The 144,179-nt window shown below is 42.2% G+C and overlaps 1 long non-coding RNA gene across 1 annotated transcript; it reads left to right on the forward strand.

The window, feature by feature from the left end:
• The first annotated feature begins 8,921 nt into the window (after window positions 1-8,921).
• Window positions 8,922-77,926, forward strand: LOC116971550. Its single transcript, XR_004411520.1, has 3 exons — window positions 8,922-9,024; window positions 75,473-75,593; window positions 77,419-77,926. It is a non-coding gene; the product is annotated as an uncharacterized LOC116971550 (long non-coding RNA).
• Window positions 77,927-144,179: the final 66,253 nt, after the last annotated feature.

Raw genomic sequence — 144,179 nt, forward strand, 5'->3', positions numbered from 1 at the left:
CAATTCGATCAAGTGGATACACGTGACTGTGGCAGGGCCTAAATACCATCAAAGGTTTCAAAGATCTTTTATTGTCACATGTGCCAATTAAGGTACAGTGATATTCGAATTACCATACAGCCACAACAAGACACACAACTGCATGAAAGTTAACATATACATCCACCACAGTAGAATCCCCACATTCCTCACTGTGATGGAAGGCAATAAATCCTAATCTTCTTCCCTCATTTTTCTTCTGCGGTCGGGGCAGTCGAACCATCCGTCAGGGCGATCAAAGCTCCCACGTTGGGGCGGTCGAAGCTCCTGCTGCTTGGAGCTCCCGAAGTCTGTCTCCAACCAGAGACCGCGAGCTCCATGATGCTAAAGTCCGCAGGCTCCCATGGTTGGAGCTCCCAAAGTCGGTCTCCAGCAAAGGCCGGCAACTCCTCGATGTCAGGCCGCAGTGCGGACGGAGATACGATATGGAAAAAAATTGCATCTCTGTCGTGGTAAGAGAATAAATAAATGTCTCTCCCAACCCCCATCATCTCAACCAACTTTTTGCGCAATCTGTACCCCTTGCAATACTTGTGCAGGGAAAGTCGGGCTACGGAGGATGCATCTCCCTTGCACTGACATTCAGCTCTGCATTACCTTGACAACATGAACACCTATATCAGGATGCTATTCATTGCCTACAGCTCAGCTTTCAACACAAATACCAAATGAACTTATCTCATAAGCTCCTGAACATTTTCCTTGACTAAACTAAACTAAACTAAACTAAACTAAACTAAACTAAACTAAACTAAACTAAACTAAACTAAGCTAAACTAAACTAAACTAAACTAAACTAAACTAATCTATACTAAACTTCATAGCGCATTCCATCAGGAAGGCAGGAAGTATCATCGAGGATTCCTGACCCTCCAGCCATTCCCCTTTCTCTCTTCTACTTTCTGGGAGAAGAAACAGGAGCTTGAAAGACCAGACTTACATCCACATCAACAGTTCTTCCCGGGAATTGTCTGAAATCCACCCAAGCCACTTGGGGCCTTTCTGAATCAAACAGAAACCTAGAATCATCTATTTCACTTCCTGTCACCTCTACCTTCCCCTTTTTGTTGACAAAACATTTAAGACTATTTTAATACATTTCTTTGAGTTACCTCACAACACTTTTCCATAAACTTCAAGATTTGCCTATGTTCATGCTTCCCTTTGCCTGCTTACCTGAGCTGGTTACCCATCGGGTAAAAGCTCAATTTTAAAATTCTCGTCCTCATTTTCAATTCCTTCCATGCTTTTGAACATCTTGGTCTCTGTAATCTCCACCAATCCAATAATCCTCTGAGATACTTGCAATTCTACAGTTGTAGCAATTTGATCGTTGTAAGTTTAATTGTTTCCCTCTTGGCAGACGTGCCTTTAGCTGCCAGGATTCAAAATTATGGAGTTATTTTCCTATATCAACAATTCCGCCTCATCATATTTTATTTGCCTGCTGCTTAAAGCCTATCTCTTGCACCAAGTTTTTATTCTGCCGCGATTTTCTCATTATGGGGCTTGAATATTTTTTCACTTATTGACAATGTTTCTTGGGATACTTTGCCATGGCAGATGCAATTTTTTATTGTTGTCCTTCCAAGTGAAGTTTTGAGACAGAACTACAGTATCTAGACAAGTTTTGCAATGGCTCAAACAGAGACAAGGAGTAGGAGTCAATTTTTGAAATCATCTCTCTGACCTAACTGTGCATAATTCTCTGCCACACTTTAACCTGGATTGATATTAGGTCATGGCAGATAATTATCTGAATCCACTGATTAAGCATGAGTAAATACACTTGGAAAAAGGCAGAACATAAAAAAAATGGTACAAATCCTCACCATACATGCTCACACAATCTTGTAAGGACTGTATAAAAGTAGGATTGCAGGTAAATTAATGACTTGTTCAGATCATGAGTAATGATTGCAATGATTCAAGATTCAAGATAGTTTATTGTTATGTGTCCCAGATAGGACAATGAAATTCTTGCTTTGCTTCAGCACAACAGAATATAGTAAGCATTAATACAGAACAGATCAGTGTGTCCATATACCATTATATAAATATATACACACATGAATAAATAAACAGATGAAGTGCAAATAAACAGTTAATGGTCTATTAATGTTCAGAGTTTTGTTTGAGTTGAGTTTAATAGCCTGATGGCTATGGGGAAGTAGCTATTTCTGAACCTGGACGTTGCAGTCTTCATGCTCCTGTACCTTCTACCTGAAGGTAGCGGGGAGATGAGTGTGTGGCCAGGATGGTGTGGGTCCTTGATGATGCTGCCAGCCTTTTGTAGAGGCAGTGACTGCGATAGATCCCCTCGATGGTAGGGAGGTCAGAGCCGATGATGGACTGGGCAGTGTTTACTACTTTTTGTAGTCTTTTCCGCTCCTGGGCGCTCAAGTTGCCGAACCAAGCCACGATGCAACCGGTCATCATGCTCTCTACTGTGCACCTGTAGAAGTTAGAGAGAGTCCTCCTTGACATACCGACTCTCCGTAATCTTCTCAGGAAGTAGAGGCGCTGATGTGCTTTCTTTATAATTGCATCAGTGTTCTCGGACCAGGAGAGACCTTCAGAGATAGGCACGCCCAGGAGTTTGAAGCTCTTGTTAGATAGCTCTTGCTACATCGTATGGACATAATAGTCAATCTGTGCAGATTCTTATATGCCGTCACTTTGTCCACTTTCTCGTGACACCAAAGGATAATATCTAGAGAACAGGAAATGCAGAGGATTATGTGCAAAGGACCCAGATGTAATTGCATCCCCAAGTGCTATACAGCCAATAAATTGCTTTCAAGTTGCAATTCTTTTAAAAGCAAACGCAGTTGTCAATATGAATGCTGAGAACAAATGAAATAATGTCCCGATAATTATTAAGGCTGGTATAGGGAGTGGGGTGGAGAAATGTTGCTCAGGATAGATTTTCTTTCAATGGGTGATATGGGATTGTATACATTCACCTAAAACTGATGCAGTTTAAGCATATATGCAGGAAGGAGCTGCAAATGCTGGTTTACAACGAAGGTAGACACAAAATGTTGGAGTAACTCAGCAGGACAGGCAGCATTAAGAAAATAATACTTAAAAGCAGGACCATATCCACAGCAATCATAAAATCAAAGCCATTAAATCACTTAAAAATAGTTTCAAAGTAAATAATGTGATGAATACGTTATTCCATTCATGAAGTAAATCCATGTGAAATCGATATTGCCCAGTTACAGGCCGGGATAGTACCATAACCATGCTCCAGTTTCAGAAAGATGTATTTCTTTGCAACTACTAAAATTATTTGACCGGTAATTAATGAGTATTACAGCATGAGCCTAAATTCTGTTTATAGATTCAGTTTAAAATCTACTGTGTTGTAAAATAATTACACACAAAGCAGATTCCAGTTATAACTACGATGTTAAGAGCATGGTTTGATTTAGTTTTTCAAACCGCAATGATATTACATTGGTATTCTGTCCATCTTTACATCTAAGGGGTTCACTGATGTGGTTATAAAACTCATTCTACTTCTGCCGTTGAGTGCAATGCCTGCTAATTATGACTAGGCTAAGGTTAAGATCAGAGGGGCAGCACAGTGCCGCAGCGGTAGAGTTGCTGCCTTACAGCGCTTGCAGCGCCGGAGACCTGGGTTCGATCCCGACTATGAGTGTTGTCTATACGGAGTTTGTACGTTCTCCCTGTTACCGCATGGGTTTTCTCCGAGATCTTCGGTTTCCTCCCACACTCCAAAGACGTACAGGCATGCAGGTTAATTGGCTTGGTGCATGTGTAAATTGTCCCTAGTGTTTGTAGGGCAGTGTTAGTGTGCGGGGATCGCTGGTCAGTGCGGACTCAGTGGGGCGAAGGGCCTGTTTCCGTGCTGTATCTCTAAACTCTCCATCCACAAATCCAACCTCCGCAGTTTTGGGGACAGAGCCTTCTCCAGGGCAGCTCCCAGGCTCTGGAACTCCCTCCCCCAACTGATCCGCAATTCCGTGTCCCTCACCATCTTCCAGTCCCACCTCAAGACCCATCTCTTCACCTCTGCCTATCCTTAGCCCCACGTTCCCCTCCCTTTTCATCTGTGCTTGAATTGCCTCATATTGTGTTTTGAATTGAATTCTGTCTTTAATTTGTGTACTAGTCATGTCTCTACTATTTATTTCATTCCGCTTACATGTTTTTCCTCTACTTGCTAAATTTTTGTAAGGTGTCCTTGAGACTCTTGAAAGGCGCCCATAAATAAAATGTATTATTATTATTATTAAACTAAACTAAACTAAGATGACAAACGGCAGCTAAATTATATTGCTTTATCTGCAGCTAAATTAGTTTGTTAAGCATATTATAAAATGAACACACTGCACAAGCTGGGATTCTACACAAAACCATTTTGCAGCATTGCCAGATAATAAAAAACAACCAAAACAATATCATTCCATGTGGGTTCAATCTGCATAGCCGTATTAATACAATTAAAGTTATATAATGAGTACAAATAATACATTAGTCAAGAGGGAAATATGAAATAAATGCAGTTGTGAAGCAAAAAAGCATTACCAATACTGTTGAGTGATTAATTTATAATTTAAACTTGTGCCTCAGACATACTGAGCATTACCAGAAGGTATTGTCTTCACTCCTTATTCTGATAACAGGTTTAATGCCATACATCCTGAAGCAATTTGGGTTAAACAGAGACTGTCAAGAAATTTTCACTTCAAAACCAAGACTACCAACCATGTTAAACATCTTTAGGCATTCACATAAGGTCATGTCATAAGCGATAGGATGAGAATTCAGTCCATTTGGCCCATCAAGTCTACTCCGCCATTTGATCATGGCAGATCTATCTCTCCCTCCTAACTCCGTTCTCCTGCCTTCTCCCTATAACCTCTGACACCTGTACTAATCAAGAATCTATCTATCTCTGCCTTAAAAATATCCACTGACTTGGCCTCCACAGCCTTCTATGGCAAATAATTCCACAGATTCACCACCCTCTGACTAAAGACATTTCTCCTCATCTCCTTCCCAAAAGAACGTCCTTTAATTCTGAGGCTATGACCTCTGGTCCGAGACTCTCCCACTAGTGGAAACATCCTCTCCACATCTTCACTTCTTGATTCTTTTCTAATGATTGATTGTTTGTCAGCTAAAATCATGGACATTGCTGCTTTTAACTAATGTCAGTTTTTTATTATTAAATAATGTTACACATTCGACTGTAATTGTATAAACATTCCTCTGCAGGAAGAATGCTTCACAACATTGTTTCTCAACAGCGTACATTTTAATAACTTAGAAACTGATAAGTGAATAATATATTTAATGCAGTTAAATGAAACGATGAATGTGTTGGTAAATATCATTACTTGTAAGCTGTTGTCCCCAGAATATATTTCAATTGAAAACGGACACTGTCAAACAACCCAGCATTCAGGGAACTATGATTGATAGTTAAAACTAGGTCGACATCCAACTGAAGTTAGAATATTCTCCAAATTTTTAGCAACGCTGATTCCTTACTTCAAGATCTGAATGTGGAGACTAATTATGCAGGACAGGAAAAACAGGAATTAGGGTGGCACGGTGGCACAGCGGTAGAGTTGCTGCCTTACAGCGCCTGAGACCCAGGTTCAGACCTGACTACAGGTGCTGTCTGTATGGAGTTTGCACGTTCTCCCTGTGACCACACACATTTTTTCCAAGTGCTCGGGTTTCCTCAAAAGACATTGTAGGTTGACACAAAATGCTGGAGTAACTTAACGTGACAGGCAACATCTCGGGAGAGAAGGAATAGGTGACATTTTGGGTTGAGATACGACAGAAGGATCTCGACCTGAAACATCACCCATTCCTTCTCTCCAGAGATGCTGCCTGTCCCGCTGGGTAACTCCAGCATTTTGTGTCTACCTTCGATTTAAACCAACATCTGCAGTTCTTTCCTACACAGGATTGTAGGTTAATTGGCTTCTGTAAAATTGTAGTTTGTCCCCAGTGTGGAGGATGGTGCTGGTGTACAGGATGATCGCAGGTCGGAGTGGACTCAGTGGGCCAAAGGCCCTACTTCAATATGCTGTATCTCTAAAGTCTAAGGTAAATCTAATAGCTTCAAAATGCAGCTCCTTTAGCATTTTTGATATCTCCAGAATATTTTACAGAGGAAGGAAGGCAAGCATCAATGAAAACATAAAGCTTTATTTATTAGAGTCACAGAGACACAGCATGGAAACAGGCCCTACGACCCATCAAGTCCACACTGACCGTCAACCACCTAGTTACACTAATCTGATATTAATTTATTCTTACCGCATTATTATCAACTCTTCCCAGATTCTACCAATCTCCTGGCACACGAGGAGCAGTTTAAGGGGCTGTCCCACTGCGGCGACCTAATCTGCGAGTTTAGAAGAGTTTGCACTCGACTCAAACTCGCAGCATGGTCGACATGTGGTCCTAGGAGGTCCTATGAAGTCACTGGAACTCTCCATCATGCTCGAGGGAAGTTCCCGCATACTCGCGGCCTCAACTAAGTCGCGGATAATTTTCCAGCATGTTGAAACATTTTCCGCGAGTAAAAATTGGTCGGCATGGTTCTTTTGAACTGCAGTGGAGTGGGGTTGCTATGTAGTTGCAGGCAGTCGAGGGCAGCCGTAGGCAATCTCCTTTGCTGACCCGGCATTTTAATTGGCTCATTGGAGTTTTCAGGACCAAGGAAAACCGACCGGTAAACTTTATTATAAGTTGTCTGGCTTCTTAAAAGTGTCTCCACTCCTTCTCCCCCCTTCTCTCCCTTTCTCCCCCTCCCACCCTTTCTCCCCCCACCCTTCTCTCCCTCTCTCCACCCCCCCACCCTTCTCTCCACCCCCCCCCCTGCTCTCTAATGGACTTACCGTACACTGTGCAGCCGTCTTTTACCTTTCTGTTCATCGTGGGTGTGAATTTCAGACAGCGCTCTCCCGCTTCCCCTGCCCCCACCTTTGCGATGTGTGTGTGTGTGTGTGTGTGTGTGTGTGTGTGTGTGTGTGTGTGTGTGTGTGTGTGTGTGTGTGTGTGTGTGTGTGTGTGTGTGTGTGTGCGGTCGGTCGATCCAGCTCGCGGTTCCATCGCTGATGGTTTTTCAGGCGAGTGCCCTCGAGCTTGAAGGTCGAAGACAATCACTGAAAGGTCGCGTCAGTGGGACAGGCCCTTTACAGTGGCTAATTTGCCTACCAACCTGCATATCTTTGGGAAGTGGAACTCTGCCAGATCCCAAAAAAGGAAATGCGTGCAGTCACAGGAAGAACATGCAAACTCTACGCAGACAGCACTGGAGATGAGGGTTAAACCCAGGGTCTCTGAGGATGTAAGGCATCAGCTCTAGTAGCTGTCCCATTGAGCTTCTAATGAAGCATGGGCAAACTACACAAAGGGTTTAATATTCATGGTTTTACATTGTTCATTTAATGGTGGGTGGTGGGGGGGAGTGGGGGGTTGAGGAGATGGTGCTGTGTACACCCTTACTGTGAGCTCATATCTAGGATCCTGTCTGATGAAGGAATACTTTCTTCCAGATGATTGAGGAGGACCATGTACCACATGGCCTCTCAATATATTTGTGTCAGCTCCTTCCCTGGGTTGCCCTGACAAACATTCAAAAACACCTGTAACATTAAAACTAAGAATAGTGGTAAAATAATACTTTTTACTATTTATTGTTCATGTTCATAAGTTATAGGAACAGAATTAGGCCATTCGACCCATCAAATGGCCAATCTATCTTTTCCTCTTAACCACATTCTCTTGCCCCCCCAATATTGTATTGTATTGTATTGTATTGTATTCAAATTTATTGTCATTGTCTCAGTTAGAGACAACGAAATGAATTTCCCTTACAGGCAGTATCATAAAAATAAAAAATAAAAAATAATAATAAATAATAAAACATATTTGCCTACCAATACCCCTGACACCCGTACTAATCAAGAATCTATCAATTTCCACTTTAAAAAGATCCATTAACTTGGCCACCACAGCCTTCTGTGGCAATGGTTTCCACAGATTCACCACCTTCTGACTAAAGAAATTCCTTCTTTCTAAAGGAATGTCCTTTTATTCTGTGGTTATGGACTGGTTCAAGACTCTCCCACTCATGGAAACATCCTCTCCACATCCACTCTATCCAGGCCTTTCACTATTCAGCAAGTTTCAATGAGGTCTCCCCTCACCCTTCTAAACTCCAGCAAGTACAAACCCAGTGCTGTCAAACACTCATCATATGTTAACCCAATCATTCCTGGGGGTAATTCTCATTAACCTCCTCTGGACCCTCTTTATCGCCAGCGCATCCTTCTTCAGATATGGTGCCCAAAACTGCTCATAATTCTCCAAATGAGGTCTGAGCAGTGATATAACAAAACTATAAAGCCTCTGCACTACATGCCAATTTTCACTGGAAAAACACATGCACAACCCAATTAAAAACATTTAAGCCAAAATAATGACATTTTAAAAACACCACCTATCTTTCTCCTGGCAATCAATTGTTCCTGATGATTTGAATGGTGACTAATGTCCTTGTTTTCAGTTCCGTCATGAGCAGTTTCAATGGAATGGAATGGAATTGAATATTTTTTTTTCACACGTGACAAGGCACAGTGAAACTCCTTGCTTGCATACCCCAGGTATACAAATAGTTGCCACAAAGTTACAAAGTATGCCGGCTCCTCCTTTGTCCCACCCCCCCACATGGCTGGGTCCTCCATTGTTCTTCCCCCTCCCCCCCTCACGGAGGATCCCCCGGGCCCTCATCGACCGCCGACCTCGGGTGGACCACGAGGCTTCACTGCCATCGTAAGGCTCCACCGTCGACTTCCCAACTAAATGCTGGGATGTCTGCAGACATGTGTAGCACTACATTGTGCCCCATGAGTGGTGAACCCAGAGAGAGCCAGCAGCATTAACAGCAGGGTCGGTGATGGTAAGTAAGAAGAAACAATTAAGGTAAGACTAGGAAGAAGCTGTGGTGAAGATAAATTTGGAAATACAAATAAATAAAGAGGGAAACAGATGGAAATAACAAACAAATGGGAGCATGGTGGCATTTGAATTGTTTGAAATATCTTGAGGACGGGCAGAACAATTCATTTGGTGATGAATATATAATGTCAATCATTTTGGGGCGTAGCGGTAGAGCTACTGTCTTACAGCACCAGAGACCCGAGTTCGATCCCGAGTATCGGTGCTGTCTTTACGGAGTTCGTACATTCTCCCTGTGACCCGCGTGGGTTTTCTCCAAGATCTTCGGTTTCCTCTCACATTCCAAAGATGTACAGGTTTGTAGGTTAATTGGCTTGCTGTAAATGTAAAATTGCCCCTAGTGTGTGTAGAATAATGTTAATATGCGGGGATCGCTGGTCGGTGCGGACCTGGTGGGCCGAAGGGCCTATTTCTGCGCTGTTTCTCTAAACTAAACTAAACTGAACTAAACCTAAGAATACTCAAGCTAAGAAAGGTTGTTTTTTTCCAAATTAATATAAACGATATATCCAGAATTGTGAGCAGCATGTTATGAGGTTGAAATTCTATCCGAAAATTTAGAAGTTGGTGAACATGGCCAGCACATATGTGAGTCATATGATTTTTTGCTCCGCATTTCTTGGCTCAGTCTGCAACATTCAAGCTCCCAGGCATATCTCTCGCTTCCCAGCATGGACCAAAACGTACTCGGAGCTATCAAAATTAATCTGAATTAGGTACAACATTTTGCCACCACGATGGGGCTGTCAATGCAATTCAATCCATGTCACCAACTGGCCATTTGAGACCAATATAACCAATTTTTTCCCCCTGCTATATCGCAACTGTTGGATATATCACAAATGTGCCTTGTTCTTAATGAGAAACTGCAGGTGTTTTGTTTGTTTTATGTGAAATATAAAGTCCTGGTTCCTTTTCAACTGTGACAAATCCTAAATGTTGCCATGTTTATATGTTCCATCGTGATGCTTTATAAGCCCACTGCGATCCTGAAGCAGAGATCTTTGTTAGTTTATTCTTGCTGTTTTTTCAATCAGCGCTGTGCTGACACTTAGAATGCACCTAAGTGGCAATGGGGCTGTGAAAGAGAGCTCCCAAATGGAGTTCTCATTCCTTAGAGTCCATCTCAAAGAAGAACTGCCATCTTCCTGTTATTGTCCCTCTAGGTGTGCAGTTTCAACAGCTCAATGTTTGCTGTTTCATTCTCAGCGATGTCCCCCATAGGAATGCCCTAATTTTAATATAAATAGAATGCTTCATCACAACAGCACGGCAGCACAGGCACCATAACTCCCAGTTCTGGAGACAACTGCACATAGACAAGTGTTGCAGCTGCATGTTGAAAGGTCAAAGCTAATGTAAAACAAGAAATTTGAAAAGTTGCAACAAGAGCTGGCATTAAAAACTGCCGATTCCTCCAATGTTAGGTGACAGAAGCGAAACAAACTGAAAATTGTAACTAACAGACAGCTAGATATATCGTCATGGTTTAAAAGTCCCATTATTCTTTAGAATTACCATGACAACGATTATAGCAGGTAAAGAAAATAACTAAGCAACAAGCCAATAAAAGTTAGAAAAATATAAACAAAGGATCAACACCTGCCTTAGAACATCAAATTTGTAATATTAATAACCTTGTACATGAGAAATTAGGTTTGGATTATGTGATGTATTTATTTAGAGTATAATTCTTCAATCGCTTAAAGGGATGACACACTTGGGCGACCTAAGCTGCAAGTTTAGAAGAGTTTGCCCTGGACTCAAACTCGCAGCGTGGTCGACATGAGGTCCTAGGAGGTCATATGAAGTGGCTGGAACTCTCCTTCATGGTCGAGGGAGGTTCCTACCAACTCGCGGCCTCAGCTACGTCGCGGACAAATTTTCAGCATATTGAAACATTTTCCGCGGGTCAAATATGGTCGGCATGGGTCTTTTTCACTCAGAGTGCAGTGGAGTGGGGTCGCTATTTAGTTACAGGCACTCGATAGCAGTCGTAGGCCATCTCCTTCGCTGACCGGGCGTTTTAATTGGCTCATTGGAGATTCACGACCTAGGAAAACCGACCGGTAGGTAAAATGCCCGCTAAACTTTATTAAACTTCTTAAAAGTCTCCACTCCTTCTCCCCCCCTTCTCTCCCTCTTCTCTTCCCCTTCTCTTCCCTTTCTGTCCCCCTTCTGTCCCCCTTCTATCCCTCTTCTGTCCCCTTGTTTCCCCTTCTCTCCCCTTCTCTCCCCTTCTCTCCCCTTCTCTCCCTTCTCTCCCCTTCTCTCCCTCCCCCCCTCCCCCCCCCCCCCCCCCCGCACTCTCTAAAGGGCTTAAGGTACTCCGTGGCAACCGTTTACCTTCATCTTCATCGCGCAGACCGCGCTCCTCCGCTTTCCCTGGTCCCAACCTTCACGATGTGTTTGCGTACCTCTTTACTTATTATTGTACAACTGTATTAGATGTAATTGCTTAGTGTTGCTTTTATTGAAAGCTTAATTGACATATTTTACAAATGGTTAATTTTGGCCTGTATATTTAGCAGTGTAGGAATTAATGATTTTTTAATATCTAACATAGCGGTCAGATAATTATTCATAAATTGCAAATAAGATGCAAATTGGTCTTTATTATGGAGGAATAACTTAACATTAAAAATTGTATGTGAAATTTAACAATGGATTAGTATTAGTGTTATTGTAAACATCTCTAATAAGCAGCTAATTAAATCATGATCCCAAAAATAAAATGTAGTGTAGTATTTCCTGAGGAAAAATAAGGAAATAAGCTGCCCAGTTAATGAGCCGTATAAATATTATTAGACGCTTGAAATAGATTTTGATGGTAAATAGTTAAGATGAAATTGTCTAATGTTAGATATATAAGTTTGTTGTCATCCAAATACAAAAAAATCTAATACTTTTAACTATTCACACTGAATCAGGCTGAAATATATGCATCCAAGTAGCCATGATGCCCATCTCTCTAAGGGAGAAAACAAAATACATGCACCAAATTAGCAGTCAGCATTATTGCTAATAGGATGTACCCCGTTACATACAATCAGGCAAATCACTTGGTGATTCATTGATAGATATCTGACAGGCTCATGACATGACTGGATGGATCATCACTCTCTCTCAGTCCCGGACTTAAAAACACTTCAGTATGGGAAAAATCCCAGCTAGGCCAGCAGCAGTTGGACCATGCCTGGGGCCAAATCTGCCAATAACTAAGTCCCAGAGAAAACTGATTTGTGGCTTCTGATCGCATCCACCTAGAGCCTTCACGATTGACTAATTGCGGTTCATCTGGACATAGATCTATCTTGGCTAACAAGAAAGCACTAGAGGTCTTCATTTAGCTATCGAGCCTTGTCTCTGGAGATCTGTTTGCAGCTGTCCTTTCCCCCTTCCCAATCAACACATCAAAAACTAGCGAATCTATTTTTTTTTAAATCACGCTGTAAGTGCAATAAACTTTCTATACTTGTCACTAGAGATACCTTTGCATCAGAATAATGTACACATTGTCAGAAATAAGTAGTATTTTAAAATATTCTAAAAATGTTAAATTAACCCTTAGCAACATACAACTTAAGCTTTATGGGCTGTTAATGCAATTAGTACCTCGACTCAATCACTTGTTATTTTAACAACTCCAGACGTGTTTATTGTAAACATGGATTAAACTGATCCAATTTCTTGCACAGAATTTACTAAGAAAATGTCTAAATCAGAAATTTGAAGCTTGTCATAAAATATCTCAGTAATTGTCGATTCAATCAGGCATTTTCCTTTCCAATTATTATTTTTTTGTACAAACTAACACGGGATGACAAAATATTTTGCACCATTTTATTTAACGGAATCTATCTGTTTAGTTCTCCCATCCGTGGACATTCAATATTATTTAATAAAAAGTTCAAACATTATGAGAACAAGTAATATATGGTTTCATCATTTAGTATTTACCAGAACCTCTTCAGATTTAATGTATGCAGGGTCATAACTATAACAATTATATGCGAGTGAGATTGATAAATGCATGAACATTAAAATTTGGAACAAACCAAAATTCAAAGTACAAAGGAAAATTCTTCAATGGAAGATTACAATGAGGCTTCAATCACTCTTTGCCTTTCTCAGACTGCTGTGCAGATCAATTTATTTTCAGCTTTGATTAAAACATTTCCCCTCATTTATATCTTTATCCAAACTTTTTTTGAAGAAGCTATTTTTAGAATGGAATTGCACCATAACAAATTTTCCACAGGAAATCCCTAATTAAATAGATGTCTCAAATAACTGCTAATTTGCAACAACAATCCAAATAGTAATCTACTATGATTGGGAAACAAACATCAATCAAATTATTGAAAAACCATCGTATTGCACTTTGATGCTTCGCGAAAAGTAGTTTATTAACCGGGATAATAGGTCACACATTTTACTCGTATCATGACAGAATTTCATGGTCACAGCGAAACAAAACAGACAAAATGCTACCATTTAATTTAATAAAGCCACTCACTTTCCCAGCTCTGGGCAATGAAAGTTAAAAGCAGCTCCTCATTGATGACATATGTGACATGGTCAGAGTAAGGTAGCTTTTTTTTTATCACATCATCCACCACTTTTAAGGCTGACTGCACTCAATTTCTTTGACAATCTACACACCATTTTCAGTTCTGTACCTCCATAATTTATCACAACAATACAAGCATACAAATTAGGACTGAAAAAATGTAAGCAATTTACAGTAGCAAGATGAAATAACTCCAACGGCTGCAGTAGAGCTGCTATGTAAATCACCTTCGCAACTTCAAGGAATGTCGGCAAAATATTCTGGAAATAATTTTTCTAGCATTCCTCAGCAGGTCATGAGAGGGTAAATCTAACTTTTTTTTCTATCTCTCTCTCTCTCCTTATATCTGGAGCTGTTTAGCAATATATCAAAGAGGAAATTAACTATTTCTCTCATCTATCTGCAGAATAAGAACCTTATGCACAGCCCTTTCGCGTAGCAATGACAGCAAACAGTTAAGCATTATGTGCAATTGGCTTCCAACTGTGTACGTTTGTAGTCACAACCAGCAATTACACGACATTGATATGAATAACTGTGTGACGAATTGAAGATGAATAGGACTGCTATTCACACAGTGTCCAGACACAGGGGCTCATGGCTGCTTTGTTTAAACCCTTGTTCGTTTTTCAACAGTTTCTTTAGAACTAACCCTGCATCAATATCATCACATATCCTTTTTTTTTGTTAATCTCAGTTTGCATATAAGTCGAAGAAGGTTGAAACAAAATTATTCCAACATTATTCTTCAAACAACTGTGACCTTGTCATCAAACAATGGAAAGTGTTCAGGTTATCTAAACATTTTCTCAGGAGCAAAAAGCTTTCATGTTTAAAAAATAATATTGGAATGAGTCTCCATTTGGAGAAGTTCTGATGCCTTCCCTTCCAGTACCAAATTTGACAAAAAAAAACTTGCTCCAGGACCTGGGTTTGATCCTGACTGTGGGTACTGACTGTACGGAGTTTGTACGTTCTCCCTGTGACAGCGTGGGTTTTCCCCGGGTGCTCCAGTTTCCTCCCACACTCCACAGATGAACAAGTTTGTAGGTTAGTTGACTTCGATAAAAATTGTAAATTGTCCCCAATGTGCAGGATAGTGCTAGTGTATGGGGTGATTGCTAGTCGGCGCGGAAGCGGTGGGCAGAAGGGCCTGTTTATGCACTGTATCTCTAAAGTACAAAGTCTTAGAAACATAGAAAATAGGTGCAGGAGGAGGCACTTCGGCCCTTCGAGCCAGCACCGCCATTCATTGTCTTGTACATTCTGTAATCAATGGTATTTCTCAATAAATTATGCAGATATCAATCATTGATGAGTCAATTATTAATTTCTGATCAGGGTATGATATGGTGCAGAAAACTAATTGGGTGCTCCCAGCGTGCCAGCAATTCTCCTTTCCACAAAACACGGATGAAAATGGTGCTTATGGTGTAGTTGACAACAGCTGTAGGGACTTCAATGAAAATGAAAATTAAAATGATTTGCAACTTTGCTATTCTGCTAGTATTTTGTTAGAAACATAGAGTGATACAGTGCGGAAACAGGCCTTTCAGGCCAACTTGCCCACACCGGCCGACATGTCCCAGCTACACTAGTCCCATGTTTGGTTCATATCCCTCCAAACCTGTCCTATCCATGTACCTGTCTAACTCTTTCTTAAATGCTGGGATAGGCTGCCTCAACTACCTCAGCTTATTCCATACACCCACCACTCTTTGTGTGAAAAAGTTACCCCTCAGATTCCAATTATTTTTTTTCCCCTTCACCTTAAACCTATGTACTCTGATCCTTGATTCACCAACTCTGGGCAAGGGACCTGTTGTCCACACAAGGTACACAAAATTGCTGGAGGAACTCAGCGGGTGCAGCAGCATCTATGGAGCGAAGGAAATAGGCGACGTTTCGGGCCGAAACCCTGTGGCCACCACGTGGCCACCATGTGCCAGATGATCCCACTGACCATATATTTCCCAGGAATAGGCAGTGTTAGTTGATCAACAGCTATCCCTGTCTATAGTCTGCCTGGACTGCAGTAAATGCATCCCATAGTTAGACAAAGCGAGCTGAGATGTTTTGAGTCTGTTTTCTGGTTAAATCCTCATTTGACTGCATCTTTAGACTTTAGACATCAGAGATACGGCGCAAGAACAGCCACTTTGGCCCACCGAGTCTGTGCCAACCAACAATCGCCCCGTATACCATCCTGCACACTAGGGTCAATTTACAAATTACAGAAACCAATTAACCTACAAACCTAGATAGATAGATAGATAAGATAGATAAATACTTTATTAATCCCCTTATTCAGGGGAAATTCTGATGTCCATGCAGCACACTAATAAAAATACAACACAGTATTCAAAGAAATTCAACACCAAAACATCCCCCCACAGTGATTCCCACTGTGGGGGAAGGCACAAAGTCCAGTCCCCATCCTCTTGTCCACCCAAAGTCGGGCCTATTGAGGCCTCCACAGTCGCCGCCACGGCGCCCGATGTTCTCGCCGGGTGATGGTACTCCGGCGTCGGGAGAACCCCCAGCGGCTTGGGGTGCCAGGAACGGCCGCCTTCCCACCGGAGCCTGCGGCTTCCAAGCCAACAGACCACGCCAGACGGAGCTCCGCACACTGGTGATCTCGGCGAGATGTTAGTTCAAACGCCGCAGCTGGCCGCTCCGCAGAACCGCGGCTCCACGATGTTTTCCTCGGCGGTCCCAGCATACCGGAGTTCCAGCGCGGCGACCCAGGAAAGGCATCGCCCGCTCCGCAATAGCGCTCCAGCGCTGTGCCGCCGCCAAAGCCGACGTTCCGCGCCGCCGCCGCCGCCAACGTTCTGCGCCGCCGCCACCGCCGATGTTCTGGCCAGGTCCTCAGGGAAACGTCGCTCCAGGACCCGCTGGTAGGCCGCGAGGACAGGTCGAAGTCGCTGCTCGGAGGAAGGCAACCCCTCCGACCAGGTAGGGACTTAGAAAAGCAGTTTCCCCCTTCCCCCCCACCACCCCCCACACATAAAAGATTTAGGCCCCCTGACTATACATTTAACGAACTAAAAATAATAAAAAAGAAGGGGAAAAAACGGACAGCTGCAGGACAGGCAGCCGTTCAGGACAGCACCTCCTCCTCATTTACAAAAGAAACCTGTATGCTTTTGTAGTGTGGGAGGAAAATGGAGAACCTGGAGAAAACCCATATGGTCACAGGGAGAACGTACAAAGTCCGTACAGACACCACCGTATAGTCAGGATCGAACCCGGGTCTCTGGCTCTGTAAGGCAGCAACTCTACCTCTGTGCCACTGTACCGCCCATCTACGAAACTACCAGCGGTCCAATGGCCGCTGAAAAGTGGGAGTGGGTAGACAATCAGTTGGCTTACTTGTGATGGCAGCTATGTGGTCAGGCCTGAAGGTAGGTCAAGGAGCAGACTGCAAAAAAATAACCCTGCAATTTTCGAAGCTACTTCAAACTTCCTGATTCCAGAGCCCAAGCAGAATATATTTGGAACTTCTTTTTGAATGAAGAGCACCAATGGCTTTACAATGCGAGGTGCCGTGTGGCAGAGGCCCTCCTAAGTGCCGTGGCTGCGGAACCTGGAGCCTGTGCGGACAACCTGAAGGATCGGCAGGCTACGGAACTGGGAACCTGCCCCGGTGACCCAGTGGCATGGTAGACCGCAGTACCAGGAGAGAGACGCTGGAGATATTCTTTTAGGGAGGAGATGAGGAGACATTTCTTTAATCAGAGGGTGGTGAATCTGTGGAATTATTTGCCACAGAAGGCTGTGGAGGCCAAGTCAGTGGATATTTTTTAAGGCAGAGATAGATGGATTCTTGATCATTACGGGTGTCAGAGGTTATGGGGAGAAGGCAGGAGAATTGGGTTAGGAGGGGGAGAGAGATCAGCCATGATTGAATGGTGGAGTAGACTTGATGTGCTGAATGGCCTAATTCTACTCCTATCCCTTATGACCTTATGATAAAGGAGGAGAGAACACACCAACATACATCCCCAAAAGAGTCCATTTAAATCCCACAACTGCCTTCGGTGAGCAGTATCCCAACAGGCTCGTTACTCATATTTTTGAAAGCTGCGTCAGGCATTCCTTGGCCATTAGTTGAGGAGCCAAGGTGTAGAACCAACTCCTATCACTCCTCATCACTGCCCGAGAATGGGGCAAACAGTGTGTGGAGACTGTACCTCCAGGCTCCTCATTTACAAAAGAAAAACACAATAATTATTGAGAAAAGGTCATTCGGTATTTTTTCTTAATACACAGTTAGCAAAATGCATTTTTACTTCTCACATTTTCTGAAAAGAAAATTGTACATTGATGTGGAAAAACATTAGTGTCTTTTGGAGTTTAGCAACAATTGATTAGGTAAGAGTTGCTTAAGATGAAAATGGGATTCCCTGACAAACAAGAACTACCATTCCAATAAAACCCATGTCTCCATGGGTTTTATTGGAACGGAGAGGTTGAGAAGGAGTTTCTTCCCAGAGGCCATTAGGACTGTAAACTCCTATCTCACCAGGGACTAACTTTTACTGTACCATTCTACTGCTTTTTTTAAAAAGTGCTGTTTTTTTCTCTTTTTCCTTTAGCCCACGATATTTAATATGTAAAATAATATGTGATTCTGTTCCATTCTGTTTGTAGTTTGTTTGGTTGTTTGTTTGTTTGTCTTTTTGCACAAAGTCCGCGAGCATTGCCACTTTTCATTTCACTGCACATCTCGTATGTGTATGTGACGAATAAACTTGACTTGACTTGATAAACATGACTTGTAAATCTATTTAAAACTAAAGTCTCACAGCCCCATTATTGAGAAGCATTATCATGAAATAAATAGAATATGTGGCACTGGACCAATGAATACCAAAAATACTCTGATATTTGCAGCAGCGCTCACAACTTTGATGCTAGTTAGCTATGCTGTTGGGTCATTTGTTAAAAATGTTAGTACTGAGGAGTCTTCTGACAGGTGCTGACTGTCTACTGAAGATTTTGGTCCTCAGCCCAGCCCATGCGAATGGGGTTTCTGAGTATTCATTCTCGAAATACATCGTAAGCAATAATTAAGAACATACAATTCTAAATATGCAGTGGAAAAGATGAATAAATCTAAAATACAAAAACCCCACTTGATTTTACCCACTATTTTTCTCTGCGGTTTGGAGATTCTGAGCAACAACTTTATATGATATTGGGTGAAACCCAGTACTCTTAGCAATTTCTCTTCTGCAGTTTTTAATTATAATAATATATTAGAAAACAAAACAGGAGTGCAATAACATTTCTGTTATTTTTTTTATTGAAAATGAAGAGAAGATAGTCTGGTCAGAATGCAATTGTGCAATGCTCTTTTTCAGTACTATGTGTACAAAGATTTTTTTACCAGAGGATCACTGGTTCCAGATTGATCAGTGCTACACTGGAAATTTGGCAAGGCTCTTGCTATTGTGTCGCATGCTTGTTACATCAATGTGTTCCTAGTAATTTATTTTAGTTTCCAGGAGAAAATAGTTCCCATGGTTTTGAAGTGTGCAGTCATTGGGCACTCACTCACATCACATCGTTTGGTCTGTAGGTCCACAAAACCCAATCTTCCAAAACATGAAAGAACAGAGCTGTGGATTTGCTATGACTCATTTTATATTACAAGAGCTCAACGTTAGTTACAGTGGGTTTAAAAATGATTTTCTATGCTGTGTATAAGTGCAATATATTAGTTCCATACATATGTGTGCAATATATATGTGTGTGTGTGTGTATATATGTGTGGGTTGTTAATATGCAATTATGACTAGAGGAATCATTTTTAATTTTATTAAAGTCAGCGATTAAAAATATCCTTTATGAACTGGATGGAGGAGTAGGATTATAGAACTTGTATGTAAAATATACATTATGTATATCTATATTACCAAAAGTAAGATCTTGACCACTTCCTGTTTTTCTGTTTCATGATTTTGGAAAAAACGTTGCAACTTACGGCTGTGATTTTTGGCCGTCTTACTCAGAGTTCCCATCCACTGAGCAGGACAAGAGGATTTTCCCCATTGATGAAAAATAAAAGAGTTATTAATGTTTAAAAAATGTTGACATTCTCTCTGCTGCCCCTGCTGGTGGGGAGGGGGGGAGGGACTATAAAACCTGGAAGTGTTGTGCCTCACTCAGTCTCTGCAAGATGGAGGAAGCGAGAGATTCACGTTTCTCTGACCTGTGAATAACACTGAACACATGTTTAATCAACTGTGAGTGCCCTTAATGTTGTTTGAAAATGTAAATGTGGTTGCTTTGAAATGCTGCACTGCAAATGGTTGTTGGTGGTGGTAACTGCTTAGAAATGCTGCACTGCAAATGGTTGTTGGTGGTGGTAACTGCTTTGAAATGCTGCACTGCAAATGGTTGTTGGTGGTGGTAACTGCATAACTTCCTGTTTGCACTGTATATTGATTTATATACTACCACTTACGGCTGTGAATTTTGGCCATCTTACTCAGTCCCCCTCTGCTCATCAGGTGCAGAGGATTCTTCCCATCAATGAAAAATAAAAGAGTTTAGTGTTTAACAAAATGTTGAGAATCGATCTCCTGCCAATCACGCCATGAAGGCCACGCCCCTTCTGGTGGGAGGGGGGAGGGATTATAAAACCCGGAAGGTTGGGTGCGGCTCAGTCTGAGCTGTGAATCAACTGAACACACTGAATGTTTACTGAACTGTGAGTGTGGTGTTTATGTGGTGTTTTGTGTGGTTTTATGGTGGATTCACCCTGCTTGAAATGGTATGAAGCTGCATTTGAATGTGGTGGCCTTGCACCCTGCATGAAATGGTATGAAACTGCACTTGAATTTGGTGGCCTTGCACCCTGCTTGAAATGGTATGAAACTGTACTTCAATTTGGTTGTCTTGCACCCTCCTTGAAGTGGTATGAAATTGAATTTGGTAGCCTTGCACCCTGCTTGAAATGGCATTAAACAGCGCTAGCATTAGGTGGCCTTGCACCCTGCTTGAAGTGGTCGGAAACTGCACTTGAATTCTGTGGCCTTGCACCCTGCTTAAAGTGGTAGGAAACTGCACCTGAATTTGGTGGCCTTGCACCCTGCTTTAAATGGTAGGGAAACTACATTTGAATTTGGTGGCCTTGTACCCTACTTGAAATGGAATTTCAAGGAATAGCCGTGAGTCAACTGCTCACCCACCAGCCGTGAGTGAGCTGCCAGCACATCAGACTTGAGTGACTGAGCTGCCACCCCAAGAATCTATTTGGCCCACAATGTCCATACTAGCCCTCTGGAAACCAGTCCCTTCAGCCCACAATACCCAAACTAGTGTTCCATAAATCCCCCCCCCCCCCCCCACTGGCATACAATATTGGAATTGCTGGAGAAGAGGTGGAATATTACGTTGGTGGACCAGCCCTCCCATGTGAACATGGGACCCGACGGGTTCCACTTAGTCTTGTATTGTATATATGTACATACACACCATACACACCACACACACACACACACACGCACACACACACACACACACACACACACAAACACACGCACGCACACACACACGCACGCACGCATATATATGCATTTATGTGAGTATTATAAATATACAATGAAATTGTGAAATTCTATTTATTATACAGGATCTTACAATTGCATTACCGATCGCAAGACATCAATTGTCACTAAAATATGATCCAAAGTTTAACCTATCATTCACATCCAATGGAAGACAATTGTTTGCTGTGATTTTAATATCAAATACATTTCCAAGTTATGCTCAAAAGCAACAAGGAAGAAATCTAAATAGATGTCTCACTGAATTTTCTCGGTAACTCCAGAGGGAAACAAGTGCCAGCCACAAGAGAAGAAGTAGAGACAGCTGCGTTCCTCTATAGACTTCCATCAGGTACAATCAAAACTCTTGGAATTTTGGCTTCACTCTACTTTTTCTGTGTTCCTTAGTTGAATGATAGAAGCAGCGTTCAGAAATAGCATGCCAATAGAGAGTTATCTTCTTATTGCTGGCCAAGCTGGTATTTTGTATTTATGCATGCTTACCTCACATAAATAGGGTGACAAACAAGAGTTTAGATTTCGGATTTCATAAAAATGTTTGAAATATCTTTAGGATGTGCAGAGCAATTCATTTGGTGATGAATATATAATACGGTCAATCATGTTGTGTGCGTGGCGGTAGAGCCACTGCCTTACAGCGCCAGAGACCCTGGTTCGATCCTGACTATGGGTGCTTGTCTGTGCGGAGTTTGTACGTTCTCCCTGTGACCTGCGTGGGTTTTCTCTGAGATCTTTGGTTTCCTCCCACACTCCAAAGGCGTACAGGTACAGGGCCTGTTTCTGCGCTGTATCTCTAAACTAAACTAACATAGAGGGCAAGGGGGCAAAGTTCTGCAACCGCAAGAAATGCAACACCTGTCCCTTCACCTCCCCCCTCGACTCCATTCAAGGACCCAAGCAGTTGTTCCAGGTGCGAGAAAGGTTCACCTGTATCTCCTCCAACCTCATCTACTGCATCCGCTGCTCTAGATGTCAGCTGATTTACATCGGGGAGACCAAGCGTAGGTTGGGCGATCGTTTCGCCGAACACCTCCGCTCAGTCCGCAATAACCTACCTGAAATCCCGGTGGCTCAGCACTTCAACTCCCCCTCCCATTCCCAATCCGACCTCTCTGTCCTGGGTCTCCTCCATTGCCAGAGTGAGCAACAGCGGAAATTGGAGGAACAGCACCTCATATTCCGTCTGGGGACCTTGCGTCCGTATGGCATTAACATTGAATTCTCCCAATTTTGCTAGCCCTTGCTGTCTCCTCCCCTTCCTTAACCCTCTAGCTGTCTCCTCCCACCCTCCCATCCGCCCGCCCTCGGGCTCCTCCCCCTCCTCCCCTTTTCCTTCTTTCTCCCACCCCCCATCAGTCTGAAGAAGGGTTTCGGCCCGAAACGTCGCCTATTTCCTTCGCTCCATAGATGCTGCTGCACCCGCTGCGTTTCCCCAGCAATTTTGTGTACCTTCTAACATAGAGGGCAATATTGTTCACATGTTTTGCTTAATCGTAAACAGGAAAGATAATTCCCCCAACTTAGACTGTACAAATCATTGCCATTTAGTAGAGAAACAATTTTTCTCATTGAAGTTTCCTCTGTATTCCTATGACATTGCAAACAAGACACTTTTGCTGCATTAATCAATGATAAGAGTGAATCTGGCGTTCACTATATTTAAATATAAAGTGAACTATTGTGCACATATATGTACCAAAGACTCACCATTGAACATAGGACATGGAACAGTACATTGCAGGAACAGGCCGTTCAGCCCAGATTAAACGGCATCTGCCATTATTCGGACCCAATTTCCAATTGACCTATATCCTGCAGTATCAGCTGACAGCCTGCCTCACTATCCACAAACCCACCAATTTTAATGTCATCTACTAACTTTGTTTTCTTTAATTAGACTATACATTTACAAGTCGAACTGTAGTTCCTAAATCTTTAATATTGAGACAAATCAATCAAAGAGGAGAGGTTGAGAGGGATTTGGACCAAAAGGGGGCAGGTGGGACTAGTATAGCTGGGACACGTTGGTCGGTGAGGGCCAGTTGGGCCAAAGGGCCTCTTTCCACGCTGTATCACTCTATGACTCTATGACTACTGAAAGCTATATAGACACAAAGTCAGAAATATATTTTGATTGTTGACACATTACACTGAAGACATGTTTTGTTTTGTCTATTAACCCAGTAATCAAAGGACTGGCAAAAGAACGTATCGCATTTGCTAATCTACTTGCAAAACCTTGCATTTTGTGCAGCAAAACATCACAGCCACCTGCAACTCTTGCTGCAGTGCTTTAGAATCCCAGAACATTGTACATTACATGAAGTCGGAACGTAAGTTATAAAACTATACGTATATATTTCAGGTTTTTACTTCAGAGGGATTTTTATTTTAGAGATACAGCATGGAAACAGGCCCTTTTGTCTCACTTCCATACCGACCAGCGAACCCCACACACACAAGTTAGAGAGTCTTAGAGCCATAACGCATGGAAAAAGGTCCGTCGGTCCAACATGCCCATGCCGACCAAGATACCACAACTACGCTAGTCCCTCCTGCTTGCATTTGGCTCATATCCCCCTGAACCTTTTCCATCCATATACCTATCGTGTACCTAATATTGCTTTAAATGTTGTCATAGTGCCTACCTCAATTACCCCCTCTAGCAGCTCGTTCCATATACCCACCAACTCCTGTGTGAAAAAGTTGTTCCTCTGGTTCCCATTAAATCATTCCCCTCTCGCTTAAACCTGTGACCTCCGGCTTCCCTACTCTGGATAAAAGACTCTCTCTATCTACCCGATCTATTATCACAGTTCTATGTTATTGAACTTTCTCATCCACTCCCAAAACATGAGGGGTGTTTTATTTTTTTACAGAGGCCAATTAACCTACAAACCGGCACTTCTATTGGATAAGAAATATTAGATTTCTGAATATTAATTCAAGAAACAGAATAATAGAAAATAAATAAATTGAAAGCAAAACATACTCTAAATGGTAACACGGCATTGAATAATGCGCTGAGTTGGCACGAAAATCAATGGTGTTGTATTCTTATGAATAGTACTGCGCTTGAACAGTTCTCCTGCCGTTCTGGGCGACATGACTCTCTCTCTATTTATTTATAGCTCGAACGACAATGGCTTTGCAGCTCCCGTAGGTCACGGGCTAAAATTAGAGAGTGTAAATGCAGGTTCTCTGAGAGAAATATAAAATAATTTGGTCCTCAGGCTGACCGCAGAGCAGACAAGCTGCTCATCGCAGTCGTCTCTAGCCGTGCACAAGTGCTTGCAGCTGCTGTGACATGGTGCTAAGCATGTTTTAAGACTGGTCCCAGTCGAGTTGCATCTTATCCAACCAGAAACAATCCCACAATCCAGCTCTTTTTAAGTGATCATCCTTGTATCATAACAGATTAAGGTTGCAGCTATTTTGGATTATATTTAATCTAACCTTTATCCGCACACATCTCCACCTGAAACTTACAAGGACCAACAGTCAATCGCCAGGGCGTAATTCACAATGACACTGATCTTTCTTTCCTTGGTCTAATTAGCTGGATTAAGAATAACACTTTTGAGTAATTATTTTCACATTGGATAAACATTAAGCTTTTCGGATTTATCTGAGCTGTTTCCAGCATGAAATAGATCCAAGGAGGCTTATAAGAACATAACTGACAGCAAGGACAGCTTAATCAAGGGGAAGTAAATCCAAACAACTGAAAAAGAAATGCTTTTAGCTTTCTGCACATTCAACTGTCCACTGACCTATAAAAATTTCAACCCTAAATCCTTTAATATTCAATGCTATTTATAATTATTTTAATATCATCACTAATTATTTGACTCACTAGTACATTGTAAGGGAATTGTTGAATAAAACTGAGTTGTAGTCAATGGCCAACATTTCAACTGACATCTGCTTTTCAAAGTCCATTTGAAGAGAATATAATTCTGAGTTAATTTCAAAGTAATGGCTTTAGTTAACACAAAAATTCAATAAATCAAACTGAGCAGAGAGTCATACTCACTGATAACATTAGCCATCCAGAATATCACATAGATTTATAAGGCAAGACAATTGAATTTGGTTGCTCAAAACCTAATTTCTACTTATTCCTAATCAACCAATGGCCTTCTTCTCTGAAAATGAATACTATTGCTGATCAGAAAATAAATCTTATCAGACTCAAACTGAAAACACCCAAGTATGTAATTACACCCTAATATGTAATTGCATACCTCAATGGTTCAATGGTACTACAGGTGCACAACTTTTTATCCGAAATTCCAAATAACGAAAAGCTCCGAATAGCGGACATTTTTTCGGTCCTTGAAGAAAGGTCCTTGAAGATGTTCACCGAGGGCGGCCCGCAGAGGTGACAGCGGAACCTCCGGTCGGTCCTCGAAGAAAGGGGAACTAAATCCCCATTCGTAAAAGAGGTGAGGGTATATTGCGTGGGAGGGTTAATAATTGAAAATCTGCTGCTGCCTGCCCGCTGAGTTAAAAAGTTCCCACGGTCTTGCGTGGGAACTTTTTAACTCAGCAGGCAGGCAGCAGCAGATTGTCGCTCCGTTCAGTTTCACCCCACCTACTGTACCGCCCTTGCCCCCTCCCTCTGCAACTGCAAACAACCCCACTCTCCTGCTCACCTGCAAGGGCGGTACAGTTCCCAGTCTCAGCTCCTGTACAGGGGGGTGGCCGGAGACGTCAGGACCACTAGAAGCCGCTACCCGATGGGCCGCTACGGCGACAAGTGGCAGTTCGCCCACAGCCCGAGCTGCGCCCCCTCATCGGGACACCGACCCCCAGGCCCACTGCAAGCACGGAGATCCCAGATCAGCAACTCCAGCCCAGCCCCGCTCCAACTCCAGAGGAACACGCTCCCCGTAGGGGCAGAAGCTGATGGTGTGCAAGGTACGTCTTGTTCTTGGGGTGGCGCAGCTCGGGCTGTGGGCGAACTGCCACTTGTCGCCGTTACGGCCCATCGGGGAGCGGATTCCTCTGGAGTTGGAGGGGGAGGGGGGTATTGTGCTGTTTGATCGCCCCCTGCTATCCCAGGGACAGGGAGACACAGCGGATTTTGAGAATGGTGGGCAATCACTTCCAAAGTTCTGCCCACACAGTCAGTACACCTCTCCTACACTTGTCTCCCGCACTAAGGTCATCTCGCAGAGAATGATCCCAGCCTAACCCTCCCTATTCTCTCCTATTCTGCAAGAAAAAACTACATTGAAGACTCAAACTCGCGATCGAGTAACTGCCGGGATCGAGGCGCAAACTCGCGACCTTGCGGATATGAGCCGAGCACTCTACCACTGAGCCAGCCATCAAAATCTACTCTAAACATCTTCCATTCCGAAAGCCGAAATATTCCATATTACGAAAAGTGTCTGGTCCCAAGGCTTTCGGATAAAAGGTTGTGCACCTGTATATTGAAACTCATTTTGGCATACAGTTCAGTACAGGTATTACTATGCATAAGCAAATTATAGATACAATGCAAGGGTATAGAAATAGCAGAGGGTATACAAGTCACCAGATCTGCCAACATTTTCAAGTCGCAGTTGTTGAAAGTGCAGAGTTTCTAAACCTGACCATGAAGGCCCATTTCCCTGGCAGCATTGCAGAGTCGTCCTGGTCAGGCGTAGCCATTGGTGTCCTCCACTGCTGCTCCACCGCTCCGTGCCACTGCGGGTTACTTCCAGTCCACATGCTCGGCCTCTTGGAGCATGCGCCTGGTCCAGCCGAGCCCCAGGCTGCTGCAGGGCTGGGCTTGGCAGCATCCCTCTCCGGGCGGGTTCCCAGTTCCACGTTGGGCGCGCCAGGCCAGGTCACGGGGTATGGCTACATCCTGCCGGGACACCAATGCTGCACAATTTACCGCAATCCGTGACTAAACATCCCACTCATCACCGGAAGCATTCAGTTCATCCTCGGCTGGCACACGGATTGTAGCGGTGTGCATTATCTTAAAATAAATACTTTGTTTCAAATCACCAAGAAACTACATCCCAAAACCATGTTTGCAGGGATTGGATGGATATGGATTATATGCAGGCAGAGGAGTTTAACTTGGCATCATGTTCGAAGGGTCTCTTCCAGTGCTGTACAGCTCTTCATTCTACATTTCCAATCTCTTCATATTCCAGTTCTCTGCTTCTGTTATACGTTATAATGTCAATGCAATTTTCCCTCATGTTTTGCACATGTAATCAAGAGTCAAGAGTGTTTTATTGTCATATGTCCCAGATAGGATAATGAAATTCTTGCTTGCTGCAGCACAACAGAATATGTAAACATCTATGTAATTAAAAGTCTCATCTCAGATTTTAGAAAAAACGCTACCATAAATCACTATAATTTTTGGCCATCTTACTCACAGTCCTCCTCCGCCGAGCAGACTCCGAGGATTTTTCCCATCGATGAAAAATAAAAAAAGTTATGAGTGTTTAAAACACCTTGAGATCATCTCGCCTGTCAATCACCGTGATTAAGGTAACACCCCTTTGGGGGGGGGGGGGAGGGGACTATAAAACCCCGGATGCCTGAACATGACTCAGTCACTCTGCAAGATCATGAGAGAGAGGCAACAACTCTCATTCTAGGCTGTGAACCAACTGAACTGTGAATCTGCAATGTACTTGCAATAAATGATGTGTTATCCCTTAATGAAAATGCAATGAGTCATTTGGCTTGGCCTGCCCTGTGCTTGAAACTGCAATGGGAATGGAATGAAAATGCAATGAGCTGTTTGGCTTGGCCTGCCCTGTGCTTGAAACTGCAATGGCAATGGGACTGGAATGAAAATGCAATGACCTGTTTGGTTTGGCCTGCCCTGTGCTTGAAACTGCAATGGCAATGGGAATGAAATGAAAATGCAATGAACTGTTGTGCTTGGCCTGCCCTGTGCTTGAAACTGCGATGGCAATGGGAATGGAATGAAAATGCAATGAGCTGTTTGGCTTGGCCTGCCCTTTGCTTGTAACAGCAATGGCAATGGGAATGGAATGACAATGAAATGAGCTGTTTGGCTTGGCCTGCCCTGTGCTTGAAACTGCAATGGCAATGGAAGTGAAATGAAAATCCAATCAGCTGGTCGGCTTGGCCTGCCCATTGCTTGAAACTGCAATGGCAATGGAAATGGAATTAAAATGCAATGAGCTGTTCGGTTCGGCCTGCCCGGTGCTTGAAACTGCAAGGGCAATGGTAATGGAATGAAAATGCAATCGGCTGTTCGTCTCACCTGGTCTATGCTTGAAACTGCAATGGCAATTCTAGTGAAATGGAAATGCAACTGGCTGTTCGGCCTGGCCTGCCCTGTGCTTGAAACCGCAAAGGCAATGGAAATGAAATGAAAATGCAATCAGCTATTTGGCTCAACCTGCCCTGTGCTTGAAACTGCAATGGCAATGGAAGTGAAATGAAAATGCAATGAGCTGTTCGGCCTGCCCTGTGCTTCAAACTGCAATGGTAATGGAAGTGAAATGAAAATGCAATGAGCTGTTTGGCCTGCCCTGTGCTTGAAATGAAATGGAAATAAAATGAAATTAGTTGTTTGGCCAGCCTGAAACCACTAATTTCAGCTCACAAGGCCCCTATTAGCTGAGAAAGCAGTCCCTTTTGCCCAAAATGCCCGTATTAGCCCAAGAGGGGTATTTTGGCCCAAAAGGCCCGTGCCAGGCCAGGAAAATTCCAGAAAAAGTGCCTTTCACTGAGATATCTCTCAGAATTTTATTTAAAGAGCCCCTTCTGCCCATTAGGCCTGTACTCGCCCAGGAAGAGTCCCTTCAGCCCATCAGTAAGTATTACTTGTGCAAGTATTAAACCTCACCCCAGTATTTTTCTCCCTCCCTTCATTGGCTCCTTGTGAGATCCAGGCCAGGATAAACTTTCCTCCTTCATTGCTGTGATCTGCAGAAAAAGATCAATAGTGTCTAAAATTGATTCTCTACCCTCTCCCCCTTCTCTCTCACAGAGTCTCTCATCTGTTTTGGGCAGAATTTCTGGCAATTTCTGAGCTGCCAGCCCACCAGGCCTGAGTGACAGAGCTGCCAGCCCACCAGGCCTGAGTGACTGAGCTGCCAGCCCAAGAATCCATTCGGCCCACAATGTCCATACTAGCCCTCTGGAAAGCAGTCATTTTGGCCTACAACACCCATACTAGCGCTCCAGAAAGCCCCGCCCCCTCCCCTTCCCCCCACTGGCCACAAATATTGGAATTGGTGGAGAGGTGGAATATTGCGTTGGGGGACCAACCCTCCCATGTGAACATGGGATCCAACTTAGTCTTGTACTCAATAAATAAACAAATATAATAATAATAATAGTCTGTTGTAGTTCAGAGCTTATTTGTTGTCGTGTTTAATATCCTGATGGCTGTAGGGAAGAAGCACATCATCCAGTAGATTTTCCAAAGATAGACACAAAGTGCTGGAGTAACTCAACGGGTCAGGCAGCATCTCTGGAGAAAAAGGATGGGTGAAATTTTGGGTCGGGACTCTTCTTCAGACCCTGAAGAAAGCTCCTGACCCGAAAAGTCACCCAGGCAGCATCTCTGACGAAAAAGGATAGGGCAGGTAATGTTTCGGGTTGGAATCCTTCTTCAGACCCTGAAGATGGGTCCCAACCCAAAACGCCACCCATCCTTTTTCTCCCAAAGATGCTGCCTGTCTTGCTGAGCTATTCCACCACTTTGTGTCTATCTTTGGTATAAACCAGCATCTGCAGTTCTTTGTTTCCACTGTAGATTTAACAGCTGGGTTCTAAACATACAGTTCAACATGACTTTAATGAAAATGAATGACTTAATGTGCTGATTTAAAGTGCTGATCGACTCTCAATCTAATATCATAATAAATAAAACCTAAAGTATCTACTTCAATAAAAATGTGCTATAGGCAGCCCTCAGTACAGCTCGTATTTTTTTATAAACTAATAATTCCATGCTCAGGTAGTGCCTCCTTTGTTACGCCCATGCACCATTACTTCAATCTTTTGCATTTCCCCCCTCCTCCTTTCAGATGACAGTATATCAAATACGCAAAGGGTGGAGGGTGTATGGAACAAGATGCCAGAGGAAGTAGTTGAGGCTGGCACTATCTGTACATTTACGAAACAGTTGGACAGGTGCATGGATCAAGTTTGGAGGGACATGGGCCAAGCGCAGGCAGGTGGGACTAGTGTAGCTGGGACATGTTGGCCGGTGTGGGCAAGTTGGGCCGAAGGGCCTGTTTCACTCTCTGACTCTCTATGGCTCGATCAAAGGCACGCTGAGGATGCCACAGTTGGATCGCTCTTGCAGCTGACATTCTGTTTCCTATACGTCAGTACATGAGTGTCATTCTCATTAACAGTCTGGTGAGAAGAAACGTACATTGGGTTTCAACAGCTGTTAAAGGCGGATGACTCCAATAACAACTTCTTGAAGAAAAGACATCCAAACTTCAAGAGGTTTATGAAGTCTTTGGATTTGGCAATAACAACAACAATTGTATGCATTTTGTACAATAAGCATAGATGGTATCCAATTTCTTAGTATTAATTTCAATGAAGTTCTTGGATGGCTGAAATAACCCATCTGTTCCATCTCCATCCATTGAGGATGACAAATTAGATGAAGAAATTTGAATGTGAAGTGGAATTTTCCAGCCATTGAATTTTTCCCCAAATGAAATGTCATAATGATCATTTTCAGTTTGTTTAGTGACACTTCAGAAATTCAACTGAGCACTTTCTGGAATGTGTTGTGCTTGCACAGTCATAGATGTCATAGAATAACAGATGGGTTTTTATCTTGTCTGCACATCTGGACGCCCGCAGCGACGGCTGTGGAGGGTTGAGGTCCGGAGGACTGGCCAAATTTTTGTGCCTTCCACCACAGTGATGAATGCTGTGGTGGATGTTTGTGTTAAATTTTTAATTTGTTTTTGTGTGTTCTTTTTCATTGTACCGCTGCTGGCAAATTCATTTCACTTGCACTTTATGTGCAATGTGACAAATGAAACTGATTGTTGTTGATTGTAATGGAGTTACACCGCACTAGCACGGGCCCTTCAGCTCACTATGTCCATGCTGAACATAAAGTATCTATCTATATTAGAACAGAAAACATAGAACAGTACAACACCAGAACAGGTCCTCCAGTCCACAATATTTGTGCTGAACACAACACCAAGATGAATTAATCTGATCTGCCTGCATATTATCCATGTTAATAATAATAATAATAATAATAATTATAATAATAATAATAATAATAATAATATATTTTATTGTCATTGCACGTCAGTGCAACGAGATTTAGTGTGCAGCTCCACTGATGTACAAGAAAGGTAAATAAATACAATACATAAATAAGCAAGCTGAATTGATTGACGTGACCATCTGAGGGAGACTGTCCAAAGGGGGTGGGTGGGGGGGCACTCATTAGGGCCGGTTCAGAGCCGCTATAGCTCTTGGGATAAAACTGTTCCTGAGTCTGGAGGTTCGGGCGCAGAAGGCCTTGTAACGTCTGCCGGAGAGAAGTAGTTGAAACAGACCGTGGCAGGGGTGTGATGAGTCCTTATGGATGCTGAGGGCCTTTCTGAGGCACCGCGTGTGGTAGATGCCCTCCAAGGCTGGTAGCTCTGTCCCGATGATCCGCTGCGCTCTGTTGACGACGCGCTGAAGAGCTCTCCTCTCCGCCTCCGTGCAGCTGAGATACCACACAGAGATGCCATACGTTAGTATGCTCTCTGTGGTGCAGCGGTAGAACGTTGTCAGCAGCTGTTGGGGCAGACCAGTCTTTTTTAATGTCCTCAGGAAGAACAGTCGTTGCTGTGCCTTCTTGACCAGCGCAGCGGTGTTTGTGGACCATGTGAGGTCTTCTGAAATGTGAGTGCCCTGAAACTTAAAGCTGGACACTCTCTCCACTTGTTCCTCCCTTGTCTGCACCTCGACCTGACTATCTACAAGCATCTTAAATGCGGCTATCATATCTGCCTCCACCCCTGGCAGTGCTTTCTGGATGCCTGCACACTCTCTTCCTGACATCTTTAAACTTTACCCCTCTTATCTTATGTTATTTTTTATTTTATTTTATTATTTATTTCGAATAGAATAAAAGAATAAAAAGCAAGTGTGAAACAGCATACAAAAAAACAAAACAAGAATATTTATAAAGTGTCATAAACAATATCTATAAATAACTGAAATCGTATGTGTTCGAAAAGGAGCTGGAAGAAGCCAAAGCTTATTAATTCCCACCCCTTATTCAACTGCTTGTAATTATTTTATACAAATTGAGCAGCTATATGTACACCATATGTACACCAGCCACTATATGTACACCAAATTATTTACATTAAATATCTTATATCTTAAAGCAATGTCTTCTATTCTTTGACATTTCCACTGTCGGAAAAGGTTCTACACTGCTGCTCAGGTCTCCCCTCAACCTCTGGTGCTCCAGAGAAAACAATCCAGGTTTGTCCAACCTCTCCATGCGGCTAATAACTCCAGATCCAGGCAGCATCCTAGAGTTCCCTAACCAGCAATGGGCCTACCAGGGTACCTCCGTCCCTGAGGTCATTTGTTGCCAACCCTGAGTGGTCTTTTCTTGCCTCCAACTCTTCACTAACCCCCACCCCCCGCCCTCCCCCCCATTATGTTCAGTCTGAAGAAGGGTCCAGATGTGAAACATCAAATATCCTTTTTCTTCAGAGATGCAGCCTGACCTACTGAGTTACTCCAGCACTTTGTGTCCAGCATGCTTGCAAACCTTTTTGTTTGCATTTTTTATTTAGTTTAGTTTATATATACAGCGAGGAAACAGGCCCTTCGGCCCACCGAGTCCATGCCGACCAGCGATTCCCATACATTAACACTGTCCTAAACTTGAGGGACAATTTACATTTATACCAAGCCAATTAACCTATAAACCTGTACGTCTTTGGACTGTGGGAGGAAACCAGAACACCCGCAGAAAACCCACGCTGGTCACAGGGAGAATATACAAACTCCGTACAGACAGCACCCGTAGTCAGGATCGAACTCTGCTCTCTGGCGCTGTAAGGCAGCAACTCTCCGCTGTGCCACTGTGCCGACACGTCATTCCACATCATTCCAGTAATGGGGCAACCAGAATGGTATGCTGTACTTCAAATGAGGCCTAGCCAAAGTCTTACACAGCTGCATCATGACTTCTTGACGTCTATACTCAATGCTCCGATCAATAAAGGCAAGAATGCACATGTCTTCTTCACCACCTGTATAATTGTGTTGTCACTTCCAGGCAGCACAGTGGGGCAGCTAGTAGAGTTGCTGCCACACAGAGCCAGAGCCCTGGGTTCCATGCTGATCTCGAGTGCAGTCTGCGTGGAGTTTGACCACATGGGTTTCCTCCAAGTGCTCCAGTTTTCTTCCACATCTAAAGACATGTGTGTTTCCAGGTTAATTGGCCACTACAAATTGTCCCAGTGTGTTGGGAGTAAATGAGGAAGTGGGATAACATAGAACCAGTGTGAATGGTCGGAGTGGACCCGGTAGGACGAAGGGCCTGTTTCAATGCTGCATTTCTAAAATTAAAATTTCAGGGACCTATGGACCAAGGACCTTCTGTTGTTCAATATTCCCTAGGTTCCTACGTCATATCCTTATCGGTACTTCCAAAATACATCACCTTGCACTTTTTAGGATTCAGTTTCATCTGCCTTGGCTTTGACTATTTTACCAACTGGTCAATATCATTCTGTCTACAACCAGCCTCCTTGCTGTCAGCAATTTGCATTCATCTTCAATCTCGTTCTTTAAATCACCTTCTTTCATATCCAAAGCATCAGGATATATGGCAAACAGTAAGGGTGCACCATTTGTCACTGGCTTCCAATCACAGAAACAACACTCCCCCATCATCCACTGCCTCTTATTAGCGAGCTAATTGTGGATTCACTTTGACAGCATGCCCTGGATTTCATGGGCTCTAATCTTTTAGACCAGTCTCCCATGTCAAAAGCCTTACTGAAGTCTATGTGGACTGTATCAACTGCACTGCCCTCATCAATAAATTTTGTTAACTCCTTGAAAAATTCAATCAAATTGGTCAGACAGAATTTCTCCCGAACAAAGCCATGCTGACTTCCTTTAATTAATCCCTGCCTTTCCACATTCACATTAATCTTGTTTCTCAGAAATTTTTCCAATAATTTCCCTACCACATGACCTCTGTCAGTGTTTCCAGTGTCAAACGCTCAACTACTGACATTGATATTCATGCTGCAACGTTTACAGCCTTACCGGTTGAAATTCAATCACAGTATTCTGAAAGGCAAACTGTTGTCGGTCCTTCACAAACCAAACGGGTTCTAGTAATGTTGTTTGCCCTACAGCTGCTCACTCCAAATGCATGTTTGCAAATGCTCAGATGCCTGGGTGTGCATACAAGTGTGCATGTGCACAAGCACACACGCACAAACACATCACACGCATGTGAGCACAGGGGTGCATGCAAACACATGAACTCTCTCTCACGCATGCAACACACCACCCACACACACACACATTTTCTGTATGATCCTGCTGAGTTATTTTAACCCATGGACATGACTTTTGTTAGGGACGTGTGGTACTCCTGCTGGTTTTATAGTGAATTATAGATATTTATAAACATGGTTGGTCTCCTCGAGGAAGAATGTCTGAAGAGGAGAAAGTTAATGAAGGCTGAGGAATGGTTATAGTTATCAATGCAGATAAGTGCATGGTGTTGCATTTTGGGAAGTCAAACCAGGGCAGGACCTTCACAGTGAATGCCAAGGCTCTGTGGAGTGTTGTGGAGCAATGGGAACTAGGACTGCAGATACATAGTTCCTTGAAAGTGGCATCACTGCTAGATAGTGTCGTCAAGAAGGCTTTGCACATAGGCCTTCATGAGTCAGGGTATTGAGTATAGAAGTTGGGATATTACAGTATGAATGGAGCAGCTGGGCTGGAGTTTAGAAGGATGAGAGGGTATCTCATTGAAACATATAAGATTGTTAAGGGCATGGACACACTAGAGGCAGGAAACAAGTTCCCGATGTTGGGGGAGTCCAGAACCAGGGGCCACAGTTTAAGAATAAGGAGTAAGCCATTTAGAACAGAGATGAGGAAACACTTTTTCTCACAGAGAGTGGTGAGTCTGTGGAATTCCTTTCCTCAGAGGGCGATGGAGGCAGGTTCTCTGGATGCTTTCAAGAGAGAGCTAGGTAGGGCAGAGTCAGGGGATATGGGGAGAAGGCAGGAACGGGGTACTGATTGGGGATGATCAGCCATGATCACATTGAATGGCGGTGCTGGCTCGAATAGCCGAATGGCGTTCACCTGCACCTATTGTCTATTGTCTTTTGTCTTTTGTCTAACATTCATGTAATAGGTTGGTGGGGCCACTTTTGGAGTATTTTGTTCAGTTTTGGTCACCCTGCTTTCGGAAAGATGTTATTAAGCTGGAAAGAGTGCAGAGAAGATTTATGAGGATATTACCAGGACCTGAGGCCTTGGGCGAAAGGGAAATGTCGGGCAGGGTAGACTTTGAATGGCTTGGCCCTGGGTGTGATGTGGAGCAGAGGGATCTAGGAATGCAGGTACTTAGGTCCATGAAAGTGGCGTCACAGGTAAATAGGCCGGACAAAAAGACTTTCAGCACCTTGGCCTTCATCAGTCCGGGCAGGGAGTGTAGTAGTTGGGGTGTTATGTTATAGTTGTACAAGATGTTGTTGAGGCCACAATTGGAGAAGTATGTTCAGTTTTGGTCACCCTGCTACAGTAAGTATGTTGTTTGGCAAGAAAGAGTGCAGAGAAGAGATACAAGGATGTTGCCAGGACTTGAGGGCTTGAGCTATAGGGAGTGGGTGGGTGGGTGGGCAGGATAGAACTTTATTTCTTGGAGTGGAAAAATATGAGTGGTGATCTTATAGAGGTGTGTAGGATCATGAAAGGAATAGATAGGGTAGATACGTAGAGTCTTTTACTCCGAGTAGGGGACTCAAAACCAGATATCAGGTTTTTAAGGTAAGAGGGGAAAGATAGGAATCTGAGGTGAAACCTTTACACACAGAGAGTAGTAGGTATATGGAATGAGCTTCCAGATGGGGTAATTAAATCAGGTACTATAATTACATTTAAAAGACATTAAGGCAGATACATGGATAGGAAAGGTAGAGGGATATCGGCAAAACATGGGCAGGTAGGATGAGTGTAGGTGGGGCATCTTGCCCGGCATAGGCAAGCTGAACTGAAGGGCTCCTTTCCATGCTGCATGACTCCCTGAATCTAAGGTAAAAGCAATAATCTCTGCAGGGGCTTGCGTTTGTACTCCATGCCACATAATGTAAACCTTCCTCAAATCATTACTTGGCTTCAGAGGGTGTCAAAGCATTGCATGTTTGTGAATTTCAGCAAGGTTGGGATTAGACTATTTTTGATATATCTTTACAAGACATTTATCAGCTGTTTATTTTTTGAGGGAGTTAATTAGCATGCCATAAAATATATAGGATGTGACCAATTTGATTTTCAGATGTTTAATGCATATTGACTTCTTGACTTTTATAGCAATAAAGTCCAAAAAGTCAGCTGCCTTTTCTAAATTGACAAATAAATAAGATTTTCCTCTATCTATCTTGATCAGATTTGGAGGTTTAAGAGCCATCAGATTGCTTGAAGTAGCTATGAAACATCATTTCTTGATAGCATCATTCAAGTGTTATACATTAAATTGCACAGAATGCTCAGATCAAAAGAGGGTCATTAGCTCCCCCCCCCTCACACACACTGCTTTATCTAAACCTGTCAGCACAACTTTCAATTCCCTTCTTCCTTTTAAATAAATAAATGCGTCATCCTCATCTGATTATTGTGGTAGCAAGCTATGTGCTTTAACCTCTCTATGATATGAATCACTAAAAATATATCACCCGTCCCTATTTTATGAGGAGTAAATTCTTCTTCTAAATTTTCAGACTGTTATTCTTCAATTTATGTTTTGTATTTGTTTAGAGATATAGTGTAGAAACGGGCCCTTCGGCCCACCGAGTCCGCGCTGACCAACGGTCACCTGTATGCACACTAGTTCTATGTTATTCCAGTTTTGCATCCTACACGCATTAGGTGCTATTTACAGAAGCCAATGAATCTACAAACCTGCACGTCTTTGGAATGTGGGAGGAAACCAGAGCACCCAGAAAAACCCACGTGGTCACTGGGAAAACGTACAAACTCCATGCAGACAGCACCCGTAGCCAGGATCGAACCCAGATCTCTGGCGCTGTAAGGCAGCAACTCTACCACTGCACCACAGTGCTGTCCGTAAAAAACTCCCTTCATTTTAATCAATGTTTAAAACAACCATTTTTTAAATAAGTTTGTGAGAAATACTGCTTGCAAAATATCAAAAAAAGATACTTTTTCTGTGGTTGATCTGAATAAGTGAAAATAATTTGTCTCGTCGTATCAATGCCAACTTCTCACTGCTGATGATGGGTCTTTGGTCTGAAACATTAAATCTGTTTCTCCTTGCACAGATACTGCCTGACTAGCTGAGTATTTCCAGAATGTGTTCTTTACTTCAGCATAGCTACCAAATAATCATTTTCAATAACCTGCATCATTTGTTTTTTCCTTGGCATACTTGTCCACTTTGGGGATTAAGCAATGCAAATGGAAGTGCATTCAATTTGGGGAATTGTCACCAAGTCTATTTTAGTTTAGAGGTACAGCGCGGAAACAGGCCCTTCGGCCCACCGAGTCCGATGAGACCAGTGATCCCCGCACACTAACACTATCCTACACAAGCTAGGGACAATTCACAATTTTACCAAGCCAATTAGCATACAGGTCTTTGGAGTGTGGGAGGAAACCGGAGATCCCGGAGAAAGCCTATGCAGGTCACAGAGTGAACGTACAAACTCCGTACAGACAGCACCCGTGGTCGGGATTGAACCCGGGTCTCTGGCACTGTCATGCAGCCACTCTACCACTGTACCACCGTGTCATCCCTAATGCATTGAAGTCTCCTGATTGTATCTTCTGGATGCTACTGCTTATAGGAGAACGTTGTAATTGCCCGTTATAGGGCTTTGGTCACCTAAAACAGGACATCATACTGCTAGATACAGCTAATGTCATCTTGTGTAGTCCACTGCGTTGAGTTCAGGAGCCTGGTGACAGACATCTTGGCTGGTGCTAACCTTCATACCCTGGCATCAGGCTTCAGTCAAGATGCAGTAGCATTTGTGGTTCAGTGGCAGCCTCCATGTTGAAGCAAATATTTTGTAAACAAGCGATAGGGAATGTTCCTTGCAGACCTGTGATCTAGGCCTCCTGCCTAAGTCCCTGCTCCTCACTCCTCCTTCCTCCCAGTTGCCTCTGCCCGAACCAACATTCTCTATTTCACTTTCTTCTTTGCTGCACCACCTCCCAAGTAGACAAAAATGCTGGAGGAACTCAGCGGGTGAGGCAGCATCTATGAGAGAAGAAATAGGCGACATTTCGGGCTTCTTCAGACTGATGTCGGGGGGGGGGGGGGAGAAAAAGAAAGGAAGAGGCGGAGACAGTAGGCTGTGGGAAAGCTGGGAAGGAGGAGGGGAAGGAGAAAGAAAGCAAGGACTAACTGAAATTGGAGAAATCAATGTTCCTACCACTGGGGTGTAAACTACCTAAGCGAAATATGAGATGCTGTTCCTCCAAATGGGGCCTCACTCTGGCCATGGAGAAGGCCCAGGCCCAGGACAGAAAGGTCAGATTTGGAATGGGAGGGGGACTTGAAGTGCTGAGCCACCGGGAGATCAGTTCCGTTCCGTTTGCAATAACCAACCTGTTCATCCAGCATTTTTGTTTACCTTCGATTTTTCCAGCATCGGCAGTTCTTTCTTATACAACCCCTCCCAAGTGGTTGATTGAGTAAGCTGCAAGAAGACAGGCATGTTACCAACAACGGATTGGTCATCGAAGGCACAATTCAGTTGTCAAGAAGCAGACATTGGTCATCAAGCAGTCATTGAGTGAAGATGGTCAAACCATCAACTCCAACTGATGGAAAGGCTGATTTTTCCACTTCAGGATCTTTGCAGCCTTCTGTGCCTGAATTTGCTGTCTGGGCAACATGGTGGCACAGTGGTAGAGTTGCTTCCTTAAGGGCCTGTCCCACGGGCATGCGACTCCATGCGGCAAGCGCTACCTAAGCGACTCCATGCGGCAAGCGCTACCTAACGTAGTCGCTTGAGCCGTACGACCTCGCGGGGCCGGTCTCAATTCGATCGCCGGAGCCGTATGGAGTTGTGCGGAGCTGGTCCCAACATCGCGCGGGGCTCCGAAAAACTGACCGTGTTTAAAAATTCCGCGCGGCAACGGCCTGCCGGCCCGCAGCCGCCTCGACGCCGTACGTCACGCGCAAACTTCCCGCGGATTTCGCTCAAACTTCATTTCACTCACTCGACCTCCGTGTGGCCCCCGCTTCTGGTTTGGTCGCGCTAGCCGCATGCAGGCGCATGCTGGTGGGACCGGCCCTTACTGTGCCAGAGACCGGAGTTCGGCCTGTCTGTATGGAGTTTGTACATTCTCCGTGTGACAATATGGGTTTCCTCCAGGTGCTCCGGTTTTGTAAATTGTTAATTGCCCCTGATGTGTGTAGGACAGCGTTTGTGTATGGGCTGGCCGATGTGGACTCTTTGGGCCGAATTGCCCATTTCCTCATTGTATCTCTAAAGTCTGAAAGTCTACAGTTTACATAGTGAAATGGCACCAGGGCAATCACTAAAGAGTCAACAGCAAGCACAAGGCTCTTATTTATGTATATGATGTCAATCTAATACAATTGCCATGTCTATAAAGCTGCCCAATTAAATATAGCAGGCAACAAAAAACCACCATGAATGTGTCAAACTACCATGAATGTGTCGTATTACAAAGTGCCATATTCGACCCAATTGTAGTGTGAGAAATTTCTAGGTTGTGCATTCAATGTTACTGTTCAATGTTGCATTCAAAGCCTTACTGTTCCCACAGAATAAATTCCTTGTTTTCCCTTTCTTAAATAAGCTTTTGCCTTATTTTTTTATTTGCAGTGTGGTGCTTCCATCACCCAGACATAAGCTCCAGAAATCCTCTGAACTTAAGATAAAGTTGCTTCCATATAAATGTGTTAAGACATTGCATAAAGCTCTGTGAGAATACTCAGATGAAACAAACTCCAGCCTTTGCTTCTAAATCCCAGCTAGGAACTGATTAAGTTCAGCTATCTCTACCTGGAAATGTGCAGAGTGATAAAACACTACCACAAGAAACCAATTCCACATTACATGACAGGTTATTCAGCATGAAAATGTGAAACACTAATGAGAAACACCAGTACAAAATCAAATTTTGAAAAAGGCAATAAACTAACAGACGGAGGACAAAATGCACAAACACTATTTGACTTGCTACTGGTAGGTTTTTGCTTCTTGTGACAGGTATGAGCCGAGAAATCAGATTATACAGTACCCCAAAACTGGGTGCACTGCAGAAATATTTAGATTTACCAAGAGTAGATGGTGCATGAGTGTATTTGTAGTTTAGTTTAGTTTAGAGATACAGCGTGGAAACTGGCATTTCGGACCACCGAGTCTGCACCGACCAGCGATCCACACACATTAACACTAGGGACAATTTACAATTTACACTTACACCAGTCAATTATCCTACAAACCTGTACATCATTGCAGTGATATCTGTGTGAAAGCGTACTGGATGTTAAACTGGACTGAGCATACACAACTTCACCTGATGTCAAGGCACATCAAATTATGTCATTATTCATGAAATGCCTTTTTCCACTCTTAAGCTGAGCTACCAGTGAAATGGATGTCTCGGTTGTGACGTCACTGGCAGCTCTTCATCAATGGCTGGCATGTTGGGAGAGCAGGATCTCGAGACAGGAGACAATGGAGACAAAGGCATCAATGAAAATCCAATTCCCACAGTTCTTCAGAAACATCACATTTGATACACTCTCTATTTCTATATCTATCTCTCTCTCTCTCCCTCTCTCTTCTCTGCTCTTCCTTTCTCTCTCTCTTACTCTCTCTGTCTGTCTGTCTGTCATTCTCATTCTCTCTCTCTCTCTCTGTTCTCTCCTCTCTCTCTTTCTATCTCTGTCTTTCTACCTCTCTCTCTCTCTCTCTCTCTCTCTCTCTCTCTCTCTCTCTCTCTCTCTCTCTCTCTCTCTCTCTCTCTCTCTCTCTCTCTCTCTCTCTCTCTCTCTCTCTCTCTCTCTCTCTCTCTCTCTCTCTCTCTCTCTCTCTCTCTCTTTCTCTCTCTCTCTCTCTCTCTCTCTCTCCCCTAAAATTACCCATTGCAAATCAGGTGACTCCCTACACAACGCAGTCAAACGCCAACTCTGGTCATCAATGGTAGCCTAGAGAGGCCTGGAGATGCAAAGAGAACTCACCTTGCATTATCATCTTGCTCGTCCACTTGCTCTAAATGCAGCATGCAAATCAATAAATTGCTGTTCCAATTATCCGAGTGGCTTGCTATAACATCTCATTATTTCCTGATGACTCCCACCTTATGTAAATAGTTAAGACTGCCACATGACATATATTTTGAATGAAAACCCCCACTCAGTCGGTATTAAAAAAATTATGTTCAAGGCACATTGATCCATCTTGTGAAGTTTAAAACTTCTTTCAGCCTTGAACATCGGTACCAAATGTATTCAGAGTTTTGTTGAGAACATCAAAATGGTTGTAATTCATTGTGTAGGCAATTATCTTGTGGAATAGAAACATGGTCCAATATATTTGGATACTCCATTAACTTGTCAACTCTTTCTGTTTGTGTGATTTATCCATTTTTCTAATTCCTAAAATCCACACCAGGAAGTTGTAGAACAGCTATCCAGGCCCAGTTATTAGGAATTCCAAATTTAGAATTAATCATACAGCTCCCTTACGCTTGCCTTACAATGCTATAGTGCAAATACATTTTAAATCAAGCTTTTTCTTTAGTTTGCCTGCTGTCTTTGAAAAAGAACCACATGTGCGTCCCCCTTTGAAGTGTGCATTGCCCTTTAATGATGTCCTTTACATACCAGTGCACTGCTCCGTCTTGCTTCACATCATGAAACTGAAATAAAATCAATCCCAGCATGACAAATGCCTCTGCAGATGTACAACACAGTTGTAATAAATGAGCGGGGACCACAGGGTTGAAACTGCAAGTTAATTCCAACAGGCCATGTACATTCACCAGCAAATATGATGGTCACATTAAATAAATTCTATTTTTTAAAGATTCAATCACTTCTGAGTCCCGTTGGAAATAAGATACACTTCCAGAGAGATCACAATCTATAATAATAATAATAATAATAATAATAATAATAATAATAATAATAATAATAATAATAATAATAATAATAATAATAATAATAATAATAAACTTTATTACGGACTCAAGGTCCTGACAAGGGGCAACATTACATTAAAAATGCATTGCATATCAAATATCATAAATATATATAAAATCATGGTATATCACATAAAAACATCATAATTTATATTTAACAAAAACCCACAATACTTAAGTTAAAAATCCAGTTTAAAGGTGACCAATGTCCTACAACGAGACAACGATACCAGTGTCTCCACAACTGGGATTCGTAGCGTGTAGTGCTAACCCTTATGTTTGTCAAGGCCACAATAAGCACATTTTTAGAGTCATTTATCCTGCAAATGAATTTATACATGTGGTGTCTTAGGATAGCTTCTAAAGTACTGACTCCTGCAGCCACAAACATATTACTGGCACTACACCATCTAGGTTGCCTTAGCAGTGTTCTCATGGCATCGTTATATGCCACCTTTAGTCTCTGCATACTTGTCATTAAATAGTTCGACCACAGGTGCGTAGTGTAGAGGGGTGTGCAGTATGCTCTCACTAGCGACATCTTCACCACATCTGCACACACACCAAATATAAGATGGTAACAAGGCTATATATATATACTAGACTAAGTGGGACCCGTTGGGTCCCAGCTTCACACGGGAGGGCTGGTCCCCCAACGCAATATTCCACCTCTGCACCACTTCCAATATTGCTGACCAGTGGGGGGGGGGGGCTTTCTGGAGCGCTAGTATGAACCATTTTAGAACCAATAGACTTTTTTTTTGCAAGCTTTAGAACCAATAGACATTTTTGTGCAAGCTTTAGAACCAATAGTCATTTTTTTTGCAAGCTTGAGAACCAATAGTCATTTTCTTGCAAGCTTTAGAACCAATAGACATTTTTGTAAGCTTTAGAACCAATAGACATTTTTTATAAGCTTTAGAACCAATAGACATTTTTTGCAAGATTTAGAACCAATAGACATTTTTTTGCAAGCATTTTAGAACCAATAGAGACATTTTTTTTGCAAGCTTTAGAACCAATAGTCATTTTTTTACAAGCTTTAGAACCAATAGTCATTTTTTTGCAAGCTTTAGAACCATAGAGACACTTTTTGCAAGCTTTAGAACCAATAGACATTTTTTTTCAAGCTTTATAACCAATGGACATTTTTTGCAAGCTTTAGAACCAATAGACATTTTTTGTAAGCTTTAGAACCAATAGACATTTTTTGCAAGATTTAGAACCAATAGACATTTTTTTGCAAGCATTTTAGAACCAATAGAGACATTTTTTTGCAAGCTTTAGAACCAATAGACATTTTATTTGCAAGCTTTAGAACCAATAGACATTTTTTGCAAGCTTTAGAACCAATAGACATTTTTTGCAAGCTTTAGAACCAATAGACATTTTTTTTGCAAGCTTTAGAACCAATAGACATTTTTTTGCAAGCTTTAGAACCAATAGACATTTTTTTGCAAGCTTTAGAACCAATAGACATTTTTTTGCAAGCTTTAGAACCAATAGACACTTTTTGCAAGCTTTAGAACCAATAGACATTTTTTTGCAAGCTGTAGTACCAATAGACTTTTTTGCAAGCTTTAGAACCAATAGACATTTTTTTGCAAGCTTTAGAACCAATAGACATTTTTTATAAGCTTTAGAACCAATAGACATTTTTTGCAAGATTTAGAACCAATAGACATTTTTTTGCAAGCATTTTAGAACCAATAGAGACATTTTTTTGCAAGCTTTAGAACCAATAGTCATTTTTTTGCAAGCTTTAGAACCAATAGTCATTTTTTTTGCAAGCTTTAGAACCAATAGACATTTTTTTCAAGCTTTATAACCAATAGACATTTTTTGCAAGCTTTAGAACCAATAGACATTTTTTGTAAGCTTTAGAACCAATAGACATTTTTTGCAAGATTTAGAACCAATAGACATTTTTTTGCAAGCATTTTAGAACCAATAGAGACATTTTTTTGCAAGCTTTAGAACCAATAGTCATTTTTTTTGCAAGCTTTAGAACCATAGAGACACTTTTTGCAAGCTTTAGAACCAATAGACATTTTTTTTTCAAGCTTTATAACCAATAGACATTTTTTGCAAGCTTTAGAACCAATAGACATTTTTTTGCAAGCTTTCGAACCAATAGACATTTTTTTGCAAGCTTTAGAACCAATAGACATTTTTTTTGCAAGCTTTAGAACCAATAGAGACACTTTTTGCAAGCTTCAGAACCAATAGACATTTTTTGCAAGCTTTAGAACCAATAGACATTTTTTTGCAAGCTTTAGAACCAATAGACATTTTTTTTGCAAGCTTTAGAACCAATAGACATTTTTTTTGCAAGCTTTTGAACCAATATACATTTTTTGCAAGCTTTAGAACCAATAGACATTTTATTTGCAAGCTTTAGAACCAATAGACATTTTTTGCAAGCTTTAGAACCAATATACATTTTTTGCAAGCTTTAGAACCAATAGACATTTTTTTGCAAGCTTTAGAACCAATAGACTTTTTTTGCAAGCTTTAGAACAAATAGACATTTTTCTGCAAGCTTTAGAACCAATAGACATTTTTTACAAGCTTTAGAACCAATAGACATTTTTTTGCAAGCTTCAGAACCAATAGACATTTTTTGCAAGCTTTAGAACCAATAGACATTTTTTTGCAAGCTTTAGAACCAATAGACATTTTTTTGCAAGCTTTAGAACCAATAGACATTTTTTTTGCAAGCTTTTGAACCAATATACATTTTTTGCAAGCTTTAGAACCAATAGACATTTTATTTGCAAGCTTTAGAACCAATAGACATTTTTTGCAAGCTTTAGAACCAATAGACATTTTTTGCAAGCTTTAGAACCAATAGACATTTTTTTTGCAAGCTTTAGAACCATTAGATATTTTTTTGCAAGCTTTAGAACCAATAGACATTTTTTTGCAAGCTTTAGAACCAATAGACATTTTTTTGCAAGCTTTAGAACCAATAGACACTTTTTGCAAGCTTTAGAACCAATAGACATTTTTTTGCAAGCTGTAGAACCAATAAACTTTTTTGCAAGCTTTAGAACCAATAGACATTTTTTTGCAAGCTTTAGAACCAATAGACATTTTTTATAAGCTTTAGAACCAATAGACATTTTTTGCAAGATTTAGAACCAATAGACATTTTTTTGCAAGCATTTTAGAACCAATAGAGACATTTTTTTTGCAAGCTTTAGAACCAATAGTCATTTTTTTGCAAGCTTTAGAACCAATAGTCATTTTTTTTGCAAGCTTTAGAACCAATAGACATTTTTTTTCAAGCTTCAGAACCAATAGACATTTTTTGCAAGCTTTAGAACCAATAGACATTTTTTTGCAAGCTTTAGAACCAATAGACATTTTTTTTGCAAGCTTTAGAACCAATAGACATTTTCTTTGCAAGCTTTTGAACCAATATACATTTTTTGCAAGCTTTAGAACCAATAGACATTTTATTTGCAAGCTTTAGAACCAATAGACATTTTTGCAAGCTTTAGAACCAATAGACACTTTTTGCAAGCTTTAGAAATAGACATTTTTTTGCAAGCTGTAGAACCAATAGACTTTTTTGCAAGCTTTAGAACCAATAGACATTTTTTTGCAAGCTTTAGAACCAATAGACATTTTTTATAAGCTTTAGAACCAATAGACATTTTTTGCAAGATTTAGAACCAATAGACATTTTTTTGCAAGCATTTTAGAACCAATAGAGACATTTTTTTGCAAGCTTTAGAACCAATAGTCAATTTTTTGCAAGCTTTAGAACCAATAGTCATTTTTTTTGCAAGCTTTAGAACCAATAGACATTTTCTTTCAAGCTTTATAACCAATAGACATTTTTTGCAAGCTTTAGAACCAATAGACATTTTTTGTAAGCTTTAGAACCAATAGACATTTTTTGCAAGATTTAGAACCAATAGACATTTTTTTGCAAGCATTTTAGAACCAATAGAGACATTTTTTGCAAGCTTTAGAACCAATAGTCTTTTTTTTTGCAAGCTTTAGAACCATAGAGACACTTTTTGCAAGCTTTAGAACCAATAGTCTTTTTTTTGCAAGCTTTCGAACCAATAGACATTTTTTGCAAGCTTTAGAACCAATAGACATTTTTTTGCAAGCTTTAGAACCAATAGAGACACTTTTTGCAAGCTTCAGAACCAATAGACATTTTTTGCAAGCTTTAGAACCAATAGACATTTTTTTGCAAGCTTTAGAACCAATAGACATTTTTTTGCAAGCTTTTGAACCAATATACATTTTTTGCAAGCTTTAGAACCAATAGCCATTTTATTTGCAAGCTTTAGAACCAATAGACATTTTTTTGCAAGCTTTAGAACCAATAGACATTTTTTGCAAGCTTTAGAACCAATAGACATTTTTTGCAAGCTTTAGAACCAATAGACATTTTTTTGCAAGCTTTAGAACCAATAGACATTTTTTTTGCAAGCTTTAGAACCAATAGACATTTTTTTGCAAGCTTTAGAAGCAATAGACACTTTTTGCAAGCTTTAGAACCAATAGACATTTTTTTGCAAGCTGTAGAACCAATAGACGTTTTTGCAAGCTTTAGAACCAATAGACATTTTTTTGCAAGCTTTAGAACCAATAGACATTTTTCTGCAAGCTTTAGAACCAATAGACATTTTTCTGCAAGCTTTAGAACCAATAGACATTTTTTTGCAAGCTTTAGAACCAATAGACATTTTTTCAAGCTTTAGAACCAATAGATACACATTTTGCAAGCTTTAGAACCAATAGACGTTTTTTGCAAGCTGTAGAACCAATATACATTTTTTGCAAGCTTTAGAACCAATAGATATTGTTTTCCAAGCTTTAGAACCAATAGACATTTTTTGCAAGCTTTAGAACCAATAGACATTTTTTGCAAGCTTTAGAACCAATACACATTTTTTGCAAGCTTTAGAACCAATAGAGACACTTTTTGCAAGCTTTAGAACCAATAGAGACACTTTTTGCAAGCTTTAGAACCAATAGACATTTTTTGCAAGCTTTAGAACCTATAGACATTTTTTGCAAGCTTTAGAACCAATAGACATTTTTTGCAAGCTTTAGAACCAATATACATTTTTTTTGCAAGCTTTAGAACCAATAGACATTTTTTTGCAACCTTTAGAACCAATAGACATTTTTTGCAAGCTTTAGAACCAATAGACATGTTTTGCAAGCTTTAGAACCAATAGAGACACTTTTTGCAAGCTTTAGAACCAATAGACTTTTTTTGCAAGCTTTAGAACCAATAGACATTTTTTTTGCAAGCTTTAGAACCAATAGAGACACCTTTGCAAGCTTTAAAACCAATAGACATTTTTTTGCAAGCTTTAAAACCAATAGACATTTTTTTGCAAGCATTTTAGAACAACTAAGGGCACTTACATTTGAGTAAACATGTGTTCAATGTTATTCACAGCTCAGAGAAACGCGACCCTCTGCCTTCCTCCATCTTGAAGAGACTGTGAGGCACACCACTTCCTGGTTTTATAGTCCCTCCCCCCTGCCGCCAGCGGGGGCAGCAGAGAGAATGGGGAATTTTGTAAAAACATTAATATCTCTGTCATTTTACATCGACGGGAAAAATCCTCGGCACACATGTGGCGGAGGGGGGCTCTGAGCAAGGTGGCCAAAAATGACGGCCGTAGGCGGCGGCGTTCTCTCGGAAATCGCAGCACAGATGGCTAAAACCGGTCAAGATCAGACTTTTAGTAATATATAGAAGATGTTGAGAAACATATGCCCATAATATAAGTTTAGAGGATGACCTTGCTTTCACCACAGTTTGGAGAGCTTTTGGATGTACAACTTGAAGGCACCAATCTGGGGGACAAATCAGTGTATGCTGATAATTCTCAGCAGGTTAATTGGGGTCTGTGGAGGCCATTTTTCAAAGTATGATTTGACAATTCCAGGATGGTGATACACTTTTCAAGTTCACTTGGCTAAGAGACATCATGACCACAATATAATAAAATTACTCTTCACCCTCCCAACCTTCTTCCTTTGGGACTGAAGCTCATAGGTTCATAAGTTATGGGAGCAGAATTAGGCTTTTCGGCCCATCAAGTCAACTCTGCCATTCAATCATGGCTGATCTATCATTCACTCTCAACCCCATTCTCCTTCTTTGCCCCATAACCCCAGACACCCTTACTAATCAAGAAGCTGGTATGGTATAGATTCAGTTTGGTGCAAAGCAACATTTGGATATTATATAAGTGCCTTGCTGCTGTTCCTGGGAACTTCATAAACCAATTTTCAATCATTTTGATGCGTTTTGCGAAAGTGCACTTGCTGCCAACTCCTTCAAATCGTTTTAAATCAGCATTTGAAAATGAGTTCATTCAAGTTCAAGTAATATTCTGGTGTAATGAGCGAAATGACATGAACCAAGTTAGACCATAGAACAAGGAAAGGTACAACACAGGAACAGATCCTTCGGCCCATGGTAACTGTGCCGAACACGATGCCAAGTTAAATTAATCTCCTCTGCCTGCACCCAATCCATATCCTTGGGAGAGTTGCGAATGTAGTCCAGTCAATCACATGGAGCAGACGCCCCACTATTTCTCCATCTACATATCACGCTGCTTCAGAAAAGCAGCCAAACTTATGCAAAGGCTTGTCCCACCCTGGTCCTTCCTTCTTCTCCATGGTCTCATTGGGCAAAAGGTACAGAAGCTTGAAACTGCACATCACCAGGACAGCTGTACCTCTCTTTTACCATGCTTCTGAACTCTACTTCCATAAGCTAGGGCACTGTCTGATTTACCTTCACCACATTGTGGACATTGCACTTTGTCTGTGGAACTGGTATGCCACATTGCTGAGAACATTACTCTGCATTCTGCATCTCCTCCTTTGCTCTACCTCTATTGCTTGAGTTTGACTTGATTGTATCAATGTATAATATTCTCTGATCCGATTAGATAGCATGCAAAAGAAAGCCTTTCACTCTAACTTGGTACACGTGACATTAATGAGCCTGTACCTAAAACTATACCTAATTTTACTTCTCCATGTGAGTAGAGCTGTCTCTAAATTAGTTGTCCAACATACTTTTCCAACAACCTATCAAGGTGTGACATTCAAGTATCCATGCTGAAAACATTCTTCCGAAGTATTTGGAGTCATACAACATCAGGCCATTCAGCCCAACTTGTCCAGGCTGATCACAATGCCCCATCTACACTAGTCCCACCTGCATGCGTTGGTCCCATAGCCACATAAACCTATCCAACACAAGTTTTTAAAACATTGTGATAGTACCCATCTCAACTACCTCCTGTCAACTCGTTCTATGCACCCACCACCCTTTGTGTGAAAATATTGCTCCTCAAATTCCTATTAAATCTCCCTCCTCTCACCTCCTCTGGTTCTAGATTCCCCTACTCTGGGTAAAAAATTGTGCATTTCCCCTGCTATTTCCTACACCTGTATAAGATCATCCCTTCATTCTACTGCACTTCGAGGTATAAAGTCCTAGCCTGTCCAACCTCTCCGTGTAGCTCAGGCCCTTGAATCCTGGCAACATCCTCATAAATCTTCTCTGCACCCTTTCCAGCAAAACAACTTGAGTTGCTTCGGTTAATTCTTCCTTTTGTTGGCTTTTTCCTTGGGTAGCAGAATTCTTTCCCATTACAGACACAAATTGCTGGAGTAACTCAACGGGACAGGCAGCATCTCTGGAATCATAGGAATGGATGACGTTTTGGGTCGAGACCCTTCAAGACCATTCAACCCAAAACGTTGCCCATTCCTTCTCTCCACAGATGCTGTCTGTCCCGCTGAGTTACTCCAGCATTTTGCATCTGCAGTTCCTTCCAACACTCTTTCCCATTATGTTCAGTTGTGCACTCTATTCACCCTAATGTCTGAAAATACTCACCAGTACAGATTTCTAGTTTCATATTGGTCTTTAAAGTGAACATTAAATGACTGATCCTACTCTAAATGACTTGATCTATCACAAAACAGTCTGTACCAGGATCAGTTTATCCCTCAAGCTCCGATTGTAAATCAGCATCTTCACTTGGAAGTCAATGTTTGCTGCTGTTATTGCAGGTGCCAGGCACCATACCATTCCAGTCCTTCATTGTCTGGATGAATTTCTAAACTCGAAGTCATTCCTTCAGTTGTTGTTTCACGTATCCATGGAAGATGGTCTTATTGCTTATTTTAGGCTATCAAACCATGAAAAAAGACACAAAGTGTTGGAGTAACTCAACCGGTCAGGCAGCATCTCTGGAGAACATGAACAGGTGATGTTTAGGGTCAGGGCCCTCCTTTAGAGTCTGACCCGAAACATCATCTATGCATATTCTCCAGAGACGCTGCCTGACCCACTGAGATAATCCAGCACTTTGTGCCTTTTTTGTCAACCAGCATCTGCAATTCCTTTTGTCTGTAAAATTGTGGACTTTGTTTTGGCAACTAAAACACTTTCAAAACTTGACATTGCAATGCGAGCGTTTGACTGTACTGGTCTCACCAATCTATTTTACATAGATACATAGATACATAGAAAATAGGTGCAGGAGTAGGCCATTCGGCCCTTGGAGCCTGCACCGCCATTCAATATGATCATGGCTGATCATCCAACTCAGTATCTCGTACCTGCCTTCTCTCCATACCCCCTGATCCCTTTAGCCACAAGGGCCACATCTAACTCCCTCTTAAATATAGCCAATGAACTGGCCTCAACTACCCTCTGTGGCAGAGAGTTCCAGAGATTCACCACTCTGTGTGAAAAATGTTTTTCTCATCTCGGTCTTAAAGGATTTCCCCCTTATCCTTAAGCTGTGACCCCTTGTCCTGGACTTCCCCAACATCGGGAACAATCTTCCTGCATCCAGCCTGTCCAACCCCTTAAGAATTTTGTAAGTTTCTATAAGATCCCCCCTCAATCTCCTAAATTCTAGCGAGTATAAGCCGAGTCTATCCAGTCTTTATCCAGATTTTCATCTCAGTTTCTTAGACTTAGACCTTGCGACATTCTTGACTTAAATTGATGCCAGATCCAATGTTTGTGTGGACAGCATGCTGTAGCATTTTTGTTGGCATTTTCATTGACGCAGTAATTTTAGATGTAAATTCAAATGTCAACTTTTGCATGTTCAACAACTTTCACTGAATTAATTCACCTCAGCCAACAAGAAACATGTAATGCAAGTCATGATTGAAAGCAGCACCAAAATTACATTGCTGCTTAAATTTGAGGTGTAACTAATTTATGAAACAATATACTCACTAATTTTCTCAACCTGTTTTTAGTTTTTAGACAAAACGAATACTTAGATTTTTTAGCACTTTCTTACATATCCAAGTGACTTACTAGTTTGTGCAATCATCATTTCTGTTGTATTTCCTTGATCCCATAACTCCACAGTGCCATCAAAATCATGTTGTATTACGATCGCAACCTACAGTATGTACATCAGATGCATCACAAATAACTACATGGAGTGTGCGACATTAAATAAGAATGTACCTTCTGCATTTGAATTTCCATATCTACTGTATCTGTCAAGAGGAGTAGATGCTTGCAAAGGAGATGTTTCCATTTAAAATATTTGTTCAATCTAGACCAATATATGTGCATATCTTTAATGAATAAAAACTCTGTTCAATTGATATAGTTAGGAATGCCACAATCAAGTCAATAATAGTTAGGAATGCACAATGAAGATATTAAAAATAGCACATGGCACAATTACTAGTCTATACTAGGGCATGCACTGTTCTTATCTATGGTTATCGTATTGCAATATTTTCTGCTGTGCCTTCAGTTTATTAGATGAAAGCACCTATGGTTGCTAAATTGGTTGTTGAAACAAAGATAGGTAGAAAAGTAAATTGTGATGAGTTCCTGAGGAGTATATGAAAGGGGTAAAGATAATGTTAAATGTGTGGGCAATGATCTAGCAAATAGAATATTATGGAAAAATGTGAAATTGTGCATTTTAGCTGAAATATGTAGGAAATGTGTTACTTAAATAGTGAGAAGTCGCAGAGCTCTGAAATGCATTGAGATCTGGACATCCCACTGCATAACTTGTGAAATGTTAGTATGTCGTTACAACAAGCAATTAACAAATGTTACCATTCATTACAAGGAGAATTGTTTCCAAAGGTTGTGAGGTTATGCTTCAGATATATCGACCATTGTTGAGTCTATATCTGAATTCTGTGCTCATTTAAGTAAGTATATAAATTAATTATAAATAGTTCAGATAATGTTCTTTGGATTGATACCTGGAATAGATTGGTTGTCTAAAGGGGAAGGTTGGACAGGTTAAGATGGTATCATTGGAGTTTGGAAGTGTGAATGGTGACTTGATTGAAACATTCAAAGGGATCCTGACAGAATGGTTGTGGAGAGGATTATTCTTGTAGGAGAAACTATAACTAGAGATAAAAATAACGGTTTGCCCAATTAAGACAAAGATAAAGCAAAATCTTTTCTCTCAGGGGGTTGCGGGTCTCTGAAACTCCCTTCCTCAAAGGGGAGTAAAGCAGAGTCTTTGAAAATGTTTAAAGCACTTTTGATAGGAAAGGGTGGACGGATGCAGAGGAGGTTGGAAATGTGGAGTTGAAGGTTACATTCAGATCAGCCATGCTCTTGTTGAATGGTGGTGCAGATTACGGGATCTGAGCAGCTACTCCTGTTCTGAATCTCATGTTCATATGTTGCAGCCCAACTAATTCTGAGTCTTTCAAAGCAAGTATTTAATAACTGAGATGTAGAATCGTACTCAACTGAAGGCTTTGATATTGTACTGGGAAGATTATTCATGCCCCATAATTATTTGATCAGCATCTCAGTGTAAGTGAAAACTGCAAAAAACACTTAAGATAAATAGCAATTATGCAAATATGATTAAACTTCTAACAAATGCTACTTCTGAGCAAAATGTAGTAGTGGGTTAATCATATTTCATGGACTTAGCATTAAGAAACTGGATAATTGGGGGAACAGTTTAACTCTGAAGTGGTATCTGCTTGATGTGATTAGAAAATCTACATAAAGGGATGAAGAAAGAATCGTTGCTGTGGATATGAAGCTAGGTCTGAATTGAGTATTGTTAGTATCAGGCCTCCATTTACCTGTTAGATAGTTGACGGCAAGGGGGTGGAAGATTATCATAGGTAACTGGGAATGAGGAACTGAAGGACACAGTCAGGGAGTGCAGCGTAGGTTCACAAAGTTAATTCCCGGGATGGCAAGACTCTCATATGCCGAGAGAATGGAGCGGCTGGGCTTGTATACTGGAATTTAGAATGCGAGGGGATCTTATTGAAACATATAAGATTATTAAGGGTTTGGACACGCGAGAGGCAGGAAACATGTTCCCGTTGTTGGGGGAGTGCAGAACCAGGGGCCACAGTTTAAGAATAAGGGGTAAGTCATTTAGAACGGAGATGAGGAAACACTTTTTCATACATAGAATTGTGAGTCTGTCGAATTCTCTGCCTCAGAGGGCGGTGGAGGCCGGTTCTCTGGATACTTTCAAGAGAGAGCTAGATAGGGCTCTTAAAGATAGCGGAGTTAGAGGATATGGGGGAGAAGGCAGGAACAGGGTACTGATTGTGGATGATCAGCCATGATCACATTGAATGGCGATGCTGGCTTGAGGGGCCAAATGGCCTACTCCTGCACCTATTGTCCATTGTCTATTGGAGATTTTCTATAGACTGTAGCAGGGCTACATGGATTATAGCAGGGCCACTGACAAGGTTGGTACGGTTGGTGGGTCCACATGGTTAAAGCACAAATGATTCAAAATGTGTTGGAAAACTAGAACAAAAATTGGCTGGTGATAATAGGCTCAGAGTGGTGGTGAATGGGTGTGGTTCTGACCAGGAATCTGTAACAAGTGGTGTACTGCAGAGACCTGCTGGGATCTTTGTTGTTTATAATATGACTTGGGTAAAAATATAGGTGCTATGATCAGTAAATTTGCTGATAACATGTAAATAGTTGAGTCATAGAAAGCAAAAAAGGTTACTAAGGATATAGAAGGATGTCTATCAGGTGGATTGGGCAATTTGTTGGCAAATGGAATTTAATCCAGACATTGATGAGATAATAGACATTGGGAGATCAAATTTTGGTTGGACATGGAGTGCATGGCATAGATCTTACATGTGCGCACAACCAGACACAGGAACAGCTTCCCCTTTGTTATCTGGCTTCTGAATGGTCCCTCCATTAGCTAGGGTACTGTCCCATTCACCTCTAACCCAATGCAGATATTTGACTTTGTCTTTGGAAGTCTTCCGCTACAAATGCTGAGAACAATATTCTGCTTTCTGTACCTTCCCTTTGCTCTACCTATTGTACGAGTTTGGCTTGATTTCATATGTATGTACAGTACTATCTGATTTGATTGGAAAGCATGCAAAACACGCTTTTCACTGTACCTCAGTACATGTGATAATAATAAACCTAAACAAGCAATTTGGAGCTGAGACGTGGCTTCCCCCAATCCTTGCCATGATGGGAAAGGAAATGATTGTATACTAACAGCGTTCATGGATGAGAACAGATAACTATCTATGAAGAAACTATCTCCTGCAACCTTGTGTTAAGCATGTACAAAGGACAACAGTTTTTACAGTTTTACAAATCTGATGAAGTTTCATGGACCTGAAAAATTAACCATGTTTCTCACTCCACAGATGCTACCTGACCTGCTAAATATTATCAGGGCTTTCTCTTTTGATTTGCGACGCTTTAATTTTTTTCATGGTATAAATTCTGCCAAACTGGTGGACTGGAATGTTATCATTCTTCAGTCATGTGCAATTTTGCAGTGAACGTGTTGTTGAAATTTACTGGGTCAAAGGGTCAACAGCGTTGAAGTGGAAATGACTTTGAATTTGCAAAAACTGCAACAGCAATTGCATCCCAAGGGTCAACACGACACTGGCTGCTGGGATTTGTCAACTAATCCATTAGAATCAGACTTTTTTTGAAACATTTGCTTTTATATGCAGTGATTTTACTGTCATGAAACTGATAATAATTTCAAGATTTACAATAATCTATAAATTATTTATGATCATGCATTTTGAAAGGACGTAGAAAAGATGAGAGGAAATTGTCCCTCACAAAGCTTCACAAAACACGCGTATCATTTCATCTAATGCTGTAGTTATTTTGAAGCGGCTCACAATGATTTTATTTTGTTTCTTTTGCTTTTCTCGGGATTGCAAGCATCGATTTTGCTATCAGTCTCATTGAAAAAATAATTCGGAAAGGATAGGAAATAAAAACATGAAACAAGTGCAAAATAAGGATTGTGTTTCTGAAATTGGGAATTCAGATGTATTAGGGCAACTGTGCAAAAGATGGCAAGGTTCTTACAGAGTTGGAAAGTCATTTCGTTCAGTTTAATTAATTAATCTAGTCTGACATTACACTTCCCCCACCAGTGCCTCTAATATATTTCTTCAGGGATTTCATGATATTTTTGCTTCAGTTCTTTATGCACAAATCCATTTCAAGCATGGGTCACTTTTTTTCAATGAAGAAGAACCTCCTTAAACAGTTCTTTGAAAATAGTTTAAATTCATGATCCATAGTTCGGTATTTGTAAAATTATATCTGGTTTGCTTTTTTTATAAACTATATGTCTCCTTTGAAATTTTTTTTTTTTTTTGTAACTGCTTCTTTTGGACTTTTGGGTTTTTCCATGGGCCAATTGCTTCCTTTATAACTCTTTGCATTTAATTCTAATTTATCCTAATTTAATCATGTGTAGGAAGGAACTGCAGATGCTGGTTTACAGTACACCAAAGATATCCACAAAATGCTGGAGAAACTCAGCGGGACAGGCAGCATCTCTGGAGAAAAGGAATAGGTGATGTTTCGGGTCGAGGCCCTTCGTCAGTCTGAGTCAGGGGAGAGGGAAACTAGAAATATGAAAAGGTACAAAGAACAAATGAATAAAAGGTATGCAAAAGAACAAATCAAAGCCAGCAACAATGATCAAGGGGAGGTGGAGCCCACAATGGTCCATTGTAGGCTGTAGAGAAGGTGATAACGAATAGATTTTGTGTCTATCCCAATTTAATCACCCACTTTATCTTCTTATTTGATATCCAACACAAGCCATGACTTATTCCAATTTTTCATAGCTTTGAAAACGTTCAATGTATTATCATCTCTAATTGGGAGGTTACAATATCTACAGTAAGGTACTGTGCACAATGGTGAAAGTTAAATTGCCTCTGCAAATTTGTGATATATATGCTTAAATTTTCTTACAGTCCATTAAGACAGAAAACATTATTATTTTATGTGCTTCACTTCCTCCTCAGCCTACCTTTTCTGAGTTAACAACAATATGTACATGACTACTAGTTGAGTGCTTGTAGTAGATGTTATGGAGTCCTTGGTATAAAAATGTCCATGGAACACTTTACAATTGTTTTCCACAGAGTTAATCCTTGGGGACAGTGACTACATAAATAATTGCTGGTATGTATTATTGGACTCCCAATGTTTTCTGGTAAAAATGGACAGATATCTTTATTCCTTATGAAAAGCCATAAACATTCCCTCATTGATATACTTTGTTGTCAAAAAATGCCTCCAGTGGGAATAGAATGTACGACCTGCAGCAAGCTCACAAACCAATTCTCATAGCCAGTAAGTTAATGTAGCAAATCTGCAAAAGCTCTTTATTCTGTGCTTCGAACAACCAAATTGCAGACGCCAGTAATTCATGTGAAGAACATGAGTGTAGCGGCTTGTCAGTTCTTGGTACAAAAACAGCTTTTTCAATAGATTGTGCATTAGCTTCATTCCCTGCCATTCTGTCAGATTCACAAATTGCAATGCAGTTAAATGTGCTAGGCAGGGTAAAGGGACATTCATAACATGTCCCTGGTCTGCGATATGTTCCTGCAAGTAATCTGTTGTCACTCATTCTTCAGAGAGACTGCATTTTCACAGTCCTCAAGATGTTTTGTGCAAATTGAAGCTACTCTAGGAGCAAGCTTGGAAATCTAACCAAAGTTTAGAGTTTTGTCAAACTTGTTGTGGGTTATTGCTCTTGCCATAATATGATCCATCTATGTAATGAATGAATGAATGAATGAATGAATGAGTGAGTGAGTGAGTGAGTGAGTGAGTGAGTGAGTGAGTGAGTGAGTGAGTGAGTGAGTGATTGAGTGAATGAGTGAGTGAATGAATGAATGAATGAATGAATGAATGAATGAATGAATACGTTTATCGGCCAAGTATATACACATACAAGGAATTTGCTTTGGTGCTCCGCTCACATGGAACAATATGATATACAGTAAACCATTAAGAATAAAACATTAAACATTAAAACATTAAGAATAAAACATTATAGTTTAAACATGTGAATGAAATAAAATACCAGAGCAAAAGAAGGCTACAGACTTTTGGTTATTGAGTAGAGCTACTGCTCGTGGAAATAGGCTGTTTCCAGAGGGAAGTGCTTCAAAGGGTTTGTGGTAAGGGTGAGAGGGGTCAGAGATTATCTTACCCGCTCACTTCCTGGCCCTTGCAGTGTACAGTTCGTCAATGGGGGAAAGGTTGCAGCCAACAACCTTCTCAGTTGATCGGATGATTCGCTGCAACCTCTGGATGTCGTGCTTGGTGGCTGAGCCAAACCAGACCATGATGGAGAGGTGAGGGCAGACTCTACGATGGCGGTGTTGAATTGGACCATCAATGCCTGTGTCTGATTGTGTTTCCTCAGCTGCTGCATGATGTACATCCTCTGTTGTGCCTTTTTGACTGTGGAGTCGATGCTGGCCCCCCATTTAAGGTCCTTGGAGATGATGGTTCCCAGGAACTTAAAGGACTCCACAGATATGACTGTGTTGTTGTTGATGGTGAGGGGTGGAGGGGGGGGGGGGGGGGTGAAGCTCTCCTAAAGTCTACAATCAATTCCACTCTCTTAAGAGCATTGAGCTCCAGGTTGTTGCATTGGCACCAGGATGCCAGCTGTGTCACTTCCTGTCTGTAGGCAGACTCCTCCCCATCCTGGATCAGCCCAATCAGGGTTGTGTTGTCCGCAAACTTGAGAAGCTTGACAGAGCCTCTGTGGAGGTGCAGTCGTTGGTGTAGAGAGAGTAAAGGAGAGGGAAGAGTACGCAGCCTTGCGGTGCTCCTATGCTGAGCGTTTGCGGGTCCGAGATGTGCTTTCCCAGCCTCACATGCTGCTTCCTGTCTGTCAGGAAGTTGGAGATCTACTGACAGAGGGGTTCACGCACAGTCAACTGGGAGAGTTGGAGTGTAGTAGCTCTGGCACAATGGTGTTGAATGCAGAGTTAAAATCAACAAACAAAATCCTTGCATAGATCCCCTGGTGGTCTAGGTGCTGGAGAATGAAGTGCAGGCCTAGGTTGACTATGTCATCCACTGATCTATTGGCCCGGCATGCAAACTGCAGAGGGTCCAGCAGGGGTTTTGTGATATTATTCAGCTGGACCAGCACAAGTATTTCAAGGGTCTTCATGACTACAGATGTCAGTGCGACAGGCCTGTTTTCATTTAGACCAGTAATCCTTTTTTTGGGGGTACAGGAGCAATAGTGGAGACTTTGAAGCAGGCAGGGACAGTACAGGTTTGCAGGGACTGGTTAAAATGTCTGTGTTGACCGGTGCCAGTTGTTCGGCTCTGAGCTTGAGGGTAGAGGGGGAAACATTGTCTGGTACTGGAGATTTCCGGCTTTTCTCTCTCCTGAATAGCCTCTCCACCTCCTCAATTGCTATTGTTGGTGATGAAGAAGTGGTCAGACGGATGTTGGGCAGCAAGGTGGGGGTGGGTGGTAGACGAAGGCCCAGTCTTTGCAGACTGGAGTCAGGCTGTAAGTGGGCGTTAAGTGGTGATTGGAGAGGGATGAGTGGGAAAGGGCCCAGTCTTTGCAGACTGGAGTCAGGCTGTGAGTAGGTAGTGAAGTGGTGATAGGGGAATGGTGGAGGGGGTACCAGGGTTAAGTTTTTGTTTATCAAACCTGCAGTAGAACTGTTCAGGTCGTTGGTCAGCTGATGATTGTCCAAGGAGCGGGGGGGTTTCCTCTTGTAGCTGGAGACTTCTTGCAAGCCCTTCCAAACTGAAGATGAGTCATTAGCTGAGAACTTGCTCCTCAACTTCTCAGAGTACCTTTCCTTGGCAGCACTGATTCCTCTTCTCAGCTTGCACTTGGCCTGCCTGTAGAGGTCTGCATCCCCGCTCATGTTGGCCTCATCTTTAGACTGGTGGAGCTGTCTGAATTCTGCTGTAAACCAGGGCTTGTCGTTGTTGAACCAGATCCGGGTCCAAGTCGGAATGCAACTGTCCTCACAAAAGCTGACATATATGTCACAGTGTCTATATACTTATCGAGGCTTGTGGTTGCTTCCCTGAACACATTTCAATCCATGCAGTTAAAGCAGCACTGTAGGTTTTCAAACCATCAAAGACAAAAGAACTGGTCGTTGACTTCAGGAGGAAGAGGAGAGAGGAACCTGCTCCTTTATACATCAAAGGAGACATGGTGGAGAGAGTCACTGGCTTTAAGTTCCTGGGAATAAACATCTCCCAGGACCTCAAATGGCAAATGAACACCGTCACTCTCGTGAAGAAGTCACAGCAGCGGCTGTATTTCCTGAGGTCTCTGCGGAGAGCAAACGTCTCACAGCCGCTGCTGCTGTCCTTCTACCGATGCGCCGTGGAAAATATCCTCTCCTATGGCATCCTGGTGTGGTTTGCTAGCTGCACTGTGGCTGAGAGGAGGGCGCTGCAGAGAGTTATAAAAACTGCACAGAGCATTTCAAACGCGCAACTGCCCTCCTTGGATGATATATATAAGGCCCGATGCTTGCGCCGGGCCACAAACATCAAGCAGGACACATCCCACCCTGCCAACCAACTTTTCACTCTGCTACCCTCTGGGAGGCGATTCAGGTCTCTGAAGGCTTGCACCGGTAGACTAAAAAATAGTTTCTACCCATGTGCGATAAAATAACTTAATTCCAACAGAGAACACTGGGGAAGCAAAATGTAATTCCAAGAAATGCAACATTCTTTTAAAATTCTTTTTAAATACTTATTTATTATTTTTACTAATAAGTATACATATGTGTCAATGGTTGTCGTGTTTGTATTTTTTAATGGGAGGAGATGCAATGGAATTTCGTTGCACAGTATTGTGCAATGACAATAAACGTATTCATTCATTCATTTCAATCTCCTCGCTTGTCCACCTTTTCATGGTAATTGGAACTTTTACAGTAGTTTCAATTATTTGTATAAAAATCTCAAATTCTGTTGAAATTAGTATGAATCATCCTTATAATGATTCCAACTCAAGCTTTTGCAGATAATTTCCATGAAAAAAAAAAGATTTATTGGCATCATAACATTACAGAAAACCTAAGCTCCAGAGCATGCAAACTCCACGCAGACTGCACCCAAAGTTAAGATTGAACCCCAGGCACTGTGAGGCAGCAGCTTTACTAGCTGCATCACTGAACAACCCCGAAGAAAGTTATGCCCAATGTAATTTATATACAAGGATACCCAGACGCCTGTGAACACCACAACCACGCATTCTTTAATTATTTTGCTTGTCACAATCTCATTGAAAAATCAAACAGATTCAAACATTGGACAAAAGTGATTTATTTCTTAAATCCAGATTAACAATCCACCGGCTCACCATTCATTTTCAAGTACTCTGTTAACACTGCCTCAGTAAATTCAACGATTGGCTCTTGCTGCTGAAGTTAATTTTACTTAATCTATACGTCCTCCTATCCTTCCCCCTTCTTTCTTAAGAAGCAGTGTTATATATGTTACCGCTCATTACCATTGTGGCCTTGATCAAACTATAGGAAATGGCATCATTTCCATAGCCATTATACCTAATCCAGTTCTTCATTTCTGACAAAGGATCCTTCACCTGAAACCTTACTATTTCTCAATCTGGAGTAGCTGCCTGACCTGCTGAGTGTTTCATACAATGTCTAGTTTTATTTCATATATCCCACATCTGCAGTTTTTTTGAAATTCACTTAATTGATGAAGCCCAGCCATACAATATACACCCACTGGTCAGCGGGTAGTCTTCTGAACTGTGAAATTACATTTGTGTAATTCCATAAAGTACTGTGGCATTCTTCCACTTGACATTTCCTCAGTCTTAATGGTGAGCATTGAAACCACATGCAGGAATTGGGGAGCATGAGGTGGAGAATTTGAGACGTGGCTTAATTTTTGGAAAGGGATAGTTGTTTTTTTATTTTGTTAACACGGAGAAAGACTCCTAAGATCCACACTACACACGTGCCCCAGGGAAACAAGGAAATGTAATCCCTGGAACCTTGCGCAAAACACAAAGTGCGGGAGTAACTCAGCGGGTCAGGTAGCAATTCTGGAAGACATGGATTGGTCACCTTTTGGGTCAAAATAATTCTTCAGACAATCAGTCTGAAGAAGGGTCTCAACCCGAAACATCACCCATCCATGTCCTCCAGAGCTATTACCTGACCCTCTGAGTTCCTCCAGCACTTTGTGTTTTACACATGTGCGACTAGAAGTTTAAGGACAAACAATATAATTATTTTGTTTATCTAATTGCAAATATATTGATTTGGTACAGTTGGCCAGGACAATTATTTTATCTCTCTTCAATGACTTACAACAAAGAGAAAAGGTTTATTGTGTATGGGGGCAATTTTCTCTCTCATAAAGACTGGGGAGTTAGCTCTGGTGGGAAGCACTAACTAAGTGCCGATTCCACCACCAACCACATCTCCTCTTACCCGTCTCAAACTTTCACAGGCTTTATAGGCATTAGAAGCTCAAACGCTTCAATCTACAGGAGTTCCCACCAGCTCCCACAGAGATAAGCAAACGCTAATCACAGTCCTATTAATGTACAGGGGCCTATTACGTTTGTTTACAGTAGCTACCAACACCATGGCAGATCTATGAATTGCTGTCCTTGGAGACCTCTTTAAAACTCTGTGTTGCCATTCACTAATCCTTCAGTTGGCTCCAATGAGATGAAATAATATCTATGTTAGCATTTCTGTAGCGTGGAAATGCATATAGTGTTCTCATCATCACAAACAAAGGATTATTGCAGGTGCCAACAAGCCTAAGATTGCTTCTTGATATTTGAAATGTAAGCTATAATGATTCACCTAGGAGCACAATTATAATGATAGCTTGAGTTGCTTATTTTTTAATTAATGTTGCACTCACAAAATTAGAAAGACCAGACTCTCACTTTTTTGTTTTAGAGACCCTTTTTATCAACATCAAACTCAAGAAACTATTGAGAAATATAATCTGCACTTGCTCAAAACCTTTCATTTATATTTCTTTGGTGCTTACTCTAGATAGTCTGAAGTGGAAAAAAAAAGGTAAGTAGACTGTGCTTTATTCAGTTATATCATCATCTAACAAAATATTTTTTTTTAAACCGTGTGGAAAGCAAGTTATACTATTTCTCAAATTCCATCACAAATTCAAAAAAATCTTAAGTTGTTGTTATTGATGCCAAGCTCATACTTGTTTCTGAGGATTTGCACAAACAAGGATTCACTCATGGCATTTCATCTTCATCTTCCCACATTGAATTATAGAATCATTGACAGATATATCATGAAAACAGGCCATTTGGTCCACCGCGTACGTCTATGCCAGCCATCAATTACCCATTCTAACCAGTTCTATATTATCCACTTTCTCATCTGATCAGTACCCACTAGGAACAATATACAGAGGTCAATTAATCTGTAAAAACACACACCTTTGAGTTGTGGGAAGAAACGGGAGCACCTGGAGATAGATGGAGTACATGCGGTTACAGGCTGTCATTGCAAACTCCACGCAGACAGCACCCATGGTCAGGATCGAACCCGGGTCTCAGACACTGTGATGAAGCATCTCTATCAGCTGCATTACTGCTGTGTTGCTGTGTTCAATCCCACACCTGGGGCATGAACATGTATCAATGCTACTCTCTCAGTGCAGTACTGAGGGAATGTCTCTGTGGGAAGTACCGCCTGTTACATTAGATATTACAACTTGCACTCTTAAATAGACTTTTCAAGAGCAGGAAGGATATGACAAGTACCTTTCCTTAGCCAAAGCAATCTTCAATCATTGGACCAAAACAATATTCAACTACTTAGGGGCAGCACAGTGGAGCAGCTGTAGAGGCGCTGCCTTATGGTGACTGAATCCCGAGTTCAATCCTGACTGCGGGAGCTGACTTTACTGAGTTTATACGTTCTCCCTGTGACCACGTGGGTTTTCTCCAGGTGCTCCGGTTTTGAAACACTCGAAGGACGTACAGGTTTTGTTGGTTAATTGGCTTTGGTAAAATTGTAAATTGTCTCTAGTGTGTAGGTTAGTGTTAATGTAAGGGTTGATCATTGGTCAGCATGGACTCAGTGGGCTGAAAGGCCTGTTTCCATGCCCTATGTCTAAAGTCTAAATTTGTCTCATTGCTATTTGTGATATTTTCCCTTGACAAATTGGCTGCTGCAATTCCTTATATAACCACCACATATGACTACATTTTCTTAAGATAGACAGTGTGAAGAAGAGTCTCGACATGAAACGTCACCCATTCCTTCTCCCCAGATCTGCAGTTCCTTCCTATACATTTTCTTCAGATTGTCATTGACATTCATGCAGTGTAGAATGAGGATGAGACATGTGTAGGAGAGAACTGCAGAGTCTTATCAAGACAAAGTATTTGCTTTTGCCTCGGGCTGGTAACGGGGAATTGGTATCCAGTTCTAAAACCAGTGCTACAGTTGATTTTCTTTTTACAGAAGGATGAAATAACGAAATATTTATTCTTCCTCACGAATAAAAACAGAGGAACATTTGTGGGAAATATAGGCATATTTTGAATTAAATTAAAAAAACTAATGTAATCACTTCAACCACATTTATTGATATTATACTTTTAAGATACAGAAGTATCAAAAAAACACTTGGTTAAATTGTAAACAGGCAAATAAACAGGCAGGAAAAGAACAAAAGTCAACAGGGAAAATTTAGGCTGCAAAAATATATATTAAAGTAGGTATGTTGCAAAGCGTACCTGAAGCGTCTTTGAAAATCTGCTGCTGAGGGTGTGCGCGATTTTGGCGCCGTTTAGAGGGGGCGGGTTTAAAACGCGATTTTCTCTAGGCTGTTCAAATCGAAGATGTTCAGCCTAGTTAATTATTAACGAAAAATCGCTGGAAGGCCCCGTCGCAAAAGCTATTATTAGGTTTAAAGGCCTCGTATAATAGTTATAGTAGTTTAAAAATCAATCTCTAAACCCGCGACCGCCAGCAACCGCAGAGTCTCATAAAGCAAATAGCAGAAGTTAGGTTGTATATTTTTACATTAAAAAGGGCTTCTAAAGATCCCTTTATACAAAATTTAATATTGCGAGTAGCTCAATTTGGCCCCATTATATCGCGCAGTATTTTTCTCGGCATTTGGGGCACAAATCTACCGCAATGTGAACGTTCTAAACCAGCGCGTTCCACAGGATCCCACTAGAAAGCTGATTTAAATGGGCATTTATTTACAGCAATTGAACACTAAATTCCTTCCATTTGGTCTATAAATTAATGTAAATGAGATTTAAAAATCATGTTTTATTGTGAATTATTTGTGAATATTATTTGGACATTTAGGCTATTTAAAAATTTTAATAATTTATTAAGAAATGGATAGATGTTTAGATCTAGTAATTGAAGTCTGAAATTAGCTACAATTAGGTAACTAACTAATTATATGCTTTAATTTCAGGTCATCCAAGTAAGATTATTTTATATTTGTTTCAGAATGCTTCAATCTATGATAACTGAAAATTTCATTCAGTTCTCTTAATTTTTAAGAAAGTTATGGGCTTTTGACTGTTCACGATCACAACTTTTTTGTTATGTCCATAGAAAATCAATAGGGAACAAGATGCTCATTTCCGAGTATGAAAATGGCCATAACTTTTTAAATACTTGAGATATGAAAGTGAATTAGGTGTCAAATTAAACTTATTTTTATGCTTTATCTGATGGGATAAATTACAGACTTGATTTTTAAAATCTCAAAATTTTGTAACATTGCTAATTAAAGGAACGAGAAATGAGAGATGGGAAAGAGATGGGACAGAAGTTTAGGGGTAACATGAGGGGGAACTTCTTTACTCAGAGAGTGGTAGCGGTGTGGAATGAGCTTACAGTGGAAGTGGTGGCGGCAGGTTCGTTGGTATCATTTAAAAATAAATTGGATAGGCATATGGATGAGAAGGGAATGGAGGGTTATGGTATGAGTGCAGGCAGGTGGGACTAAGGGAAAAAAGTTGTTCGGCACGGACTTGTAGGGCCGAGATGGCCTGTTTCCGTGCTGTAATTGTTATATGGTTATATGGTTATAAGTCCAGGGAAGGAATTGAACAGATGAAGGCATGGCAACCAATGGTTGTGCAAATGAAGGGGCAATGCCCAAGGATCCAGAGATAGACAAACACAGTTTAGTTTTAGTTTTATAGATATAGAGCGGAAACAGGCCCTTTGCCCCACCGAGTCCGCACTGACCAGCGATCCTCGCACACTAACATTATCCTACGCACACTAGGGACAATTTACATTTATACCCAGCCAATTAACCTACATACCTGTATGTCTTTGGTGTGTGGGAAGAAACCGAAGATCTCGGAGAAAACCCACATGGTCACGGGGAGAACGTACAAACTCCGTACAGACAGCACCCGTAGTCGAGATCAAACCTGGGACTCCAGTGCTGCAAGTGCTGTAAGGCAACAACTCTACCGCTGTGCCACTGTGACCGCTCAGTTCTCAGATGTTGGTAGGGTTGGAGGATGTAACACAGGCAGGGAAGTGAGATAATGGATGGTTCTGAATGCAAGATGAAGAACTTAAGGTAATCGCTGAGTTGGTGGAGTAAGCCCACATATATGCCAATGAACATAAGATTGATGAGTGAATGTGACCTGGCACAACAGTCTGAAATCCTGACACGTCGTGGACTCAACATGAGAAGAGATCATAAGATCATAACAGATAGGAGTAGAATTAGGCCATTCGGCCCATCAATATGCCATTCATTCATAGCTTATTTACCTCTCCCTTCTAACCCCATTCTCCTGCCTTCTCCCCATAACCTCTGACACCTGTACTAATTTAGAATCTATCTATCTCCTCCTTAAAAATATCCACTGACTTTGCCTCCACAGACTTCTGTGGCAAAGAATTCCACAGATTCACCGCACTCTGACTAAAGAAATTCCTCCTCATCTCCTTCCTAAAAGAACATCCTTTAATTCTGAGGCTATGACATCTAGTCCTAGACTCTCCCACTAGTGGAAACATCCTCTCCACATCCACTCTATCCAAGCCTATTCTGTACGTTTCAATGAGGTTCCCCCTCACTTTTCTAAACTCCAGCGAATATAGGCCCAGTGCTGTCAAAAGCTCATCATATGTTAACCTCTTCATTCCTTGGATAATTCTTTTAAACCTCCTCTGGATCTTCTCCAGAGCCAGCACATCCTTCCTCAGATAAGATGCCTAAAATTGCTCACAATATTCCAAATCCGGCCTGACCCGTGCCTTATGCATTACATCCCTGTTTTTGTATACAGGCCCTCGTGAAATAAATGCTCGCATTGCGTTTACTATCTTTACTACCAATTCGGGGTGGGAGATTGCAACCTGTGGTCCACCCTGTTTCAACTAATGCAATCAACCTGACGTGCACAAATTAATAGATCAAATAGAACAAGTTGACCTACAACGTTTGGTGTGCACGCCATACTCAAGAAGACTACCGATTCGACTTGCAGATTAACTTTTTGGGAAGAGGATTGTGTTTAGCTTGTTTTTCACTAAACCATCAAGGTAAAAATTAAAGAGGGATGTCTGGCATTATCCAGATATATTTCATTATTTGCTGAATATTGCACAATAGATACTAATCCACCCAAGATTAGACATAAAGAGAGAAATTGGAAACCGTTTGCGTTATAATATTTGCTGTGTTATATAATGATAGATTTTACATCACAGAATAATTTAATTAGCCCTTTATGACCATGCTGGGTTAAAACATATGTATTTCAACCTGTCCCAATTAGCTCCCTGTCCAGAATCTCAAAGATCACAGTTCATTCAACGCTTCTCTCTGCAGTCTCACTACTGCACATCATGAGTCTCAGACACCTGCCAATCTCTAAATTAAAATAAATTCCCCAGCCAATTATTTGAAATCTATACTTGTAACCTATTGTACTCTCTCTTAAGGGCAGTAGGTTCTTCCTATATTCCATACCGGGCCTCACATAACCTTACACATCCTGAATGTAATATTACTTTATTCTTTTTTGTTCAAGGAAAATACAACCCATCTTTGTCCATCTTGCCTTATAATTATAAGTCTTTGGCTTGGTAATGTCCTTTGCACCATCTCTGGCACTATCACACCATTGCTGGTCAAAATGTACAAATAGTTCAATGAAGAAAGCTAAGGGTTTGAGTATAGGAGCAAGGAAGTCCTACTGCAGTTGTACAGTGCTCTGGTGAGACTGCACCTGGAGTATGGTGTGTGCAGTTTTGGTCTCCTAATTTGAGGAAGGACATTCTTGCTATTGAGGGAGTGCAGTGTTGGTTCACTAGGTTAATTCCCGGGATGGCAGGACTGACATATGATGAAATAATGGATCGACTGGGCTTATATTCACTGGAATTTAGAAGGATGAGAGGCAATCTTATAGAAACATATAAAATTCTTAGGTGATTGGACAGACTAGATGCAGGAAAAATTTTCCCAATTTTGGAGGAGTCCAGAAGCAGGGGTCACAGTTTAAGATTGTGTGTTGACACAAAAACTGGAGTAACTCAGAGAAGGAATGGGTGACGTTTCGGGTCAAAACCCTTCTTCAGACTGGTTAAGAATAAGGTTGTAGGCCATTTAGGACTGAGATGAGGAAAAACTTTTTCACCAGGAGAGTTGCGAATCTGTGGAATTCTCTGCCACAGAAGGCAATGGAGGCCAATTCACTGGATGTATTCAAGAGAGAGTTAGATATAGCTGTTAGGGCTAATGGAATCAAGGGCGCCGACCTGTAGGGGGTATGGCTGCCTAGCCTGCAGCTGTCTGTTTTTCATTTCCTTTTTCTTATTTTTAGTTAGTTTAGTGTTTTGTTTTTAAGGAGTTCTAGCTTTTTTATGTGTGGGGAGGGGGGGGGAGGGAAGGGGGAAACTAATTTTCAGGGTCCCTACCTGGTCGGAGATGCAGCTTTTCTCCGGGCTGCACTTTCGACCCGTCCTCGCGGCCTACCAGCGGGCCTGGAGCGGCATTTCCTGAGGGGACCGCCCGGAGCCTCGGCATCGGCGGCATCGGCGGCGGCTGCGGAACTGTGGGTCCGAGGAGCGACGGGGCCGTCCGGAGCCTCGGCATCGGCGGCGGCGGCGGCGGCGGCATCGGTGGCGGCGGAATCGGTGTCGGCGGCATCGGCGGCGGCGGCACCGGCATCGGCGGCGGCGGCACCGGCGGCGGCGGAGCTGCGGGTCTGAGGACGGCGGTGCAACGCTGGAGCGCCATTGCGGGGCGGGCAGTGCCTTGCCTGGGACGCCGCGCTGGAACTCCGGTGAGCTGGGACCGGCATTAAAAACATCGCGGAGCTGCGGGCGGCGGCGCTGAAACTTTACATCGGGAGCCTGGGATCTCGCGACGAGATCGCCAGTTGAGCTCCATTCGGCGCGGCCTTGTCGGCTCCGGAAGCCACGGTCTCGAGTAGGGAGGCGGCCGTTCCAGGGTTCCCAGGCCGCTGGGAGGACTCTCCCGACGCCGGAACATCATCACCCGGCGAGGACGGCCTGAAACATCGGGCCTCCGTAGAGGCAACTGTGGAGGCCTCAATAGGCCCGACTATGGGTGGTCATTGGGGATGACTTTGTGCCTTCCCCCATAATGGGAACCATTGTGGGGGGATGTTTTTTATGTTAAAGCTATTTATTATTGTTATGTTTGTATTCCTTTTTTAATGTGCTGCATTGGCAAAAAGAATTTCACTACATCTAGGTGTATGTGACAATAAATCAACCTTTGAACCTTTGAAATGGGGGAAAAGCAGTAATAGGTTACTGATTCTGGATAATCAGCCATGATCATATTGAATGGTGGTGCTGGCTTGAAGGGCCGAATGGCCTACTCCTGCGCCTATTTTCTATGTTACTATGTTTCTCGTCCACTGTGTGTTGCAGCACTTTTTGTTAATATTTCAGAATTTCGGCATATGTAGGGTTTATTTTAATTAGCGTTTTATATAGTTCTGGTAAAACTCATCTGTTCTTACATTATACACTTGGCTATTCATGTCAATTATCCCAAATACTTCCTTAACCTTTTATTGTATCATAGAAAACCAGACATGGCGGCACAGTGGCTCAGAGATAGAGTTGCCGCCTTACAGCATGTACAGTCCTGCATCTAGTCTGTCCAATCACCTAAGAATCAGGCAATTTATCAGTCAATTTAAGCAAGACGGCTCTTAGCGAGCGGCAGTGAGTGAGCGGCCCTGTGAGAAAAATGTGAGTCTTTGGCTCGAGAGTCTTTGGCGAGGAGACCACGCAATACGCTTGAGAGGTAGAGACGAAAGAAGATGTCAGGCAAGCTGATTCAGTGTGATGCTTGCAGTATGTGGGAGGTCAAGGACACCTCTGGTGCCTCTGGCTGCTACAAATGCGAGAAGTGCATCCAGGTAGAGCTCCTGAAGGGCCGTGTTGGGGAACTTGAGAAGCAAGTGGATGACCTCCGGTTCGTCCGAGAAACGGAGTCGTTCCTCGACAAGTCCTACAGTACGATTGTTACACCTAAGGTACTGGAAGAGAGAAGGTGGGAGACAGTGAGAACGGGAGGGAAGCATGGAATGCCAACGTACCCGGGTGTTGTACCTCTTGTGAACAGGTTCACCCACTTAGAAGCTGTCGGGACAGAAGAGGTGTTTACACTGGGCGGCGGACTGGCTTGTGATGCGAATAGGGCTGTTGAGCCAAAACCAAAAAGGCCTAAGGCAGGCAACGCCATTATAGTGGGAGACTCCATTGTGAGAGGTACGGACAGGGGTTTCTGCGGCAACAGACGGGATGCGAGGATGGTGTGCTGCTTTCCTGGTGCCAGGATCCAGGATGTCACGGACAGAGTGCAGAAAATCCTCAAGGGCGAAGGTGAACATCCGGAAGTGGTAGTGCATGTCGGCACAAACGATGTCGGAAAGAAGGGGATGAATATTCTGCAGCGTGACTTTAGAGAGCTCGGAAAAATGCGGAAAAGCAGGACCTCCAGGGTGTTATCTCCGGTGTGCTTCCAGTTCCTCGTGCTGGCGAGAGCAGGAACAGGGAGATACGGGACCTGAACGTGTGGCTGAGGAACTGGTGCACGGGGCAGGGATTTAGATTCTTAGATCACTGGGATCTGTTTTGGGGTAAGGGGGAACTGTACAAAAGAGACGGATTGCATCTTAACAGGTGTGGGACCAGCATTCTGGCAGGCAGGTTTGCCACTGCTACACGGGTGGTTTTAAACTGAATAAGGGGGGTGGGGTGTCGAATGGGATAGTGGAGGATGGAGTTAAAGGGAAAGGGTTTCTTAAATGTGTGAGCGTAGAGACAGAGGGGTGTAAAATGAGGGTAGAAGCAATAGGTAGCAAGGTGAAAAGTAAAAGTGGCAGGCAGACAAAACCAGGGCAAAAATCAAAAAGGGCCACTTTTCAACATAATTGTATAAGGGGTAAGAGTGTTGTAAAAACAAGCCTGAAGGCTTTGTGTCTCAATGCAAGGAGCATTCGTAATAAGGTGGATGAGTTGAACGTGCAGATAGCTATTAATGACTATGATATAGTTGGGATCACGGAGACATGGCTCCAGGGTGACCAAGGCTGGGAGCTGAACATCCAGGGATATTCAATATTCAGGAGGGATAGAGAGAAAGGAAAAGGAGGTGGGGTAGCGTTGCTGGTTAGAGAGGAGATTAACGCAATGGAAAGGAAGGACATTAGTTTGGGGGATGTGGAATCGGTATGGGTAGAGCTGCGAAACACTAAGGGGCAGAAAACGCTGGTGGGTGTTGTGTACAGGCCACCTAACAGTAGTAGTGAAGTTGGAGATGGTATCAAACAGGAAATTAGAAATGCGTGCGACAAAGGCAAAACCGTTATAATGGGTGACTTAAATCTGCATATAGATTGGGTGAATCAAATTGGTAGGGGTGCTGAGGAAGAGGATTTCTTGGAATGTATGCGGGATAGTTATCTAAATCAACATGTAGAGGAACCAACGAGAGAGCAGGCTATACTAGACTGGGTATTGAGTAATGAGGAAGAGTTAGTTAGCAGTCTTGTTGTACGTGCCCCCTTGGTTGAGTTCTTCATTAGGATGGAGAGTGACATTGTTAATTCAGAAACAATGGTTCTGAACTTAAAGAAAGGTAACTTTGAGGGTATGAGACGTGAATTGGCCAAGATTGACTGGCAATTAATTCTAAAAGGGTTGACGGTGGATATGCAATGGAAGACATTTAAAGACTGCATGGATGAACTACAAAAATTGTTCATCCCAGTTTGGCAAAAGAATAAATCAGGGAAGGTAGTACATCCGTGGATAACAAGGGAAATCAGGGATAGTATCAAAGCGAAGGATGATGCATACAAATTAGCCAGAAAAAGCAGCATACCGGAGGACTGGGAGAAATTCAGAGACCAGCAGAGGAGGACAAAGGGCTTAATTAGGAAAGGAAAAATAGATTATGAAAGAAAACTGGCAGGGAACATAAAAACTGACTGCAAAAGTTTTTATAGATATGTGAAAAGAAAGAGATTAGTTAAAACAAATGTAGGTCCCTTGCAGTCAGAAACAGGTGAGTTGATCATGGGGAACAAGGAAATGGCGGACCAATTGAATAACTACTTTGGTTCCGTCTTGGTAAATAATCTGCCGGAAATAACAGGGGACCGCGGGTCAAAGGAGTTGGAGGAATTGAGTGAAATCCAGGATAGCCGGGAAGTGGTGTTGGGTAAATTGAATGGATTAAAGGCCGATAAATCCCCAGGGCCAGATAGGCTGCATCCCAGAGTACTTAAGGAAGTAGCTCCAGAAATAGTGGATGCATTAGTAATAATCTTTCAAAACTCTTTAGATTCTGGAGTAATTCCTGAGGATTGGCGGGTAGCAAACGTAACCCCACTTTTTAAGAAGGGAGGGAGAGAGAAAACGGGGAATTACAGACCAGTTAGTCTAACATCGGTAGTGGGGAAACTGCTAGAGTCAGTTATTAAAGATGGGATAGCAGCACATTTGGAAAGTGGTGAAATCATTGGACAAAGTCAGCATGGATTTACAAAAGGTAAATCATGTCTGACGAATCTTATAGAATTTTTCGAGGCTGTAACTAGTAGCGTGGATAGGGGAGAACCAGTGGATGTGGTGTATCTGGACTTCCAGAAGGCTTTCGACAAGGTCCCACATAAGAGATTAGTATACAAATTTAAAGCACATGGCATTGGGGGTTCAGTATTGATGTGGATAGAGAACTGGCTGGCAAACAGGAAGCAAAGAGTAGGAGTAAACGGGTCTTTTTCACAATGGCAGGCAGTGACTGGTGGGGTACCGCAAGGCTCAGTGCTGGGACCCCAGCTATTTACAATATATATTAATGATCTGGATGAGGGAATTGAAGGCAATATCTCCAAGTTTGCGGATGACACTAAGCTGGGGGGCAGTGTTAGCTGTGAGGAGGATGCTAGGAGACTGCAAGGTGACTTGGATAGGCTGGGTGAGTGGGCAAATGTTTGGCAGATGCAGTATAATGTGGATAAATGTGAGGTTATCCATTTTGGTGGCAAAAACAGGAAAGCAGACTATTATCTAAATGGTGGCCGACTAGGAAAAGGGGAGATGCAGCGAGACCTGGGTGTCATGGTACACCAGTCATTGAAAGTAGGCATGCAGGTGCAGCAGGCAGTGAAGAAAGCGAATGGTCTGTTAGCTTTCATAGCAAAAGGATTTGAGTATAGGAGCAGGGAGGTTCTACTGCAGTTGTACAGGGTCTTGGTGAGACCACACCTGGAGTATTGCGTACAGTTTTGGTCTCCAAATCTGAGGAAGGACATTATTGCCATAGAGGGAGTGCAGAGAAGGTTCACCAGACTGATTCCTGGGATGTCAGGACTGTCTTATGAAGAAAGACTGGATAGACTTGGTTTATACTCTCTAGAATTTAGGAGATTGAGAGGGGATCCTATAGAAACTTATAAACTTCTTAAGGGGTTGGACAGGCTAGATGCGGGAAGATTGCTCCCGATGTTGGGGAAGTCCAGGACAAGGGGTCACAGCTTAAGGATAAGGGGGAAATCCTTTAAAACCGAGATGAGAAGAACTTTTTTCACACAGAGTGGTGAATCTCTGGAACTCTCTGCCACAGAGGGTAGTCGAGGCCAGTTCATTGGCTATATTTAAGAGGGAGTTAGATGTGGCCCTTGTGGCTAAGGGGATCAGAGAGTATGGAGAGAAGGCAGGTACGGGATACTGAGTTGGATGATCAGCCATGATCATATTGAATGGCAGTGCAGGCTCGAAGGGCCGAATGGCCTACTCCTGCACCTAATTTCTATGTTTCTATGTTTCTATGATCCTGACCACGGGTGCTGTCTGTACGGAGTTTGTACGTTCTCCCTGTGACCGTGTGGGTTTTCTCTGGGCGCTCCGGTTTCCTCGCACATTGAAAAACATATGTGTTTGTAGGTTAATTGGCTTCTTAAATTGTCCCTAGAGTGTAGGATAGAACTAGTGTTTGGGTTGATTATTGGTCAGCTCCGGACTCGGCGGGCCGAGGGCCTATCTCCACGTGATTTCTCCAAACTAAGTTAAACTGAACCACTAAAAGCAGAGGACCATTGTTGCTTGACATTGAGATTTATTAAACTGGGAATAGAAGAGAGAAAAAACGACTTCATTAGATCTTACCTGGACATACCGCAGGAATGAAAATGAGAATTACAGATTTAAATTAATTTCAAGTGTTCACAAAAAATAAACATTCTTAAGTTTGCAAAAGATTTTACAATTGGAAAGCTGTTTACTAATACGATGACGAATGGCTTGTGGGATCCAAGGATCTATTGTACAAGGGAACGAGGAGTGTTTGAAAGAAGTAGAGACCACAACAATCCAATGTCAATGAGATTATGGATATGGCTAGGATTGAATGGTTATAATAACAACATTTAAATGACATTTGGACTCATATGTGGTTAAGAGAGGTTTAGAGGAACATGGGCCGAATGCAGGTAAATGGGACCAGCTTAGGTCAGTGCGTCTTGGTCAGTGTGGATGTTCAGCCAAGGGACCTGTGATTATGACTCTATGATTGTCACAGATATTGCTCCTACCTCTGGCTCTAAACTTACATCTGTCAGTGTCAGAAGGTACTTCAATCCACCTTTGACTTGGGCTGCAACCTTTTGTAGGGATTCCCTTCTCCTACAAGCTCTTCCACTATGCAAAAACAAGAATGAATATCAAACCTAAACAACAAATCCTCAGTGGTCATTGTTACTCCACAGAAGAGGAATGGTTGGATGAAGATATCATTAAGTAGGTCATCTTTTTACATAATCATTTTAACAGGTTGTGTTTAATTTACAATTTTTATTATGTCTTCAAATATTTAATTCCGGAATCAAAAACATTGCAGCAAATCATGCAAACTATTTCAATTATGTTTAATGTTTACCCAGTTTGTAACAATTTTTAAAATTGTATTTTCCCTTAGGCTTTTCCCATCCTCACTATGTTCCTGTAAACCTTAAAGATATTATAAAACCAGCAGGGAGTGGCTACAATGAAAGTACAGAACACAGTCAGGCCCTGTGGGAAAAAAAGATGCCAATCAGGTTTGTAATCATGAGTTGAAACTGTAGGCTTTCCTAATGATCTACTGTATTTATCAATGTGAAGCCATTTTGCAAATCCAGACTTAACTAACCAATTATTTTTGCACCATTGAGCTGGCATGCAAGTCATAAGAACTACATATTGTATGAATTAAATTGAAATTAATGTTGCTGTCTGAAGTGATGAAAACCAGTATAAACTAAAAAAAAAGAATAAAACTTTGCTTTGTTAACAGTATTTCTAAAAACTCTGTAAAAGTGTTTAAAGTGCAATCTACAAACTTGTAACCTTCACTATACACAATTGGTTTTGACAATTTGCTGTTAAATTTAAAAGCATCTCTTAAATATAGAATTTTCACTGGCCACACTATTTCAGTTGCCAATGTGAAAACAAGCAGAATCATAGGAAATTAATATTAACATATTAAAAAATAATTATTCCATATCTGCCATTTATTGTTACTATTGTTGTTAAGGAATGATAGAACTAGGAGCCATATGACAAATTAGTTTTGATCAATAAATGAAGGAGCCAATATAAATTATATTATCATCATTTATATGATTTATTCTTAGAAACATAGAAACATAGAAACATAGAAAGTAGGTGCGAGAGTAGACCACCAGGTCCGTCGAGCCCGCACCGCCATTCGCTCATGGCTGAACACTAAACAGACACACTTACCCACAAACAGTAGACACAAGACACAGAACACAAGACACTACCCTCCCCTTTATACCGCTATCACCCCTCTCCACCCCAAGAACCTCGTGATCTCCTGGGGGAGGCAAAAAAACGGATAAAAACCCAGGTCCAATTCGGGAAAAAAATCCGGGAAATTCCTCTCCGACCCCAATCCAGGCGATCGACACTTGTCCAGGAGATCACTCAGGTCTTACTATACTAACCATACCTAGGTCCATATCCCTGCCCTCTCCCCGTAGCCCCTTATCCCCTTGGCAGCTAAAAAACCATCTATTTTAGTCTTAAATATATTTAAAGTTTCTGCTTCCACTGCTCCCTGGGGCAGTGAATTCCATAAATTAACCACCCTCTGGGTGAAGAAGTTCTTCCTCATCTCAGTTTTAAAAGAGCCCCCCCTTATTCTTCGGCCCCCTTTGGTTGTGGCTGACCATGGATATCTCCAGGGTGCTATTCCCTATATGGAGGACACCTGTGCGTGACTTTGTTTAACGTGGGGATGCTGGTGCACAGACAGCCACCTGACAGATCTGGGTCAGGATCCAGTGGCATGGAGTCCAAGACGACCGGAGACCCTTTTCTGTTGTGGCCTTCATCCGCCTTCCCAGCCTTTGTGATGCTCCACTAAGGTCAGCCATCGTCCTCCGCCTGGTCCACCGTTGAGGTCTTGGTTGGGTTGTTCTTTGTCAGAGGCCTCAACCTTACCGCCATGGGTGGCCCTACCAGGAGCATAGCTCCAGACAACATCGCTCTCAGGATCTCAAGACCACACAAGCTTCCCCACCACACAAGATGACAATCCACCGATAAGAGATATGATTTATTAATGATATAAATATCATTATATAAATGATATTATCATTATATCATTATATAAATAGTATAAATATAATCTCCTAAATACATTTAGCAGTTGTGACTTCTATTCTTCTTTATGTCTGTTGTATTGTGGTCAGCATGGACAAGTTGGGCCAAAGGGCCTATTTGGTGCTGCATGACTCCAACACAGTTTAAGAAGTATGAAGTTCACCAGTTGCAACAATTTCTCTCAATTGATTTTCTTCTGAGCTAATTAAGCATGAAACAGTCAATTTTCCTAAACTATCCTTTCTTTTACAGATCATTGCCCCAAAGGATAATCCCCAGTTGTCACATTAAAAGAAATGTAAAAGGAAATCTGTAGAAAATCTATATTATGCTCAAAAATCATGTGATCTTCAGTATAGCTTCAGAGGCAATAACATCACACATTAGTTTGAATGTAGTTTGCACAGGCAGTCTGTACGCGTATTAACTCCCTGCACAGAGCGCTGTGCTTGAAATTCACACGGCTTCATCTTTTAATTTTGATTCCCAGATTTGAATTGTGATTCACTGAACAGGGTCCAGACTGCCAAAAATTCTCCTTAGTTTACCATAGGATCAGCAATTCACACAATAAAAGTCAATGAACAGTAAGGAATGTTGCAGTTGTGAATTCTCAGTAAAACATATCAAGGACAAGCTTTTTGTAGTTCCTTGCTTTTCTCTACATACCTGATTGTTAAAAACTTGGATTCTAGCATTTGAAATATGCAGAAAGCCGTAAGAGAAAACAAAAAAATCTTTGAGTGAAGAATGTAACATTCGCCTCTCCTTGGAAAATATATTTCATTGTAGAATCCCATGGACTCTGTTGTTGAAATAGCCGGCAAAAAAAGCCTGGAAAGCACCAAAAAACAAAAAAAAAAACAACTCCCGAGGAGAAAATAAATAACATTTTGTTTAGAAACCTTCAGCAGAATCAGAAAGGTCAGACTGGGGAGGTGGTCATTGCTAAAAGAAGAGGCTTGAGGAGCATATATCTAATATGTTAAATAAAAACTGCTGGAAATAATCCGCTGTTGAGGAAATGCCTGCAAGAGGGAGAAATTGATTTAATGTTTCAGTTGATGCTCTGTGGCGTAATTGTGTTATTTTCCGTTCTTACAATTTGCACCTGCAGAATTGTGGATCTGGTTCAAAATATTATCTCCACTTTTGTACTTTGCAGATCAAACTCCTTAACAATGCTGGCAATTCTTGATCTTATTGCAGAGAAACAATGTTTTATTTATTTTTTTACCTGTGTACTTTCCCTTTCACTTAGTACTCAAAATTGATATGTTCCTTTTTTTTAAACGATTGATGCTAAAAATCCAATATATAGCGAATATAAAGCCTTTCTCTTTAATCTTCCAATGCATTATTTTACTTCGATGCTAGTGGATCATTTTAAATATTATTAAACGGAAAATTGTTATGTTGAGATATTTTCTAATTAAGTAATAAAGTTCACAAGTTCTTCAAAATTACAGATTTTTCTTTACAGATTTCTTCTGGTAACAGGACATTATTACAATAAAAAATTAATACTGAGTTGACCAATATTGGCTCAGATCTATAAGGACATATTCCAGTTTCTCCCTTAATGTGAAGTGTTATTTTGGGCTGAAGCAAATTAAAAAAAGGTCTCAGGGTTCAATTAACCTGTTCCAATGGGCACTATTTTATATGGTCAAGTGCTTTGGACAATCATCTGCGGCCACCTTTGAATGGCAATGAATTCTGGGGAGGTCAACTTTGGGTCTCATTTAGACTATGTCTCTGTTGCTCTAGTAATGCAAGCTTAATTTACTTCAGAAGAAGAGGAGAGTTAGGAGAATTGTACCTACGATGGAGATTTTAAACAGGATGAGTGATTTGCCACAGGTTCAGAATGAGGCAGAGTCCATGGGATTCTACAATGAAATATATTTTCCAAGGAGAGTCAGAAATGATGTCAATACTCAATAATAATATAATTTTGACTGGTTAGTCAAAGATCTAGGATATAAAGAATGACCTGAATGACCTCCTCTGTTGCTTTGATGGAAGTCACTGGAACTGCAAATGTGGGTTAGCCAATAATTCAGTAGTAAAATGCTGTGATTAAACTTGTTATCTTCAGATTATGCATTTTAGTTTAACAGCAGATTATGTTGATTCCATAATGATTTTTGGGATCAATGCATTTATCTCCACACATCAGTTCACTGGAGGAAAACATCAACTATTTTATGAATTAAAAAAATAACCAGGACATAATGCCCAAGGAAGAGTTGCTGCTCCTCCACATCATAATGAACAATTTTGGACCCCATATCTGAGGAAGGATGTGCTGGCTCTGGAGAGAGTCCAAATGAGGTTTACAAGAATGATCCCAGGAATGAGTAGGTTAATATATGATGAGCGTTTGAGGGCACTGGGCCTATATTCGCTGGAATTTAGAAGAAAGAATGGGAACCTCATTGAAATGTACAGAATAGTAAAAGGCTTCGATAGAGTGGATGTGGAGAGGATGTTTCCACTAGTGGGACTGTCTAGGACCAGAGGTCACAGCCTAAGAATTAAAGGACGTTCTTTTAGGAAGGAGATAAGGAGGAATTTCTTTAGTCAGAGGGTGGTGAATCTGTGGAATGTTTTGCCACAGAAGGCTGTGAAGGCCGTTAGTGGTTATTTTTAAGGTAGAGATAGATAGATTCTTGATTAGTACAGGTGTCAGAGGCTATGGCGAAAAGGCAGGAGAATGGGGTTAGGAGGGAGATCAGCCACAATTGAATGGCGGAGTAGACTTGATGGGCCGAATGGCCTCATTCTACTCCTACCACCTATGAGCTTATGAAATAGAGATGCATATGTTAGTTAAGATTCCATAGCAAATATCAAAAATGTTTTTGTAATGAAAGCTGATGTTTAACTAAGACTAAACCAAACCTATTATTTTACACAGATCAGATTTCTTCAAATATTTCCACATTTTAAATGCTTACCACAATGATGACAGCAGTCTTTACACATATTTTCAGATTGAATTTCTCCTTCAATGACAATTTCACAAAAATCACCTGAACAGATTTTCTGAAAGATTATTTTGATTCATAATCAGATCAATAATTAAAAAAAACATTTTTGCTATATGTATCATTTAGACAGCGACAAATAACTCAACAATGTCCATTAAACATTTCACTTTAAAATCCAGTATCAAATTAATTTTGTGTTGCGTATATTTTAAAATTAAATTAAATAAAAATTTCCTTGAACAGATTATTTTTGTCCCCCACTGTCACCAGACCCTCCAAACTATTCACCACCGTACACTATCACCAAAAAAAAAAAACAGCTGTTGTTTTCTTTCAAGAATTTTCTGCTCCCAGTGTGAAATCCTGGTTCAGTTGAATTAGCTGAGACAAATGGTCTGTCTCCCAACGATATGGAACTGTTTATTAAATGGGTCCCAAAAGAGTGAACACTTGATATTGACTATTTGGTAATATAAGGAACCATGCAGCACAACCAGGATAGGCATGCGAATGAAACATCTTTAATCCGAAATCACAGCTGTCAGATTTTTATTAGAGAAACATGAAAATAGAAGTCAGAGTTCAGAATAGATGTGTCCCAAAAGCCCATTTTCCATAGTTGCCAACATTTGTGTTCATGCTTCTTAGAAAAAAATAGAGACTTTGCCTATCAATCACAATAATTATTGCAACATTGGTCGACATGAAAAGAAATGGAATTGTGCTTTAAAGTTGTTCTCAACAGATAGCACTTATACCTATCTTGTAACAAGTTCTGAATATTCTTTTATAATAGCCTTCATTAAAGTCACTTTGCACGTTTCAGCATATTTGTATGTCTTCAGTACAAGGTGATTAAGATGCAAACTAATGTCTTTAGGTGCAGAATTAAAAGATAACCTCTGTCCAGTTTATGAATCTGAGAGCAAGATATATTATATTGATCTGTTTAATACTGGTGGGCACTCTGTTTCACTAAAATATTATACACAATTGTATAATCATTTTCCTCTGGGCCCACCTTAAGTAAACATGTTTCCTAGGTTGTAGTGCCCTATTTGCCCTTAATATTGCATTCTCAGTAAAATTTACAGCATTATGGATTAGATGTTCAGTATTAATGGAACATTCTTTATTATACAGTCATCATATTCATTTTATTCACACAACTGATATCCCCAGTTGTATCTCTCAAGGATGCCAGTATCAATGAAAAGCAACATAGCCATAATCCTAGTGCGCTCATTTGGAACAAGATTTACTTTATGTGAGAATTGCTTGTGCTGTTGTTCCCATTTAATTTAATTTCATTTTCTCTCTTTTTTAATTAAGTGCAGCCAATTTCTCTCAGATACAAGGATTCTCAAATACGTGGACTATTTTAGTTTTGCTGACCAAGACGAGAGAGAAGCAGAAGTTTAGGTGGGTAAGTCTGGGCCCTGGAAAGACCTTGAAAATACATAGCTACATAGACAATAGGTGCAGGAGTAGGCCATTTGGCCCTTTGAGCCAGCACTGCCATTCAATGTGATCATGGCTGATCGTCCACAATCAGTACCACGTTCCTGCCTGCTCCCCATATCCCTTGATTCCGCTAGCCCTAAGAGCTCTATCTAACTCTCTTTTGAATGCATCCAGTGTATTGGCCTCCACTCCCTGCTTTGGCAGAGAATTCAACAGATTCACAACTCTCTGGGTGAAAAAGATTGTTCCTCATCTCAGTTCTAAATGGCATACCCCCTTATTCATAAACTGTGACCCCTGGTTCAAGACTTCCCCAACATGTTTCCTGCATCTAGCGTGTCCAATCCCTCAATAATTTTGTATGTTTCTATGATGAGCATATAAAAGATGAACATTCTAAAGGGACGCAGAGAAAAAGAGATGAGGGGAATAAATGTGGGGTGAGGGTGGTATCTTTCTACATACTCAGAAATCTCTTTAATATTCAATAAATATGGGGAATATTAAAATATACTCTATTTTAATCCCATTCTTACAATGTGTGAGGGACAATGAAATAGATCCAGAGAAATTCCAGATGTGAGGGTGGTTTGGTGCCAGTGATCCCTATCAACGATGGTCTCAGTATTTGTAGAAGCTAAAATAAATAACTTAGATCTTGGCTCTGCTTAGCTTCTACTGAGCCTTTTTACAGCCTTAATTGTTTCATAGAAACATAAACAATAGGTGCAGGTGTTGGTCATTTAGCCCTTTGAGCCAGCACTGCCATTCAATGTGATCATGGCCGATCATTCAAAGTCAATACCTCGTTCCTCCCTTCTCCCCACATCACTTGATCCTGTTAGCCCAAAGAGCTGTATCCAACTCTCTCTCTCAGCATCACCTTCTGAAAGATTTTATCCCTTTAAAGTTTGATCCAGGACCTGAAATGTTTTGGCTCTTCCAAAATGGGACAGCTGAATACTTCAGATATTCCCTTGGCTGCATTCAAAAGAAATAACATTGTCCTAATCATGAATTGTCTATTGGAGGCTCCTGGCAAGCAGGACTGCTGGAACTACAGAATCCAGGAGTTTAAGGAACAGCATCTCACCTCCTTTAACTATCTTTACAGTTCTTGTTGACTATTAGTTTATTTCTCCTCTATTACATGGATACTGAAACTAACACAGATAACTGCAGTCTAACAACAAAGACCATCCTAAAAATCAACCCACTTCCCAATGATCTGCATGTATGTTTTACTCTCACTCAGCTTACCATTAAAATAAAGTCCCTGTCCCACTTTCACGACCTAATTCACGACCTCTGCCGAGTTTGCCCTTGACTCATACTTGCAGCATGGTCATCACAAGGTCATAGGTAGGTCGTAGGAGGTCGTAGGTAGGTCGTAGAAGGTCATAGGTACTCGGGGGATCAAGTAAGTCGGGGCGTTCTTTCTATCATGATGAAAAATATCCACGAGTAAAAAAGGTCGTGAATTAGGTCGTGAAAGTGGGACAGGGGCTTTAAGCATATTGAATTGATGCAGATATGTTTTATATTTGAACATGCAGGCATAAAGCACCCAAAGATTGTACTTATGTTTGACTTGAAACAGAACAAGAAAGCAGATTTAACTTCGCATATGAAATGCTCAAGAATCATTGTACCCACCATGTCTGTTTGTTAAGGGATTATTGAAATATGCTGCGTGATGTTGCTTACTATTCAAACAAAAAGTATGATTGAAACATTAGAATTAACAGTGTTCACCCAGCTTGTTCCATTCCACTGATGCTCATTTCATTATTATTCATTCCATTGTTACTGTTCTAGTTCTGGTTCAACCATTTAGAAAAAAAGTTTGTTTAAGAATAAACTGCAGATGGTGGTTTAAACAAAAGGTACAGTAGACACAAAATGCTGGAGTAACTCAGCGGGACAGGAAGCATCTCTGGAGAGAAGGAATGGGTGATATTTTGCGTCGAGACCCTTCCTCAGTCTCCGGAGATGCTGCCTGTCCTGTTGAGTTACTCCAGCATTTTGTCTATCTTTAGAAAAAAATTAGGTTTGACATAACCACAATAACAATGTTATCCATAGAAATGTATTCAATACTGAATTTTAGAGCTCTATGAGCTTAACATTCCAAAATATACAAGAAAATTGGTTAATTAAGGAAATTAAGGTTAAAAATATTAGATGATACCCTTATTTTATTGTAAATTTTGGAAGGTGTTAATTTGAAGGTCAAGAGGGACTTATTTTTAGACGTTGAATTTGGGTGAATTTTAATTATAGCCACATGGATACGGGGAACACATGACCAAGGTAAAGAACACCTTGGGGTAGGTCCAATAACATTATATTGGTGACTCATCTAGTTTCTCACTCCATTCATTTGAAGGTCAATAGAGTGACTTCTTTGGTACCCATGGGAAGTGTGGAGTATGTTAGCATGAAAGTGGGTGGAGCAGAGGAGGCGGTAGATTGCTGTGGAGGGCATGAAATGCCTAGTACTTGGTCTTCAGTGGGTTGCTCGGTCCTGACAAGGGCTTTTCAGTTTGACTTGTGTATCTTGTTTACCTTGAGGCACTTTGTCCTTCAGCATATGGGTTTTCTGGACCTCTGTACCATTTCTAGCCATGGCATCTTCCCCTCTTCCAAACCTCGTAGATTCTCTGACAGAAAGCCAATGCCTGGAGTGATCTACCAGAATGGTCTAACAAAACTTATATTTTGTAAGGAGAAAGGCAAACAAGGTAGACAAGAGGCAATATACCAAGCTAGTCACGATGTGCCAGTAGGATGCAGTGCTTGAAACCAGAGAGATAATGACGGGACATGAGTTACTCAGAATGTTAAGGATCACTTAGATCCCAATGAGGAAAAAAAACTTTTATGAATTTTAAATGTTTTTGCCCCTTTGACAATATGTAATACAGGGAGCCTGAAGCATGTTTTTACAGAAACTGGATATATCTCACAGCACCACGACTCAATGGGAAATAGGGAGAGAAACACTTGAGTTAAACTTCCCTGCATCCACGGTAGATCATGTGTAGGAGGTCAAGAATTCTGGATGCAAATTTAGCTCACCCCACTAAACTCTGCTGTTTCTCAATCAGTGAAAGGACTTTGTGACAGGTCACCCAGGGGAATATTCAAGGGGATAGAACTCCCATGTTCAGGCAAGGCCCACCCTTTTGTGTGCTCCAGAGAACAAATTAACAAGGACCTGAATTTTGACCTCTGTGTGTGCACATATGCAAATGTCATCTGTACACTGCATGTCAGTGACTGAAATTCCAACCTTACAAAAAGCTTCCATCTTAAATGAAACAACTTGTGGAGAATCCTTTTCAAATGTGTCTGCATGGAAATGTATCTACATGTATCTGCTACACGATGAAATGCAAGCCAAGATTGCAACGGATAGTGGGTTAATAGTGGATTGCAATGAATAGTGCAGACTCTGGTCAACCTAGACTGTGCATTACTCTGACCTTTAATCAATTGTCCTTGCTACATTACTGCAACTCATCTCCAACAAGTTTCCATATTCCCTTCTGAGATGGAGGGAGGTAATTTTGCACATCAAGACTATGCCTGCTTTCACAGCACTCTCAGCAGTATCATTCTCTCACTTAATTCCTTGTAACCATTCTCTCATACTCCCATTAATTACTATCTACTGAAACTAGGTGCAGTGTCATATAGTCATACAGCACAGAAATAACTGCAGCCAGGCTATTCATGCTGACCAAGTTGCTAACAGAGTTAGTCCCACTGACTGAGACAAACTTTGACTAAAACATTTCCTTCATATCTCCAAATATTGTTTACATTCACCTTAAAGAGGAGATGATTCCTCGTGTTTCAAAAGCTGCCCATAATGTGGCAGCTCCAATAGTGGTTCACTCCCTCAGCACAGTCCTGGAATGTAAGCCAAATTATTTGTCTTTTTAATTAATGTTTGTATCTCTAGTAATTTGCCTTACACTCCAGGACTGCGCTGAGGAAGTGCATCACCGTTGGAGGAGAGATTATGGACAGGTGTTGAAATATGAGGAATTACCTGATCAATTACATTACAATTATAGCATTATTTGTGTAAGAAGTGAACCTGATTTATTTTGGACTGAATTTAAAAAAAAATCATAATACAAATCAAAAGCTGAAATACTTTTCACGCACTGCTAATTTTGATCAAATTTTCTTTAATTGACACATACTGATGTTTAATTTAATGGTATTAATATACACTGCTAAAGTGCTTTCAGTAAATCACTCAGACTTTGGAACAATGCTGGAACCATCTCAGAAATGTTAAGACTGCAATAAATTCTGCGATGCTTTTGGCAAGTGACTTAACGCAGCTTTTGCAACTTATTTTATGAGATATATAGTGTCGGCTTACACTTTGACATCTCATTAGGAATCAAATATTAACAAATTTCAATATAGTATTCAAAATTTCTTGGCTCCCCGTCTTTTTTCTTGTGTAATCACAAGTGCCTGTTTACATTGCTAGGAATGGATTTGTTCTGCATTTTATTGTATGTATCAATGCAGAATTGAAATGAAAGCTGCGGATACCAAAGTAAGATCTGAAATTACTTGCCCATAAAATGATGTTCCCAGATTAAGGGTTAAAAAAAAATGATTCCCCTCTTACAAATGGAAAAATAATTCTTCTCTCATCTCTCATGCTCTTTTCACTATAGTTTTAAAATAGAGACATCAGGGTGTTTTATTATATTGGCTGTAGAATTGGCTGCTTCATATTGCTATTAGTGTCAACATGCAGAGAATACTTTGTCATCCTTGGAGACACTGAGGAGTGGTTTGGAATCAGCTTGCTTATATAACCCTCTGAGGTAAGAAAGACACATAAAATGAGATGAAAGTCTGCAACGTATTGCTTTTGACACCATTTTTTATTTCTTCAGATTATGAAGCCACTCAATTATTTCTTTCATTGATGTACTGTAATTGTGAAAAATGTAGATTGTAATAATAATTATGATTTATTTGTATCAAGACATCTGAAAATAGTAAAAGGTATCGTCTACTTTAATTATATATGACATGTATGAATAAAGAGGTTACATTTTACTGTTAAATGACTTTCCAACAAGGATTAATTCCATTTAAGATTAGCCATGGCATTAAAACTGCAACTGCAATTTCCATAATAAAGAAAATCATACACTTTCTTTAACAAGCAACTAATCTACGTGCTATTAATGCTCAGATAGTAAGCGGGAAGTGTAAACTGTGTTTGTTTTATCATTGAGCATGTAGGTAAAGTCCGAGGACCAGCTACTACGGTCAGGCAAACGCCTCCGTTGCCATGCGGTGAGAACGGAGAGGTTGAGAAGGAGTTTCTTCCCAAAGGCCATTTGGACTGTAAACGCCTATCTCACCAGGGACTAACTCTACTCATTATTTATTATGTAAAAGAATATGTGTGTTTATGATTGTGTTTATAGTTAGTTTGGTTGTTTGTCTTTTTGCACAAAAGTCCGCGAGCATTGCCACTTTCATTTCACTGCACATCTCGTATGTGTATGTGACAAATAAACTTGACTTGACTTTACTTGACTTGAGGAAAGGCCAAAACATGTTGAAATTTCCTCCACAGGCATTGATTTCCAGAATGAAGTGATGGTGACAAAATTACACAACAATATCATTTGGACACACGGCAATATATGCAGTCACAGACCGCTTGTTATAGAAAGGATGTAGAAACCCAAAAGTATGAAAAGTATAAGTTCATGAGAATGATGGCAGCAAAGATACAGAAGCAATTTCTGAAAACACCAGAGAAGGTTAAGAGAAGATTTAACGTATTTTTTTTAAAGTCCAAATGACGGATCTCGAACCAAAACGTCACCTACTCCTTTCCTCCAGAGATGCTACCAAACCCCGCTGAGTTAATCCAGCATTTCATGTCTATCTAAAGGGAAGGAAACATTCTCCACTGAAGTCAATAAATGTCATCACTCTAAAATCATCGTTGGGGAGAAATGGATATTTTTTTTAATTTCGAGGGTTTGCCTGAGCATGACACATTGCCATTCAGAATGTTTGCAGTATGAACACAAATTAAAATTAAGAGAGTTCATAATGAAGTAAAATTTTAACATTTCTGAAATTGGGAAGTACTTTTCCACACAAAGAGTTGTGACACTTGGAATTCCATCAATATGAAAGACGGTGGATTCTGGGTCATTTGGAATGCTTACAGATGAATGTAACAAATTTATTTTTTAGTTAAGATTTTCAGGAGTGCAGATATGAGGTACAGATTAAGCATAGCTCAGTCCTGTTCTATAAATGACATATATCAGTTGAAAGAAGGGACCTGACTCAAAACTTTGCATATCATGTCCTATAGAATTGTTGCTTGACCTTGGTGTTATTTTTATCTTTGTAAACCAGCATCTGCAATTTCTTGCATGGGAAGGAAGTGCAGATGCTGGTTTAAACCAACGATAGACACAAAGTGCTGGAGTGACTCACCGGGACCGGCAGCATCTCTGGAGAGAAGGAATGGGTAACGTTTCGGGTCGATACCCTTCTTCATGAGTCTGAAGAAGAGTCTCGACCTGAAACGTCACCCATTTCTTCTCTCCAGAGATGCTACCTGTTCTGCTGAGTTACTCCAGCACTTTGTGTCTGTCTGAAATTTGTGGTTCTTTATGAATGGTAAATAGCCTATTCCTTCTCCATATATGCAGAACCATTTAAAGCAGGAAGAGTAGTGTCATGTATATAAAGTAGCACGATGGGATTAGTTACATGAAGATACTTCAAGCATGGAGCTATCAGACTGCCTCAAATAGTATCCCTCTGTTTAGGTTGATGCTCATTGATACAAATACATCGATAGATGCTCCTGAACACATCATCAGTGATGTAACCTGGGGTGATTGGGTGTTTCGGGTCTTTCAACATCAGACACCCTCACCCAGGCGACCCAGCCGTGGTTGATCAGACCACGACTTGTGTTCAGGTGGCATTCGTTCCTCCCCATGGACCTCCTCTCCTGATCCAGAGCCATCTCGAGACCTTCTCCGCTGCCTCTGTGGTGTTCTTGATGGCCCTTCTCCTTGCCACTCCGTTGATGCCCAGTGCACTCAAGGCTTTGTAGAGCGATTGCCCTGCAAAACCTCTGCAGCCAACCTCGATGGGCATACACCTTGCCTTCCAGCCCTGCTTGCGGCAGTCTATGACCAGTTCTTCATATTTGGCCATCTTCCTCTCGTGGACCTTCTCCAGACGGTCCTCCCACGGCACTGTCAATTCCAACAAGACGATGTTTTTGGTCACCTCTGAGACCAGGAGGATATCTGGCCTCAGGGTGGTCGTGGCAATGTGCTGTGGGAACTTCAGCTGTTTCACCAGGTCTACGGAAAGCTGTCAGTCCTGCGCAGTCACCAGGATTCCTGACTGATTCCTGGCTGCTGTGGTTCTTGGCAGCTGCACTCTGGCCTTCACGAAGGTGATCATCTGGGTGGTGGGGCGTTCTCGTCTACAGCTGCTGATTCCCATGCTGATGGCTTCTGAAATGGGTTTGAGAACCTGGTCGTGACGCCATGTGTACCGGCCCTGCCCAAGAGCCTTTGGGCACCAGCTCAGGATGTGTTCCAAAGTCCCCTTGCCTGAGCATTGCGGGCAATCTGGAGATTCCGCTTTGCCCCAGATGAAGAGGTTCGATGGGCTGGGCAGGACATCATACACTGCCTGGACCAGGAACTTGATGCGCTGTGGTTCATCCTGCCAGAGCTCAGTCCATGTGACTTTTCGGTCCATGGCCTGCTCCCACCTTGTCCAGGCTCCCTGCTGCCTCAATCCAACCGCTCTGGTACATCTCTCCTCCTCCACCACTGCCCTCACTTCCTCCTGGACCAGCCTGAGCCTCTCCTTCCCCTTGGCCTTGTCAAACTGGGGAGATGGGAAGATTCCCAGGCCTGCTCTTCCCCGAGTCACTACTCTCACCAGGACTCTGTGGCGTAAATGGGATTCTGCTTGCAGCACGGCTTCGCCGGCTCTCCACTTCCTACCAGTTTTCACCTCCACCCCTGCTTGAGCCACCTTGGGGTCGCTGGAGTCCCTGTACAGCATCACCTCTCTGGCCCGAGTCACCTTGAACTCCTCCTCCAGGGACTTCAGGGGCAGCTGGAGCTTGGTGTTATTTCCGTAAAGGGCGATGCTGCTAAGGCTCCTGGGCAGTCCCAGTCGCCTCCTGAGAAAGCTGCTGACTTTCCTCTCCAATCTCTCTACGATGGATATTGGGACTTCGTAGACAAGCAGTGGCCAGAGTATCCTTGGCAGGATACCATGCTGGTAAATCCATGCCTTGAACTTGCCGGGAAGCCCCGACCGGTCCACTGCTCTCAACCAGCTCTCCAGCTCCTGACAGGTTGCCTGGACAGATGCTGTATCCTTCAGGCTGCTGTTAAACACCTTGCCAAGACTCTTCACTGGCCTTTCGGAGACAGTTGGGATTGGTGTCCCTTCGATGCTGAAGCGGAACCTGTCCATGACTTTGCCCTTCTTCAGCACCAGTGACCTTGATTTTCCTGGCTTAAACCTCATCCTTGCCCATCCAATCAGTTTCTCCAACCCCTGCAGGATCCACCTGCCTCCTGGCACTGACTCAGTGGTGACAGTCAGGTCGTCCATGAAGGCTCTGATTGGTGGTTGGCGCATTCCTGACTTGGTCCGAGGGCCCCGGCACTCTGGCTCAGCAGACTTGACGATCATGTTCATCGCCAAGGCAACAAGGATCACAGAGATGGTACAGCCTGTGATGATCCCAACCTCCAGTCTGTGCCACTCTGATGTTACTGACCCTCATAATGTATTTGGTTCAGGTATGGTCTTATTAAAATAGTGGACAGTGTATTCTGTGAAGATGTTAAATATTTCCACACTAAGAGTAAAAGGTTGTTTCTGGCGTTAACCAAAGGACAGCAATTTTGAATATTGAAAGTCATTGTTAATGCCTGAAACATAGAAACATAGAAAATAGGTGCAGGAGTAGGCCATTCGGCCCTTTGAGCCTGCACCGACATTCAATATGATCATGGCTGATCATCCAACTCAGTATCCTGTACCTGCCTTCTCTCCATACCCCCTGATCCCTTTAGCCACAAGGGCCACATCTAACTCCCTCTTAAATATAGCCAATGAACTGGCCTTAACTACCTTCTGTGGCAGAGAGTTCCAGAGATTCACCACTCTCTGTGTGAAAAATGTTTTTCTCATCTCGGTCCTAAAGGATTTCCCCTTTATCCTTAAACTGTGACCCCTTGTCATGGACTTCCCCAACATCGGGAACAATCTTCCTGCATCTAGCCTGTCCAACCCCTTAAGAATTTTGTAAGTTTCTATAGAATTCCCCCCTCAATCTCCTAAATTCTAGCGAGTACAAGCCGAGTCTATCCAGTCTTTCTTCATATGAAAGTCTTGACATCCCAGGAATCAGTCTGGTGAACCTTCTCTGTACTCCCTCTATGGCAAGAATGTCTTTCCTCAGATTTGGAGACCAAAACTGTATGCAATACTCCAGGTGTGGTCTCACCAAGACCCTGTACATCTGCAGTAGAACCTCCCTGCTCTTAACTCAAATCATTTTGCTATGAATGCTAACATACCATTCGCTTTCTTCACTGCCTGCTGCACCTGCATGCCTACTTTCAATGACTGGTGTACCATGACACCCAGGTCTCGTTGCATCTCCCCTTTTCCTAATCGGCCACCATTTAGATAATAGTCAACTTTCCTGAAGGATCAACCGTTCTTTCAAAATGACTCATGAGCAACATGTGATCTGGGATCCTGTTTTAGAAAATGGAACAGTAGTGCAATCTTTGTAACGTACGCTGACAACGTTCCAGCAGCAGTATCAGCAAAGAGGCACAGTTCCACAGCCCACACACATCTCTGTAATGAGCAGCCTCCACACAGCCTGACGCATGCAGGGAGTGTATCCAGGGAGAATCTCAGTGACATCCTCTTGCACCAGGGGATGAGCAGATTGTCAATGCTTCACGAGCACTGCAACAAAAGGCAAAGAAAGGTCTACGTTTTACATGCATGCATTTCAACATGAAGTCATGAAGCTCCAGATGAGGTTACCGCAGTGACATCGCAGAATCTAATGATCAATTAATTAACAGCAGGTTCTCGTGAATTACCAAGCAATGAACTATCTGATTATCCATTTCACATGTAGTGGTTGTGGACTATTAGCAAAATTCAAACATATCAATTTTGCTACCTTTGAACAAAGCTAGCAAATTGTGAAGCTGCATCAATGGTGAATATTAAAAGTCTGACAGACTCACAGTTCATCAAGGGCATCGACTGTGCCAAAACCAAAGCAGCCATAAATTGTCATGTTAACACCATTATTATGTAGCTACCTACTTGTGTTCTTTCTTTTATGAAATGCTTGTATTTGGCAATAAATGACAAAAATGTTTGCAGTGTTAAGAACATACTCAGAAGAGAAATTGGAGAAAGATCACAAATGAATCAAAAGAGAGAATTATTAATCCTAGACATTTTAATTATGTCTCTTCAACTGTGTGCATTAGCATTTCTCTTGCATACTTGCAATGAAATAACATCAACCTCCCTCCCCAGCCATGGTTTCACATTAACTCATTACCCATTCCCAGCACTTCCTAATTACAGGTAGACACAAAATGCTGAAGTAACTCAGCGGGACAGGCAGCATCTCTGGAGAGAAGGAATGGGTGACGTTTCAGATCGAGACCCTTCTTCAGAATGAAGTCTGAACTTCTGAACAGAAGCGTCACCCATTCCTTCTCTCCAGAAATGCTGCCTGTCCCGCTGAGTTACTCCAGCGTTTTGTGTCCACCTTCGATTTGAACCAGCACCTGCTGTTCTTTCCTACACACTTCCTGATCATATTTCAAGTTCAAGTTCAAGTTCAAGTGAGTTTATTGTCATGTGTCCCTGTATAGGACAATGAAATTCTTGCTTTGCTTAAGCACAGAAAATAGTAGGCATTTACTACAAAACAGATAAATGTGTCCACATACCATGATATAAATATATACACACATAAATAAATAAATTGATAAAGTGCAAATAGCAGAAAGTGGTTATTAATAATCAGAGTTTTGTCCGAGCCAGGTTTAATAGCCTGATGGCTGTGGGGAAGTAGCTATTCCTGAACCTGGTTGTTGCAGTCTTCAGGTAGCAGGGAGATGAGTCTGTGGCCAGGATGGTGTGGGTCTTTGATGATACTACCAGCCTTTTGAGGCAGCGACTGCGATAAATCCCCTCGATGGAAGGAAGGTCAGAGCCGATGATGGACTGGGCAGTGTTTACTACTTTTTGTAGTCTTTTCCTCTCCAGGGCGCTCAAATTGCCGAACCAAGCCACGATGCAACCGGTCAGCATGCTCTCTACTGTGCACCTGTAGAGGTTAGAGAGAGTCTTCCTTGACAAACCGACTCTCCGTAATCTTCTCAGGAAGTAGAGGCGCTGATGAGCTTTTTTGATAATTGCGTTAGTGTTCTCGGACCAGGAAAGATCTTCAGAGATGTGCACGCCCAGGAATTTGAAGCTCTTGACCCTTTCAACCATCGACCCGTTGATATAAATGGGGCTGTGGGTACCCCTCCTACTCCTTCCAAAGTTCACAATCAGTTCCTTGGTTTTGCTGGTGTTGAGGGCCAGGTTATTGCGCTGGCACCATATGGACAGTTGCTCGATCTCTCTTCTGTACTCTGACTCATCCCCATCAGTGATACGTCCCACAACAGTGGTGTCATCAGCGAACTTGATGATGGAGTTCGCACTGTGGTTGGCTACGCAGTCATGGGTATAGAGTGAGTACAGCGGGGGGCTGAGCACGCAGCCATTTCTGCTCAGCATTATAGATCAGCCTGGGCAGTGGCATTAAGCATAATTACAACTGAAAAGTAGAGTGAAGAGTGTTATTCACAATTCCTTGTTCACTACCATCACTTCTGAGATTCATTAGAAATGTCACTGAATATATCACCTGAAAGACGAGCAGGCTTCTCGGTTAATTGCCCTCTGTACATTAAATTGTCTCTATTGTGTAAGGAGTGGCTGAGAAAGTGGGATAACATGGAACTAGTGTGAATGGGCGGCTGATGGTTGGCGTGAACTCAGTGGGCCAAAGGGCCTGTTTCCATCCTGTATCACTAAACTAAACTGAGGTGCAGGTGGGAATATTTCACGATAAAAAAAATGGGGAATGTGCTGTCCAAATAAACTATTGCCACCCGAGCTATAATATTGATCAGTACAAACCTTGCATACCCAAGATAGGCACAAGGTGCTGGAGAATGCAGGGATGCATATGATGAGCGTTTGACTGCACTGAGCATGTACTCAATGGAGTTTAGAAGAATAAGGGGGAACCTCATTGAAATGTACCGAATAGCAAAAGGCTTCGATAGAGTGGAGAAGCTGTTTCCACTAGTGGGAGAATCTAGGACAAGAGGTCATAACCTCTGAATTAAAGAAAGTTTCTTTGTGAATGAGATGAAGAATTTCTTTAGTCAGAGGGCGGTGAATCTGTGGAATTCTTTGCCACTGAAGGCTGCGGAGGCCGTCAATGGATGTTTTTAAGGCAGAGATAGATAGATTCTTGATTTGTGCAGGTGTCAGGGTTTATGCGAACAAGGCGGGTGAACGGGATTTGGAGGGAGAGATAGATCTGTCATGATTGAATGGCGGAATAGACTTGATGGGCCGAATGGCCCAATTCTTCTCCTATCACTTATAGCCTTATGAGTAACTCGGGAGAAAAAGGATGGGTGATGTTTCGGGTCGAGACCTTTCTTCAGGACCAATCTGTGGTGCTTGTGTCTATCTTTGGTATAAACCAACATTGTTTCTACTTTCTAAACCTTACATACCTATTGCTTTGGGCAGCGGAAGAAGTGTTTACCATTAATAGAGGCAAACGTGTGTTATGTTTTATTTTGTCTGTCTGTAATTATCTCCGAACCAAGTAGTCTGATTTAAGGAGTCAAACAAAATACCACCACATTGCTGTGGGTTCAGCTATCACATGAAGGCCAGAGTTGGAGGAAAGTTAGATTTGTTTTCAAGGAGGACATTGGTAAACCAGATAGGCTGTTGATAACAATACAAAAGTTTCAAGGTTACTATAGCTGTCAACGCTTTCCAGTTGATTCGGTATTTATTTAGCATTAGTTTTAGAGATACAGCTTGGATACAGGCCGTTAGGTCCACTGAGTCCCAAGAGTCAAGAGTCAAGAGTGTTTTATTGTCATATGTCCCAGATAGAACAATTAAATTCTTACTTGCTGCAGCACAACAGAATATGTAATCATAATAAATAATATAATAAAAACTCAGGAGCAAAAAAAAACAAACAACAAAAGTGCAATTCACATGTTAGCATTTATTTGATGTTATCCCAATTTTCCAATCCAGTCCCTATGCACCAGGGACAATTTACAGTGGCCAATTAACCTACACATTTGCGTGTCTTTGGGATGTGGGAGGAATCTGGAAAACTCAGAGGAAACACACACCGTTACAGGGAGAACATGCAAACTTCTCATGGACAACACCCGAGGTCAGGATCAAACATGGGTCAATGGCACTGTGAGGCAGCAACTCTGCCGGCCTTACCACTGTGCTGCCCTAATTAAATAACTTGACTTTCAATGCCCAATCTGTCATACAACCATATAACCATATAACAATTACAGCACGGAAACAGGCCATCTCGGCCCTTCAAGTCCGTGCCGAACACTTATTTTCCCCTAGTCCCATCTACATGCACTCAGACCATAACCCTCCATTCCTTTCCCGTCCATATACCTATCCAATTTATTTTTAAATGATAAAATCGAACCTGCCTCCACCACTTCCACTGGAAGCTCATTCCTCACAGCTACCACTCTCTGAGTAAAGAAGTTCCCCCTCATGTTACCCCTAAACTTCTGTCCCTTCATTCTCATCATGTCTTCTTGTTTGAATCTTCCCTACTCTCAATGGAAAAAGCTTATCCACGTCAACTCTGTCTATCCCTCTCATCATTTTAAAGACCTCCATCAAGCCCCCCCTTAACCTTCTGCGCTCTAAAGAATAAAGACCTAACTTGTTCAACCTTTCTCAGTAACTTAGTTGCTGAAACCCAGGCAACATTCTAGTAAATCTCCTCTGTACTCTCTCTATTTTGTTGACATCCTTCCTATAATTAGGCGACCAAAATTGTACACCATATTCTAGAATTGGCCTCACCAATGCTTTGTACAATTTTAACATTACATCCCAACTTCTATACTCAATGCTCTGATTTATAAAGGCCAGCACACCAAAAGCTTTACCACTCTATCTACATGAGATTCCACCTTCAGGGTGGAGTATAACATTACAGTCTACCGCTCCAGTTAGATGTAGGGCATTTTGCCACTGACATATTTGTGATGTAGAATCTAATATGATGCTTCTTCTTATCGAGTCCACGTCACAAGATTAGAAATTGTTCAGCCTCTGCATACAATGGCGTCTTGCGCTTCTTGTGCTTCTTGAGCGTAGTGGTGGAAAGATTGATGGAACCAGGGCGGCGACATGAGCACTCTTTCCTTGACTCCAATATGATGCTGGATAACACTGAAACATGAAATAAATGCTAAATACACTAAGAATGCAAGTTGTTCATGGAAAAGCTATTTCTTCATTTTCTAAATTCTAACAAGAAATCACATCCAATTTAAAGTCTCTGCTATCTAATCATGATCGGCCTACATTTTCAGTTAAGGGTGTGTTCTTATTAAATAACGATCTTCAAGTATCTCAAGTATATAAAGTCAGGATAACCCAGAGAGGAACAATACTATTTTGTAGGCATCCTCCCAGGGAGACTGTATTGGAGTGTATATGAGTCATGCATAGGATTCTGATGTTAAAATTGGCCAGGGCCAGATGTTGTGCCTTGCCAGAGACTCAATTGCTGCCTTATTAAAGATAAACTAGACATTTCAAAGGAACCCAGCCCAATACAATGCATTGAGCCATATATTTAGGGCTTTCATCTTGCTCCCATGAGTTCCAACTAACCAAAAAGCGTGACTTAGTTTTTAGTTTCAGTTTTAGAGATAACGTGCGAAAACCCTTCGGCCTACGGAGTCCGCGCCGGCCAGCGAGCCCCGCATAGAAACATAGAAACATAGAAAGTAGGTGCGAGAGTAGACCACCAGGTCCGTCGAGCCCGCACCGCCATTCGCTCATGGCTGAACACTAAACAGACACACTTACCCACAAACAGTAGACACAAGACACAGAACACAAGACACTACCCTCCCCTTTATACCGCTATCACCCCTCTCCACCCCAAGAACCTCGTGATCTCCTGGGGGAGGCAAAAAACCGGATAAAAATCCAGGTCCAATTCGGGAAAAAAATCCGGGAAATTCCTCTCCGACCCCAATCCAGGCGATCGACACTTGTCCAGGAGATCACTCAGGTCTTACTATACTAACCATACCTAGGTCCATATCCCTGCCCTCTCCCTAACTAACGCTGTCCTACACACACTAGGGACAATTTACAATTACGCCAAGCCAATTAACCTACAAACCTGCATGCCTTAGGAACCCAGAGATCCCGGAGAAAACCTACACGGTCAAAGGGAAAATGTACAAACTTGTACAGACAGCACCCAGAGTCAGGATCAAACCCGGGTCTCTGACGCAGTAAAGCTGCAACTCTACCAATGTGCCATCGTGCCGCTGCTCCTTGACGAATAAGTCCCTGGATATTTTAGGTAGTGGAAACCTGCTCCCCAAGGAAGCAAATAGTCCAACCAGAAGTTTGAATTCAACAAAAATGTGTCCCTTTACATACAAATAATTACGAGCTTCCTTCCATGTGATTCCTGAACCATTTTTCTCGGGCTTGCATGAACTTTACAATGCAAATTGATTGTAACTTAATGAAAATGTTGCGATCAAATTTTACCAACTTCAATATATCAAAATCACAACAAAACTGGCATCCATTGCTATTTTACCCAAATCATTTTTTCTTACAAAATGCTTCCCACATGGAGTGAACACTAAAAATGACTTAAATGACCACAAGGTGAATAAACCAACAAATGCAAACATCAATTCACCAGAATTTCTAGAATTTGAACAAAGTAGGTTCTGGCTGACAAAATAAAATTGTAGATGACTATATGGCTCTGTACGCAAAGATGAAAATTAATTTAAAAAAAAAGATTAAAATATCTAGACCAAGGTGGTTTTAAAGAGGGAAGTAATCTCTTCTGAGCTTTTATTAAAAGGGCCTGATTATAATTAAAGGGCAGCAAATCTATTTTGAGCATATGTTGTTCTTCTTGCAATCATCTACAGCAGAACATAAGATATATCCATTACCAAGACCCAAAGGTAAGATGAAAAATGAAGATGGATTAATATGGTCCCAAATCTCTGATATTATTGTCATTGACTTTTATCAAAGCAATATTTCATATGGTGACTTGTTTTAGGTGACATTTTAATTACACCAGTAATTTGCATGGTTTTAAATTACACTTTAGTTATTATGAATTCTGATTATGTTTCCCTTCCTGTCTCACTCTGGGAACGCGCTGGAAATTAAAGCTTTAATGAAGGGGACATTTTTTTCCTCCCTTCTATCAATCTCAAATGGAAGGCAGCACCCATGTTAAAGTTACAGCCATGTTATCAAGGGATGAATGATTCTAGCACTGAACAAATCTTAAACTACGGCATTTTTCTTATTAAATAACAATCCGTAAATGAACACTGCAATCTAAAGAAAATGAAGAGTTAGACTATATCGGATATTACATGCACCTCCACAGAGCACTGCTAGAATCTGGCATTATCCTGTTGCTATGATACCTACCGTATATACTGTAATGCCAAGGAAACAAGGCCCTCTTACTTATCTAGTACAATCCATGCATGCCTCCACATATTTTGGCAACAAGAAGTACAATTTCACTGAAAATGGCATTGGATATTGCAAATGGAAATCCCTGAATTTATACCTTTCCAGCTTACACTGTAAGCTGCGATATCTTAGAGAAATAAGAAAGCCAACACTTTATTAATGGCATTTTGTAACATTATAAGATTTGAACCAAAAGAGATTAAGATCTATCTTGTCATGGATATGGCAAAAAAATTGTGTCAAAATCATACAAAATCAAGTAACCTTTGCTCAAAAATGTAGTGCTCAGAATGGAATGACTTGATCAGTGATGTACTGTGGAAACTTAATAACTGCATGAGAGTAACTTTCTATAGAAAAAGTTACAAAATAAATACAACTCTAATAAAATAGTACATTTCAGAGATTGTGTTAAAAAGATAACATTTATTCCTAACACATGATAAAATAAGCCATGATTAGCATCAAACCTTGTTCCTACATTTATGCAGTTCTTGCTTGCAGAATTCATATGGTGACTGAAGCTTTAGAATATAAATTTTGTTGTGGCTTCTACACAAATTATTTTAACATTTAACCAATGACATTGATCGCAGGGGGATATCAGGAAGTGTGCTGCATCAGTAAGGCTGTCATTGGAGTGTCACATAATTGGAGTAATGTTAGTGCTTAGTGGATAGGATAGGATTAGAGGGATATGGTCCAAATGCAGGCAGGTGGGACGTGTAGAGCAGGTATGTTGGTCGATGTGGGCAAGTTGGGTCGAAGGGCCTTTTTCCACACGGTATGACTCAATGTTCGCAGTTGGCTGGACCGGGAACCCGCCCCAAAGGCTCGTCAGACGGCGTAACCGGGAGGGAGCAGGGGACATCGGATGCGAGGAGCGTGGGCCGGTAGGAGGGTGAACCGGGGTAATGCCTCCAGCTCCTTAAAGGTAGGCTGGAGGAGGTGGCCGGTGGGACACACAGATGGCCGGGCGAGGAGAAGAGAGGGACATTGGTTCACGGGAATTGCTCCAGTACATCGAGCACGCGTGCCAACTGGACTTTGGACTTTGAATAATGACGACAAAATGGCGGCCTCCACATGTGTAATATATGCAAAATGAAATTCACTGTGCTGTTGCATGTGTGACAATTAAAGTGCTATTGAACTATTGACTTAAACTACTTTATTCTGCAGTAGTGTCGACTAATGCATACTGTATTTACATTTTGTTCATAAGTGATAGGAGCAGAATTAGGTTGACTCTGCCATTCAATCATGGCTGATCTATCTCTCCCTCTTAACCCCATTCTCCTGCCTTCTCCCCGTAGCCCCTGACACCCGCACTAATCAAGAATTTATCGGTATCTGCCTTAAAGGTTATTAGTAGTTTTACACCTGATGCCCGTTACAGTGCTCGGGGTCTGCAGGGATCCCATTGTGAAGAAAGTAAATAGATAGCCAGTTCCCAGAGACATGTCTGTGTTCCCTGCCACTGGTCAGGATCCTTTCATGTGATCCACTGAGAATGGATTTGGACACAGAAAGATGTTGTCAAGCTGGAAAGGGTACAGAGAAGTTTTATGAGGATATTGCCAAGACTGGAGGGTCTGAGTTACAGGGAGAGGTTGAGTAGGCTTTGAATGCAGGAGGATGAGGGTGATCTTATACAGATGTATACAATCATGAGCGGAATAAATTAGGTAGATGCACAGATTCTCATGCCCAGAGTAGGTGAATCGTTCACTAGACGACAGGGGTTTAAGGTGAGGGGGGGGGGGGAAGATTTAATAGGAATCTGAGTGGTAACCTTTTCACAAAAAGGGTGTTGGGTGTATGGAACAAGCTGCCAGAGGAGGTAGTTGAGGCAGTGATTATCCCAACATTTAAGAAACAGTTAGACAGGTATATGGATAGCACAGGTTTGGAGGGATATGGACCAAATGCAGGCAGGTGGGACTGGTGAAGCTAGGACATGTTGGCCAGTGTGGGCAAGTTGGGTCTAAGGGCCCGTTTCCACACTGTATCACTCTAGGACCCTAGTGACAAAACTAAGAAAGAACTTCCAGTAGCTAACTAATCTGAATCTTGGGATTTGAAGTCCATGAAATTGTGTTAGGAAGGCAAGACCCAAGATACTGGGCAAGACTGTGTAAGATATGCAGTTTTCATGTGCGAAAGAGAAAAAGAGTTAATGTAAGAAACTGTACTATGTCTGAAAGGTGGAAATTCCAATCAAGTTTACAGGGCTGTAGAGCCAGAGTTCTCAAGGTCAACTCCTTAGGTTAATTGACCAGACTTCGTGGGACCTAATGGATTTAGACTGACATTTTATTGTCTTTCACCGAAGCTTTTAGTTGATACTCCGATTATCTTGTGTCCTATATTATTTCAGTTTTCCGGGAATGCACCAAATCATCAGTCCGAACAAAAGCCAACAGGTTCATCTTTCTTGCATTAATTATAATGTCTTTCCTATTCTGAATGTGCAGTGAATCATGAATTTCAAGGGATTGTTTAGCTTGCGTGAGATCTTAATCAATCGCATAGCACAGGCTAAAAGAAAGATGCAACTGGATTGGTGACAGCACAGATTACAGAAGGCAAACAAGTAAAGAAATCCTGTCCAAAATCTGTTACCATAACATATATTGTCCCTGTAAAGGATGGAAAATTGTTTCACAAACCATTATATTATACCCAATCCTCATTGGAATCCAAGTCTGCAGTGAAAATGGTTGTTTGCTGAAAACTAGAGTGACTGAGTTATTAATGTGTATCTGACTGAAATGGCCGAAGATGGTGCAGATCAATACCCATCTCCTTCATTCCTGAAGCAATAACTTCTCTATGGGAAAATCCATTTACGTTTATTTACTGCTATTTCATTCCACTTTGTTTTAAGCAAGTGGAATCCAGAGGGAGGACTATTCCCAATCAGCAGCTGAGAAACTCTGATGGTTTGCCTAAAAAAATGCATTTCTAGGTGTCAGGAAATTTCAAAGCATATAAACCATCTCAAAAGCTAAAATGAAGGAATCCAATGCATTGAACAGGGATCTGAAAGATTGATAAGGCAAAGTTATTTCCAAACATTTTTAAGTCGATTCCTAAATCTTTTCCAAATGCCACGAGTTCTTGTTACAAAATGTTCTGACTCATTATAGGCCACATCAGAAAGTGCCTTGTGACTGCTTCCTGTAATCAATTATGAAAGCAGTTATAGGATGGTGAATAAACCATTAAAGCCAAGTTTACATGTCAAAAAAAAATAGGCGAGTTTTGATAAAATTACATTTAAAAAAAGGATAAATTGTTTCCAAGACATCCTAAGTAAATCTGCAAAAGATATTGTAAATATTTTCCTTTAAAATAACGATTGAGATGCCATAAATAAGATCACAATTTCATTAATAATGCACACCAAATAATATATTTTCTCAGCGTCTACTGTTTGTTATACTTTTTATTTGCCTTATTTTGTTTCTATGATTGCAATTGAATTACTTTAAATTTTGGCTATTTAATTTGCAAACGGTTTGGAACACAATGTGACAACTTGGTGTAAATTATGTTACCACTTGCATTCAATTCTTGCAACCCAAGTCACAAATTTAATGTCTCAAATCACTAATGATTAGAGTTCCAGTAATAGCTCTTTGGAGGCTGCTGTGTCCTTCTCTCTTGTGCTGCAGCTTCAGAAGCAAAGACTACTGATGTTTGACAAGAACCTCTCTGAAGTGTTTTCTGTGTTATTGGGAGACTACCACACATGCATTTTTAATCAGTATTAAGTTTCAAACAGATCTATCATCAGATGGAAGGGGCAGGGATGCTAGTCCTGGCAGCCACTTGAAACGATATCATCTCTCCAGATATTTATTTTTCAACTCTCTCAGCTCTTTTTTGGCAATTTGTAAATACATGTTAAGGGGCTGTCCCACTGGGGTGACTTAATTGGTGAGTTTAGAAGAGTTTAAGAGAGTTTGAAAAAGTGTCATATTGAAGACCACCTTCGACTATGTAGAAGACCTCCTTCAACCTCCTTCGACTATGTTGAAGACTAGCTTCGACTAGCTTCTGGAAAATTGGACTCCGAATAATAGAGAATGCAGACAAACTCCTTCGATCTCCTTCGACTTCCTTTCGACCTCCCTTCGTCTATGTTGCAGACTGTCTATGACCACCTTCGACTTCCTTCGATTACATTCGACTACTTTCAATTACCTACGAATAACATGCCAACCTACTACGACCTACTTCGACTAAAACTACGAGTAAAAAAGTATAGATTTTTTCCATGGCGGCCTTGTTTTTACTCGCGGTCATTTTTTAAAATGTTGCAAAATATGCCGCAACCTAGCTGAGGCCTCGAGTACGCGGGAACTATCCTCGAGCATGAAGGAGAGTTACAAAGACCTCCTAGGACCTCGTGTCGACCATGCTGCGAGTATGAGTCGAGGGCAAACTCGCCAGACCTCGCGGATTAGGTCGGCGCAGTTGGACAGCACCTTTATTACAAGAGAAAAAAAAAGTTTTAATTTATTCCGTTGTTAAGGGGAAAAAAAAGAAATCAATCAAATGCTTTGCAGAGCACTTTTTGCAACTTAATTGGTGGATACTTCAAGCCGTGTGGTTTGTGAGCTCCATGGTCCCTCTTCGCCATTCTCATTGTCGCCTTACATTAAGAAAGATCGTTTTAAAAAAGTGCATGTCTCCAAGTTGAAAGGAAAGAGCCAAAAGCTAATGTATCAGTCTGCAGGAACCCTGCTTGACATTCTACTAGCTTCACCATTAGCATCACCCACGCATGGACTGAAATGGAAACAGGGAAAGTGCCAGCAGATAGACTTCAATCACCCCATTAACACATAAAAAATAATACCTGTAGACTGCGATGTACATGACCAAATAAGGAAGAAATAGTTCTGCTTTATGACATTCATACCCACTCACTCTGGAATTATTTCCATTGATAAACAGAGAGCAAACTCTTTAATTCTTTTTAAATTGGGGCCTGCAGTGCAGCAAATTAAGGGTGATGTTACAATGCAATTAAAGATCCAAGAACTTTTTAGTTAGCTGATTGCAAAGTTCTGTAATAAAAACGAAAGCAAAAAGTCCAGAATATTTTGCCTCTGCATCTCGCGGAGTCTGAGGGTAGGGTGGGCAGTGTTGGTGTGGAAACATTGTGAATGGAATAGATCTGTCTGCTCCATAGCTATGGGGCGCGATTAGAATAGAAAGCAACAAAGTTGAGAGGCTGCCACAATCTATACAGCAGGGTGGCACAGTGGCACAGCCGGTAGAGCTGCTGCCTCACAGCGCCAGATACCCGGGTTCGATCCTGACCTCAGGTGCTGTCCTTGTGGAGTATGCATGTTCATCCTGTGACCGCATAGGTTTCTACAAGGTGCTGCCACATTTCCTCCCACATCCCAAAGATGCGAGGGTTTGTCCTTTAATTGGCCTCTGTAAATTGCCCTTTATGTGTAGGGAGTGGATGTAAAAGTAGGATAACATAAAACTAGTGTGAACGGGTGATTGATGGTCAGCATGTAGTTGGTGGGCCAAAGGGCCTGTTACTATGCGGTATCTATCTAAACTCCAAAAGGAAGTGGTTCTGCACAGGAAAATTATGTTGAAGAAGCCTCTTAAAAAAAATTACAGTTCATATGCAATTGTTTTTATATCACCAGTTTGCATTATTTGAATGTGTTCCTGAAAAGATTTATCAGCAATGCGTGCATTTTAAAACCTGGGTGTTATATTATAGGGCCAATAATTTTAAATTTAAGGATTTAAGAATGGCTCGCCCATACCAAAAATTAAAAAAACTTCATGAACCATCTTGCATAAACCTTTGCTAGATTGTGACACTTGGGCGACACGGTGGCGCAGTGATAGATTTGCTGTCTTACAGCGCCAGAGACACGGGTTCGATCCTGACTAGGGGTGCTGTCTGTCCGGTTTTGTACGTTCTCCCCGTGACCCACGTGGGTTTTCTCCCTGTGCTTCGGTTTCCTCCCACATTCCAAAGACGTACAGGTTTGTAGGTTAATTGACTTTAGTAAAATTGTCCCTCGTGTGTAGGACAATGCTAATGTGCGGGGACCACTAGTCGACGCAGACTCGGTGGGCTGTAGGGCCAGTTTCCACGCTGTAACTCTAAAACTAAACTAAACCATTTGAAAACTCTCCCGTGGCAAAGATGCAGCATAAACATTTCTTCTGATTCCTCTTTACAAACAGAAGGGATTTCATATTATCCAGATTCGAAACACGCGGGTTTCACGGAGTAACAAGTTCCCACCGAAGTGACCGCTCCAGAAATTATGAACATGTTGATTGTCACAAGCCACTTATGGACCCTTCGTTCGTTGCTAAGCCACTTTTACTTTTCTTCTATTTGAAGGAGGAGGCAAATGGTTATTTCCTTTCAGTTTTTACTGCTCAAGGTGAAATGGCACATTTTCCAGCTGTTTTTAATTGTAAAACCCTATGCAGGGTGTGTTACATGATGAAACACTAGACAAGAGCCATTTCTTGAAAATTAACATCTAAAAAAAGCATCACGTAGCATATGCTGCCTAAGCCGTCGAAACGCAAACATCACTTCACCATGTAAAAATGCAACGCAGTAAAGCCTTTTTTAAAAAACACTCACAGCAGGGATCAGTTCATTACTGGCATTGTGCTGAAAAATTCACACTGCAATATTAACTATCGAAAACTACCCAGTGAGTAATTGGATCTATGTATTGTCGGGCACATGGTCATAAAAGTGAATATAAACTTAGCTGCAACGGTCAAGGCATTTGATATATGATATCCATAGACTATAACGAGAGGGCTAATGTGCCATAAGCAGAAGAACACAACCTACCATTTTTGGCAGGATATCACACCTTGAGATCCAATCTTTATAATTCTCCCTTTGACCCAGTTTTTGATATTGGTAGAACTATATGGGAAGGCATCATTTTCAAAATTGTATTATACTGACATAAAGCATGCAAGGCGCAGGAAGGAACTGCAGATGCTGGTTTACACCGAAGATAGACACAAAATGCTGGAGCAACTCAGCGGGACAGGCAGCATCTCTGGAGGGAAGGAATGTGTGAAGGGTCTCAACCCGAAACGTCACCTATCCCTTCTCTCCAGAGATGCTGCCCGACCCTCTGAGTTACTCCAGCATTTTGTGTCTGTCTTAATGCAAGAAAGTGACATGTTTCACATGTCTTTTGGAACATCCTATAGACGCCTCTGGTCAGTGAAATACTACTGAGGGGTAATTGCCATTTAGTGTCCTCAGCGCATTTCCCCTCTGCATGCTCCAAAATGCAACAGCATAATAATGGCCACATCCTTCCAAACCTTATCCGACCTCCTCGAGGCCATGAATGCACCATTAATGTTGAATTACTGTTCCCAGACCTTCACTGACCTAAGATGCGTGCTGAAACAGGCCCTTTGGCCCACCGAGCCCGCACCGACTAGCGATCCCCGCGCATTAACCCTACCTTAACCACACGCACTAGGGACTATTTGCATTTATATCAAGCCAATTAACCTACACACCTGTACATCTTTGGAGTGTGGGAGGAAACTGAAGATTTTGGAGAAAACCCACACAGTCACGGGGAGAATGTACAAACTCCGTACAGACATCACCCGTAGGCGGGATCGATCGGAGTCTCCGTCGCTGCAGTTTTATCCATGAATAAAAAAATTACGGTTTTATCCATGAATAAAAAAAAATCCCACACTTAAATATTGAGGACAAAAAAATCCAACCCCACATGTTTAAGAAAAAAATTGCAGATGCTGGAAAAATCGAAGGTAGTCAAAAAATGCTGGAGAAACTCAGCGGGTGAGGCAGCATCTATGAAGAGAAGGAGACCCGAAATGTCGCCAATTCCTTCTCTCCATATATGCTGGCTAACCGGCTGAGTTTCTCCAGCATTTTCTGTCTACATCTAACTCCACATCCTGTTACGCCACAGGAGTTTGCCTGGACCCAGAAGCATTGACATACCCAAATAGAACTACACAACACAGGCAATGTGCGATGTGAAAACAATATGCTGCAAATAATCCAAACATTCAAAACCCAATGACCACAAAACTAAGAAAAGTTATTTTGAGTATGATAATTTCTGTTTAGACTTTAAATGAGATACAGCGCAGAAACATGCCCGAGTCCGTGCCGACCAATGATCCCGTACACTAGCACTATCCTACACACTAGGAACAATTTACAGTTTACATAAGCTAATTAACCTACACACCTGTATGTCTTTAGAGTGCGGAAGAAAACCGGAGCACCCAGAGAAAACCCACAAAGCCACAGTGAGAACGTATAAATTCCGTACAGATAGCATCCCGTGGTCAGGATCGAACCCGGGTCCCTGGCTCTGTAACGCAGCAGCCCTACCACTGCGTCAGTGTGCTATCCACACACCCACAGGCATAGGGCCGTCAAAAGCTGAAGGAGAAATCACCGATTGAGGTACAAAGTGGCCCAACTGAAATTGATTATTAATCAGCTTTGTTGCCACCTTAATGCTGTGCTGTGAGATATCAATGAAGAAGGGTCTCGACCCGAAACGTCACCCTTCCTTCTCTTCAGAGATACTGCTAGTCCCGCTGAGTTACACCAGCATTTTGTGTCTACCTTTGATTTAAAGCAGCATCTGCAGTTCTTTCCGACACAAGATTAACCAGGTACTCCTTCAAAATTACTTATCTCCTTCAGCTACAATCATTAGTATGGCTAATTGAATGACAGTGGGAACAGAATAAAAGAGCCAAGGACTCATTGTTATCTCAGAATGACAATGGAATTTCTGAACCTTCCCATGACTCACTCTAATTGTGTTCAGCCAAATCCATTGTTAAGAATCACTTTTATGAATGATTACATTTCAAAATGATTCTTAATATTTTGAAAATAAGTCTGAGGAAGGGTCTCCATCCGAAATGTCGCCAATTCCTTCTACTCATAGATGCTGCCTCACCCTCTGAGTTTCTCCAGCGTTTTTTGTCTACCGTTGATTTTTCCAGCATCTGCACTTCTTCCGTGTGGTGGCGCCTAACGGCAGCGGCTCGCTTGCAGTCCGTCTGTCTTTTAAAAAATTTTGTCCGTTAGATGTGTGTTTTTGGTTCTAATTTGTAATATGTTTTAGCTGTGTATATGTGTGGGGGGTTGGGTGTGGGGGAAACCGTTTAATCTCTTCCCTGCATGGGGACCTGAATTTTTCCCTGTCGGGTCTCCGGTGTCGTTGGGCCTAACATCGTGGAGCCGGCGGCCGGTGGCGGCCTCCAACGGGAAACAACCTGAGGGCTCCAGTCGCAGAGCCTGCGGACTCGCCATCGCGGAGCTGGCCGACTTCGGAATGGGGAGAGCTGTGGTGGCGCGCGGCTGCAACCCGACTTCGGAGCTTCGGAGGCTCCGGCCACAGGCCCGGTGGACAGGAACATCAGGAGCTCGCAGATCCCCGGTGGGAGATCGCTTTTCGGAGCTCCCGCAACGGCAACTTCTCCCGCCGGAATCGCGGGTTTTAAATGACTCGGAGCGGGGCATAACATCGCCCGGCGCGGCAAACGGCCGCGGTACTTACCATCGCCCGCCGGGGGCTTGAACATCGTGAGCCCCTGTCGCCTCGACGCTGCAGTTGAACTGCTGGACTGCGGGAGAAGAACAAAGGGAAAAGATAAGACTTTTGCCTTCCATCACAGTGAGGTGTTGTTGGAGATTCACTGTGATGGATGTTTGTGTAAATTGTGTTAAGTGTGTGTCTTGTTTTTTTTTTTGTGCTAATGTCATGACTGTAAGAATTAAATTTCGTCCAAACTTTGTCTGTTTGAATGACAATAAAAGGCATTCTATTCTATTCTTAAAGTTCAAATATTTGATCTATTGTTTATATCTTGACATTATTACTTTTCTAAAGCTCATATAAATATAAGATAGCCACATGGATGATAAATTAATTTATCATAAGATGCTGACAAATATTTAAGAGCTGGTTCGAGCTTGCAACCTACACTAGAAGTACCTTTTAAATATTTATTACATTTTAATTATATCATGCTGTTGCTTTGTTATCATTATCATTTGCTGTCCCATATATACCACAACATGTCACAACATGTGACTCATTTTCATGGCTCTCTTTTCCATCTCACTGCCATGGTGATTGAGGACAATTGGGGCGGCAGGGTGAAGGCCGTGGATGCCAATGGGATTAACAAACTCATCAGGAAGGCTGGCTCCATCCTGTGGGTGGAGTTGGATTCATGGGAGGTGGTCTTGGAGGGGAGGATGTTCCTCAAACTGCGGAGCATCCTGGACTATGTAGCTTACCACCTCCATGACACACTGGCCAACCTGAGGAGTACCTTCAGCAACAGACTGATTCCACCAAGATGCAGTACAGAACACCACAGGAGATCATTCTTCCCTGTGGCTATCAAACTGTACAACTCCTCCCCCTTCTGTCATAGGGTAGAATGACTCGCCCTTCCCCCCCCCCCCCCCCCCCCCCCCCCCCAATCCTTTCCGCTCATCAATTTAATTTCAATTTTCATGTATTTTGTGTTTTATGACTGTTGACGGATCAATTTCCCTCCTGGGATAAATAAAGTTCTATCGTATCGTATCGTAAAAAATAAAAATGCTGGAAAAACTCAGTCAATCAAGCAGCATCTGTGGAATGTGAAAGTAGTTAAACTTTCAGATCAAATTTAACTAGAAATTGTCTGAATGTATGTTTAATGCATATTTTTTAAGCAGTATCCCAAATCAAGTGACAAGCATCAAAATATTGAGTGTTATAGCCCATTGATTAAACTGCAGTCTTCAATTTCATCTCCGAACACTGATTGTTTGCTATTTAAGCAACATTCAAACCAAGAAGATTTTGTTTATTTTAAGAGCACTGAGGGAAATGATATGTGACAAGAGGTTCGTCTACAAAATACAGAATTAAGAAAAAATACTCCCCTTCGCTCCCTCCCCCTTCCTCCCCCTCCCTCTCCCTCCCTCTCTCCCTCTCTCACTCTCCCTCACACTCCTTCGCTCCCCCACTCCCTCCCTCTCACTCTCCCTCCCTCTCCCTCCCTCCCTCTCTCCCCCTCTCGTTCTCCACACCCCTCTGCACCTTTGTCTTTATCTCTAACTTTTTCTCACCTTTATCTGTGAATCAACCCCTCCTTACCAGTATCCACCTATCACTTAATAGCTGTTGCCGCACCTCTTTATACCACCTACTTCCCTTCTACTCCTCCAGTCCAAATGAAGGGTCATGACCTGAATCGTCAGCTGTTCATTTCCTTCCACCAATGCTGCCTGATCTGCTGAGTTCCTCCAACAGCTCTCCTTTAACTTTGAGACAAAATCCCAACATTTCTCTCAATCGGTTCATGGTATTTATCAAGATATTTAAACATTGGACTCTTCACAGTTACAAGGGTCCGAGGTATGTTTATATGCCTTTGAAATGTGTTGGTTTATTTAGTTTAGAGATACAGAGTGGAAACAGGCCCTTCAGCCCACTGAGTCTGCGCCAATCACACTATGTACACTAGGTCTATCCTACTAGGGACAATTTATAGAACCCAACTAACATAAACCCACATGTCTCTGGAATGTGTGTGGAAACCGGAGCACCCGGAGAAAACCCCGAACGTACAAACAGGACGTACAAACGTACTCAGGGAGAACGTACAAACTCCATACAGACAGCAACTGTAGAGAGGATCGATCCTGGGTCTCAGGAGCTGTAAGACAGCAGCTCCACTGCTGTGCCTCTGTGCCTTGGTAACTAAAATACACAGATTGCCAATGGAGTGTCACCCAATAATTTGAGCACACATTTAGAATAGATCCAGCATAGCAAATTACTGTTATCAATACAAATATAAAAGTTGTCTCCTAGCTTCATGATAAAATACATTTACCACTGCAGCAGACATTGTTTTACCACTGTGTTTAAGAAGGAACTGCAGATGCTGGAAAATCGAAGGTGGCTCAGCACTTCAACTCCCCCTCCCATTCCCCATCCGACCTCTCTGTCCTGGGTCTCCTCCATGGCCAGAGCGAGCAACACCGGAAATTGGAGGAACAGCACCTCATATTCTGCTTGGGGAGTCTGCATCCTGGGGGCATGAACATTGAATTCTCCCAATTTTGTTAGTCCTTGCTGTCTCCTCCCCTTCCTCTGCCCTCGGGCTGTCTCCTCCCATCCCTCTGCCTTCAGACTCACGGTCACGGTGGCGGAGTGGTGGAGTTGCTGCCCTATAGCGAATGCAGCGCCGGAGACCCCGGATCGATCCCGACTACGGGTGCTGTCTGTACGGAGTTCGTACGTTCTCCCCATGACCTGTGTGGGTTTTCTCCAAGATCTTCGGTTTCCTCCCACACTCCAAAGACATACAGGTATGTAGGTTAATTGGCTTGGTAAATGTAGAAATTGTCCCGAGTGGGTGTAGTGTTAATAATAATAATAATAATAATACATTTTATTTAATGGGCGCCTTTCAGACATCTCAAGGACACCTTACATAGTAATCGGAATAACATATAATCGGAATATAACAAGTAATAAAGACATCACAGAGACACAAATTAAAAACAGAATTCAATCCAAAAACAGAAAATCAAAAACACAGTGTGAAGAGAGAGCAGCGGCAGCCAAAGCGCGCCAGCGTCCACTCTCTCTTCACGGCAGCCATCTTGGACACAGACCTACAGGACTACAATTAGACAAAAAAATCATCCCCCCTCAGTGGATAGCACTGTGGGGGAAGGCACAATGTCCAGTCCCCACCCCATGTTCACCCCAAAGTCAGGCCTATTGAGGCCACCGCAATTGCCTCTACGGAGGCCCGATGTCCCTGGCCGTTCTCACCGGGTGGTCTTGCCCCGGCGTCGGGAGAGTTCTTTCGGCGGCTGGGCCACCTGGAACGGCCGCTTCCTGGTTGGAGCCCGCGGCTGCCGAAGCCGACAAGGCCACGCCGGTTTGGAGCTCCCAGGCTCCAGATGAAAAAGTCGGCGCCGCCTCTCCGCACTGCCGCCTCTCCGCACTGCCACCTCTCCGCACGCCGCCTCTCCACACTGCCGCCTCTCCGCACTGCCGCCTCTCCACACTGCCACCTCGCCGCACTGCCGCCTCTCCGCACGCCGCCTCTCCGCTCCGCAGACCCGCAGCCCGGAGATGTTGCTCTCGGCGGTCCAGCTCACCAGAGCTCCAGCGCGGCGACCCAGGCAAGGCATCGCGATAATGTGCGAGGATCGCTGGTCGGCGTGGACTTGGGTGGGCCGAAGGGCCTGTTTCCGCGCTGTATCTCTAAAACTAAAAACTAAAACTAAAAACCATAATTGAATGACTGAGCAGACTTGATTGGCCGAATGGCCTAATTCTGCTCCTATCACTTATGACCTAAGTGGTAATTCATGACCAAAACCAATAAATGCAAACAAATATAAATTGTGAGTTGTTGAAAAAATATATCTTTAAGCTCCAGTGCTAGTTCTCCACTCCATGGCAAATCAGAAGTTTAGAAATAGCCTAAAGCTACGGTTACCCTGCTTGTAAAAATGCGGATGCAGGTGGAAAACTTCCAGGGGCTTCACATGAAGTGGGTATTTAGTCAGGGAGTCACAGGTGCACCATGTGTGACTACTCATCCATCAACATGTATGAGCCAATACTCCCCAAAGATTCACATCAGAAGCTACCGGTATAATGGCTCCATAGCAGAAGCGTCCATGATGCGGGGCTGGAAACTGGAAGTATCCTGAGCTAATTCTGCTACCATCATCATCCTTTTTGTTATTTTTAGTCTGTGTAAAAGTATGTTTCTAGAGGTCTTTTAGTCTTTTTTATGTGAGGGGAGTGGGGGGAGGAGGGAAGGGGGAAACCGTTTTCTCAGTCACTTCCTGGTCGAGAATGCGTCTTTTCTCCAAGTCGCATCTTCGCCCCCCCCCCCCCCCTTCATGGCTTACCATCTGGATTGGCGCGGCCTTTCCTGCCGGAGACCGGCCTGAACTTCAGCAGCGGCGCAGCACTGGATTCCATCACGGAGCGGGACGATGCCTTACCGGGGATCGCCGTGTGGAGCTCCGGAGTGTTGGACTGCTGTTTAACACCGTGGAGCTGTGGTTTGCGGAGCTTCCAGCCGCGGGCGGCGCTGACTTTAACATCGCGGAGTCCTGGGGACCTCTTACCGGGGTCGCCAGAGGAATCTCCGCCAAGCTTTGTCTGTGGCTTCGGGAACCGCGGTCTCCGGTAGGAATTGGCCGATTCGGAAACTCCAAGCCGCTGAGAGTGTTCTCCGCTCCGACGACAGAGCTCCAATCGTCCCGGCGAGAGGGCCTGAAGGCCCCGACCACGGGTGGACAAAGAGGAAGAAGTCTGAACTTTATTGCCTGCCCTCACAGTGGGAACGTTGATTCTGACGTGTGGGGATGTTCATGTTAAATTCTATCGTGTATTGTGTTCTTTTTATTCGTACGGCTGTATGGTAATTCAAATTTCTAGTCAAGTCAAGAGAGTTTATTGTTATGTGTCCCAGATAGGACAATGAAATTCTTGCTTGCTGCAGCACAACAAAGTATTGTAATAAAAAATACAGAACAGTTCAGTTCAATATACACATAAATAAGCAGATAAAGTGCAATAGGCTGTTACAGTTCAGAGTCTGTTTGTTGGCGAGTTTAATAGCCTGATGGCTGTGGGGAAACTGCTGTTCCTGAACCTGGATTTAACAGATTTCAGGCTCCTGTACCTTCTGCCTGATTGTAGCAGAGAGATGAGTGCGTGGCCAAGATGGTGTGGGTCCTTGATGATGTTGGTTGCCTTTTTGAGGCAGACTGCGATAGATCCCTTCGATGGTGTGGAGGTCAGAGCCGATGATGGACTGGCCAGTGTTTACAACTTTCTGCATCATTTTCCGGTCCTGGACCCTCAGGTTGCAGAACCAAGCCACGATGTTCTCTGCACCAATTGGTGCATGTGATAATAAATGTCTCTTGAACTCTTGAACTCTTGATCTATTGTAACAAGCGGTCACTCCCACTGATTGTCGCCGGAAGCTTGCGTCCTTTTCAGGACAGACGATGACAGCGATTTCAACATTTGTAACAAGATGGACTCGAAAGAAGAAGACCAGTGTAATCCTCAACACCCCATCAGAGACATGGTGTCTCAGGAAGCATCACCAGTGGCATTGTAACTCCCGTTTATGAGGAAATATTATTTGTTGTTGATTACCTGAAGGAACCATTTTCAAATGAAATGTTTTCAAAGAGAGGTACTTAAATGTAGTTCAATGCTGAAACACCAACAGAAGTAGTTAGGCTTAAAAATATATGAAGATGCAATCAACTTGAAAACAAATGAAAGATGGACAACAGCAGATAGCAATATTGGATTGGACTTTAGAGATACAGTGTGGAAACAGGCCCTTCAGCCCACCAAGTCCATGCCAACCAGCGATCACCTGTACACTAACACGATTCTACATTGGGACGACAGATGGCACAATGGGCTAAGTGTTCGGCTGGCAACCGGAAGGTAGCCGGTTCGAATCCCGCTTGGAGTGCATACTGTCGTTGTGTCCTTGGGCAAGACACTTCACCCACCTTTGCCTGTGTGTGAATGTGTGTGAATGTGTGTGAGTGATTGGTGGTGGTCGGAGGGGCCGTAGGCGCAGATTGGCAGCCACGCTTCCGTCAGTCTGCCCCAGGGCAGCTGTGGCTACAGAAGTAGCTTACCACCACCGAGTGTGACTGAGGAGTGAATGAATAATGCGATGTAAAGCGCCTTGAGTATTAGAAAGGCGCTATATAAATCCCATACATTATTATTATTACAAACAAGGTACAATTTTAATGAATCCAACTAACCTACAAACCTGTACGTCTATGGAATGTGGGACAAAACCAGATCACCCTGAGAAAACCCACGTGGTCACAGGGAGAACGTGCAAACTCCATACAGACAGCACCCGCAGTCAGGATCGAACCCGGGTCTCTGACACTGTAAGGCAGCAACTCTGCACCTGCGCCACTGTGCCTCCCAATGTAGCAGAATTTAATTATTTCAGCTCCCAAATGGAGAAGTCTCAGGCCTTCCCCAGGATGAGTTGACACGTCCATTGAAAATTGTAGTTTGCTCATCCCATGCTAGCAACAAACATTCTGCTACATGGGTGGTGGTGGGAAGAGGGATGGGAATCCTAGGAGCCTCATCTCCAGCATCATGGAGTTGAAGGGAAGGGGAACGAGTGCACCAAAGAATATTTATTTTATAATCTGTTCATCACCAAATCATTCCTCCTGGTCCAGAACTCACAGCTGCATGGCTGCACTGGAAGAGATTTTGTTGACTGGCCCTTCAGCAATTGCTCTTACAACATCAGGTCCAAGAAGCCAAGTCCCTGGTTTTGACAGCTGACCAGATCACTTAGAAGAGTATCTGTGTGTAATAGCACCAGTTTCTACAGGTTTACAATTCTCTAATCGTACCTGACCAATTACACCAGCTGCAGTGTCACAATAAACCACATTGGTCTTTGTAGAAAACCTTGCCTTAAAGAAAATTGCTGCTTGCATTTCCCCGCATCATGTCTTTTCTAATGATTATAATATTCCTGTTAATGCACTCGACTAACAGTGAGAATCCACAGCCTGACAGTCCCTGCAGTTTTACATACTCGCGGATCAGCCATTAAGGAAGTTTACATCGTTAAGGGATGGAGTGCTCTTTGTTAGTGTCTGCTGGGTTTTATTTTAATCCTGGAGAAGTAGCTTGTCAAGAAACAAAGATAGCCTCGGGCAACCCAGTCAAAGGATTTAACCATCCTGAGGACAACCGTCCAGATTTGCATCGCCTTCATGATATTGTTTGGTTTGTGCAAATGTAAGCCTTTTCACAACCAGCGCAGATAATCTTGTTATGTACAATCAATCCATAACCATCACAGACTTGTGAGGACTGAATAAAAACATTTCTTCTCAGCTGGTGCTTATCTGTCAGGAGCTTCTGCTGACTATAAGGGAATGCCAGTCAGACTAGGAGAAAAAAGACTCACTTTAATGAGCTCTCTAGCAATTGCTGCCAGAGTCGATTGTTGCACTTGACGAAGCTTGAGGTGAATGATGGTTTCAGGGATGCAGTACTTCATTAGCCACCCCTGTACACAATTAATAAAGGAATTAATCCATCTGCCAATCTCTGCCCTCACTAAATGCTACTGTTAAAGAGGTATTACCAAGGACACAGAAATGTAGAAACATAGAAAACATAGAATACATAGAATACATGGAGAAATAGGTGCAGGAGTAGGCCATTCAGCCCTTTGAGCCAGCACTGCCATTCAATATGATCATGGCTGAGCATCCAAAATCAGTACCCCATTCCTATTTTCTCCCCATATCCTTTGATTTCATTCGCCCTAAGAGCTATAACTAACTCTCTCTTGAATACCTCCAGTGAATTGGCCTCCACTGCCATCTGTGGCAGTGAATAATGTATTCATTACTTTTCATTTTGGAACCCTTTATACTTTATTGGACAATTCGAGGCCATTTTGATTTTGTCTCACCCATTATCTAATTAGCAACAACATCTGATTTGACAAGCATTGTTTATTAGACTTGGCGACCGTTTCGATGAACACTTATGCTCGGTTGCCAAGGCCTACTGAAACTCCTGGTTGCTAACCATTTTAACTCCCCTTCCCACTCCCACACTGACCTTTCTGTCCTGAGCCTCCACCATTGCAATTGAGGCTGCATGCACATATGAAGAGCAGCACCTCATGTTTTGCTTGATTAGCTTGCAACCCAGAGGGATGAATATCGATGTCTCTAATTTTAAGTAACTTCTACATATGCATCCCTCCCCTTGATTTTTCCCTTGATGCCCCACTCTGTCCCCTTCCTCCACTAAATGTCAGTTAACCAGTTCCACAATTCACAATGATGCATCCCTCTTGGATTCACACCATCTCGAGCCCAACAATTGTGCTATCAGGAAACCATCCTGCCTGAGTCCATCTGCTGCCAGCCTGATTTGTCCTGGTCTTTTCATGCTTCTAGTTCCCCCCACCCCAGTCCCCATTCAATCAGTCTGAAGATGTCACAACCGGAAACACAACCTATCCATTTTTACCGGAGATGCCAGCTACCAAGACAGATGTGTACAGCAATTCATTCTTCCCCCGCACAATTAAAGCACGGAATAGTCTTCACCCTACCATAGTTACCCAACCAGATGCAACTAAATTTAAGGGAGCACTTTCTTCCCAAGGTTAGTGGGACGGAGCCGGCAAGAATAAAGAAGGACCATCTGGACTATAATGAGTAACTTTGTATACTTTGTGTATTGTATAAAAATTAAGAATTTCACTGTGTCGAAGAAGTATAATTGAATCCGTTGTCATTACTTTTTGCAGCTCTGCCATATAATACAACCTACAGACTGCTGCAGCTGCTCCACTAAGCTGAGTGGTTCTTTTCTAGTAGGAACTAGGCTCCAGGTATTGGATTCTGAGGCCCAGCCCCTGGACCAACCTGATGACTCTGCAAGCATTACCAGAGCTTGTAAACTTCTGAAAAGATCAGAGACATTAGGGAGGCACAGTGGCACAGAGGTAGAGTCACTGCCTTATAGCGTCAGAGACCCGGGTTCGAACCTAACTATGGGTGCAGTCTGTATGGAGTTTGTACTTTCTCCCTGCGACTGCGTGGGTTTTCTCCGGGTGCTCCGGTTTCCTCCCACATTTCAAAGACGTACAGGTTTGTAGGTTAATTGGCTTGGTAAAGTGGTAAATTGTTCCTCGTGTGTGTAGGATAGTGTCAGTGTGAAGGGATCGCTGGTTGGTGGGGACTCGGTGGGCCGTAGGGCCTGTTTCCCAGCTGTATCTCTAAAATGAAAAGTAAAACTTGAACATGATTTGCTTTGAATAAATCCAAATACGACGTCCATAATCCAACCGTACTCCACAAGGTGACTGCTAATTCTTCCCCTGATTATTGTTTTGAATCCTCCCTGGTACTGAGATTAAACTGATGCTCTACAGTTACCGAGCTTGTCAACGCAGCCCAACATCGGCAATTTTCCAATTCCCATTCCCTATAATCTCCTCAATCAAGGATTGGTCCTGCCACTTTAAGTCAAGCCTTCATTTCAAATACATCTTCTCTGTCAATTTTTAATCCATCCAAAATCTCAGTTCTGCCTATGTTTACTGAGATTCTGGCAGCATCTTCATCTTTGACGAGGGCTAATATAAAGTACATCTTTAGTTCCTCATCCATGCCCCCTGCCTCATTTCCACTATGTCTCTGATCAGCAGCACCTCCCCTCTGACAGACCTTTTCCTGTTCATGTGCCGACGTAATATTTCTGGATTTCCTTTGATGTTTCTTGCCAGTTTTTCCTCATCCTCTTTCTCTCATTTCCCCTCTGAACTTCATGCAGTCGGCCTGGTTGTCACATGTTAAAAACGTGGCATCTGTTTGCATGAGGTAAGGTGCCTGATCCGCTGAGTTACTCCAACGTTTTGTGCCTATCTTCTGTGTAAACCAGCATCTGCAGTTCCTTCATACACATTCTTAAGCTCTGTTTTGTTTTTGTAGCACTTTGCATTCAGGCATATTTAAACCTATTCTAGTTTTTTTGTTGCCAACAGTTGTCTGTTATTGCACACTTGGCATCTGTCACCAAAATTGTTATCATCCAGAGAGCTCTGGCTTAAATTTCTCTACCCTTCTCCTTCATGTGATTGTACCTGGTCCATAGCTAAAACAGTGGCACAATGGTGCAACAACAAAGTTGCTGCCTTCCAGCGCCAGAGACCTGGGTTGGATCCTGACTACGGATGCTGTCTGTACGGAGTTTGAACGTTCTCCCTGTGACCTCATGGACTTTCTCCAGGTGCTCTGGTTCCTTCCACACTCTAAAGGCATACAGGTTTATAGATTAATTGACTTCTGTAAATTGTGAATTGTAAATTGTCCCTAGCCTGTCGGATAGTGCTAGTGTACAGGGTGATTGCTGATCAGCACGGACTCGGTGGGCCGAAGAGCCTGTATCCATGCTGTACCTTTAAAGTCTAAAGTAAAGTCTATGTCCACTTCAAAAGTCTCCCATCGCTCAACTACAGTTTTGCCTGCCAACCGTTGATTCCATTTTACCTGTATCAAGCATGTTCTCATCCTATTGAAATTGGCCCTCCTCCGATTGAATATTTTTACCTTGATGTAGTGTACATTCCTTTCCATAGTTGCTTTAAACTTTAAGATATAGAATTTGCCCAGTAGTCTAATTGTATTTTATTGTTTCTTACGTCTGAACAAAGAGATTTGTCCTTGATTCTTCCAAGATTTCCCTTCTCTCTGACCATGCAATATTCTCCTTATTCAATGCTGCCACTCGCAAACCAAATGACCCAAAATGTCGCCATCCTTTTTGCCTGAGATGCTGCCTGAGCCACTAATCCAGCATTTTGTGTCTATCTTCGGTGTAAACCAGCATCTGTAGTTCCTTCCTACCCATTCTTACGTTCTGGTTTTTTTTTTAATGGGACTTTGCATTCAGGCATATTTCGAACCTATTCCATTTTTTTTGTCAACAGGTGTCTGTTATTGCCTCATTTGCACAATTACATGTGATTAATTGCACCTCAATTCACTAACCTTATTCAAAGTGCTTCTTGTCTTTATTAAATGAAGTGTGGAGCTGTTTTAGATGTTCTTGTACACTCTTGTAGTCTGAGATTACAACCTTTGAGATCCAGTCTCTTCATTCTTTTTCGAACTCCTTAAAATCGGTTTGCAGACCTCATCCCTCTTTCTACCTCTGCCGTTGGTATCTGCAACGTTTAGTTTAGTCGAGTTTAGTTTAAAGATACAGCGCAGAAACAGGCCCTTCGGCCCATTGTGTCCACGCCAACCAGTGATCCCCCGTACACTTGCACTATCGTACACACTAGGGATAATTTACAATCTTTATCTAAGCCAATTAACGTACAGACCTGTATGTCTTTCGAGTGTGGAAGGAAACTAGACCACCCGGGGAAAACCCACATGGTCACGGGAAGAACCTACAAACTCCGTACAGACAAAACCTGCAGTCAGGATCCAACCCTGGTCTCTAGTGCTATAAGGCAGCAAATCTACCGCTGCGCCACAGTGCCGTCCACTGTCACAAAAGACGGTGAGAGATAATTGTTTACTCTCAGTCATCTCATCTGAGTTACTCTATTGATTAGGGGGAACATCACGGCAGTACAGATGCTCCCCGATTTACAATGCTTCGACCTACGATATTTTGACTCTACGATCGGCAAACGCTCGTCAGCGTCACGTCTCGACGTCTCGGGCCGCACATCACTTCCGGTCACGTGATCGCATTGTATTAAATGTGTTTTCGATTCGTGGTATTTTCGATTTACGATGGGTTTATCGGAACGTAACCCCATTGTAGGTCAAGAAGCAGCTGTAGTCTGATTTCAGCTGAAAACAAGATCAGGCACAGCCAAGTTTGCTGATTTGAAATGATCCATTTTGCATTACAGCTCAAGAGAGGAATTTTACACCACATTCTGTAAATGCTACCTGCTGCATCTTATCCCTCTCCCAAACCTCCAGCCACAGTTCTTTGTTAAATTTTGCTCCTCCGTGTCAGGCTCGGGTTGACTGTGGGACACATCATTCCCACGTCTCAGGCAGCAGACCTTGCAAAATCACTAATGCCCAGTCCACGCTCGCTGTTCCCCGCTGAGGGAAGCAGATTACAGAATCGTGCTGAATGATGGTTTCAGAGGCAGTGACAGTTCTCTGATATGCTGCAGGATGCTTTCCTCATGTGTGAAGCTGGTTAGTGAGTATTATTAAGCTGCCTGCTCCTCCTCAGGGTAAACCTGCCAAACGCACTGCCATCACTCAAATGATATCCATTGTTTTAAACCCTGGCATCGCGACTAAAAAAAAATGCAAACCAAATCCAAGTTCATTTCTAGCAGGAGGAGACGACAAGAAAGTTTTAATTTAAGTTGTTTTATTGTCACGTGTATGAGATGTAGAAAAAAGGTTTATTTTAGAACAACTGCATATACTGGAAAATTTAAGGAAGACAAAAATGCTGGAGAAACTCAGGGGTGAGGCAGCATCGATGGAGCGAAGGAAATAGGCAACGTTTTGGGTCGAAACCATTCTTCAGTCTGAAGAAGGGTTTTGACCCGAAACTTTGCCTATTTCCTTCGCTCCACAGATGATGCCTCACCCGCTGAGTTTCTCCAGCATTTTTGTCTACCAAAGGGTTTGTTTTGTGTGCTTTACAATCAGATCAGATGATACTATCTATATTACTAAATCACTGATCTTGACCGCTTTTGGCCCACTGTGCTGCGATTTCCGACAGAACGCCGCCACCTACGGCCGACATTTTTGGCCCCCTCGCTGAGAGCCCCCCTCCGCCTTACGGTATTTTTCCCATCGATGACAAATCAGAGATATATTAATGTTTTAAAAAAATTCACCATTCTCTCTGCTGCCCTTGCTGGAGGTAGGGGGAGGGACTATAAAACCAGGAAGTGGTGTGCCTCACCCAGTCTCTGGAAGATGGATGAAGCCAAGGGTCACGTCTCTCTGAGCTCTGAAAAATACTGAACAAATGTCTACACAACTGTGAATACCCTTAATGTGGTTTGAAAATGAAAAGAAGGTTTGTTTGAAGTAAAAAGGCACTGCCTGAAATGGTTGTTTGGGTGCTTTGGCTTGAAGTTGAAAGGCATTACTTACTGCAAATGGTGGCTTGGGAGCTTTGGTTTAAAGTTGAAAGGCACTACTTACTGCAAATTGTGGTTTGGGGGCTTTGGCTTGAAGTTGAAAGGCACTACTTACTGCACATGGTGGCTTGGGTGCTTTGGCTTGCTGTTAAAGGGCACTACTTACTGCAAATGGTGGCTTGGGTGTTTTGCTTGAAGTTGAAAGGCACTACTTACAGCAAATGGTCGCTTGGGTGCTTTGGCTTGAAGTTGAAAGTCACTACTTACTGCAAATGGTGACATTAAGATGAAAGGCACTACTTACTGCAAATGGTGGCGGGTGCTTTGGCTTGAAGTTGAAATGCACTATTTACTGCAAATGGTGGCTTGGGAGCTTTGGTTTAAAGTTGAAAGGCACTACCTACTGCAAATGGTGGCTTGGGAGCTTTGGCTTGAAGTTTAAAAAATGCACCATTCTCTCTGCTGCCTCTGCTGGAGGTAGGGGGAGCGACTATAAAACCAGGAAGTGGTGTGCCTCACCCAGTCTCTGGAAGACGGATGAAGCCAAGGGTCACATGTATCTGAGCTCTGAATAACACTGAACAAATGTCTACACAACTGTGAGTACCCTTAATGTGGTTTGAAAATTAAAATATGGTTTGTTTGAAGTAAAAAGACACTGCCTGAAATGGTTGTTTGGGTGCTTTGGCTTGAAGTTGAAAGGCACTGCTTACTGCAAATGGTGGCTTGGGTGCTTTGACATGAAGTTGAAAGGCACTACTTACAGCAAATGGTGGCTTGGGAGCTTTGGTTTAAAGTTGAAAGGCACTACTTACTGCAAATGGTAGCGGGAGTTTTGGCTTGAAGTTGAAAGGCACTACTTACTGCTAATGGTGACTTGGATGTTTTGGCTTTGAGTTGAAAGGCACTACTTACTGCACATGGTGCCTTGGGAGCTTTGGCTTGCAGTTGAAAGGCACTACTTACTGCAAATGTTGGCTTGGGTGCTTTGCTTGAAATTGAAAGGCACTACTTACTGCAAATGTTGGCTTGGGTGCTTTGCTTGAAATTGAAAGGCACTACTTACTGCAAATGGTGGCTTGGGTGCTTTGGTTTAAAGTTGAAAGGCAATATTTACAGCAAATGGTGGCTTGGGAGCTTTGGCTTGAAGTTTAAAAAATTCACCATTCTCTCTGTTGCCCCTGCTTGAGGGAGGGGGAGGGACTATAAAACCAGGAAGTGGTGTGTCTCACTCGGTCTCTGCAAGATGGATGAAGCCAAGGGTCACGTCTCTCTGAGCTCTGAATAACACTGAACAAATGTCTACACAACTGTGAGTACCCTTAATGTGATTTGAAAATGAAAATATGGTTTGTTTGAAGTAAAAAGGCCCTGCCTGCAAATGGTTGTTTGGGTGCTTTGGCGTGAAGTTGAAAGGCACTACTTAGTGCAAATGGCGGCTTGGGAGCTTTGGCTTGAGGTTGAAATGCACTATTTACTGCAAATGGTGGCTTGGGAGCTTTGGTTTAAAGTTGAAATGCACTACTTACTGCAAATGGTGGCTTGGGAGCTTTGGCTTGAAGTTTAACAAATTCACCATTCTCTCTGCTGCCCCTGCTGGAGGGAGGGGGAGGGACTAAAAAACCAGGAAGTGGTGTGCCTCACTCGGACTCTGCAAGATGGATGACGCCATGGGTCACGTCTCTCTGAGCTCTGAATAACACTGAACAAATGTCTATACAACTGTGAGTGCCCTTAATGTGGTTTGAAAATGAAAATTTGGTTTGTTTGAAGTAAAAAGGCCCTGCCTGCAAATGGTTGTTTGGGTGCTTTGGCGTGAAGTTGAAAGGCACTACTTACTGCAAATGGTGGCTTGGGTGCTTTGAATTGAAGTCGAAAGGCACTACTTACTGCAAATGGCGGCTTGGGAGATTTGGCTTGAAGTTGAAATGCACTATTTACTGCAAAAGGTGGCTTGGGAGCTTTGGTTTAAAGTTGAAAGGCACTACTTACTGCTAATGGTGACTTGGATGTTTTAGCTTTGAGTTGAAAGGCACTGCTTACTGCAAATGGTGGCTTGGGAGATTTGGCTTGAAGTTGTAAGGCACTACTTACTGCAAATGATGGCTTGGGTATTTTGATTGAAGTTGAAAGGCACTACTTACTGCACATGGTGGCTTGGGTGCTGTGGCTTGAAGTTGAAAGGCACAACTTACTGCAAATGGTGGCTTGGGTGCTTTGGCTTGAAGTTGAAAGGCACTACTTACTGCAAATGGTGGCTCGGGAGCTTTGGCTTGAGGTTGAAAGGCACTATTACTGCAAATGTTGGCTTGGGTGCTTTGCTTGAAATTGAAAGGCACTACTTACTGCAAATGGTGGCTTGGGAGCTTTGGCTTGAAGTTGAAAGGCACTACTTACTGCAAATTGTGGCATGAGGTTGAAAGGCACTACTTGCTGCAAATGGTGGCTTGGTTGCTTTGGCTTGAAGTTGAAAGGCACTACTTACTGCAAATGGTGGCATGAATTTTAAAGGCACTACTTAATGCAAATGGTGACATGAAGTTGAAAGGCACTACTTACTGCAAATGGTGGCTTGGGTGCTTTGGCTTGAAGTTGAAAGTCACTACTTACTGCAAATGGTGGCTTGGGTGATTTGGCTTGAAGATGAAAGGCACTTCTTACTGCAAACGGTGGCTTGGGTGCTTTGGCTAGAAGTTGAAAGTCACTACATACTGCAAATGGTGGCATGATGTTGAAAGGTACTACTTACTGCAAATGGTGGCTTGAATGCTTTGGCTTGAAGTTGAAATGCACTATTTTCTGCAAATGGTGGCTTGGTAGCTTTCGTTTGAAGTTTTAAAAACATCACCATTCTCTCTGCTACCCCTGCAGGAGGGAGGGGGAGGGACTATAAAACCAGGAAGTGGTGTGCCTCACTCAGTCTCTGCAAGATGGAGGAAGCCAAGGGTCACGTCTCTCTGAGCTCTGAATAACACTGAACAAAGGTCTACACAACTGTGAGTACCCTTAATGTGGTTTGAAAATGAAATCATTGTTTGTTTGAAGTAAAAAGGCACTGCCTGCAAATGTGTGTTTGGGTGCTTTGGCTTGAAGTTGAAAGGCACTACTTACTGCAAATGGTGGCTTAGGTGTTTTGCTTGAAGTTGAAAGGCACTACTTACTGCAAATGGTGGATTGGGTGCTTTGCTTGAAATTGAAAGGCACTACTTACTGCAAATGGTGGCTTGGGTGCTTTGGCTTGAAGTTGAAAGACACTACTTACTGCAAATGGTGGCTTGGGTGCTTTGGCTTTAAGTTGAAAGGCACTACTTACTGCAAATGGTGGCTTGGGTGCTTTGGCTTGAAGTTGAAAGGCACTACTTACTGCAAATGGTGGCATGGGTGCTTTGGCTTGAAGTTGAGAGGCACTTCTTACTGCAAATGGTGGCTTGGGTGCTTTGACTTGAAGTTGAGAGGAACTTCTTACTGCAAATGGTGGCATGACGTTGAAAGGCACTACTTACTGCAAATGCTGGCGTGGGTGCATTGGCTTGAAGTTGAAAGGCACTACTTACTGCAAATGGTGGCATGAAGTTGAAAGGCACTACTTACTGCAAATGGTGGCTTAGGTGCTTTGGCTTGAAGTTGAGAGGCACTTCTTACTGCAAATGGTGGCTTGGGTGCTTTGGCTTGAAGTTGAAAGGCACTACTTACTGCAAATGGCAGCATGAGGTTGAAAGGCACTACTTACTGCAAATAGTGGCGTGGGTGCATTAGCTTGAAGTTGAAAGGCACTACTTATTGCAAATGGTGGCATGAAGTTGAAAGGCACTACTTACTGCAAATGGTGGCTTGGGTGCTTTGGCTTGAAGTTGAAAGGCACTACTTACTGCAAATGGTGGCTTGGGTGCTTTGGCTTGAAGTTGAAAGACGCTACTTAATGCAAATGGTGGCTTGGGTGCTTTGGCTTGAAGTTGAAAGGCACTACTTACTGCAAATGGCGGCTTGGGTGCTTTGGCTTGAAGTCAAAAGCACTACTGCAAATGCACTTACTTCCTGTTTGCACTGTATATTGATTTATTTAAAACGCTACCAATTACGGCTGTGATTTTTGGCCATCTTACTCAGTCCCCCCCTCCGCTGAGCAGGTGCAGAGAATTCTTCCCATCAATTAAAAATAAAAGTGTTATTAGTGTTTAAACAATGTTGAGAATCTCTCTCCTGTCAATCACGCCCTGAAAGTCACACCTTTTCCGGTGGGAGGAGGAGTGGTTATAAAACCAGGAATTGTGGGTATGGCTCAGTCTCTGCATGATGGGGGAGGGAGAGTTCATGACTCTGTCTGAGCTGTGAATCAACTGAACACACTGAATGTCTACTGAACTGTGAGTTTGGTGTTTTGTGTGGTTTTATGGTGGTTTCACCCTGCATGAAATGGTATGAAGCTGCATTTAAATTTGGTGGCCTTGGACCCTGCTGGAAGTGGAATGAAACTGCACTTGAATTTGGCGGCCTTGCATCCTGCTTGAAGAGGTATGAAACTGCAATGAATTTGGTGGCCTTGCACCCTCCTGAAAGTGGTATGAAACTGCACTTGAATTTGGTGGCCTAGGATCCAGCTTGAAGTGGTGTGAAATTGCACTTGAATTCGGTGGCCTTGCACCCTGCTTGAAGTGGTTGGAAACTGCAGTTGAATTCGGTGGCCTTGCACCCTGCTCATAGTCGTAAGAAACTGCACTTGAATTTGGTAGCCTTGCACCCTGCTTGAAATGGTAGGAACATGGATTTGAATTTGGTGGCCTTGCACCCTGCTTGAAATGGAATTTCAAGGAATAGTCATGAGTCAACTACCAGCCCACCAGCTGTGAGTGAGCTGCCAGCAGATCAGGCTTGAGGGACTGAGCTGCCACCCCAAGAACCCATACCAGCACTCCAAAAAGCCCCCCCACAGGCCACCAATATTGGAATTGGTGGAGAGGTGGAACATTGCGTCGGGGGACCAGCCCTCCCGTTTGAACATGGGACCCAACGGGTCCCACTTAGTCTAGTACATAAATATAATCGTCAAACTCAAGTGCAATGGGTAAAACACAGGGTGAAGAATATAGTCATCAGCATTGTAGTACAGCAGTTCCACAGACAAAGTCCAATGCCCGCAATGGGGTAGAGGCGAAGCAGACAGTACCCTAGATTATTGTTGCACTGTGCAAAGGGGAAGAAGTTGTTCCTGAGACTGATGGTGTGCAGTTTCAAGCTGCTGTATTTTCTGCTCGGCAGGTGTGAGGAGAATACAGAATGACTGAACCAAGTCTTTGATCATGTTGGCTGGTTTTCCAGGGCATTGTGCAGCGTAGATGGGGTCAATGGTGGGCTGCTGACAAATGTAGCACAATCCTTTTCTTTCAATTGATAACCTCCAGCAACCCTCCCCCTTATCTTCCTCCACTAACACCACCCCCCCCCCCCCCCCCCGCCAAAACTTTCCCCCTCCCCTTCCCTGTGCTCCACCTGGACTTGTTGCAGCTATTTCTTCTCTCCCCTTCCCCCTGCATCCCTTCCTCCAGCTTAACTATTTCCAACTCTGGCTTCCGTTGCAACCTTTTGCCTATCAGAAACTGCCCTTGCCTGTGTCCACCTGCCACACTTCGTCCTGCCTCTCCTCCCTCATATGCTCCTTCCCCTTCGCTACATCAGTCTGAAGAAGAGTCCCGACCTGAAGCATCACCTGTCTATGTGATGTTCATGTTCCAAAGAAAATTTGATAATTTTACTAAAGGACAAAATAGCAACATTATGGGGAGAGAGCAAAGGAGTGAATCTGGAGTTATTACTCTTACATAGAGTCAATATGGCCTCCGCAGGACAATAACTTCCTCCCATGGTTTAACTATGCAGCGAGTTTATGATTAGCTTCAATGTAAAAGACAATTGGATAGCAAGTAAAAGAGGCTCCAATTCACAATTTGCACAGGACCTGACCTGTTGTGTATTTCCAACACGTTTTCATTCTCTTTAAAGTTTTCCGACATCTGAAGTATTTTGCTCGTGCCCAATTCACAGTCATTCAAGCCATATTTTATTATTGTATAATTTATTGTCCGGCTTTATTTCCTTACCCTTGTAGTGTTCAACTTTGTTTTGAAATACTAGCATATAAATATATGGAATGGAATTGTATCTCTCCATAATGTGGATAAATGTGAGGTTTATCCACATTATAGAAGAAGGCAGATTATTATCTGAATGGTGTCAGATTAGGAAAAGAGGGAACTGCAACGAGACTTGGGTGTGCTTGGACATCAGTCACTGAAAGTAAACATGCAGGTACAGCAGGCAGTGAAGAAAGCTAATGGCATGTTGGCCTTCATAACGAGAGGATTTGAGGTAAGGACAAAGAGGTCCTTCTCCAGTTGTACATGGCCCTGGTGAGACGACACCTGGAGTATTATGCGGAGTTTTGGTCTCCTAATTTGAGGAAGTGCTGCGTAGGTTCATGAGGTTAATTCCCAGGATGGCGGGACTGTCATATGATGAAAGAACGGAACATCTGTGCTTGTATTCACTGGAATTTAGAAGGATGAGAGGATATCTTTCAAAACGTATAAAATTATTAACGGACTGGACAAGCTAGATGCAGGAAAAATGTTCCCGATGTTGGGGGAGTCCAGAACCAGGGGCCATAGTTTAAAAATAAGGGGTAGGCTATTTAGAACTGAGATGGGGAAAAACCTTTTCACCCGGAGAGTTGTGAATCTGTGGAATTCTCTGCCTCAGAAGGCAATGGAGGCCGATTCACTGGATGCATTCAAAAGAGAGTTAGATAGAGCTCTTAGGGCTATCGGAATCAAGGGATATGGGGAGAAGGCAGGAACGGGGTACTGATTGTGCATGATCAGCCATGTTCACTAAATGGCCTACTTTGCACCTATTTTCTATGCTTCTATGTTTCTATTTACATTTAATCTTGTTTTGGGTGGTAACAACTAGAAATAGCATAATAACAAATCTTTTCCATTCACACTGGAAGCTACTATTTTATCCTGTTCTATCACCACTAAAGATGATAACAATAATAATAAATAATAATAATAAAATAATAATAAGATGTTAAGGAGATAACACTCACATTCTCTTTTCATATTTTACCCCAAATTTGCAACCGGGTACATAGGATCCTGAACCCTTTGAGGGCAGCACACAGCAGCGGTCCGCCCGGCCCCGGGTATTAGTGCTTGCTGCCTGCACTTCTCCCATGCCTGTTTCTCATGGTGCCTTCTATAGATATATGTAGTTTGAAGAGCTCGTAAAGTTGCCCTGCGCTTTGAACTCGCGGTGTGGTATTTTTCTTAAGTGCCCACAGGGTTTCCTCCCGAGTTTAAGATAACCATGATTTGTAGTGTTCATTGAGCTTCCCTAAAGTGTCGTCCATGGTGTTCTGATGCACACACGGGTTACAGGTAGTATGGTGATGTGGTTGGCCGGGGGTGTAGAGGCTTTGTTGTGGGCTAAGGGCCCGTTTCCTTGCTGTACCCCTAAACTAAACCTTTTAGTGATTGGAATAACTTCCCTTTAATTACCATCTACAGGTGTATAGTTCCATGAAAGTGGCATCATAGGTGGATAGGGTGGTCACGAAGGCTTTTGGTACATTAGCTTTCAAAAGTCTGAGTATTGATTGTAGAAGTCAGGATGTTATGTTACATGTGTACATCATGTTGGTGAGGATGTATTTGGAGTATTATGTCCAGCTTTGGCCACTTTGCTATAGGAAAGAAGTCATTAAGCTGTAAAGAGTGCAGAGACGATTTACAAGGATGTTGCCAGGACTTAAAGATCTGAGATGTAGCGAGAGATTGGACAGGCTAGGACTTTACTTCTTGGAGCGCAGGAGACTGAGGGGTGATCTTGCAGAGGTGTATAACATCGTGAGAGTAATAGGCAGAAGAATGCACATAAAAGTGCTGATTTGCAGGTTAATTGATCTCTGTAAAAAGAAATGCCCCTAATGTTTCGGGAGTGGATGAGAACATGGGATAACGTAACGCTGTATTTGGAGTATTATGTAAGATAGCGTGTCCGTTTTTTTTCAACTTTATTTGTTTTTTTAGTATGTTTTAAAGTATGTTTTTTTGTGTTTCTTTGTGTGTCTTGTGTGGGGGGTGGTGTGGGGGGGTGAGGGGGAAACAGTTTCGGTCGCCTCCTCCATGGAGAGGCGACTTTTTTCAGGTCGCCTCCCCCGTGGCCTAACAACGAGGATCGGTGCGGCCTTTCCCGGAGACACGCCCGGGGCTTCAGCGGCGGGCGCAGCGTGGACTCTCGGCATGGAGCGGGCGAGCCCTCGCTGGGGCTCGCCGGAGGGGAGCGCTCCGTTTTGCTGGCCTGCGGCAGCCGGCAGCCTGAAGTCGCGGTCTGCAGAGCTCCAGCTGGCGCGGCGTCCGCAGCCCGGAATCCCTCATGGGGGACCCGGGAGAAGAAGGAGCTCCATCGGCCGGCCCGCGGCCGACTTCTACCGCGGACCCGGCGTGGACTTACCATCACCGCTGGAGGGGAGCTTCGACCGCCGGCCCTGCAGTCTGCGGTGCTTCTGGCTGCGGCGGGGACTTTAAATCTTCGACCGCCGGCCTGCGGCCTACATCAGCCTGAAGCCGCGGTCTCCGGTGGGGAAGAGCCGATCCTGGACTGACTCTGGACTCTGGTCCCGATCACGGGGGGAAATGGAGGAGGACTGGCCAAATTTTGTGCCTTCCACCACAGTGATGAATGCTGTGGTGGATGTTTGTGTTAAATTTTCATTGTGTATTGTGTGTTCTTTATTATTGTATCGCTGCTGACAAATTCATTTCACTTGCACTTCATGTGCAATGTGATGAATAAAACTGATTGTTATTGTTGATGCTGCCTGACCTGCTGAATTTCTCCAGCAGTCTTTCATTGTTGCTAGTTGTCAGCATCCGCAGTCTCTCAGTTCCTTCTGTTCTTACACATCCTTTGGAACATTTACTTAATATTGTCTTCCATTGTTTCACAGTTCTCTAGATAAAATGTTCCTTTCTTAACTGCACATTCTGTGAGGCATTTTATGTAAAAAAGACATAAAGGTCTTCTTGTAAACCTCATTTCCGTGCATCCTCATTGATAAGCCTCAATTGATAATGACTATCATCATTTATGTTTATCAAACGTCTTCTCTTTCCATTCTGTCTCTCAGAAAAGGCCTTCCTGGTTTCTGCCATAATTTTGGCTTACTTTTTCTTATTCTGTTCGTATAGTCTGGCCAGTTGGGCATGGCATCCAGCTTCACCTTTATCCACACATTATATTACACATGCAAAGAAGAACAACATGCTTGTAAATACCCCCATTAACCAATGTTAATCCATAGCTCACTAAAGGCGGCCGCAGAGGTAGACAGGATGATAAAGAAGCAGATGGTATACTTTCCTTCATTGCTAGGGACTCTGACCATAAGAGTCAGGAATTCTCTCCAATAGTTTCCCCACCACTGACATGAGGCTCACCATCCTATAGTTCCCTAGATTCTCTCTACTTTCGTTCTTAAACAAATGAACAACTCTAGTCCTCTGGAACCTTGCCCGTGGCTGGAGAAAAAAAAAAAGATTCTTGTCAAGGCCCCTGCAATCTCCTCTCTTGCCTCCCTCAATAACCTGGGATAGATGCCTGGAGACTTATCCATCTTAATGCTCTTCAAGAATCTCAGCGCTGTTCCTTCTCGATCTCAAACTGCCCCAGCAAATTTGACTTCTTCACACTGATCTCACTGCCCTCCAAGTCCTTCTCCTCAGTGAATACAAATGCAAAGTACTCATTTAGTACCTCAACAACATCCTCCAACTCCAAACATAGATTATCTCCATTATCTTTGAGCAGTCCGGCCTTTTCCCTTGTTACCCTCTTATTTTAAATAAAACGCCTTGGGATTTTCCTTAATCCGATTCACCAATGACATTTCATGACCCCATCTGGCCAATCTAACTGGTCTCTTGAGTTCTATCCGACTCACTTTGTATTCCTCATAAGCCCCATGTGATGCCACCTTCTTAAACCTGACATACGCTTCCTTTTCCTTCCTGGCCAAGTTTACCACCTCCTTAGTCATCCACGGGTCCCCTTACCTTGCTGTCCTTATGTTCCCTCCTAACTGGAACATGCTGATCCTGCACTTTGATCAGCTGGCCTTTAAAAGACATGCCCTCTTTGGACTTGCCCAATAACAATTGATCCCAATCTACCCTTCCTAGCTCCTCCCTAATGACATTGCAATTTGCCTTGCCCCTATTAAATACCTTCCCCTGACATCCACACCTGTCCCCATTCAAAATAATTTTAAAACTTGTGATCAATTGTAAGTTCTGTCAAATTCATTTGGCCACTAGAAAATGCTGGGTGAATTCATTTATCTTGATTAATTTGAACAAGATCAATTTTCAACATTCCCTTGTTTTAACGAAAATTAGTGAATTTGGGTAAAGTTAGTTACTGGAAGGATCTTGTCAGATTACCTAGAGGTCATCCATAGCCATTTAATCAACTCTACATACATTTTATAGCTTGGCACAAATAAAACTCTTTGATTATTGTTGATTAAATTAGCTTTGAACAACAAGACTGAGACCACATCCTTTCTTTCCCTTCATTTTCGAAATTAAAGAAACCAAACATGACAAGCTGAGAGAAGATATATATGCGTAGGAAAGAACTGCGGATGCTGGTTTAAATCGAAGGTTGACACAAAATGCTGGAGTAACTCAGCGGGACAGGCAGCATCTCATGGAACGAAGGAATGGGTGACGTTTTGGTTCGGGACCCTTCTTCAGCCTGATATATATATGTGTTGCATATTTAAAATATTTCAAAATGGCCTTGTTAATCGTGGATGTGACATGCGAAATAAATACAGCTGGTTGATAAAAAGATATTCCTAAAAATTGTAATTACATGTATCAATAATGGAAACTGAAGAAGGGTCTCGACATGAAACGTCACCTATTCCTATTCTCCAGAGATGCGCTGCCTGACCCACTGAGTTACAAGCTTTTTGTGTCAATCTTCAGTTTAAACCAACATCTGCAGTTCCTTCCTACACATGGAGAATGTAAAAGTCACTTTGGTATTTACTCCAACAGATTTCATTAAACAATGAAGAAGCATCAAAACAATGCCATTTACCTTTAAAAAAATTGGGTACCTATTTCCTATTTCATTTACTCTGTTTTTTGATTATTTGTTTGGTTATAGAGGCAGTGGTCGGTTCAGGAGTCAAGACAGCCTAATTTGTCATATGTAATGTAAACAGAACAACTTACACATTGCAGCTTTATAGGCTCAACAAATGCAACAACATTGCAAATAAATATACAATAAATATCGGTTATTCTCGGTATACCAGACCATGATAGTGCAAGCCCAAAGCATGTAGTGCAAAGTGAGGTAGGGTTGTGGTTAGGATTGCTCAAAGTGGTTCCAGAGTCTGATGGTTGATATAAATAAGCTTGAACCTAAATGTAACGATTCTCAGGCTCCTGCACTTTCTTGCTAGTGGTAGCCGTGAGACGTAAGCGTGGACAGAGTGGTGGGGATCTTTGATGATATTATTTGTCTTTTTTAGGCAGTGCTTCCTGTAGATCCCTTCGAAGGTAGGGTAGTGAATACCAGTGACTCATCGGGCAATGTCCACCACTTTCTGCAGGGTCTGTTGTTCTCGAGCATTCGAATTATTGATCCAGGCCATGCTGCAATCGGTCAATGTGCTCCCCACCGTACACGTTTAGAAGATCGATATGGCAATATGATAATGTCTGAGGAAGTCGAGGCATTGGTGAAGTCCATCTCCCTCTTGTACACTGACTCATCATCACCTATTATTTATCGCTGGTGAATTCAAAGATAGTATTGGAGCTGTCTCGTTACATTGTTTAGTTTATTTTAGACATACAGGGTGGAAACAGGCCCTTCGGCCCACTGGGTCCAGGCCGGCCAGCGATCCCCGCATATTAACACTATCCTACACGCACAAGGGACAATTTTTACATTTACCAAGCCAATTAACCTACACACCTGTACATCTTTGGAGTGTGGGAGGAAACTGAAAATCTCGGAGAAAACCCACGGAGGTCACGGGGAGAACTCACAAACTCCATACAGGCAGCACCCATAGTCAGGATCGAACTCCGTCGCTGCAAGCGCTGTGAGGCAGCAGCTCAAACGCTGCACCACCGTGGCTGCCCTGGATATAGAGAGAGTACATTGAGGACATAGTGTGAGGTGTCCCTGTGCTTATGATCAGTCAGTAAGGAGGAGGTGTTATTGTTTATCTGTATTGATTGAGGTCTACTGATGAGGAAGTTGAGGATCAGTTGCAAGGGGGGACCAGAGACTCAGTTCCCTGAGTTTTACCGTAAGTTTGGAAGTGATGATGGTGTTGAATACAGACCCGGTGGATGATGAAAAACAGCCTGACTGAGGTATACCTGGTGTCCAAGTGTACCTGTGTAGTAGAGAGCCAGCGAGATTGCGTCCATTGCCTAACTATTGTGGTAGTTGGCGAATTGAAGTAGGTCCAGGTCATTGCTAAAAGCAGAGTTGAAATGCATCTCAACCAATTTCTCAAAACACTTAATCACAATATTCATGAGTATCGCCTGTCGGTAGTCAGTGATTCATGTTACCTGCCTCTTCTTGGGCACTGGAATCATTAATGTCCTCTTAAAGCAGGTGGGGATCTTGGACAAGGGTAGTGCAAGGTTGAAGATGTCCGAGAGAACTTTAGCTAGTTTTACAGGTTTTAAGATCGTGGCCAAGTTTACCACCAGGGGTGGATGCTTTCCTCGAAAAGGGTCTTCGGACATTGGCCTCGAAAATGGAGATCTCAGCGTCATGGGGGTTGTTGGACTTTGTGGACGGTACATTGTTGCTCTCCCCTTTGAAGTGAGCAAACTGAAGTAGGTCGAAGTGACCAAACTAAAGTACTGATCTCATCTGGAAGAGATGCTTTGCTGTCACTTGAGCTACTCGGTTTCACCTTGTCGGAGGGGATGGTGTGCAAGCCCTGTCACAGTTGCCAAGTGTTCAGCTGCATCCAGAGTTTAGAAAATGAAGTGTCTCTTCACATTCTCGGTGGCCTTGGGGAGATTATACCTGGATGTCTTGCCTTGAACACCACAGATCTGGTCCTCAGCAGATTAAAAATATATCTGGGTCACAGAACAATATTCTTATTGTCCTGTCACGATATCAGAGGAGACCTTTTTGTAATAAACAAACTCACTTTAATTTTGATAGGGAGTATCAGGATCTGCACTGTCCCAATAATGTGCTCATGGATTTTAGAAAGCAATTCCTCTCTTTTCATGTGTAGGAAGGACACCTCAATGTACCTCCCTCTCCCCTGACATCATCTATATACCTCCCTCTCCCCTGATATCAGTCTAAAGAAGAGTCTCGACCCGAAACATCACCCATTCCTTCTCTCCAGAGATGCTGCCTGTCCCGCTGAGTTACTCCTGCATTTAGTGTCTATCCTCTCTTTTCATGCCGCGAAGAGTCAAGAGTCAAAGGTGTTTTATTATCCTATGTACTGAAACGGGGCAATGAAATTCAAGATTCAAGATTCAAGAGAGTTTATTGTCATGTGTCCCTGATAGGACAATGACATTCTTGCTTTGCTTCAGCACAACAGAACATAGTAGGCATGACTAAAGAACAGATCAGTGTGTCCATATACCATTATATAAATATATACACACATGAATAAATATACTGATAAAGTGCAAATAACAGATAATGGGCTATTAATGTTCAAATTCTTACTTCCAGCTGCAGCACAGGAGGTTTGTAAATACAGTTCTCAATAGATAATTTAAAAAAATCAAACAAAAAAAAGTTTTTAAAAAAACTCAATATAGTGCAAAATAAAAACAAAGTCAAAGTCCCCAGTAAAGTTCTGAACACACCTCTGAAGATTAATGACACAATGTTAAAATACTTTTAGCCAAATGGAATTTATCTTAAAACTGTAAGTACAATTAAGGACCATCAGAAAAACAGTACCACTTGCGCTTCGTAAAGCAAAAACAAAGGGTATCCGATGGGAAACTTATTGCCTGTCTGTAGAGTGATACACTAATCAAGCTCTATTAAGCCTATCATATGTATATCAGCAAGAGTAAAGGGGATTTCAACATCAAACTAATTTGACACCAGGCAGTGAAATCGGAGGTGTACAATGAGCACAAGTGGCTTTTCACACTAATGCAACAAAGCCTGATAACCATTTATCCCAGCCTCACACCAATTATACTTCCTCAACATATGTAGAAAGATGAGAGCTGAGTATTTAAAAAATGTTCAACAGCAGGGCCAGTATGAACATATCTGTAAATACAGTAGAATCCTTTGACTGTCAGAAAAAGCCAAAACAATAGCAACAATAAGAAAGGATTTGAGTGGAGTGTAACATATTATTTTTTTATATGAGTTCATTTTGTCTTATGTGAGAAACTATATTTTCCGAAGGGGAATGATTCATTACATTAACAGAACCCCCCCTGCCTGTAAAACACAAGTCATTGGGCAAAGATAGACACAAAACACTGGAGTGAGTCAGGCTAGCAGGCAGCATCTCTGGAGAAAAGGGAAGGGTGGCTTTTCGGGTCGAGGCCCTTCTTCAGACTTCTACATGGAACAATACTTTGAATCACACGTCACGAATTGAAGTAACAAGAAAAATGAATGAGAGTTGGAGAAAACTTGGCTTAAATATCATTTAGAGAGTAGATGTATTATCGAAGGATATGATGATTTTAGACAAAGGGCTGCAGATTTAAAATCATGATGTCTTGGTGCCCAACTCCATACCTTGGTTATGCAAGCAAAGAATTTCACTGTGACTTGTCACATGTGACAATAAAGTATTCATTCATTCATCATTCATTCATTCATTCATTCATCCAGATTAAGCTTCAAAAAATAGATTCTAGTCTTCAGTCTAACAGCAGGAAAAGCCAACAATGATGATGTTCTTGTGTTCTATGACTGAATGACTTATTTACATACTATGCATAAATGCACCACAAAGGTTATCTGCACCTACCACCTTTTCAGGAAGTGAACACCACATCATAAGCACTTAATCGTTATATTAAAAAAAATCCTTGTCTCCCCTCTGATGGAAACAGAGATGCCACGTCAAACATAACCATCTTTACGTGGGAGCAGCCTCGGGACTGATCGCTTCAGCAGCTTGTTGCTTTTTTGGGTGGATGGGTGGACTTTCCCTAATCCACGCTGCCTGCGTCCACGACTGCTTGTGTGGTCAGCAATGATACTAAGGCTATTTTTCACAATTGTATGGTTACTCTCCTCTAGACAGCTAATTTCAGAACTCACACCGGATATGTCTTGGTGAAGTTTGTCATTTGGGGCTTTCTGAAAATGCGAGGGCCTCTTTAGACATTATGGTGTTATTAGTTTGTAGAGATGAGAGATGAGAGGTCATGACCTCTCTGCAATGACCTTGTTCATGCAGTGATTCTCTCCTGTGGTTGAAAGCTCTGATGGTTGTATATCATTTGCTCCTCAGTTTAGGTAGTCTATGATTAATGAAATTCTAAGAGTGGGTTAGTTGACTTGGGAGCCTCGGGGATTTTGGTCTTACAATCTGAAATGAAGGCGACACCGTTTTGTGCGGTGAAGGTTTTTACTTGTATTCGTCTATTTATTCATTTCCAATTGATCTTTGCAATTTCCAATTTTATTAATATGTGGATGAATATAACAAGATATTTCTTAAAGTGTTACAAACGATGTACAGATTTGTGCAATACAATCATTGTATTGCAAAATACGCAATGCATTACAAGTTGTGGCATCAGCCAATTGCAGAAATTGAGGCTTTTATTTAGTTGAATGGCTTTGCTTTTGGCAGAAGCCAAGGAAGACCAAGGAAGAGCTCAGAACATTTATGCCAGGCCAGGGTGTCAGTGGGTATCAAACCAAGCAACGTGAAAGGAATTAAGGTGCCAATCAGCCATAATGTAATCGGGTGGCAAGATAAGACTCAGCTGGTTGAATGGCCTACTCCAGCGCTGTAGAGCTATTAACAAATGCTTCAAGTAACAATCCAACAAGTTTATTAGCATATAATATAGTTACACTACAAGTTGTCACCACTGTGATGACATCCCGACTGGCCGCTATTGGCTGGAAGTGTTGGAAATATATGGTGACTGTATGGTAAAACCCGGACTGGATTATGTATCCGAATAGTGTGTAGCATGTGTGTGCTAGTATTCGGTAGAGCAGATCTACAAGCGCCTTTCCTCATCCCTATATAACATAGATCTAGCATGAAAAAGGAGACAAGCAGACAGTACAGCAGCTTGCGTGATACGCATCAACTATACTTTTAGCCGTTCACACTAGCTCAATGTTATCCCGCCTTCGCATCCTCTCCTTATGCATTAGGGACAATTTATAGAGGCAAATTAACCTCCAAAACAGTGCATCTTTGGTACGTGGAAGGAAACTGGAGCACCACAAAGCAACCCACACAGTCAAATTCCACACAACAACACCCAAGGTCACATTCAAACCCGGGCCTTTAGCGCTGTGAGGCAGCAGCTCTATGACGTGCACCACTCTGCTGCTCAATTAATTTGAAGAATATATTTTAAAAAATTTAAGTTAAGATCATAAAAGAAACAAATCCTCTTTTCAGCTCGAGGAAATTAAATAATGAAGAATCCTGTACCAGGTCTAACCTTTGGGAACATAGGAGATTCCCCGACATAAATGCCAGGGATTCCCAGCATGCTGAAGTTTTTCCCTTGGACCCAAAGGGGAGTGTGCAAAGCAGAACAACGCATGCAATGCCCCATACGTTCATGACTACCACCATTCATAGTGGGAATCTTCAATTTGCTTTCATTTAAATGCTGGCAATCTGTTCAGAACCATCATCAGTTTTCAGCAAAGATAGGGAACAAAGTGTATGACCACAACCAGAGCGCAGAACCAGAACTACTATCTGCCTCTTTGGTAGCCCTCGGACTATCCTTGATCGGACTTTGCTGGCTTTACGTTGCACTAAACATTATTCCCCTATCACATATCTATACACTGTAAATGGATTGATTGTAATCATGTGTTGTCATTCTGTTATCTGGTTAGCACGCAACAAAAACTTTTCACTGTACCTCGGTACACGTGACAATAAACTAAACTGACCTGAACTAAACTGAACTATACTTAAAGAATATAATGTTGATAGGAAGAAATAATGGTGCGGAATACACAGTGGTAAAGCACTTACTATAAAATAAATCAAATCTATGGCAGTGATTTAACTTGTTGAAATATAATTTACTGTCTCACAGTTTCTGATGGGTATCTCTGGTATCTGGCAGCAATGGGGGTCATCGATGAGGCTAAACTATTTATCGCAGACAGCCCCATATGCAGATAATGTTATAATGGTAAATATGGTAACCACAGTACTACAGTGATGTCCTAGAAGCAACCACAGAATGTAAGAAATTATGTTAAAGTTTACAGAAACAGGTCTTTGAGTCCACTGACCAGTGATCCCCGCACATTAACACTATCCTACACATACTAGGGACAATTTGCATTTATACCAAGCCAATTAACCTACAAACCTGTACGTCTTTGGATTGTGGGAGGAAACCGAAGATCTCGGAGAAAACCCACGCAGTTCACGGGGAGAACATACAAACTCCGTACAGACAAGCACCCGTAGTCGGGATCGAACCCAGGACCCGGGGCTCTGTCGCTGTAAAGGGCCTGTCCCACTTGGCGTCATTTGCGCGTAATTTACGCGACATAATTTATGTGATGCGCGCGTCGTGACACGCACGTGATGCTCGCAGGGTGCGCATTGCGAGCACATGGTGCGTGATGACATATGCAGTGACGCACGACTGCGAGCGGCGTCGCAGGATTTTGTGATGTACAAAATCTTCGAGCGCCATCTGCGTGACAGCCAAGTGGGACAGGCCCTTAAGGCAGCAATTCTACCGCTGCTCCACCATGCCACCCTTAAAGCTTAAGGAGAACAGAATAACCTGGAGAAGCAAAGAGCACAGGAAGAGCCCACACATTCTGCAGCCAGCCAGGAGAGAAAACCTCAGAAATTTAACATCGATGGTCATCATACACACTTGACATTGGAAATCTTTTTTTTGTTTTTGTTTATTTTATTAGAAGCTAGTACAATACAAAACAATACAGTGGGACCTAATTTTAGGTGCCAACTATGTCATAACATAATTATACATTCTATGTACAACCTCTAGTTTTATGTTTTTGAAAAGAAAATAAGAAAGACAGGAAGAAGGGAAAAAAAAATAAAAAAATTGGTGAAGAGAAAAAGAGGAAAAATAGATAGTAGAAAATAGAAAAACGTGAAGTGTGTATATAAGAAAAGAAAAAGTGGAAAGTAGAAATAGGAGCAAAAGACCCTTAAAAGAGAAATTTTCAAGTCTTTGTTCGGAGATGTAAATCTATCCACGACCTGACCTGAAATCAGCAATCCTTATGGTACCGCTGCATCACATGATTCCAAAAAGTCGATAAAAGGGGACCAACTCCTTAAGAATTGGTCATATTTATCTATTAGTCGGAGTCTCATTTCTTCAAGGCGTGCTATGTCCGTCATATTCCTAATCCACATTTTAACAGTTGGAATAGCTGTATTTTTCAAAAATTTAAGTATCAATTTATTTCAAATTATTAACCCATAATTAAAAAAAACTTTTTGGTCCTTATTTAAATTGATATCTTCTACTATTATTCCAAATATAATCCATTCCGTATTAGGTTCTATTCTTGACTTGAAAAGCTTTGTAAATATATCAAATATATCGCTCCAAAATGTATTCAACTTTATACATCCTACAAATGAATGTGTTATATTAGCATTTTGAAACAAACATTTATCGCATCTGGGAGAGACGTGGGTAAAATTTATTCAACCTCGTTTTTGAATAATATAGTCTATGTAATAATTTAAATTGAATTAAATTATGTCTTTCATTAATGGAACAATTATGCGCGTTCATCAGATACTTTTCCCATCTATCCTTCGGGATCTTTCTCATTAGTTCATGTTCCCAATCTTCTCTTAGTGCCTCTGTTGAGGGTAATTCTCTATTTAATATATTATTAAAAAGTATGATATTAATTTTTGTGAATCAGCCTTAATATTCATTGCTTCTTCTAAAGGGTCTAAAAATATAATTTGAAATTATGTGTAGATTTCTTCATAAAGTCACATATCTGTATATATTTGAAATATTGATTATCCTTCAGTGTAAATTTTAATTTTAATTGTTGAAATGATAACAATTTGCCCAATTCATACAAATCTCCTACTTTCCTAATCCCCAGTCTATCCCATTGTTTATATGTTTTATCGATAAGAGATGGTTTGAATGCAGGGTTGTTCAATAGTGGGGTTAGTACTGATAGATTATTTAATTTCAAGGATAATTTTATTTGTTTCCAAATTCTTATTGTATTGTGAATAATTGGGTTCTTCTTATGTATTATACTATTCAATTTTATCGGTGAGAACAAGATCGTTCTTATATCGTACGGGACACACTCCTCTTTCTCCATTCTTATCCACTCCAACTTGTGAGTGGAACTATCCAACCAGTACATTATGTTCTTAATATGCACTGCTCAGTAGCAATACGCAAAGTTAGGTAATGATAAGCCCCCAACTTCTTTAGGTTTACACAAATGCTTTTGTTGAATTCTGTGTGCTCTGTAATCCCATATAAAATTAGTGATAGTAGAATCTAGTTTTTTTTTTAAATATTTTGGAATATATATTGGGATCGCTTGAAACAAATATATTAATTGTGGTAAGAAAGTCATTTTTATAGCGTTAATTCTACCTATCAATGAGAGCGGGAGCGTTTTCCAAAATTTAATCATATCATTCAGTTTATTTAATAGTGGCATAAAATTGGCGCTAAATAATGATTTGTGTCTTCTCGTAATTTGAATACCCAGATACTTGAATTTTTCAGTTGCAATTTTGAAAGGGAATTTTAGTAAGTGTCTCACATCCTGTGGTTTTAGACATAATTTCGCTTTTATTCCAATTTATTCTATATCCTGAAAAAGAGCTGAATTCCTCAATTAGTGTTAATAATGTGGGTATACTCGTTTGTGTATTATAGTCTGCCATACAGACTAACTCCATCCCAAAGATATGGCGGACAGCAAAAGTCATTGCTATACCAAAACCTGGCAAAGACGAAAAACTACCAGCAAGCTACCGCCCAATCTCTCTACTCTGCGTCCCACTCAAAATCTTAGAACGCCTTATACTACAACGTATATCTCCAGGAGTAGAAGAAATTCTCAGTGTGGATCAGGCAGGTTTCCGCAAGGACCGCAGCACAGGAGAACAAGTTCTGGCCCTAACCACCTGCATTGAAAACGGCTTCGAGAACAAACTGAAGACCGGGGCAGTGTTCCTTGATCTCACCGCAGCCTATGACACTGTGTGGCACAAAGGCCTCCACCTAAAACTCACCAAAGCACTCCCTGCCTGGGCATCAGAAACCATCAAATCTCTGCTCTCCAACCGCAGGTTCAGAGTTCACCTTGGACAGAACAAGAGTGCATGGAGAATGCAGAAGAATGGGCTCCCGCAAGGGTCAGTTTTAGCCCCAACCTTGTTCAACCTTTACACAAATGACCTACCCACCACCAAATCCCGCAAATTCATCTATGCAGATGACATCTGTTTGGCCTTCCAAGCACCAGATTTTGGTACATTGGAACAGGTGCTCAATGAAGACCTTGCTAAACTGGACGAGTACTGCAAAACCTGGCGCCTAAAACCAAGCCCAGCAAAAACGGTCTCCAGTGTGTTCCACCTCCATAATGCAGAAGCCACAAGAGAACCAAACATCTATCTGAGCAGGACCAAACTGAAGTATGCCCCCACTCCAACCTACCTCGGAGTGACCCTTGACAGGACCCTATCCTTCAAGGAACATCTTAAAAGAATAGCAGCTAAGGTGAAGTCCAGAAACAATCTCCTCAGTAAGCTTGCTGGCTCAAAGTGGGGGGCAGCAGCCCCCGCACTGCGCATTTCAGCACTAGCCCTTGCATTTTCTTCAGCCGAATATTGTGCCCCTGTTTGGTCCAGGTCATCCCACACACACCATGTGGATACCCAATTGAACTCAACAATGAGGATCATCACAGGAACAATCCGCTCAACACCACTCCCCTGGCTCCCTGTCCTATCCAACATAGCCCCTCCACACATCCAGCGAGTAGTCCTCACTCAAAGGATGCTCCAAAAGACCAAAAACTCCCCTCATCTGCCAATTCACATGGACATCTTCAACCCACCCACTGCTCGACTTCCATCTAGACGACCAATTTGGAAGAACCCACCACCAGCTGATTTCACCATCCAATCAGCTTGGAAAAGGGAATGGGAGTCCAAGGACGTCCCAAATAAACATCTGGTGTCAGACCCCACCCTACCGGTCCCTGGCACCAATCTCCCAAGGAAGCAGTGGACGACGCTGAATAGATTCAGGACTGGACATGGCCCCTGCTTGGCCAGCCTTCACAAATGGGGCAGCAGTCCAACCCCATGGTGTGCTTGTGGAGAGCAGCAAACAATGCAACACATCATTGAAGCATGCCCTCAACAAAGACTCAAAGGAGGACTTGTCACCCTTCATACAGCAGATCAAGAGGCAACTGCTTGGCTAAAGGACTTTGCATTCGCTAAATAAAATATATAAAAGAATATCATCAGCATATAATGAAATTTTATTCTTTGAGTCCTTAGTGTTATAGCCGTGAATATTTGGATGATTTCTAATCTTTTCAGCCAGCGGTTCTATCATAAGGGCAAATAGCAAATAAGACACACCCCTGCCTATTACCCCATGATAAATAAAATTGGAAATCTTTACAATGGAATTAGCAGGTCAAGAAGATTTAATAGCAGGTTTTTAAAATGATGAAAGGTTTTGATAGGGAGATCAGTTAACAGCTTCCAGCAATAGCTGTGTGGTGAAATGAGTTGTCTTAAAGAAGGACAGACATAAAAGGCTGGAGTAATTCAGTGGGTCAAGCAGCATCTCTTAAGAAAATGGATAGGTGATGTTTCAGGTCGGGACCCTTCTTCAGACTGTGTAAAAGAAGAAATGCCCAGTAGAATAGAAAAAAAACATTGTTTTCAAAAGGAACACATTGATCCGATCATCTACATTTACTGAGTTTCAATTCTCTTTGTGTTCCTTAATTTATAAACCGACTCATTGTGATTTCCTCAAGACTGCCCTCGGGCAGCTCCAGTCATGATGTCCAGCTGATCATAAGCCTGGCCTTCCTCCCTGCCAAGCATGAGCCTGATGTGTTCCTAATCCATCATCATGACCCCAGTCTAACCATGGTCTCCAGTGGCTGCTTTCAGTTCCCCAACCTGACCCAACCCAAACTTGACCCAAGGTCTTTTCTTTCCCCACTCATCTGAAAATCTGACCTCTCCCATCAGGCAGACTGGGCCAATCTATTGTGCACTATATAGAATTTATTGCCACAGGTGTCTGTGGAGGCCAATTCAAAGGATATTTTTAAGGCAGAGATAGATAGATTCTTGATTAGTACTGGAGTCAGGGGTTGTGGGGAAGAGGCAGGAGAATGGAGTTTGGAGGGAGAGATAGATCAGCCATGATTGAATGACGGAGTACACTTGATGGACCGAATGGCCTAATTCTGCTCCTATCACTT

The sequence above is a fragment of the Amblyraja radiata genome, chromosome 1, assembly GCF_010909765.2.
Source record: "Amblyraja radiata isolate CabotCenter1 chromosome 1, sAmbRad1.1.pri, whole genome shotgun sequence".
Lineage (NCBI taxonomy): Eukaryota > Metazoa > Chordata > Chondrichthyes > Rajiformes > Rajidae > Amblyraja > Amblyraja radiata.